The sequence below is a fragment of the Eptatretus burgeri genome, chromosome 8, assembly GCF_056783735.1.
Source record: "Eptatretus burgeri isolate ZD-2024b chromosome 8, Ebu_testis_v1, whole genome shotgun sequence".
In the NCBI taxonomy this organism is placed as follows: Eukaryota; Metazoa; Chordata; class Myxini; order Myxiniformes; family Myxinidae; genus Eptatretus; species Eptatretus burgeri.
The window spans coordinates 74,631,194-74,735,439 of record NC_140968.1 but is presented as its reverse complement, the minus strand read 5'-3'; the positions used below and the strand labels follow the sequence as shown (position 1 = coordinate 74,735,439).

The window sequence follows — 104,246 nt, the reverse complement described above, 5'->3', positions numbered from 1 at the left end:
GATGAGTGATATTCGAGTTGATTTCACCTTTAACCTCATCATGATTGGTGGTTCTCCGCTGGGGAATCCCGTGAACCTTTGTGGCGCAAGGAGATGGGGGATGGGCCAGGCATCTGCCTGGGGGATGGCCAGACGGAGGCCCTTGTAGTACCGGTGGAAAGTGGATGCAGCGACGCGCTGCTCTGGCACGTGCCCCCATACCTGACCTACCTGACCTACCTGACCCACCTGACCTACCTGACCTTTGGTGAAGCGTCAGCAGGGAGTGCTGCATCTCGAAGCATGCCGTCGTTTCAACAAGGACGGACAGAGCCACCTGTGTCGTCTGCATTCAGTTTTTCCGACAAACTCGGCCATTGTATGCTGGTGACGAAACGCCCTATGAACCCGGAGATGCGAAGTTGGGATAAATAATGGGGTTTGGACATTTTAGCAGAGAAGTTAAAAAAAATTCATTGATTTACTTGATCTCATGGCGTCGAGATTGTGGTCCAGATAAACTTTTATTTATCACCAGTCTGATTCTCCAATCCAGGTCCAGTCTGCTTATCACGATATATAAAATCAAAACGACTGGTACTTACTCGTGCGGTGTATAAGGTTCAGGATTACCAGTGTATCTGGACTACATTTTTTTTCTTCGGCGCGATTATTATATCTTCCACGATAATGAAATTCCGTCCGTACTGTACGTTTTGTAGAAGCGTGCTCGGGCACGGTTGAACCGCCCATCAAATGAAAGAAACGATCTCGAAAAACAACAACAATTACAACTACAACGCATCTCATTTCCGGGGAGCAGCTGAGGCACGTGACGTGTGGTGAGGGGGTTCCGGTTTGTTCCGTCGTCGCCGTCGCGTCGGACAAGCCTTGTTTATGGCTTCAATTGGAGGACGTAAAGCGCTACGTCGCCGTGTCCGAGTACGGTTCTCGCTCGACGAGCCGTTCAAAGCCAAGTGGCCCAAACTCTCGAATTCCATCACAGAGGCTGTGACCGATCTGTTGACCACGGGCCTGACTGAGGCCTTGCTGCATCGGAAACGGGCCGACCCCCGACAATGGCTAAATCGAGCGCGGTCACGGAAGAAGGACGACGCCGGCACGACGACCGAGGCCCAGGACGAGGACGAGGACGAGGACGAGGACGGGGAGCCAAGCGGCTGGAGCTCGCGCACCGCTCGCAGTGAACTGGCCGTCGGGACCAACGAGGTGCTCCGTGCGCTGGAGCGGGACTCGCTGGGGCTCGTGTTGATGTGTGCGAGCGCTCGCTTCCCCATCATGAGCCGGCACGTCCTCCTGCTCTGCGTGTCCAGGTCCGTTCCCGCGGCCCGTTTGCGAGGCCTGGGCGCACGGACCGCCGCGGTGCTCTCCTTGCGCTCCGTACTCGCCCTGGGGTTTCGCAGGGACTGCGTGATGTTTGCCGACACGATGCAGGCGATCACGACGCTGCTGCCGTCGCTCTGCGTGCCCTGGTTGCTCGACCCTCGAGCCGAAGGGGCTGCGAGCTTGGAGGGGTCTCACGAGGGGCTTCGACCCGAGGGGTCGGGATTGCAGCCAACGCGAGTCCTGCGCAGCATTCCCAACCCGAGCAAGGCGAATAAAAAGAAAATGAAGAAAGCCAATAAGGTTAAGAATAAGAAAATGTAGCGGTAGTGTCGAATAAATAATAATTATTTGTATTCTTGATATGATGACGTTCTGTGTTCAATTCTGAAGACCCCGCTCCACCCCACCCCCGATAGACACCACAATCACCCATCCATACCCAGGCAACCTTCCAGTCATGCCAATTGCCAATGTGTACGTACCCCTTTATTTATTTATTTTTTCCGTTGAAAGTGGCAGCATGGTGGTGCAGCTTCCTTCCTTTCGAGGTGCCTCGTCCGAGTTCAAATCCCAACCTGATTGTCGACCGTCAGATTGCTGCTTCAAGTGCATGAAGTTCAACTGCGAAAGGTGTTGTCCATCGGATGGATGTTAAGCCGGTTGTCTGGTGTTCGAGCATTAGTCGGTGAGTTATCGCCGACGCCGTGCCCAAATTGCAAATACCTGCTCTGACTCACCCACCTGCACTTGGCAAGCATGGCGAGTGTGCCAAACGCTCCCAACTTGAGTTGAGGGACGCCTTGTACAAGTTTTTGCAACATTGCGAGCATGTTATAATTGAGGATGATTTATTTTTATATGTGCAGTGTCAGGAGTTTTGTGATTTGGGGAGGGGGGGGGGTCCCATAATCTGAAGCTGGTTGTTATGCCATATTGTTTTTCTATGGTGCCAATCCTTTCTCCACGATGCACGAGCATGGGGCAATTGCGTACATTTAATGGGAAATTGAAAGGAATAAACCAAACTAGCGATACCCGTGCACATGCGCGGGATAGCAGTACAACATGGCTGGTAGCAGACGACAGACCTACACGGGGAATGAGAAAAATACGCATTGTGCAAAATGCAAGTGGTACTATGGAACGCCAAGACTTCCCAAACATTGTCGGCATGTCCGCTAAGTGCCACAGCAATTTCTTAGGGATCGTGTGACGGCGAGCCGAGTTTTTAGTGTGCAAGCTTGGTATTATAATAGAGATAATTTCCACTCTCAAAATGGAAGAATTCCTTGTGGAGTGAACGCGGAACAGCCTTTATGCCAGCGGTACGTGATCCAGAAGACCACCGCTCTGAACCGGCTTGGGACACCTTTGGGAGGTGTTCCTGGTTGCAAAGTCTGCCCACAGTCTCTTTATTCAATGGAAGTCACCCTTCGGAGTCGAAGAGTGGATGCAACAACCCCCAGGGAGACATGGATTGTCTTGTGTGGTCAATGACAACATTCCTGTTGGGTTAATTTGGTGGTCACGTTAATTAAAACACAAAGTATATCTGTCTAATCATTATTTGAGTGGTGTTGTTGCCATTTTCCACTCATTTTAGAGAGTCCTTTTATTTTTGTATAACAAGTTAGTTTTTGATCCACTGACGTGTTTTTCTATGTACAGACGATAGATCGATGTGCTTGCTGGATCTCTTTAACCAGAATGGTAATAATTCTCCCCACGGGGTTGGCTGAAATATAATATGTCAAATTTAATAAACAGGAATAAATTCTCATTTGGGGGGGGGGGGGGAAACCTGGAAAAAAAAATCCTGATTCGTAATTTGTTCCAGGGTGCCAGCAATGACTTGCGTAGTCTTTGCAAACGACACCGTGCGATCTTTAACGTTCTCCAACTCATGCCGGCAGATGGGACACCCGTTTCACAACCATCCGACGTTCAGCACTCGCATTGATGAATCGCCCTGCCCTTCGAACGCCGGGATGATGGTCTTATAGCTGGGTTGGGATTCAAACCCAGGGTAGACTGCTTCGAAGCTGATTGTGCATACCTCTAAGCCATCCTGCCATCCCACAAAGGGAGTGAACAAGATGCATTCACCTGCAAACTCAACGGCAGAAGTTGAAGGAAAAACTGGAATCCTGGAAAGAGGGTCAACGAGGGTAGAAACAAATGTGTGTATGGATGGAGGATGATCTGAAATGGTGGTAAACAGCTGTCTTGAAGCCTTGGAGAGAAGGATGAGATTGAAGAGACTGAGTAAGTTGATTCTACAGGTGAGGGGGGAAGAGGAACGAATGAGTGGAGGTGAGCAGTGATTCTGGATTTTGGGAGTTTCACCACAAGTTACTGGCAGACCACGTGTTCCCTGCACAAACCTGTTTATACACTCGTGGGACATCCTTGCACACTGCAAGCAACCACTTGGGTGCATCCTATGTGCCGACAATAATTACAAGTGGATATGTTTGTGAAAGAGCTTTATGTATCTGTGATTAAGTGGTTTGTGCTTTCATTCTGCAAGCAACAATAGACTTGATGACATCAAGAATTACTGAGTCGAATGAGCTCTCTATTTTAAAGTTTATTGCTGGAGTAATTTTTAATGCAAATACGGCAAAAGTTCTAGAATAAGAGGCAAACGAGGCACGCATTGTTGTTGCCTAGCAACCAGATAGAGCGCAAGCTCCATTGTTTTGAGTGAAGAAAAGGTCGTGTTCTTCACTGCGCAACCTTCCACGACCGCTGCTGAAAGCGAAATGAAAAGCTTGGCGAGCGTAGCTGAATATGTAAATTGTCGTCGTGGCAATATTCTGTGAAGCATTCCATTTCTTTGTCCATTGTCTTGGGTCACGTGACCTGCAATAAGCAGAGCGAGTCTGCACTGGCTGATTTTTCTTTTACAGAATTTTTCCGATTGTTGTGTGATTTTTTTTTTTCCTGGGATATTGACCTTGATTTGCAGCAGTTTGTGAAATTTCAGCTTTCTTGCCCACCTCTATGGGGCTAAACATTTTTTCCCCCATTTTATTATTTATTATTTTGCAAGTACATCATGACATACATTGTGCCCCTGCAGGATTGCTAAAAAGTGAACCAATCACTACCAAGTCGCTCCCCTGGTATATCAGTGAATGAGTGAGTGGTTGGAATGAGTTTTATATTGTTTTAGCTTTCAAAATCGTCCCGGTTGCCTAGTTTGAATCAGATGGGTCACCTCAAAGTGGCCTCAATGGTCGACGATTTTGAAGACCCCCCCCCCCCTTCCTTGTCAGATCTGCATCCGAATGCTCTCTTCCTGGACAGATTGGGAGAGCCCAAAAGTAGCGTCAACTGATAGGTGTCACGTGACTTGATCAAATTAGGCCAAGCAAGTCATGTGATGCCATCTTCTATGTAGGTGGTGTAGAGACTGTGACCAATTATTCCTTTAATGAGTTCTCCAAACCCACAAAAAGAAGCAGCCACCACAACCACAATTCACCCCCAAGAGCAGGTGTATTTAATAAAGTCATGATAATGGTCATGGGGAGTGAATGCACAAAAAGCAATCAACCATCAACAAGCAAACCCCTTAACTCACTGAATACATGACCCTGATACCAACGAATGAAGGGAAACCTTGATTATTGAACTTAAGGCCTCAGTCATTCATGAGAAATCGACAACAGATAGAGGTGAACAACACAAATACACTGATTGTGCCCAGTATGACACAGTAGGAACCGATGCAAAGAAACAAGGAGCGGCGTGGATGGCAGCTTGAGCAGACTCCCAGTGGTTTCTCCTGAGATGGGTTCCAGGCATCTCAACTGCTATTCCCCCCTCCCCGCTGTGCGTGCCTTTATCGTTTCCAGCCCCCACCTCACGCCATGACTTCTTACACTCCTCCCCACTCACTCACCACTGGGTGCCAGTCGTCCTGGAGGGCAGAACAACACCACCTTGATATTTACCCCCGCCCCTCCACAGCTCAAAAGCAAACCATGGTGACTGTGATTCTTAGTCTTCTGCAGTCTGGACATGCACTTAATGGCCAAGGACACAAAAAGAGCACAAAGGACAGATTCCAAAGGGAAAAACATCAATAAATGGGGTGGAATGGGTTGATCATTTTAGAAACCGACATGGGGATGGGTAAGAATTGTCGAACTATTACATAAGCGATACATATATAATCGCTATGGATTTCAGAATCAGATCCGACTAATGCATACAAACAGTTATTCAGACATATCAGACAGTTATTTCCTGAAATGCATGTCCAGGATGGACCCATCCCCATGTCTGCTGGGATTCTAACTTTGATGCGTTGGAGAAGGGTAAATAATAGATTCCCTTTCTTATGGGATGGCCTTTTTCTCTTTACGACAAACACGTTCATGCACGTGAGATAGCCACCAGCCCAAAAGAGGCTCGTCTACCCCCTTTCCATCAGGACACATTGACTTGGAGGTGGACGATTTATTTACACTTTTGATTAACAGGACATTTGATTAAGTACACCGCGGGCTTTTCCTGAGCAGTTATTCTGACGGTCAAATATGGCTGTGAATCATTTACCTCACCCACCTGTCTTTCATTGACGATCGACACCCATCTCTTTCACCGACGTTGGCGTCCACCTTTTTCCATCAACGTTTGGCCGCTCTATGGATGCTGGCTGGCTCTTGTTTGTGTCGGGCTGAACGAGGAAGGAATGATCGTGAGGTTGACGGTTGGTCACGTGCAACGATGGGCCAATTGGCAAGGTGGATTTCTGCTTGAGGCTCCGCTCAGACTGGCTGCCTATAAAAAGGAAGGATGACCGTTTTTCTGACAGTTTTGTGACAGCTGGGTGACGGTTATTTTCAGCTCCAGTCAGTTCCGGTCAAGACAGTTGGTGAGCTAGCGACAAACAGACAGTCGGTTGGTGAGCTGGCGACAGACAGTTTTTGTGACAGCTGGTTACAGCTCCTCACAGTGCCTTACAGCTCCTCACAGCCTCAGTGCCTCACAGCTCCTTATAGCTGTACGTTGGTTGTGGCTCCTGGTAGCTCCTGACAGTGGGTGAAGTTTGGACCATTCTTGCTGGTTCTGCAATAGACCTGATTCTTGGCGTCCCTGGTTCCTGGGGGTGATGACGTGATGTCGATTGGTGTTCAAGCCTGTTTGCGGGTTACACGGCAAAGCAGGGTGCTGGCAACGGACCAGGGCATGCTCACACATTTGGGGACGTTTTATTTGACGCACGACGACTTCTTCCTTGGTAAGCCAAGACTGGATTTCTCTCCCCCACCACCCCCCACCCCCTCGAATGATCTGCTGGGTACCCTTGTCTCGTGTTTAATCGTTAAGTAAGGCATAGTGATAAGCATCTGGTCTTTGTCTGTTTTTCTCTCAATGTCTGTTTAATACTTCATTTGCTTGAGATTCGTTTGATTGATTTGAATTCACCTATTTTAACCACAAATAATTTTTTTTTTTTTTGTATACATTGTCGAGGCTCGTATGAGAGCTAACACACAACTCACAGCAAGGGGGCATGAAACAAGAGGTGCGGGAGTGGAAGGGACAAAACAGTGGGGAACAGACACATTAGGTGAACTGTGGAAGGGAGAGGGATGGGGATGGGACGGGGAACATGGCGAAGAGAAGGTAGACATTACAGGGACTTTCAGGAAGGAAAGCAGGGGAATTGAAGGAAGTGGGCTTGGGTGGATTATCGGGGGTAGAAAAGATCGAGGATTTGGATGGGGGAAGATAAGAGGTGGTGGTGAACAGCTGTTTTGAAAGCCTGGAGGGAAGAATGGGAAAGAATAGAGTGAGGAAGTTTATTCCAAAGGCGGGAAAAAATAGGAATGAAAGAGTGAAGATGAGCAGTGATTCGTGATTTTGGTAGTTTTACCAGAAGTGGGTTGTTGGCGGACCTTGAGTGCCCTGTGGAAATGTGGTGGGGACAAATCGCAGAGAGAGCAGGGGGGGCAAGGCTGGAGAGGAGTCGGTAGTAGACAGAAAGACCACCGACCAACCTGCGGTGATTGAGTGAGAGGCCCAAAGACTCAGCTTCATTGCGGGAGATGCCGATGATCTTAAATGCCCTGGTTTCGACAGCGTGAAGCCGAGAAAGGTGGGAGGCAGGAGCACCAGCCCAGAGGGGAGAGCAGTACTCCATCAGACTATGGACAAAAGCTTTGTAAATGGTCAGGAGCTCAAGAGGGCCGAGGAAGGACTTTGCACAACGGAGGATTCCCAGTCGGCGACTGGCTTTTGAGGAGAGGTTGGAAATGTGACTTTCCCAGGAAAGGTCATGGCAGATAGTGAAACCCAGAAGCTTGAAAGAAAAGACTTCTTCCAGAGGATTGTTGAGAAAGTGGATGGGGGGGTTTTCAAAACGGTCCTTTCGAAGAGACATAGTGAGAGTGTGAGATTTGTCTGGATTGAAAGACATGTTCCACGTGTTGGACCAGTTTGTGATTTTATCCAGATCTGCAGTGAGCGAAGAAGCTGCTGCTTGCCGGTCTGAGGGATGACAGATGGTACGGCAGAGGGTGGAGTCGTCGGCAAAGATAAATAGAGGATTTTCCAGAGAGTCGGAGAGATCATTGATGAAAACCAGAAAAAGAACAGGGCCCAGAACGCTACCTTGAGGAACTCCAGCCTGCACAGGAAGAGGGGATGAAAGAACTCCATTTAGGGCCACACGTTGACTGCGACAGGAGAGGAAGTCTGCGAGCCATGAGTGGAGATGGCCTTGAATACCATGGGAAGAGAGTTTGGTGAGTAGGGCAGGGTGCCAGACTGTGTCAAAAGCACGTGATATGTCCAGGGATACGGCTCGGATTTCCTGTCTGGCATTGAGGACCTCCATCCATTGATGGGAGAGCAGAAGCAGCATATCCAGGGTAGAATGACCTGGCCTGAAACCAAATTGATGATTGGAAATCAAGCCATTGGAGAAGAGGAAGGATTTCATGTCTGAAGCGATGATGGATTCCATCACCTTGCTGATGATTGGGAGAAGGCTGATTGGTCTGTAGTTATAGGGATCTGTTTTTACACCTTTTTTATGCAGGGCAGTGATGTTCGCAGATTTCCAAGCAGATGGCAGATGACCTTGGGCAAATGAGAGGGTGAATAGAACAGAGAGAGGGTGAGCAAGAGCAGAAGAGCAAGCTTTGAGGACACGTGGGCTGATGCCGTCTGGACCAGTTGCAGAATCTGACTCGAGGTTTGAAAGCAAGCTCTCCACCTTGTCAGGAGAAAAGGATACAGAGTCCAGGGACAGTTGGGTGCGACTGGGTAAAGTGGGTAGAGAAAGTGATGGGTTTAGGACACAAGATTTAGCTGCAAACACCGAGTTTAGACATTCAGCTTTATCACGTGTGGTATCAGCAGTGCGGCCATTTGAGGTAAGGGAGGGGATGGAGGGGGAACATACACCAGAAACATATTTGATTAAACGCCACCAGGATTTTGAGGAGGGAGAGAGGTTTGAGAGTTCAGACTTGACATGAGAAAGATGTTGTTTTCTGGTTCTCCTGAGGGTAGATACACACTTGTTCCGAGCTTTGTGGAAAGAACTGAAATTGCCCTCAGTTGGGTTTGCTTTCCATGAGGCAAAGGCAAGTTGCTTCAGGACAACTGCCTCGCCACAAGCTCAGTAAACCAAGGGCGGGAGGAAGGGTAGGACAACTGAACACGAGAGGGGATAAATCTGTGCATGAGGGAGAGCAAGTTTCTTTGAAAGAATTCCCAGGATGAGTTGATGTTTGAGAAAGTAGTGATAGGAGACCAGTCTGTAAGTTTGATGGCTGCTCGGAGACCCTGCCAGTCGGCTTGAGTGAAATGCCAGACTCGACGGCGGTGAGGTGGTTCTCTGATAACAGCCAGAGAGATGTCCATTATAAAATAAAAAGTTCTTCAGTTTATTTATCTTTTCCTGATGAATAAATTCCTTGTTGACTTTTCAAATTGTCCATGCTTGTCCTTTAATTCCATTGATCCACCATTGTCCGAACCTAGATAGACTGGGAGGTCATTCCCAAACAAATTAACCTGTCAAAGTCAGCACGCACCAGCGGTAAATGCTTGGCCATCCTACTTAAGATCTAATCAAGATAAGATTGGTGCTTTGCCAAGGTCACGTCCCCGTTCAGGAGGCCACGTGACCTCCAGTTAAACGGCAAAATTAGACGGAGTACACTGGAACTCGTGGTTAACTGATTGGCGTTCGTGGTTGTAAAGCAGCCCACCGTACCACAAAGTTAATCGTGAGCGGTAGCCCCAGGGCCGGCTCTTCCGAGGAGAAGCTGGAATTAACCCCCTCATAATACACTTGTGATACCCGTGGCTGTAACACACACACATATATATATATATATATATATATATATATATATATATATATATATATATATATATATATATATATATATATATATATATATATATATATATATATATATATATATATATATATATATATATATTTACGGAAATGGCCCTTCGTAGGCTACTAAATATAGGATTAGCCCAGATCCCCCATTAAATGCATGTTTAGCCAGGCTGTTCGGTAAAATGGACTTACATGTGTGTCGGGAGGTGTCACAGGCTGTTATTTGTTTGTGCAGTGGTGGTGGATCGAGAGCTTCCTCTTCTTCCTTCCTCTCTCCGGCCAATAGTCCCCGCCCAGCGCTGAGAGGGGGAGTGGCAACAAAATAGGAAGTGAAACTAAGGGGAGGAGCCAGTGGCTTGGAAGCGAGCGAACAAAGGAGAGACCGTGGTGATTCTGCTGGGAGAGAAACTGGACCTGGGCGCGCCAGGTCTGCCTTCTGTGGCTTGGAGAAGCGAGCCAGGGCCGAAGGAAAGGCAGGGAAAGGACTGCAGGAGGTCTGTCTGCTCTCGGATGGATGAGAGACGACTGGTGGGAGTCGTGATCTGCTGTTTCTGTGTGCGATCTGCTTCGTAAAGGAGGCCTAGTGAACGGGCCAGGCCTGGACTTGTATGCTGGACCTTGTGAGAAACCAGCTGGAGCCCACCGTTGATCTGACGGTCTTGTGTCGTCGACCTGACGCGGGGTCAGAGTGCGTGGAGGCCGCGTGCGGTGCGACAAAGGAGGGCGAGCGCCATTTTGCCACGCGGCGTGCTCGAGCTTGGGGGTTCGAATCCGTGGACATCCGCTTGTTACGAGCGACATTCGTGCTTTTGACACTTTCCTCTCGTCGATGAAACATCACCAAGTACTCTGTCTTGTCTGCATGTTGTCTATGTCGTGTCTGCATGTTGTTTAAGGTATATCTCAGTCGGGACCCCCTTGAAACCCGTAATCCATAGTTCCCAAGTTAAGAACGGGTTATAGATTAATTATAACATTGTCGTGAATGTTTTGCTTGTGTTGTGTTTCCCGATGTTCCCCAATAAATCTGGCTGATTCGTATGAAGTTGCCGCTATGGATTGATTTGTGTCGCGTCGAGGAACGATCCGTTTGATTGGTATATAAAACCAAAATGGTTACAGACTGGCAGAAAACGCTCAGCATCTGACAAAACCAGTCTGTAACCGGGGTCTATTTCCCCAACTGGTAGGGTCCAGGGGTACGTTGGTATCGCGATTGAAGACGCGTGACCCGAGGCCTGTGCCGAGCCAGCTGGCGTTATAAACCCCGGAGACAGCGGTGGTGAGGGTGGCGCCAAGAGTCGAGTGAGAATCCCGCCACCGCTGAATCCTTAACAATATATATATATATATATATATATATATATATATATATATATATATAATATAGTTATCGGGGCGAGAAGTTCACGAGGGGGGGGCGGGGGGGGGAGCTACCTCGGGTTCCCACCAGACTCTCCGGAATCGCAGGCCGTCGCACACGGATAACTCCGTGACGCGGCGGGTCGCTAATCGACCGTGGATGCCACTAACTCGATCATGTGACTTTGGGTCCTCCATCCAATGGAAACCGGTTACCTAAGATGGTCACGTGACACAATTACTGGGGGACACGCCATCGGTACGCCTTGTTCAAACCAGATTACATTACTGGATCAAATGCAGCCGAGCATAACTGCCAAGGACGTACTGGCTAGGAAACAGATTGTTGGGGATAACGTCCTGGCTCGGCAAGGATACGTACCATGCTGGGCCAATGAAGGAAAAGATGAAAATGAAGTGTGAATATTTCTGCACAAGCATTTATTTACAAATAGTGAGGAAAGGTATGTGGCACAGTAAGGCGGAGGTCACATTTGCCACGGCGGCCGTGGGGTCTACAAAATCTACGGCCACTAGCAATTATACGGCGGCCGCAGTATTTCCACGGTCACACAATGTAGCAGTCACATATGTTTTTATTTTTTGGGGAGCCACACGGCGTATTTAGGCCTAAGTCACATTTGTCAAGGCGGCCGTGGGGTCTCCAAAATCTACGGCCACTAGCAATTATACGGCGGCTGCAGTATTTCCACGGTCACACAATGTAGCAGTCACATGTGTTTTTATTTTTCGGTGAGCCGCAATGCGTATTTATAAATTGTGGAGACCAAAAACGTGGGGTTGCCATATGGTCTTTGATTTGATGTCGCACGGTGACCTTAGGGCGTTCCTGCGGCGGCCATAGAATTTTCAAGGCAGACGCAAGGTGCCCGCAAGGCGACCGCAGGGGGGCCCTAAGGCGAACGTGCGGCCAGACGGATGGTAACGAATGGGTTAATTTTTTATTTTTGTTTTTACCAGTTGTTTTTTTTCGGCTTGTCGAATTGCTACGGTGAACGTAGAAATGAAAAAAGTTATAACTCCGCGTTATAATTCCACGGTGACCTTACGGCCTGTAAAATATAGCCATACGGCGTAGGGCCACCCTGAGGCCACCTCAGAAACTCTGCGGCCGCCGCACGTTTCTGTCAATTCAGAGGGCGTGCGGCCGCCGTATCCTCGCCGTAGAGCAAATGTAACTTAGGCCTAGGTCTTAGAAATTGTGGAGACCGAAAACGTGGGGTTGCCGTACGGTCTTTGATTTGATGTCACACGGTGACCTTAAGGGGGCCCTGCGGCTGCAATAGAATTTTCAAGGCAGACGCAAGGTAGCCTCAAAGTGCCTGCAAGGCGACCGCAGGGGGGCCCTAAGGCGAAAGTGCAGCCAGACGTACGGTAACGAATGGGTTAATTTATTTATTTTTTCCCAGTTTTTTTTTTTTCGGCTGTCGAATTGCTACTGCGAACGTAGAAATGAAAAAAAGTTATAACTCCGCATTGTAATTCCACGGCGACCTTATGACCTGTAAAATATAGCCAAACGGCGTAGGGCCACCCTGAGGCCACCGCAGAAACTCTGCGGCCGCCGCACGTTTGTCAATTCAGAGGGTGTATGGCCACCGTATCCTCGCCGTAGAGCAAATGTGACTTAGGCCTAAATGAGGTTTATTATTATGTACAGCAAGAATGATAGCAAAGAATTTGTGGGGTGCAACAACAGGTAAGCAATTTACAAAAGCAGACACAGAGCAGACATATCCCGTTATATCTTCTACAATTTTAACTTATGCTACGACAGGTGCTACACACACACACACATGCGCACACACACACACACACACACACACACACACACACACACACACACACACACACACACACACACACACACACACACCTGATGAAGATTAGTTAGCCAGAAGGAAGGAGAGCCGATGAGAACTAACGGCCTCTCAATACTTGGCACAGTCAGCCGACCGCGCAACCCAGTACGCTTTGGGGGACGCTCCGCTTGAGCGATCCCACCTTAAGAGTCGGCGCATTATCTCTTGCTTGATCACTTTGCCGGAGCTCGTGGAAACGTGTGCTCCGCACTGGTCCAGCAAAACGTCTGTCACACACCAACCTCGAGTGCAGATGCAGCGACAGGCAGACAACGAAGTGCAGTGAAGAGAGGGCAGAGCAGAGAGGCGGAGAAGTGGGCACGGCAAACAAGCGGAGACAGTGCGAAGTAGCAGGCGAGGAAGTGCAGGGAGAGAGAGGAGAGAGGGCAGACAGCTTCGCGATCCACCTTTTATAAGCCCCGGGTGAAGGATGGGGCGACGACCTGAAGTGACGCGCCGTCATCCGATTTGTGCCCTTCCATTGGATCCCAGCCCCGCCCTGCCAGGCTCCTGGGGCCGGAAGCGGCCTCATTCGCACATCCGGCGCGACACGGCCTGGAGCCCTGCACCAAACTCCCGGGCCGTGTTCTGGCGACTGGACGAGGGTCGTGTCAGTCTCGCATGCCCATTCGGGGCACACTCGGTGAGCTGCGGTTGGTGCTGTTGAAGTGCTTAGCTCGTCCCTGCACCACAAAGTCCAAGTGGCCTGGGCCGCACAGCATGCTTGTTTGGTGGCAAATTGCATCGATGTCGAGGCGTGGGGTGATTTTTCCTGTGTGTGGGAGATGTTGGTGGTCGAGGAGGTGAGCGAAGGTTGAACAAGGTGAGACGCCATTGTAAATCGGCGCGCAGATTCAAATGAAAGGACGTGCCATGCGCGTCCTTCAAAGTGTTGGTGGTGAGTCTCTCATAGGGAGGCTGCTGCATGTGGTGCCTGCTTCAATTTGTATCATGGATAAAAGGAAAGGGTTGGATGGAAATCAGAACTGAAAGGAAGATAGAGATATAATTAGTAGACCTAGCTATTAGACACACGAAACACACTTCGTCCAATTAACCCATTATACATGAGGGGAAGGTCTGACTGCACGAAGACTAACGAAATAACTGCCTGGGGATCACTGTATGTTGCGTGCCATTGCTTTTAAGGCATGCGCTTTTGCAGAACCACAACTATATATATATATATATATATATATATATATATATATATATATATATATATATATATATATATATATATATATATATATATATATATATATATATACATATATACATACATATATTGTTACAGCTGTGGAAATTCGCAAACCACCATCCAGGTCCTGTAGGTGAGATATATCTTAAGTACATGTGTAGTTAGCTCAAACCCGTTATATAGAGGGAATAAATGTGATTCATTCGGGCTGCGACGCTTTGAGTCAGTCGTTTTTCTTTCTCTATCTTTTATTTCAAATAAAACCCAACGAGGACGCTCGGTGGGCTTTTCGCGCCATTCTTCTCCGCGCTTGGTGTGAGGGGAGAGAAGCGAGGGGAGGGCAGCTGGCGCTCGATTGGTGGATGCGCGGTGTGACGCGGCCAGGGAGGAGGAACGCCCCTCTTCGAGACCTTTCTCGAAGCACCTCAAAGGGGGGTGGAGCAAAGAACGGGGCGGAGCAACAGGGCGGAGCTCTGGGATATAAAAGTCGGAGACGGGGGAAGCAGTTTGGTCGATGGTCTTGCTTGGTCGATGGTCTTGCTTGGTCGATGGTCTTGCTTCGTGGATGCTCTTGCTTCGTGGATGCTCTTGCTTCGTGGATGCTCTTGCTTCGTGGATGCTCTTGCTTCGTGGTTGCTCTCGTCTTCCGGCTCGCTCGTCCTGGTGGCCGCTGGCCGGGTCTTTTGTGGGGCAGTTGTAAGACCCCGCTGGCGGGAAGGAGCGTCCACCATTCCCCTCTCCCGACTTTGGCCATCCACGTTTCCCCCCCCCCCTCTATCCGCGCTGGGATAGCGCCGAACACTCGGTCCGTGGCGTCGAGTGGCCAACACGTGCAGGCGCGAGGCACGCAGGAGAGGCCTCGCCGACCACGCTCGGGCATGGAGTCGCGGCCAGGCGGGACCACGTCGACGGACGTCGGAGAGGGACTCCACACGCTCAGGGAAGTCGCGACTTCCATTTATTATGGGTTCTGTGTAAACGTGTGTGTGTGGCGCCAGTCTGGTGAAGTAAAACTGTTAAGTGTTGCCGTGTGTCGGTCTTAGTCGGTTGTAGCTCTGCGTCGTCGTTGCTTTATTGTTTTTCGTATTACATTTGCTTATTGTGCATAATTGTTTTAATTGCTATATGTGTGGTCTGTGTCTATGTGAATAAAGTGTTTGCATGTTGAATTGTTCCCCGTTTCGCTGCGTCCTTTCCTTTGTTTGAATCTCCATCTTGCTTCACGTAAAGGGTTCGTCGTGGGCTTAATACGCCCGATAATTAATCAGAACCGTCGAGGCCGACGATAACACCGCTTGGTTATCCCGATAGTACGGAACGGACCGCTTAAGCGGCCCGTGTCCAGAGTCGACCTGCGGCGAGGTGCGATCGCCCGGTCTACCATCCGCGTGGGTACTGAGGTTGGTCGAGTTTGGCGAACAAACCTATCCCATGCGGGTGGCCGATTGGCACGATCGTGGTGAGGCCGAAAGGCCCACCCGTGACTAGCTCCCGGCGTTAGTCCGAGAGGTCACGACAGAATTGTCCGTCCGGTGGGCGACGTTCCGCGATTCGAGTCACGTGGCCGATCGCACGCCGGCAGGCGCGAATTCGCAACAATATATATATATATATTTTTATATATATATATATTTTTATATATATATATATATATTTTTTTTTATATTTTTATATATATATATATATATATATATATATATATATATATATATATATATATATATATATATATATCTAGATACATACATATATGATCACAATTAATTATTTTATGCTTATGCTACAGATTTCATAAAAGGAAATAATCCACTTTATAAAACATCTATAAACCCACTTGGAGTCATTTCCACAACAATATATTAGATTAATGAACAGGACTAAATTGCTATTTTGGGCTTGTGTGAACAAATCCTGATTAAACCCATGACACAAACCCAGGGACATCTTCATTAACACAGCGACAGGCCACTGAGCTGCTGAGTCTTGGGGATAGCCTCAGGGATTTTCTCACACAAACACACTGGTGTGTGTGTGTGTGTGTGTTAAAGATCAATCTCCCATTTATAATTTAATACCACACTAGTATACTTTTTTCCCTCATTACCTCTGCCACCGGAGGTGAAGGAAGTTATAGTACACCAGCCAAACATGGAAAAGTCCTCGAGAAAACGATTTATAGTGCATTTTTTGTTAATAGCAGGCATCCATGCTGGATCAATCAGTCATAGGGTGGGGAAGAAAATGTATGTGGATGCCACCCTCGATTTTGACCTTAAAGGTCATGCTCAAGGTCAAATAGGTCAAATTTTGTGTTTTTTTTTTTACATTGTGCATGAATTGACATCAACTTTGCCTCCTCTGTCCATATAAACTACTTATATTTTCAAAAACATGCATTTATCCTGTTTAATTAACAAGTGAATTTTAAGTTTTACCCATATGTGTATGGCATTCTGAAACACAAAAATGTGATTTTCTTGAAATGTGTTTATTTTGCATGTTAAAGTAATTTGCACACCGAATCTTTTTGGTTTAAACTATCACACACATTCAGTATACTAATTTGTCACTGTAAAATCCTAAACAAACTTTTTTGCAATGGCCACTCGCTTTATCTTTAATAATTAAATACTGTATAGCCCCCTCTTGTGGCAGTCAGATTTGTTCTAGTACACCAGCCAACATCTGATTTCATGGTGAATTGCTTGTTTATAACAGCCATCCATGCCAGATCAATTATAGTCATCGTGTGGGGAAGAATTTAATGTTGGTGGATGCAACCACTGATTTTTACCTGAAAGGTCATTTTATCCTGGACTTTTCCCCGTTGAAAGCTCATTTAATGTTTATATTTGCAAAAAGATAGTTATACTATTGCTGAAGTACACAGTCTCTGCAACATTGTGTATTATATGCCTTAATGTACGGCCCTACATGTATGATGCGAAACAGAAAACTTTTTTGATCTGAAAAAGGGCTATACGGTTTTGCCATTTATCCATCATTACAATGTGTTTAAAATATTAATTAAATTAATGTGATGTTGCTGAGTGTGACCAGCTGGGTGACACAACGGAAAGGGAACATACAGTATTGGGTGTGTCGCATAAGCCTACATGCACATGCATGTGTATCGGCATGAGGCTCTTGGTATGAATCTCCTGGCCAGTTGGATTACAGCAGTCAATCGCATCACATCCGCAGGCAAAAGTGCACCTGAAGTTCTCTCTGAAGCAAGTACATCGAGATGTTCTGCATTTTGATTTGCATCCACAGGATAGCAGCTCCAGGCAGGCTTTTGGGATTGGGGGTAGCCTTGTCCACACGGCTTTAAGGCAACTGGACTCCTTCCTCCAAGCTGAGGTGTCTGGAGGCGATGAGACATCTACGTGTTCCTGATCTGCTTGCAACCAAATCTTTGCCTGATAATTGGCGCGTGTAGCGTGAAGTTCCAGTGCATCCCTTGTCGGTGGTGACATCTCTAGTCCCTTCTTAGCCTTTCTAAAGAGTTGGAGCCTGGCATGGTTGACGGTTCGTTGGTCAGGTGTCCCATACAGGTGACACACAAACTGTTCAATAGGTGCAAGGTCTCCATCACGACCGATCCCCTTGACAAGAAGTGGTTGGCTTTCAAATGCTTTCCAGCATGACTTCTTTGCATGGTCACTGAAATAAGATATGTCACAACCTGTTAGCGCATGGAAGCTGAGTAGGTTTTCCCTCACAGGTTATGTAAGTCTCAGATACGGCATGTAGTGGGTAACATTTCCGATTCTTTGCTGTTCCAGACACCATCCACACTTCGGATATTCTTGTTGATACAAAGTGTATCAGAAGTAGCATGACATCTGTGTCTCTGCAGATTACGAGCACTCTTTGGTATCCTTCATTAACTGCCTCACACGAATGGAGTATCAGCCTGGTATCAGCCTCTTCATGGTTTCCATGAACCCTGGGGTCATCTTTCCTTGTTGACCTTGCATCAGTAACATCTATAAATCCGCCTCCGGTTACCAGCTCAAATCGCCCGGACAGATCTTTACCTTTCTTTATTATTTCCTCAGCTAAGAAATTGGCAAGATCAGCTTTGTTCTCAACCAAGGCAATGAACTGGACCCAAACCTGTGGGAGTGCGACATTGGGCCCATCGATGAGCTTGCGGATTGGTATCTTTTTTTTCCCAGTCGCTTTGAGCAAGTCACTGCCTTGATGGAGCTTTCCCCGATGTAGCGATCAAATACTACATCAACTCTTGTTGTGTGCTGTCCAAAGTGACGTGTTACAGTTTTTACAAACACATCAGCATATTCACCAAATGTCTGACACCCAACACGCTTTCCTAGAGCTTGGATGAGGGCGTGACCATCTATAATCACACATGTCTTCTTGTCAGCTTCTGGAACTTCAGGAGGTACTTGTAGTCCTGCCATCAATATGTTAATCAGCTCCGACTTTGAAGCAGAGTTCATCTTCCCTCCAACCTTGGCCAGAGACAGTGGGATTGGAGAGAGTTCATGCTTGAGAATGGTCGCCATTTCCAGTGGTCGCCCGGCGGTGACAGTATTGAGCAATCGCTGCAGTAGCTTTCTGTCAGCTTTGATTGTTTTCTGTACATTCTGTTTAGTAGATACATTTGCCTTGTACAAATCAGCGAAGGTTTTTGAGTGGTGCTTCCTGAGTGTGTCATGAAACCCGACAGTTCCCTCAATCAGCCATAAGAACGTTTCTTTGTACATAGTACTGCATCAACGGTACGGGGCAATACATGTGTAATTTGACCCAAATGTGGTATGATGGTCCGTTTTACGGCATTCCGTCATTCCAAACGCAATTTTAGTATGTCCTCTGAATAGTTGTTTACCGATTAACAATATGGTTTAACTGAAATCTAAATGTGGAATTGCCAGGCTCAAACTTAGACCAAATAAAGACTCCCCGTACACAGTGTATACCAGCCGTCAAATAAGACATGTACATGCCCCGGTCCCGTTTCCTTAATTGGCCCAGATAATTGTTGTATGTATCTCTCTAACCAACACATGTCTATTCTGTATCAAAGTTACTCACTTTTGATGTGCAGTTTGCATCAATTATGTACACCGCCTGATAAAGCATGGTCACAACATCAAACCGCCATGTTGGAATTTCTTTGAACAAATCTGCCACAAGAGGGGGCAAAAAGTGTTTACAAACAAATAAAACAAGTGGCCATTGCAAACAAAATAATTGTTTGGCATTTTACAGTGACAAAGTAGTTTTATTGAACGTGTATGATAGTATAAACCAAAAGATTCGGTGTGCAAATTACTTTAACATGCAGAATAAGCACATCGAGAAAATCACATTTTGCCGTTTCACGATGCCATACACATATGGGTAAGAAATAAAATTGGCTTGTTAATTAAACACCCTAAATACATGTTTTTGCTATTAAAAATAGTTTATATGGATAGAGCGAACAAAATTGATGTCAATTAATGCACAATGTAAAAAACACAAAATTTGATCTTTTGACCTTGAAAATGACCTTTATGGTTAAAATCGACGGTGGCATCCACCCACATTTTCTTCCCCACCCTATGGCTGATTGATCTAGCATGGATGCCTGCTATTAACAAAAAATGCACCCCAAAGTTTAAAAAAAAATACATGTTAGCTGTGTACTATTATGTTTTCACCCCTTTCTGTCTGTCTGTTTGTTGGGTGGTCGCCAGACTACCCTGAGTCTCAGGTTTTCCATCTGTCTGTATGTCTCTGTCTGTCTGTTTCTATGTAATGGACAGCTCTGGAGGCCAGGGGAGTCAACCGAATTTTATGAAACTTGACTAGTAGGTTCATACCAGGATCGAGTTGTACGCTTTTGAGCACCATTGCTACGGACGCCACCGCTGCCTAGCAACGGGACTTTGAAATTTTTGAAAAAATCCGAAAAACATTTATGTTTTTTTTTCGAAAATCAACAATCGGTTTCCGTGCTTTTATGTGCACTATAATCAACCTTTGTCAAAAAATTTCAGCTCAATCCGTCAAAAACTGTATGACTAGTATGCAATTATATAGCGACCACCCATGTCGCCTACCAGCTAGTTTGTCTGTCTGTTTGTTTCTGCACAGAATATCTCAAAAAGTTGTAGACGGGTCTGGATGAAATTTTGTGGACAGGTTGGTAGTGTGACAAGGATGAACTGATTCGATTTTGGTGAAGATCCCAATCCGGATCCGACGACTCGAATTTTTTAAGTGATTCTTCACCATTGAGAGATCAGGCTAAACTAATATATAGCACGATATCTCAAAAAGTTATGCACAGATTCGGATGAAATTTTGTGGACAGGTTGGGTGTGCGGCAAGGACGAAGTGATTCGATTTTGGTGAAGATCCAAATCTGGATATGGATACGAGAATTGTTTAATTTTTTTAAGTGATTCTTCACCAATGAGAGGAGGAGAGAGGAGATTGGGACCATACTCTGTACAGAGAGTTGGTGCTGTTTAAGCAGTCTCCTTAGCTATTGGACACAATCCTGGACGGGTCGCCACTCCGACACAGGATACCAGAATGCTGGCACTCATTTTGCCGACCTCGGAAGGATGACAGGCCGAGTTAGCCCCACCTGGTGTTAATTCAACAGCTGAGCAGGATTTGAACTCGGCCCAAGGATCCAAAGCCCATCACCCTAACCATTAAGCCAACACCAGGCATACCATTAAAATATAGGGACAAATGTGATATCGTACTGTATAGCATGGTATTTCAAAAATGTATTGGGCCCGATATGTCCTCATGGATCAGGCATTATGTGGCGGAGGTATGCGCTCTACCGAGTGCCATTTTAGTTTATTACAGTGTTCACTGTTTACTTTTCTTCCATTCAAAACGACAGTTGTTTGCTGTGAAAGCATCCCATCACCACACATGAAACATCAACCTTGGGCACAAGTTGTACTTTAACTAGCTTATCTGTCGAGTTCATTCCAGTTCAAATCTCTGGTTGCAGTATTTATTACAGGTCGCGCAACTTTTCTGTGGTCGAGATCTATCAGTCTGCTAAGCATTGCCTTTTGAAGTGTTTTTGTAATCTTGCTGTGCTGGGTCGAGAAGGTATGTTATAACTATTTAATTACTTCCACCAATGTATATTCATACTAATTTAAGTCTGATTAAAACTTGCTTTCATTGCATTTAAACTTAGCTTGCGTAAAGAATATATGCAGAGGCTTTTAAAGCATTACCTTGGTTTTAATTTAAGTTGGAGGTATATCCAAAGTTTGCAAACAGAGAAATTGGTTATATAGACAGTCATGTGCATGCATGAATGTAATTAAATTAATCCCCACTCCTCAACTCACCACCCACCAGTGAATTAAATTTGATAAAATTATGTTTCATTAATATGTTGTCGATGTCGCGCAGGCTTTTTGTAGTCAAGAAATATAGACAAGATGGACATGGAAGCAAACTCTCAGGAAAGAAAAACTGGAAATTTGGAGGGAGGAGAGCTTGGGATAGGGTGGTTAACGGGGGTGGAAAATATCATGATTTTGCTTGAGGGATGATCTAAGATGGCGAGGAATAGCTGTATTGAAGACTTTCAGAAAAGGATGGAGTTGAAGAGAATGTGGAAGTTGGTTCCATAAGTGGGGGGGGGGGGGAAGAGGAACGAACTAGAAGGGTACTTGGTGGAGCGCATACCTCCGCCACGCAATGCCTGATCCACAAGAACATATCGGGTGTTCGGGCCCAGTGCATTTTTGAGATGTCATGCTCTTTATTGTTTTTGGCCCTATCTATCAATGGTGAAGAATCACTTTTAAAAATTCCAGTATCCGGATCCGGGTCTTCACCAAAATCTAATCAGTTCGTCCTTGTCACAAACCCAACCTGTCCACAAAATTTCATCCAGACCCGTCCACAACTTTTTGAGATATCCTGTACACAAAGAAACAGACAGAAGGGGATGAAAACAGAACCTCCTTCACCTTCGGTGGCGGAGGTAATGTGTGGAGGTGAGCAGTGATCCGGGAGTTTCACTCGAAGGGGGTTGATGTTGAACCGTGTGTGCCCTGCAGAAACCTCGGGAGGGGAGGGTGGGTGGGAAACAAAGCACTGAAAGAGCAGAGGACGCAAGATCAGAAAGGATGCGGTAGAAGACAATGGACCAAATGGTTTGATTGGCCAAATGGCCTGTGTATGTGTTTGGGTGCTGTCATGCTTAATGTGTACTGTAGTGGTGGAGTTTACCACTAGGACCTGTCGAGTGTTCTTATTATGTATCGTACACCATTAATCATGCCACCAGGTGCCAATCTGCAATTGTAATGAAACATTGTACTGTGTTTATCCGATTATTTCACATCTAAGAGGCACCTGTTTATTTGTGTGTAGGACATGAGTGTACAAACAGTGCTGGGTGCTATCGCACCCGACCAGCTGGGCATTACGCTTCCACATGAACACATTTATATGGATGCTTCTGCACTTCGCTGTCCGGCTTCCATCGGCGAGGACCGAGGAGAAGCACCATTTGACTTCTGTAACCTTCACTGGATCCAGCAACATCCGTTTGGCCACCGAAGTAACCTACAGCTGTACAAAGAAGTGGACACCATCAAAGAGGTTCCCTACCATGTCACCGAGTTCCATGTTCTTTATATTGGGTGTTTCAAAAAGTCTGGAATCATGGGAAATATTTTTATTTTTTGAGACGATGCCTTTGAGATGGATATATACAGGGTGGCCTGAAAGTCACTTTACCCTTCCCAGTGAAGCATTGTTCTTGAACTCTTTTAATATACAGGTTTTATTGTACAGTACTTACAATAATTAATTTGCCATTGTATCTGTATGTGCTCCATCATTCTTCTGAGTCAGTGTTTCCGCATACCATAGTGGATGAGGGGCGAGGGCAGAGGGGAAGGGACGGAAGGAAGTGCGAGAAATTTATCAGGGGTAAAGTAACTTTCGGGCTCCCCTGTTTTTATATATATATATATATATATATATATATATATACATATACATATATATATATACATATACATACATATACATATATATATATACATATACATATATATATATATATATATATATATATATATATATATATATATATATATATATATATATATATATATATATATACATATATACATATATATATATATATATACATATATATACATATACATATATATACATATATATACATATATATACATATATATATATATATATATATATATATATATATATATATATATATATATATATATATATATATATTGTTGCGGATTCGCGCCCGCCGGCGTGCTGACGGCCACGTAACTCGAATCGCGGCACGTCGCCCACCGGACGGACAATCCAGTCGTGACCCTCTCGGACTAACGCCGGGAACCAGTCACGGGTGGACCTTTCGGTCTCACCGCGATCGAGCCAATCAGCCCCCGCGTGGGATAGGGTTGCTCGCCAAATTCGACCTACCTAAGTACCCACGCGGAGGGTAGACCGGGCGATCGCACCTCGCCGCAGGTCGACTTCGGACACGGGCCACTTAAGCGACCCGTTCCGTACTATCGGGATAACCGAGCGGTGTTATTCGTCGACCTCGACGGTTCGATTAATTATCGGGCGTATTCAGCCCACTACCAACCCTTTACGTGAAGCAAGATGAGGATTCAATGAAGGAAATGACGAAGCGAAGCGGGAAACAGTTCAACACAAAGCACATTTATTCGCGCTGAACGGAAAGCACACATATTCAATTCCACCAAAAGCACATAGAAAAGAAAAACACAATGCAATTTACACAAAAAGCAAATGCGACAATGCAGATCTACTACCGATTACGCGAGCACACGGCAACACTTATACAATTTTACTTCACAGACGGCGCCGACAACACATACCCAAAACCAAGGAAAAGAATACCCTCAAAGATGAGGCGGGCCTGAGGCCGAGACCGGGTCGGGCCTACCCGTCTGGTGATGAGACGCGGAGCGGCGATGGTGCCTCAACTCCCGCGGGCCTCGCGGACAGTGTCTGGTAGGGGGTGGGAAAAGGGCCCCCTTGGTCGCACTATCTCAGCGCGGGGGGAAACAGGAGGGGGTTGCTGATGCTCGGGGTATAGAGGATTTCCACTCTGCTCGAGTCCCGCGACGAGCGTCTCCACCTCGGCCAGGTCACGCTGTCGGCCTCCCTGGGGTGCAGCTCCCTGCACGACGCGAGCACCCCCTCGTCTGCCCTCGCCGCCTCTCCACAGCTCCGTCCCCTCCGCTCCGACTCCAACGCACACGACGACGACCAGCTCCTTCTTGCCAACTCCACCGCCCGCGAAGTCTTAACTCTCTGTTTTCGACTTGACTGACGAACGCGGTCGCTTATATAAGCCCCGTGGCTTCGCCTTCTCATCTTTGACCCTCTGCCTTCGACCTTTCACCTCGCTCCCCATTGGCCCGAGAAAAAGTGGGCGTGAATGCTTTTTGATCCATAAATTTGCATATATCGATCGCCCTCCAACGCTCTGGGGGCGGGGCCAAATCGCCCCTTGCTCACCGATTGGACGGAACAAAAGTGGGCGTGTGTCGTTTTTGATCCGTTTTTGAAGTGGAAAATCCGTGGTTTTGTACACGCTGTTCGGCGCGCGCCCTGCACGAGTCCAACACCGGTACCCACAAGCGGCGCAAGAACGGTGGCGATGCGACGGTTGCGAGGTGTGACGTGAAGGTCGTGGCGGTTGTGGTGAAGCGGCGTTGTGGTTGGTGGTTGATGTTGTGACTGGTGGTGGTAACAATGGCGGTTGGTCCAAAATAAAGATAGTAAAAGAAAAACGGCTATCCTGAAGAGTCGCAGCACGCATAAATGACATGTATTCCCACTAGACAACGGGTTTGGGCCTAACTACACATATACTTACCGAGATATCTCACCTAAGGGACCTAAATGGTGGTTTGCGAATTTGGTAACCACAACACTACCCCCTCCCCTTTTTACAGACTCGTCCCGAGTCGTCAAATTTTCGTGTGCCATCATGTGTAGTTTTCCCCTAGTACATTTTACCTACGGATCCCTGAGTGCGACATTCATGGTATTCGTGTCCCCAAAATAAATAACCTGAGGGCTGCGTAACTACCTAAACAAACTCACTCACACGGACGACTTAAATAAAATTGCCGGCACTAGGACAGACATGCCGGGGGCGCACTCATATTTACAGTACATCTTAACCTTAACTTACAAATTTTACACTAAACCATGGCCCAGGATCAATGAACTCTGCAAAAGAAAACAGTTAGCAGGGAGCCAGGCTGCCCACATGCAGTCTCTGGCTCAAAACAATGCAGGTGACAGGGAACGTGGCTGGCTGCTCACACGCAGTCCAAGGCCTTCCTTTTTGAACTGAACGCAGTGAACCACAACGGTGCATGGGCTGCACAAACGCAGTCTCCGTGCCAGCTCAAGTGGCACACGCAATGAACACAACGAATGGATGGATGGATGGTTTGAATTGAACTCAGTGAACCACAACGGTGCATGGGCTGCACAAATGCAGTCTCCGTGCCAGCTCAAGTGGCACACGCAATGAGCACAACGAATGGATGGATGAACACAAACACGGTGCACGGGCCGCCACTGCAGGCCCGTGTTGTAGCTGCCAACAGGGCAGTTCTTGCAGCTTGCAAACTGTTGCCTTGCGGATCCTGGCGCACATGGAAATGAACAGGGGGAGGGGCAAAGCAAAAATTGAACGGGGCTGGTGAACGTGGGCAGTGGGCATGGCATGGCAAAGGCAGCAGGCAAACACAGCCCGCAGAAGAAGGCCGCTGCAGGCAAACACAGCCAGCCCACAACACTGCCCACGCGGCTAATGGCGCCACGGGCCCCCGCACCAAGCAGGCGCACCCGTGCCCACTACGCTATCCCGGCCCCCCATGGGCCCTTGGCCTACTACGGCCGACTAGCCTGGTGCCCGGGGTACCCACTCAGCGATACTCACCTTTCGCAGCCACGCTCCCAAGCCCGTCAACAGGGCTCCTGCACCCCTCCAAATGGGTCTCGAGCCTACTTTCCCACCAGCAACAAAACGACCTCCATTTTTCAATTTGACTAACCCCCTAACTCACTTTATACTGACCCCGGGGTCCCTTGGGCGGGAGTCACTCCTCCCCCCAATCACTCATCGCACCATGCATTCCCCATTTACTCCACACACACAGACCCGCTGGCCTCACTCACTCAACAAGTACTCACCTCACAACTCACCAACTCACACACCGCTGAACTCTGCCATCCTTCTAACTACATCCCCTAACTAACTCGTGCTCCCACGTCATCCCTTAAACTAGTAGCACGTTCCTTTTAACACTACGTAGCTAAACTACGTCAACTCTACACACTCACTGTCTGTCACTGTCTCCAAATCATCAAAAATCATTTCCCATTAATCAATTTCCCAACCTAAATCTGGCTACAATCCCTCTAACTAATCCATTCCACGGACTCCATGAGGACTTACCCCTGCCCCATGAAGTCGGTCTAACTAAGCTAACCCTTCCCCCTAACTAGTTTCCATCCTGTGCCCAGGGGATCAAGGGGGTCTTTCACCCCTTGCCCAGGAATCCTGTGCACCCGAAAGTGAGGCTTGCTCTTTTTTTTTTCTTTACATGCGCATTACCAGCGCGGCAACTCGCGCTCGCACCTGCCCGTGACGTCATGCAGCTGCACGTGTTCCTCGTCCCTCCTTGGACGGTACCATCCGGCAGAGATACCCCTCCTGCCGGATTCCAACCCCACGTGCAGCCATGGCGTCACCGTGCGCATAAAAAAAAAACACAAGCCCCACGTCTCGAGGGGTTCCCCACGCGAACACATGTGCTTTGCCCGTTGGAGCTTAACACACACGATCGCGTGGAGAACCCGTCCGGTCCAAATCCGTTATCCTGCCTAAACTTTGTCCGTCCGCGGGATCGGCAAATCCACCGCGTGCGTTTCCGGACCGGGACTTCACTCTCGCAAGCGAGCACGTGGTGGTCTCGTGCGTTGCACAGCACGGACCTCGTGCTCACTGCTGGGCGAACCCGGCACGGTCCCCGAAACAACTACAGCCGCTACTCGGCTTTCTTTCTTCTGTCGCCTTCGTCGCCTCCATTCAACCCACGCACACCTGCGTGTTACGACGCACACAGTCCACTCCATCACATTCACACCGGGAGACGCGGCTGCGTGCTCCCGCATGCCAACCGACATCTCCCTCACATACCGCTCTCTCACACACACGGTCTCCCTTGCACACAGCGACCTTGCACACGGCCGTTCACTCACGCATGCGGGGGCACTCACCCGCGGTGCCTCACTCACACACGCGGGGGCACTCACCCGCGGTGCCTCACTCACACACGCGGGGGCACTCACCCGCGGTGCTTCACTCACACTGGCCGTTCCATCCACACATACGGCCTCACTCACACACGGTGCCCCATCCTCACCCGGCGTGCTGGGAAGCACGCACTCTGGCACCATCGCCACCACACCACTCACACACGGGGTCGCCTCCACACACGGGGACGCACTCACACCTTGCACCACACACACAGGGACAACCACACTGGGGATTCGTGTCCCCACAAGGGTCTCCGGGGCCTCTCCACCCCCCAAGCTCTCCGTGCAACCGTTCGCAGCTCTCGTCCCCTCAACCTCGCAAAGCACGACCGAACTCACCTGGTCGTGACTCGCCTCAAGGGGGCATACTCCCTCCCCTCGTTCCTGGAGGAGGCCATCCAGGTGCTCGAACTGGGTCCCTACACGGTCCGCCAGCTCACCCCCATGATCCTCCACTACCTCCGTGTGTGTGTGCGTCACTTACCCCGTCTTCATCGTGCAGTCTCTCCTCTATTTTTTCTGTCTCCCGTGTCTCTATACATTTTCTCTCCTGGTTCCTTTTTTCTGTCTCTTCCTGGTTCCTTTTCCTTTCCCATCTGAGTCGTTCTTTCTCTCTGAGCCCCATTAGCTGTTCGTTCTCCCTCCGTTTTAGTTGTTCAATTTCACACTCATAGAGTTGTTGTTTTCTTTCCCACTGTTCCTCCTGCTCTTTGTTTTCCAATCTCGTCGTTTCTTTCAATTGGCTCATTTCCTTCCTGTGTTTCATTCGCTGTTCTCTCACTACTCTTCCTCGTTTCCTCTCCTGTCCTTCCTTCTCCAGTTTCATGGTTTGCTTCATTTGGTTAATCTCCTTTTTGTGTTTCATTTGCTGCTGTCTCATTACTCTTCCTCGTTTCCTCTCCTGTCCTTCCTTCTCCAGTTTCATGGTTTGCTTCATTTGGTTAATCTCCTGTTTGTGTTTCATTCGCTGTTCTTTGTCTATCTCGTACTCCAGCCTCAGCTTTTCTTCCAATTGGTCAACCTCAGATTCATGTTCTTTTTGTTTTCTATTCCATTGTTCCTCTCGTTCTTCCCTCTCCAATCTCGTTGTGTCCTTCAATCTCCTGATTTCTCCTTCCTGCTTCATTCCTTGCTCCTTTACTTTCTCCTCGTATTCAAACCTATTTTTTTCCTTTTGTCGTTCAGTTTCAAATTCATACTCTTTCAGTTTTCTATTCCACTGTCTTTCTTGTTCCTCCTTCTGCAATCTCGTCATTTCTTTCAACTGACTGATTTCTTTCTCCTGTCTCATTCGTTCTTCCTTCATTACTCTTCCTCGTTTCCTCATTCTTTAGTCTGGCCTTCGCTTCCAGCTGTTCGATCTGTACAGTGTGGTTTCTTAAAGTTTCATTTTCCGTTCTCTTCCTTTCCTCTTTTAACACTCTCAGTTCGTTTTGTAGTTCCCTCTCTTTGTTTTGGTGTTTCTGTAACTCAGAAACTTCCTTTTACAATTCCTTTCTCATCTCCGCACACTCAGACCTTGCTTTGGCTTCGAACTGTTCTTCCGGCTTGCGCTTGTGGTTTTCTACCCGTCTTCCCAGTTCCTCTGTCTCCGTTTTTCCCTCCAGTCCCAGCTTATCAACTCTCTTCGTCATGTCTTGAAGTCTTTTCTCACACTCCACCGTTTCGACCTTCAATCCCTCCTCTGTCTCCTCCTGGCTTTCTTTTAATTGGTTTTTCGCTTTGAGTGCGTTTCCATCCATTTTTTTATTTTCCATTTGTTGCGTATTTCTCTTCATTTCGTTGTTCCCTTCTTTCATTCCGTCAATTATGCTCTGCACGAGTTCCATAACGTGCTGTATTGTCACCTGCCCTGGCCACTCCCACTGACTACATTTAGTGGTGGAGTTATAATAAAAAAACCGACCAGATGAACGGCATCGATGCCTTTCCCAACCTTCTGGTACGGGTTTCTCTTGCACGGTGATCTCGTCCTGAGCCATGGATTCTACATTACTATTACACATACCTAATACCCCCGGCACCCGCTCGCCTTGAGACGCCATCTTGCCTCTCTTAAAGGGTTAATTTAGCTCGCTCGTAATTTGGAGGGAATCGGGGGTCGCTTCTCTCACCCCTGGACCGATTCCCGTGAATTTAGCCGGAGACAGGAGAGCCCGTTTTCCTGTTCTCCGATACCAGTGCCGCGAGGAGGGCGATGGATTTGTATCGCACGACCTGACACCAGTGTTGCGGTATTCGCGCCCGCCGGCGTGCTGACGGCCACGTAACTCGAATCGCGGCACGTCGCCCACCGGACGGACAATCCAGTCGTGACCCTCTCGGACTAACGCCGGGAACCAGTCACGGGTGGACCTTTCGGTCTCACCGCGATCGAGCCAATCAGCCCCCGCGTGGGATAGGGTTGCTCGCCAAATTCGACCTACCTAAGTACCCACGCGGAGGGTAGACCGGGCGATCGCACCTCGCCGCAGGTCGACTTCGGACACGGGCCACTTAAGCGACCCGTTCCGTACTATCGGGATAACCGAGCGGTGTTATCGTCGACCTCGACGGTTCGATTAATTATCGGGCGTATTCAGCCCACTACCAACCCTTTACGTGAAGCAAGATGAGGATTCAATGAAGGAAATGACGAAGCGAAGCGGGAAACAGTTCAACACAAAGCACATTTATTCGCGCTGAACGGAAAGCACACATATTCAATTCCACCAAAAGCACATAGAAAAGAAAAACACAATGCAATTTACACAAAAAGCAAATGCGACAATGCAGATCTACTACCGATTACGCGAGCACACGGCAACACTTATACAATTTTACTTCACAGACGGCGCCGACAACACATACCCAAAACCAAGGAAAAGAATACCCTCAAAGATGAGGCGGGCCTGAGGCCGAGACCGGGTCGGGCCTACCCGTCTGGTGATGAGACGCGGAGCGGCGATGGTGCCTCAACTCCCGCGGGCCTCGCGGACAGTGTCTGGTAGGGGGTGGGAAAAGGGCCCCCTTGGTCGCACTATCTCAGCGCGGGGGGAAACAGGAGGGGGTTGCTGATGCTCGGGGTATAGAGGATTTCCACTCTGCTCGAGTCCCGCGACGAGCGTCTCCACCTCGGCCAGGTCGCGCTGTCGGCCTCCCTGGGGTGCAGCTCCCTGCACGACGCGAGCACCCCCTCGTCTGTCCTCGCCGCCTCTCCACAGCTCCGTCCCCTCCGCTCCGACTCCAACGCACACGACGACGACCAGCTCCTTCTTGCCAACTCCACCGCCCGCGAAGTCTTAACTCTCTGTTTTCGACTTGACTGACGAACGCGGTCGCTTATATAAGCCCCGTGGCTTCGCCTTCTCATCTTTGACCCTCTGCCTTCGACCTTTCACCTCGCTCCCCATTGGCCCGAGAAAAAGTGGGCGTGAATGCTTTTTGATCCATAAATTTGCATATATCGATCGCCCTCCAACGCCCTGGGGGCGGGGCCAAATCGCCCCTTGCTCACCGATTGGACGGAACAAAAGTGGGCGTGTGTCGTTTTTGATCCGTTTTTGAAGTGGAAAATCCGTGGTTTTGTACACGCTGTTCGGCGCGCGCCCTGCACGAGTCCAACACCAGTACCCACAAGCGGCGCAAGAACGGTGGCGATGCGACGGTTGCGAGGTGTGACGTGAAGGTCGTGGCGGTTGTGGTGAAGCGGCGTTGTGGTTGGTGGTTGATGTTGTGACTGGTGGTGGTAACAATGGCGGTTGGTCCAAAATAAAGATAGTAAAAGAAAAACGGCTATCCTGAAGAGTCGCAGCACGCATAAATGACATGTATTCCCACGAGACAACGGGTTTGGGCCTAACTACACATATACTTACCGAGATATCTCACCTAAGGGACCTAAATGGTGGTTTGCGAATTTGGTAACCACAACACTATATATATATATATATATATATATATATATATATATATATATATATATATATATATATATATATATATATATATATATATATATATATATATATATATAACAGTAATTCTTTACCTGGAGGAAATTTCCCGCTGGGTGGAAATTTTCGGATTTCAGGGGGGAAATTATTTTTTAGGTTGAACAATTTTCAAACTATTTATTGCGTTGAATACGTCGTCTGAATACGCTTCCTAAGCAATGAAAAATTAGCAGAACAAAAATTAATGTTGATTTTAGGAATGCTCATGTTAAAATAATATAAGACTGTTAATGTTATGCAATAAATTGTGTATCAATATTTTTATGAAAATATTTATTGGAATAATGTTCTAAATAAATTTTAGTTGTTTTTATTCATTTAGTGTTGATAATGGGGTGGGGGGGGGGGAATATCATTATTCGGCAATTTCAGAGTGGGAAACAATATTAGAAAGGTTAAGAAATCCTGATTATATATATATATATATATATATATATATATATATATATATATATATATATATATATATATATATATATATATATATATATATATATATATATATATGTATATATATATATATATATATATATATATGTATGTATATATATATGTATATATATATATATATATATATATGTATATATATATATATGTATATATATATATGTATATATATATATATGTATATATATATATATATATATATATATATATATATATATATATATATATATATATTTATTGTTGCGAATCCGCGCCCGCCGGCGTGCGAACAGCCACGTAACTCGAATCGCAGCACGTCGCCCACCGGACGGACAATTCTGTCGTGACCCTCTCGAACCAACGCCGGGAGCTAGTCATGGGTGGGCCTTTCGGCCTCACCACGATCGAGCCAATCGGTCCCCCGCATGGGATAGGGTTGTTCGCCAAACTCGACCTACCAAAGTACCCACGCGGAGGGTAGACCGGGCGATCGCACCTCGCCGCAGGTCGACCCCGGACACGGGCCGCGTAAGCGACCCGTTCCATACTATCGGGATAACCGAGCGGTGTTATCGTCGGCCTCGACGGTTCCGATTAATTATCGGGCGTATTAAGCCCACTACCAACCCTTTACGTGAAGCAAGATGGAGATTCAATTAAAGAAAAGACGAAGCGAAACGGGAAAACAGTTCAACATGATGCACATTTATTCTGCGGCACACGGAGAGTACACATATACAATTAAACAGAATGCACATAAAGCAATTGCAACAAAAGAAACACAACAATGCAGATCTACAACCGACTACGCGTACACACGGCAACACTTACACAGTTTTACTTCACCAGACTGGCGCCACACACACATGTTTACACAGAAACAAAAGAAAAGGGCTACCCTCAAAGACAAGGGGGGCAGACGGGGCCTGTGGGCCAATATTTGCGCGGGACCTGAAAGAGCGGTCAGGTCCGCGAGACCGGGTGGATCCTACCCGTGTCTTTGTGATGAGCCGCAAATGTGGCAGCGCGGCGGTGCCCCGACTTCGTGCTCCTTCGCGGGTTTCGTTGGCACTGCTTGGAGTGGGGTGGGAATGGGGCCCCCTTTTTGCACTATCTCGGGGGGGGGGAATTGTTGATGCTCTGGGGAAAGAGGATAGCTGGCTTGCTTGGGTCCCGTGATGAGCGATTCCACCGCGACCTCGTCGCCGACCACCGTCTTCCTTGCCTCGGACCCGAGCTCCTCGGTCTCTTCCCCAATTCTCCTCAGCCGACTGCAGCAAACCACCTGTACGCCCTCGCCTCCCGACTCCACTCCGCGCTCCAACCCGACTCTGCCCAAAACACTCTCCGCTCTTCTGAGGCCGACTCTGCAGAGACCGACTCTGCCGAGACCGACTCTGCCCAAACCGACTCTGCCCAAACCGACTCTGCTCGGCGCTTTATAGGCCGGCAGGAGAACCCATATGCAAATTTCTGGATCAGAACGAGCTCGGGGGTGGAGCCACGCTCGCCCATTGGACGGAGGAAAAGGGGCGTGAGTCTCCCCTGATCCTAGAATTTGCATATCTCGATTCCATACAGACGCATCTGGAGGCGGGGCCAAACCGCCCCGCGCTTGCTGATTGGATGGATCAGAAGTGGGGTGCAGCATTCCTGATCCGAATTCTCCTTGGAAAGGCCGCATTTTGCACTCGCGGCTCAGCGCGCGTCCCGTACGAGCCCAGGACAGCCTGACGCTCGGTGCTCACAAGTGGTGCGGGAATGGCCGCAGAAGGAGAGAGGTGAAGGTGGTGGAGGGTTTATGGTGGTGGTTTATGGCCATGGTGCCGTTTGGAATGGCGGTGATGCGATGTTTGCGGGAGCGAGTTGTGAAGGTAAAGATCGTGGCTGTTGGCGTTGTTGTTGTTGTGAAGCAGCGTTGTGGTTGGTGGTTGTTGTGTGATGGCGGTTGAGACGTGGTTGGTTCAAAATTAAGATAGAACAGAAAAACGACTATCTCAAAGCGTCGCAGCCCGAATGAATCACATTTATTCCCTCTAAACAACGGGTTTGGGGCTGACTACACATGTACTTCCAGAGATATCTCACCTACGGGACCTGAATGGTGGTTTGCGAATTTGCACAACCGTAACAAAATATATATATATATACATAAATATATATACAAAGCCACTTGGCTTTTTCTTTGGGGACACCTGAAATCAGCGGATTGTATCATGGGACCTCGTACTTTTGAAGATCTAAATAATTAAATAAAAAACGAATGTGATGAAATTGGTGTCGATGTCAAGAAACGTTCAAAGAAAGCAACATACAATAATTGATACGTGTTTGCCCGTCAATGGCTCGCAATTTGAGCAATTATTGTAATACAATTGGAAAAATAAATATTGACGTGAATACAGACTTTTGAAACAGCCGAAGGTTTGTTCCATTACCAATTAGCTCATTGTCTGAGATCTTTACAATACCTGTTGCTCCTTTTGTTCCACAAGATTGGAAAAGTCCAATGTCGCCTTCAATGTGTTGCAACACATTGGTTCGAATGATGATAATAATAATAATAATAATGCCTGGGACTTGTTTCTTCTTTGGATCTGAACCTAAATCCCGGGGCACCAAAATACCACGTTGTGAAACCACAACTCCGTCCATTTCCACATCTATCTCCAAGTATCCAATGTATGGTATGTATATCCCATTTGCCGCTGTCAGCTTTAACATGTTTCCTGCATCTTTGGCCTCACCAAAATGACCTTTCAACTTTTCCTCGCAAAAGGCTTCAGTCACTATTGTTACCATCGTCCCGGTGTCTACTAACCCATGAATACGCACTCCTATTTTTAGCAATCTTATTGGTGACGATCCAACAGTGCTGCTCCAAAACTTTGGTGAGTGCATGTCGGTGCGCCCTGCCAAGGCACTCTTTATGTCAGGGCCTCCTCTTTTAAACACAGGTTCCGTCTTACTCTTCTTGGTGGAGGAGAAACACTCAGACTTGTAATGGTCTATTTCCCCACAAAAAACCCCCATTTCATCGTGGACTTATCCAGCTGCCTCTTTGACCGTACTTGTTCAGCATCTACCGAGGGTTGCTGTTCTACCACCTGTTGTCGTTGTTCCGCCAAGGCCTCCAGCATTGCCTTTTGCTGTAACATCAGCCGATTCAAAACGTCACCAGGTTTTGGTCCTGACATTTAGTTGGTGGACGTTAAAAGATCCGACGGTGTCTTTCACAAAAAGTATGTGGGTTATCACCAGCATCCTGAACAAATTACAAATTCCTTCCCAAATCACCTTCGGTTGAACGTCAGCCCCGACCAGCCGGTTCATGAAATATTAGGGCCAAAAACCTTCTTCAGCTGACTCCACAAGAAGGTGGTAATGGTTGAGGCTGTCAAAGAAGTATATGTCGTAGAGCATTCAACAGGTGCATAAAAGACAACCAACCCACCACACTCCCCCAAATCCCACAAATCCTTATTACTCCCAACCGTCCTCCCGAAAAAAGAAGAGTAAAGAAGGCTCTTACTGATAAATCAAAGACTTAATATATAGAGAACATTTTGTCCACAACCTGCAAAATTCTTCAAGCCTTATTTTCCCAGATCTTAATATTTATATTTAAGATATATTTATGTATTTCTGATTTGGTTTACATAATCAGCCACTTGGTCGTGATCAGGCAAGTCAACTCGACCACCTCATGTTCCTTCCACCTTTTCAATAGGACATTCAGAGATATTTCAAAATGGAACCTGAACAATAGGACAGGATAATTGGCTGTGAATATGTTTTGCAGGAATTGTGTTCTTTCCGGAAGGCTGGGGGTGGAACGGTGGTTGAAAATTCTTCCATCGGATTACACCGCAATGTGAAAGCACTGCAGCAGATTTCGCTCGACTCTGGAGTGAACGTCATCTGCGGAACAGGCTTCTACGTGGACTCATTTCATTCAAAGGAAACCAAGAGCATGTCAGAAGAGCAGGTGCCCCTTTCCAATTTAAAGTACAGTATTTTAATATTTTTTTACTAGCATAACCCACGCTCTGCACGACATGTTGGGGTGGGTGTGTTTGAGAAAGGAACTGATGCAGAGTATCAGTAGTAATTTTACTTTCATGCAGTAAGTGGAATACAATGTTCAAAGTACTTCTTCGCACAATTTCACTGTTTCAGAAACATTTTATTTACTTTTTTGTACCATGCACCTCATATGGTCTTTGAGATAATGTAAGCCGAATATCACGTTACTCGAGCGCAGAACAAAGTTGAAGATAGCGCGACACGAAACCACAAACTCGGAAATAATATATAAGATTGTTGAGAGAATTCGAGGATGTCTTGTGGAATTTAAAAGCAACAAGTTGTTTTTAATCAAAATATATAGTCAGGCAGGTCAGGTGAGGGAGCGTGTCACTGCGTCCACTTTCTGCCGGTACTCCAGGGGCCTCCGTCTGGCCATCCCCCAGGCAGATGCCTGGCCCATCCCCATCTCCTTGAGATGCTGATCAACCTGCTGCAACCACGAGGCACGTGGAGGGCCATTGGCCTCCTCCACTCACGAGGCTCCCTCGTTGAGAGAATCTGGTGAGCAGGATCAGCGTCAGGAAAGCGAGCCATATGTCCATACAGCCGCAGCTGACTCTCACGCATTATGCAGGTCATTTCAGTCTCTCTCAGCAACCGCTCATTGAATACAAAGTCTGACCAGTGATAGCCAAGGATTCTCCGAAGAGACCTGGTGCCAAAGGAATTAAGTCTCCGTCTCAGATCCCTGGTCAGAGTCCAAGACTCACATCCATAGAACAAGACTGCAAATACCAAGAACCTGAAGACTTGGACTTTCGTCGTCCTGCACAGTCACCGACAGTGCCACACCCCATGATCTCGTGAATCCACGACTCCCCATGCTTGACCCAGACGTTTATTCACCTCTGACTCACAGCCGACAGAAACATAAATATCACTGCCAAGGAAAGTGAATCTCTCTGTGACCTCAACATCTTCACCACAAAGAGGTACGGAAAAGATAGCAGCATCCAAGATGTCATTGAAAGCCTGGATCTTAGTTTTGACCCAGGAAACCCGTAATCCCAGTGACTCTGACTCCTCATTCAGCACCTCGAGGGCCCCCAAAAGGATATTCAATCTCTGCAAAGATGACTGCATCATCTTTGAAATCAAGGTCAGAGATCTTGACATTCCTAAATGATGCACCGCAGCTTGATCTCTCCGACATCCTCTCCAGAATCCAGTCCAGACAAGCGCTGAAAAGTGTGGGGGCCAGTACACAACCCTGACGAACTCCAGTAACAACTGGAAATAAGTCAGAGATAGTATCACCACATCTCACAGCACTGTCGGTAGCAGAGTAGAGTTCAGACATCAGATTGATCAGTTTTGGTGGCACCCCACGAAGACCAATAATCTTCCAGAGGGTATCCCGATTCACTGAATCAAATGCTTAACAGAGATCAACATCGGCTGCAAGCAGCCCCTGCCAAAACTCGTCTGCGTTCAGTGAGGACCCGAAGGGCAAGGATACGGTCATCATTGACCTCTTTGGTGTTACTCCTGACTGCTCTGGGAGCTGGTGCTCAAGCAGATGGTGGCGAACCCTATCAAAAATTATCCGAGCAAAGACCTTGCCCGGCACTGAGAGCAGTGTCATCCCTCGGTAGTTGTTGCCTCAACTCCCTGAACAGCTCAGCTCTGCCATTAAGCCTGGCCCTGCGACTGGTCAATGGCATCCAGTGTCCCTTGAGAGACAAAAATTCTTTTTCACTCAATGGTGAATTCCAAGACATCCACCAGCAACATCAAGGATGGTGGTTTTAAAGGCACTCCACAACACCTCAGGATTCCCCAAAGCACCCAGACCCCCAAAATTCCCACTCAGCCTCAACTCTTGAGCTCCCCTCTCATCCTTGAGCATGCCAACATCCAGCCTCAGCTGGGATGGTACTATTCTCTCAGATTTAAGCTGCTATTTCAGAGTTGCTACAACAAGCCTATGGTCAGTATTGAGGATCAATAGTATGAGTTCAACAGTATGAGTTCAACAACTTGAACAGTATGAGTTCAAGTTCAGCGATGAACCTGTGGGTGCTGAAACCTTGAACCAGCTAACCTAAATCCATGACTTCTTGCAAAGTCAAGGAAGGAGGTGCTACTCTGGTTCACAGTTCCAGATCTAGAGGGACCAACACTTCTCTCATAACCATCTCTATAAGTTCCAGTCGATGTATTGAAATTCCCAAAGACTGGAAGAGTATCTCGCCTGGGGCACTGATCAACCACAGACTCGAGCGTGGCATAGAATCTGTCCTTCATGGTGAGGTCACTCGCCCCAGTCGGAGCATAGTCAGAGACCAGGGAAATGACACCCAAGGAGTGATGAATCCTAAGTCTCATCATACACTTGTTGACCGGTGCTACCTCAATTATCATTGGAATCAGCTTATTGGACACAGCTACAGCAACTCTTTTGGCATGGTAACCATCAGAGCAACCAGACCAATAGTAGGTGTTATCACCCACCACAATCTCCCCACCATCCAATCTCTGAACCTCAGAGAGTGCTGCAATACCAAAGTCCAAAATGCTTGAGCTCAGATGATAACAGAGACAGTAGATCATCCTCTCTTTGGGATAGGACATTCCAGGCACCCACCCGAAGGGATCGCCTCAGGTTAACCCAAGGAGACTGCAGTCTGGTGGACGACACCTCAGCAACACACCGACACACACTACTGCAATCTGACCCCGGGAAGGTTACCCCGTGGTTTTCCTCCTATCATCAAAGATTGGGGGTCCTAAAGGCGTTGCCCCAATCCTCTCATCTGGTGAGTTGCCCTGCGAAGGGCAGCTGCACAGAAGGTACTCCCATCGGAGTGTGTTTTCAGTTTTCTTTGCGTTTTTATGTTTTGCGTAGTGAAGTGTTTAACGGTGGCCGGAGTGCAAATCCTGCCATCAACCTCCTAAAAAAACGGTAACCCAATTGAAGGATCAGCTTCCCTACTTTCTCCAGCTATCCTGCAACAAGATGGTTTACCAGCACATCATGCTCGAGCAGTTATAGCATATCTCTGACGAATTCAGTGGACGATGGATTGGACACGGATCTGAGATCGTGTGGCCTCCTTGAAGTCCGGACTTAACAACATGTGACAACTCGCTTTGGGGCATTGTGAAAGAGGAAGTTTCTCATCTCTGCCTAACAACAGTTGAAGAACTCAACACAGCAGTCAGGGGCTGCTTTTATGACCTCCAGCCCTCAACATGGAAGATGTCCAGAAGAACATAGAGAAAAATTCAAATTTGTGCAGAGAATGGAGGGAAGCACACAGATACATTCGAACTAAATTGTAACTGTGTGCGTTGGGACTTTGTGACCACTCTGTAAAAAAATTAATAAATATTATATTGTTTAAATTCTATTACAAAGTCGAGGTTTGTAATTATTACATCGAACGGATTCGCGTGTAACGGAACAAAGGCACCAGAATGAGAAGGGGGAAGCACACCAACAGCAGGGTTGAGGGACAAAATGCAGGGAGACGTGGACAAATAATGTGTGTTGGGAAGAATGAGGGGTAGGGAAAGATGCGCAGGGTGGAAACGATGGATGCAGAAGCAAAATCTCAGGTAGGAGAAATTGGAAATTTGGAAAGATGTGCTTAATGTGGTGGTTAATGGGGGTAGAAAATATCATGGTTTTGGATGGGGGTGATTTGGGATGCTGGTGAACTGCCGTCCTGAAGATCTGGAGGTAAGAGTGAGATTGAAGATAATGCAGATGTTGGTTCCACAAGCAGGCAAAAGAGGGACGAAAGTGTGGAAGTGGGGAGTCATTCTGTGGATTTTGTGAGTTTCACCAGAAGGGGGTTGATCATGGACCGCATAAATCCTGCAGAAACCTCAGGGGGGGGGGTGAAGTAGGGTGGAGAAAGTGTGCAAGATCAGAAAGTGGTAGAAGATAGAGACCCCACCGACATCTCTGCGATGTGAAAGTGAGAGGCCCATCAAATCAGCTTTATCATGTGAGACTCCAATGATCTCGAAGGCCTTGGTTTCCGTGGTGTCAAGCTGAGCTACAGTACCTGTAGAAAGTCTACACCCCTTTCAAAATTGTCATCTTTTGTTGCCTTATAGCCTGGAATTAAATTGCATTAAATCAGACTTTTTCCACCTTTATTTACACATCGTAACCCACAACTTCCAAGTGAAAAATAAATTATATACAGTCCAGGAGCAATTGGGAGCAATAAAACTATGTAGTCAGATGTACCATACCCCTCAATGTACCATACCCCTCTTCCACCATACCCCTATTCCAGCTGGCAGAAGTTATGAGGCGTGAGTTGGAGGAAGGTGTTGATGGAACGGGCATTCGTTGTGGCATCATCGGTGAGATTGGTTGTTCTTGGCCAATCACAGAGAGTGAGGTCCGCGTGCTTCGTGCTGCGGCCACCGTACAGGCCTCTCTTCACTGCCCCATCATTGTGCATCCTGGGAGACACCATGATGCACCTTTCCAAATTGTACGACTGCTCCAGGAATCTGGTGCTGACCTACATAAAACGGTCATGTCTCACATTGACAGGTACGACCGCCAGATTGCAAAAGGAATCATAGGGATTAAGGTGCCAAATAAAATGACTTTCATATAACATTCCGTTGAAAATAATAATCAATAACTTTACCATGGCCACCTGATGCATGTAGGATGGGGGACGAGGTGGGGAGGGGGGGAGGGTATGAGGGTGTGAGGGTGTGCGAGCACTCACTCACTGGTTGGGGCATAGCCCTGAATAACTAAGCAGTGATTGGTTGATTTCAAAGCTGTATATGGAAAAGAGAATCCCACACTTTTTAAAGGACACTTAATGTTCTAACATACCAGACTATGTGGCGTAATGGTTGGAGCGTCTGATTCAAGACCATCTTGTCTTGGAGGTCGGCGGTTCTAACCTCGTCTGAATCAAATCTAAGACCATTAAAAATGGTACGTGTTGCTTCCTTGTTTGATGTTCAGGGTTTTGAAAGGATAGAGCACCAACAATCGGCGATGGGAAGACAATGGCAAACCACCCAGTATAACCTTTGCCAAGAAACTGCTTCAGTAGGTAGCGCCAATGCTCTGTAAAGAGAAAAGAGCATCATCATCAAAAAGGTGTTCTAACAGCATGACGGTGGAATGTGGTGAATGAAACAAACAGTTTAATAACTGGAGCTCACAGAACACCTTACCCCGTAAAGTCTTGAGACAAAGGACATGGGAAGGGTCTTTGAAATTCTTCTTTTGCGTTACCGATCACAATCTATAGTTCCAACAAGCTGCCATTTTGTCTGAATCTCGATATTCCCCAACGCTGAGAGCACAAGCGACAAATTTGATTGGTCGAGACGGTGTAAAAATTGCATAATATTTTGTCCAAGTACTGCGAAACTGGATGTTTTTGGAAGTGGCAAGAAGCCGATTTGTGTTCTGCATTGTTGTTCAAGAATATAATTATCTGTATTATAAAAGGAGGCGTGTCTGTCTGTCTGTTTGTCATGATATAATTTGAGAACAGATTGACGGATATCAATAAATCGGACGGTGGATTCAGGAAACTCCGAGAAGGTTTGTGATGAAAATTTTTATTTTTATTTTTTATTTTTTATTTTTTATGGGAACATGGGCACACGTGGCAAAACTGCAAACACCAACTTGCAACGCTTGTTGTCTCTGCACTCCCAGAAATCCTTTTTCTTCTTGCCCTATTGATTAGTCATCACAGCAAAGACTGGTATTTCCATCAGCGAAGCGACGGATCTTATATTCTCGTATTAAAATAAAATAAAGATTTCAAAGGCTTTTAAAAAAAACAACCTTTTTTGGAAGTTTACTGCTGTCGATGCCCGAATTTTACACAACATTATTCAACATGTTAATTTGGTTATTGTTTGTGCCTGTTGTTTCTGTTCTTTACAACATCCCTAAAACACTAAGTTTCCTGTTTGGAACGATTTCAAATTTTGTTTGACTGCCAAACAGGCAGATAGATTCTGTGCATATGCTCTTGGGATGACATTCTGTACCATCTTGCCAAATTCAGAGCCAAAGTACTGCTAAACTGCATGTTTGTGTTTCGATTCATGTTCACAATATGACAATCAATTGAAATTATGTAGTTCCTCGATCATTGATTGACATCTGTAGACACAAACAAAGTCAACCAACTGCTTCATCCCACTTTTCGGTTGGTGCGTAGAGTAACAAAGAAATTGGTGACAATGAAACAAATCACAAAATATGGCACAACAGTTATCAATAATGATGTAATACACAAAATAGATGTTTCCACAGAGGAGGGCATGGATCCCAGACAGAGAAAGTCCTTACGAGAGAGGGATATACATATATATGTACGAGTGGGGTATGCTTACATATTGTAAGCACTAACGAACCATGCTTCCCCCATTGTCTCAGGTCGCTCGCCACCATTTGTGTTTTTTCATTTGTTATTTTCATTTATTTAAATTTTCATTTACGTATGTTTTTCAACGGTTCTATGAGTGATCCCCCCCCCCCCCGCCCGTGTATCGGCTATATTCCTTTGGCACGCAAAATTTCAGCTTTCTACGTCACCTGGAAAGTACCGAACCTTAATATCAGTCAATCAATGACTTGAATCAGTGGTTAGAATTATATATGTATATTGTTACGAATTTCGGTCCACCCGGCGTGCGATCGGCCACGTAACTCAAATCGCGACCGCGTCGCCCACCGGAACGGACAATTCATTCGTGACCCTCCTTGGAACTACCGCCAGGAGCTAGTCACGGGTGGATCTTTCGACCACACCACAATCATGCCAATCGGCCACCCGCGCAGGATAGGGTTGTTCGCCAAACTCGACCTACCTAAGTACCTGCGCGAGTAGTTAACCGGGCGATCGTACCTCGCCGCTGGCCGGCCTAGGACACGAACCGCTTAAGCGGTCCGTTCCGTGCTTCAGTGATAACCGAGCGGTGTTATCGCCGGCCCCGACGGACGTGATTATTTACCGGGTGCTTACACCCCTCTACCAATTCCTTCCGTGATGCAAGATGGAACTTTCAAACAAGGGAAAGGACGCAACGAAATGGTTAAACAAGCACATTTATTGCACACTCAGACAAGCACGTATTTTACAGCCTTACAGTAAATCATGCACGTACACAGTGAAATCAAGCAAAGGCATAGTTACAACCGAATAAAGTGTCTTTATTTCACACACATACTTAGACAATTCTACTTATAAGACGGCACCACCACATGCATTTACACAAAAGCAAAGAAAAGCCACCCTCCAAGACAAGGGTGGCAGACAGGTCCGTGGACCAAATGTACGTGGAACCTGGATGAGCGGCCAGGTCCACGAGACCGAAGGGTCTAACCCGCGCCCTTGTGGCGCGATGGCGGGCAAGCCGCGATGTCAGCATAGTTGCGCCTGGCTTCGTGCCCCTGGCGTGGCCGGTGAGCTCTCTCCGGCGTTCTCCGCGCAGGCACGTGTTTCACCGTCGGCACCACGGTTGGGGAGGGGAACGGACGGGGTTACCGGTGCTTTCTTAGCGTGGAGCTCGGTAAGGAAGAGGGGAATTGCTGACACTCCGTCCAACGAGTTGACGCTCTGGACCGCACTGGCTCTGGCGAACTCCTCCTGGCTGTGGCCTCCACTATGCCCTTCTCCGGTGGCGGTCCCCACTCAGCCTTCTGGTTCGCCTCTGAGCCCTCCTCCGCGCCCCTGCTCCACTCAGCAACTCGCCCTCCTCGCCGCTCAACTTCGACCTGACCTCCGAGTTCCTTCCTCTCCGTCGATCAGCCCCCGTCTGCCTTTCCCCGTCTGCTTCGAGCTCCGTTTCCCAACTCTGCCCCACCGACACTACCGCCGTATGCCTCTTCGAGCTCCGTCCTGTTCTCCGACCCCTCCAGACTGCCTCGAGCTGCGTTGTGCTCGCGCTTATATAGGTCGGGGGAGGAGTGCATATGTAAATTTGCGGATCACAGCGGGTTTGGAGGCGGGGCTACACCACCTGATGCTCAGCCATTGGATGGATGAAAAGTGGGCGCGAATCATTCCTGATCCGATTTCTTCTTTGAAAGGATCCCATTCACAACCCATGGCACGACGTTCGGTAGAAAGGCGAAGGTGGTGGGAGTTTGGTGTAGTTGTTTGGGGGCGTTGTTGGTGGTGGCGATTTGGTTGTTGGGGAATGATTGGTCCAAAATAATGATAGAGAAAAGAAAAACTGCTAACTCAAGGGATCACAGCCCTGTGAACACGGAAATTCCCTCTAAACAACGGTGGGGAAATCTAACTACACATATACTAAATCTAACTACATGACATGAACAAACTTTGGTACATACACGGTAATGAATGTGGTAAAGTTTCATTGTAATCGTAAGTGTAGTTTCAGAGAAGAAGTTGCAAGTATTTGTGGATGGACAGATCGACAGACGGACAGACAGACGACGCACCATCCCATAAGGACCCCGGAAATACGTTCCAAGTGAGCTAAAATCAGAATGTCAAAACTTTAAACCATCCTAATGTATATCTTCTATACTAATAAATGTAATAAATGTGTGTGTCTTCCCCTCCCCTCATACTGCCTTCCTTCCCCTCACCTCACATTGCCTTCTCTCCCCCCTCCCCTTACGCTGCCTTCCCTTTCCCTCATGCTGCCTTCCCTCCCCTTCCCTCACATTGCCTTTCCTCCCCCTTCCCCTCACGCTGCCTTCCCCTTCCCCTCATGCCGCCTTCCCTTCCCCTCACGCCGGCTTCCCTTCCCCTCACGCCGACTTCCCTTCCCCTCACGCCACCTTCCCTTCCCCTCACGCCGCCTTCCCTTTCCTTCCCCTCACGCCACCTTCCCTTCCCCTCACGCCGCCTTCCCTTTCCTTCCCCTCACACTGCGTCCCTTCCCATCACGCCGTCTTCCCTTCCGCTCACACCGACTTCCCTTCCCCTCACACCACCTTCCCTTCCCCTCCCCTCCCACCACCTTCCCTTCCCTTCCCCTCACACCACCTTCCCTTCCCTTCCCCTCACAACACCTTCCCTTCCCTTCCCCTCACGCCACCTTCCCTTCCCTTCCCCTCACGCCACCTTCCCTTCCCTTCCCCTCACGCCACCTTCCCTTCCCTTCCCCTCACGTCACCTTCCCTTCATGTCACCTTCCGTTCCCCTCCCCTTCTCCTCACGTCACCTTCCCTTCCTCTCCCCTTCTCCTCACGTCATCTTCCCTTCCCCTTCTCCTCACGTCACCTTCCCTTCCCTTCCCCTCACGTCACCTTCCCTTCCCTTCCCCTCACGTCACCTTCCCTTCCCTTCCCCTCACGCCACCTTCCCTTCCCTTCCCCTCACGCCACCTTCCCTTCCCTTCCCCTCACGCCACCTTCCCTTCCCTTCCCCTCACGCCACCTTCCCTTCCCTTCCCCTCACGCCACCTTCCCTTCCCTTCCCCTCACGCCACCTTCCCTTCCCCTAACGCTGACTTCACTTTCCTTCCCCTCATGCTGCCTTCGCTTCCCCTCATGCTGCCTTCCCTTCCCCTCACGGTACCTTCCCCTCCCCTCTCGCAGGCTTCCCCTTCTCCTCTCGCAGCCTTCCCCGTCCCCTCTCGCAGACTTCCCTTCCCCTCTCCCAGACTTCCCTTCCCCTCTCGCAGACTTCCCTTCCCCTCTCGCAGACTTCCCTTCCCCTCTCGCAGACTTCCCTTCCCCTCTCGCAGACTTCCCTTCCCCTCTCGCAGACTTCCCTTCCCCTCTCGCAGACTTCCCTTCCCCTCTCGCAGACTTCCCTTCCCCTCTCGCAGACTTCCCTTCCCCTCTCCCAGACTCCCCTTCCCCTCTCGCAGACCTCCCTTCCCCTCTCGCAGACTTCCCTTCCCCTCTCGCAGACTTCCCTTCCCCTCACGCCGCCTTCCCTTCCCCTCACGCCGCCTTCCCCTTCTCCTCACGCCGCCTTCCCCTTCCCCTCACGCCGCCTTCCCCTTCCCCTCATGCTGCCTTCCCCTTCCCCCTTCCCCTCCCCCTCACGCTGCCTTCCCTTCCCCTCACGCTGCCTTCCCTTCCCCTCACGCTGCCTTCCCTTCCCCTCACGCTGACTTCCCTTCCCTTCCCCTCATGCCGACTTCCCTTCCCTTCCCCTCATGCCGACTTCCCTTCCCTTCCCCTCACACCACCTTCCCATCCCCTCATGCCGCCTCCCTTTCTTTTCCCTTCCTGTCACACTGCCTTCCCTCCCCTCATGCTGCCTTCCCTTTCCGCCGACTTCCCTTCCCTTCCCCTCATGCCGACTTCCCTTCCCTTCCCCTCACACCACCTTCCCATCCCCTCATGCCGCCTCTTTCCTTTCCCTTCCTGTCACACTGCCTTCCCTCCCCTCACGCCGATTTCCCTTCCCTTCCCCTTGCACCACCTTCCCTTCCCCTCACGCCGCCTTCCTTTCCCTTCCATTCCTGTCACACTGCCTTCCCTTCCTCTCACGCTGCCTTCCATTCCCCTCACGCTGCCTTCCCTTCCCTTCCCCTCACGCCACCTTCCTTTCCCTTCCCTTCCTGTCACACTGCCTTCCCTTCCCCTCACGCTGCCTTCCCTTCCCCTCACGCTGCCTTCCCTTCCCCTCACGCTGCCTTCCCTTCCTCTCACACTGCCTTCCCTTCCCCTCATGCTGCCTTCCCTTCCCCTCACGCTGCCTTCCCTTCCCCTCACGCTGCCTTCCCTTCATGCCGCCTTCCCTTCCCTCCCCTCATGCTGCCTTCCCTTCCCCTCATGCTGCCTTCCCTTCCCCTCACGCTGCCTTCCCTTCCTCTCACACTGCCTTCCCTTCTCCCTCACACTGCCTTCCCTTCTCCCTCACACTGTATTGCCTTCCCAAGTTATAGTAAAACTAGGTGGATGAATTGGCTCGGTGACAAGAACAAGCTGATTAGATTTTAGTTCAGGTCCAGATCTCGATGTGGCCTATCAGTGGATACAAAAATGTAAATTGTTCAGCCTGATGGAGGTATGTGCTCTACTGTGGGCTGTTCTAGTTCAAGATCTACAAACATGCAAAACCCTCCCCAAAATGCACAGTGGTCGGGCAATATGTAAGTTTAGCAGGGGCGCCTCTTTGTGACTCCAAAATTCTTTATCTTTCTTTCTTCCAGTAGCCACTGGTAACACAATTAGAACGTTCATGGAGCACGATATCACACGCAGTGTTTGAGTATATACTTAGATTTTAATAACAGATTAAAAAAAATCCAGAAGTTTAGCGCAACTGAAGCAGTCTTATACACCACCCTTGTACACTGTAATAAGACGATGTTGAGTCGCAGGTTAGAACATGGAGGCTTTATTGATCACCGTAGAATGCAGCGTCAATCGGCATCATACATAGTCATATCGGTGGCTTCTTCTTCAATCCCGATATGCACCCTCTCACATGCCACACCTGTGATGTAACCACATTTGAATGTAAAATGTATGTTCACGTTTCACTTCATGCATATTTATTTTCTACTCATTTCTTGTCTCGTACATATCTATGCTCCGCACATGTGTGGCGTCATCTCCGCGGCAGAGGGTGAGCGGACTCTTCTCCAGTCTGGCGGGACGTGTGGTTTGGTGGAAAAGGAACGGTTGTTTAGTGACGCTGATGGAGTGATTTAAATAAAGAAAAAGTGATTTGAAACTCTGCAAGTGTTTGGTGAAACTGCCTGGAGCATTCTTATTCAATAATCTGGACATGTAAGCCGTTCCAGGATAACACTGTTTCATGCTATGTATTGATATATATATATATATATGTATATATATATATATATATATATATATATATATATATATATATATATATATATATATATATGTATGTATGTATATATATATATATATATATATATATATATATATATGTATGTATATATATATATATATATATATATATATATATATATATATATGTATATATATATATATATATATATATATATATATATATATATATATATATATATATATATATATATATATATATATCATGGCTCTTGGAAGTATTATGAAGGCGATTGTGTTCTACAGCGTTCAACTATAGAATTCAATTTAAATCAGAAGGGCATTTGGAAGAGTGCATACCTCCGCCGGATTAGTTTACGTTTTGTATCACACTGTTAGCCGGATCTGGATTCGGACCTGAACTAAAATTTCATCGGTTTGTTCTTTTCTCCGAACCAACCCATCCACCAAGTTTCGTCTGAATCCGTCCATAACTTTTTGAGATATTTTCTTCACAAACAAACAAATAGACAGACAGCGGTGAAAGCATAACCTCTATCTACCTTCAGTGGCGGAGATAATAAAGCTTTAAAGAGGTTTAAAGACCTATAAATAAATTAATTCCCGGTTTTTCCGCCGTTTTACCCAGTGTCGATTACACCACCTTATTTAACAAGTTACATTAGTTATTTGTGCTTGTTGTTTGTGTCCTTCATAACATCCTTAAAAAACTAAGTTTCCTGTTTGGAATGATTTTCACTTTTGTTTGACAGCCAGGTAGGCAGACAGAGTAAAAAGATTATCTCATTTCTCTCTGCGCATGCACGATCAGGACTAATTCAGAGCCAAAGTAGTGTTAAATGGCAAACTTGTCTTCCTATTCAGGGAAGGAGGGAGAGAGGGACGGGGAGAGTTGAAGTCTTATTTTACATTACGTGGAATTTCCACGCATCCTGCTGGTATATTAATACTTTCCTTCCAGTGTACTACATATAAATAGAATCTTTTCTCCTCATCGTTTCAGCATTTTATTCTGTGATATGATGTGTAAATTACTGAGAACTTGAAATTTCCAGCTGCCAAATAATCATTGTATTCCAGTTTGCCTGCATAGAAAATCATAGCCGATAGGAATGTTTTTTTTTTAATTTATTTGTCCAGTACTATTCTGTGTATAAAAACATTAGAATGGTCAGCCGTAAAATATGACAATGCACTTATTTTTCTTCTTTGATATGCAGCATAAGGCTGGGAGTCGTATCATTGGCCGAGTGCACAGGTGTGCTGCTGATGTATCACCCTCTGTAATTTAGGGCAGGTAATTTGTTCAGCGTACTTGCGATAGCTTGCGTGCTTTTCACAAAGAACACCTTGGGATCATTAACGTCCTCCAACTAATGGGGCCTGGAGGTTATGTTGGGTAGGCTAGGCTAGGGTAAGGGAGGGTGGGGGAGAGGTCTCAAATAAAGATCGTAAGATCTCTCATAAATAATTTCAGATGTTTCATTCATGAAAATGCCTGTTTTGCTCCCGTGAAGGATAAAACCAGAAACGTCACTTGATGATATTTTACGGCGGATAACTTTAACCATGTTATTCTCATGGATTTTTTTTTTTTGGTCTTGTGCTAACAACGCAGACAACTAGCCATTTGCTGTAATTAATAACTATTTTTATTGCCATTCTCGATGTGCTTTTACATTTAAAATTTGTTCACTGTTGTTATTGTAGGGTCTCAAATGAGGAATTTTCGGTTTCATTTCTGAAAATTCCTTGTGCACTATTTTATCATTGATGATGCTCCGTTACCTTTGGGCAGGACACTGTTTGAAAAGAATCAGCTACTGGAGTTTGCAAAACTGGGCTGCTATTTGGAGTATGACCTCTTTGGCTTAGAAATCCTCGACTATGAACTCAACTTGAATGTGGACATGCCCTGCGATAGTGAACGGATCCGCAGGTCAGACATCCTGCACTTATGGACACGTATGATAATAACAACAAAAATAATAACAATGTACTTTTATGAGTCACAAAATGTTGGTCATCATGATGATTATCTTTGGTACCTGCACTATCTATTGGTATATACTTTTCATTTAATAGAGAAATCATCACAGTTCTCAATATTTTGATCAATCGCTTCAATGTTAACTTTAGTTCCATGGGCATACACAGTAAATATCAAAACGTGACGTAGTGTGTTGGAGAGTATGGAGGCAACTTGTTCCCTTAAGGACTTTTGCAGTTACAATTGTCCTGGACCGTATGAGCTGTGTGTGCCGATTGTCATAGCCTAGTGACACATGCCTGACATATCCAAATAAAACAAATATTTGATATTCTTGTACTCTATTGTTTGAACAGCCTCCTACAATCATCTCCTAAGTCATAGAATGAGATAACAGTGATACGTTGTTGGGCAGAGTTTTTGCCTGCATAGAGTACCACCAAAAACAAGTATTTATACTGCATCTTGTTCACGGCTCTGGTGCAAAGATAGATACAATATCTGAATGCCAGAGAAGAGGAGGAGAGTTTCTGCCTTTGAGTACTGAGGCAGCATTTGCTTGAATATGTCATTGAGGAGTCCTATAGGGGCCAAGATAAACGAAAGTCACGAGGAAAACCCTCCAAGCCATAACTGGCCTCATAGCTGATGCACAACAAAATACTTGTGGTTATCACTACACTCGGACATACGAGGAGTGTTCAAAATGTTCCTAGAACGAGGCACTCACAAGAGTTGAAGACAAGCATTTTAATATGCAGGTACTGCTGGGCCCTGACATTCACGAGGGATCATTCCTGAAAAATGCCGCAAACGTTGAGTCTCAAAATGTTGGGGCATTGTTTCAATGGCGAAAAGAGGGATTGGCATGGCGGTTCATGATTCAAAAGGGGAAATGAAAAATCCTGTGAAAAAAATGTGAATATGTCTGCAAAAAAAACAAGAAAACCTGAAAAAAAAGCCTGCGAAAAACCCGCGAATATGCCAAGCACAGTGCCACGAATGTAGAACTGGGTCAGAAATAACATAAATACACCCGCGAAAAAAACACCCCCCCCCACCCGTGAATACGTGAAGCACAGGGCCACAAATATAGAACTGGGTCAGAAATAACATAAATACACCCGCGAAAAAAACACCCCCCCCCCCACCTGTGAATACATGAAGCACAGGGCCACAAATATAGAACTGGGTCAGAAATAACATAAATACACCCGCGAAAAAAAACAACCCCCCCCCCCACCCGTGAATACGTGAAGCACAGGGCCACGAATATAGAACTAGGTCAGAAATAACATAAATACACCCGCGAAGAAAACAACCCCCCCCCACCCGTGAATACGTGAAGCACAAGGCCACGAATGTAGAACTGGGTCAGAAATAACATAAATACACCTGCAAAAAAAACACCCCCCCCCCACTCCCACCCGTGAATACGTGAAGCACAGGGCCACGAATATAGAACTGGGTCAGAAATAACAAATACACCCGCGAAAAAAACAACCTCCCCCCCACCCGTGAATACGTGAAGCACAACGCCACGAATGTAGAACTGGGTCAGAAATAACATAAATACATCCGCAAACCCCCCCCCCCCCACCCGTGAATACGTGAAGCACAGCGCCGCAAATATAAAAGTAGGTCACATTTTATGAACCGCGATTATGCTGGGTCTATGAATAGCGGAACCGCGAATGTCAGGGTCTGCCAGTATATTTAAATAGAAAGAAAATGTATAATCCCATTTTATTCACATTTATGTCTTATTTTTTGGCATGCTTTTGACTATGGCATCGCTTTCATAAAACATTTGAAAAAACTAAACACATTTTGGCGTTTGACAAAAACTTTTTTTTTGAATACCAAGTCGAGGCTCGTGTCATAGATGACACACAGAAACATATTGTTGTTTGGCCGGGTATCGGCGACGAGCACGACCGCTAGATGGAGCAGTAGAGTCGGCTCCACCGAACACCCGGAATTTATAGGTCGTCACGCCGGATAACTCCGGAGCTGACGGGTCCCTTATGAGACCGAAGTTTGCCAATAGGTCGACCACGTGGAGTAGGGTCGATTGCCAATTTCAATTGACCTAAATACCCACGTCGTCCAAACTACCAGGGAAATTCACCCTCGACGGCGCTCGTACGGCTCGTACGAGCTGCTGGCGTGCTCAAACCGTGTGCGACCCGAGCGGACGGTCACCGAGCTTCCGTCGGTCTAAATGTCCCTTTTACAGCAGCAACAACCTGGCTAATTCTCCAACCCGCACCATGTTAAACCAATAAAAGAAACACAAAAACGAACCGATACATTTAACACATGGGTTTATTTATAATGGGGCAGGGGGGCGGGGGGGGCACGTAAGAAGCAGAGTTATCCGAATAATAGAGAAGCACTATGTACAGCCAACAGCACTTATATAATTCCTACTTACTCGACTGGCACCACAAACACACACACACGCACACGCACACACAAGAAACGGTGGCCACAGCCTTTATTGAGGCCTCCAGCTCGGAGGGGAAGGCGAGCTGAAGACCAGAGCCTGCCTCGGATCTGTCCACCTCATGTGGTCTTCGCACTGATTCAAACCGGGCACCAGCGAGATGCGAGCCGAATCCAGACACCGGCAAGCCGCGATCAGCCTCCTCAGCTCCGCTTGGCGCTTGTCCTGGCAACCAAACTTCTCCTCTGTATCCTTCAGAGAGACGGCGCGCACCCCTTGCAGTTCTGTTGGCGGCAGGATCTCTGAATCTCGAACTCTCTCCCCAGGATCTTTCAAGCTCCAGCTCCTTCGCTCTTCTTCCCAGGATCTCTCAAGCTCTCCCCAGCCCTTGCTGTCCGAGCGCGCCGCACCCTTATTCACCCTGTCGGGGGGGGGATGCCTCCGCCCTCCCCGCTCTCCCTCACTGGATGGTTTTGGTGCACACAATCGCTCGTCGCCCTGTCACTGGCCAAAACGAGCGGCAAGTCCATCGATTGGCCCGGGGGCGTGTTGACGTCACGCGGACCGCCTTCCTCACCATCGCAAGGCTCCTCCTTGAACTCCGCCCACCAAACAGGCAGAGGAACATTATTCTGCATGGGCTTCGCCCACCAAATAGCCAGATGAACTGTATTCTGCGTGGGCTCCGCCCACGTACGTGCTGACACGCACGTAGGCCATGGCGTCAGCCAGAGCGAGGTGAAGGTGATGCTGGCGTTGTCGTAGTTATGAGGGGTGTAAAAGTTAAAGAAAACCCTGACTATCAAAGTAACTCAGCACAAGTACATTTATTCACCCATTAGGCTATGGAAAGGGAGCTATCTATCCACATTCACTTATCGAAATAACTGAGCTATAGGACCTGAATGTTGAGTGCAGTAAGCTTCCAGATTCGCAACAATATAACAAGGCAGGAGACACGAGGGGTGAGAGAGAAGCACAAAATAGTGGAGAATAAAGGCAATCGGAGATCTGTGGAACGGAGAGGGATGGGGTGGGATACATGGGGTAAACAAGATGGTACTACAGGGACTTTCAAGATGAAAAATAGGGAATTTGAAGGAGATCGATTTGGGGTAAATAAATTAACAGGGATACTAAAGATCAAGATTTTTGGATGGGGGAAGACCAGAGATGGTGGTGAACAGATGTTTTGAAGAGCTAGAGGGAAGAATGGGATTGAAGAGAGTGTAGGAGTTTGTTCCAGAGGTGGGACAAAAGAGAAATGAAAGAGAACGTGAGCAGTGATTCGTGATTTTGGCAGTTTTACCAGAAGGGGGTTTTTTACGGACCTTGAGCACTCTGAGGAAAGATGGGGGGGGGGGGGACAGATCACAGACAGAGCAGGGGGAGAGGTAAGGAGAGGTAAGGCCTACCTTACTCACAGACAGAGTAAGGCCAGAGAGGAGATGGTAGAAGACAAAGACCACCGACCTGCCTCCGGCGAGAGAGTGAGAGACCCAAAGACTCAGCTTCATCGCGGGAGATACCAACGATCCTTATCCTAAATGCCTTGGTTTCCACAGCATGACCTCAAACTCCTGTGAGGCAGGAGCACCACCCCAGAGGGGGGACCAGTACTCTATTAGACTGTGGATGAAAGCTTTGAACGTGGTCAGGAGCTCAGTTGTGCCAAGGAAGGACTTTGCACGACGGAGGATTCCCAGTCGGCGACGAGCTTTGGAGGCCAGGTTGGAAATGTGGCTTTCCCAGGAAAAGTCTTGGCAGACAGTGAAACCCAGAAGCTTGAATGAAAGAACTTCTTCAAGGGGATTGTTTAGAAAGTAGATGGGGGAAGTGGGGGGGGGGTCCAGACAGTCCTTTTAGAGAGACATGGTAAGGGTGTGAGATTTGTCAGGATTGAAAGACATGTTCCAAGTGTTTGACTCATGTGTGATTTTATCTAGGTCTGCAGAGAGTGAAGAAGCTGCTGCTTGCCGGTCTGAGAGATGACAGATGGTACAGCAGAGGGTGGAGTCATCAGCAAAGAGATAAAGAGGATTTTCCATGGAATCTGAGAGATCATTGATGAAAACCAGAAAAGAACAGGACCCAGAACACTGCCTTGAGGAACTCCAGCCTGGACGAGAAGAAGAGATAAGAGAATGCCATTGAGGGTCACACGTTTACAGACGAACACCATTTTCTGTTCCATTTTCCATTGAAAGACATCATCTGCGGCGTTGTCCTGAAGAATGGTATTCTTTGACAACATTTGAGAACTAAAGAGTTCGTGGAACACGATATAAATATATAATTTGTCCGTTCTGCAGTGTTTAAATATATAGTTAAATTTAAATAATGGTTTAAAGAGATTTAAAGGTGTATTGATGAATAAATTCTGGCATTTACGGCTGTTTTACCCAGTGTCTATTACATCACCCGATCTAACGCGTTACATTTGTTTGTTGTACCTGTTTGTTTCCTTTATGATGTCCTTAAAAACAGTAGACCTTTTGCCATGTCTCTCCTAAGTCGAGTCATGCATATTATACATCTGAGTTTTCTGTCTGACATATGTGTATAATGCCTTGTTTACAACATAATCAATCTCTATGCTTGTCTGGCAGTATACAGATGCTGCTGGAAGAAGGTCTTGTCGATCAGCTGCTCATGTCCCACGATATCTTTTCTTGGCACCGCTTGTCACGTTTCGGTGGGCATGGATATTCGCACATCCTGCAGAACATCGTGCCCAAGATGCAGCGGCGGGGTGTCCCACAAGCTGCCATTGAACGCATGCTCATACACAATCCTCGCACCTGGCTTACCACTTGCCGCTAGGGTGTTTACCTGATAATGAGACCTTGAATTCACTGTTAAAGTGTTAAAGTTGTCTTTAAACAATTTGAAAAAGAACTTCTGGTTCCGCTGTTTGTTTGTTTTTGTGAGTGCAGTCAGTTTTCTCGGCTCCGTGAGATCCTCTCCAAAAGCTAAGTTTACCGCACTGGATCTGTCTTAGCTAATTGTTGTCGTTTGTGTCCCTGTCCTGGTAATCGTATCGTGAATCTTTTCACATATTCTTGTCCGTTTTTACTTGATGCTGTGGTAATGAGTTTGTGTTTTCTTGGCCTCAGCGAGTCTGCGTGCTCGAGTGATAACCATTCCACTTTTTCCTTAATTTTTTTTTTTCGACTCTCATCTGTTTCTAAGGCCTAAGTCACATTTGCTCTACGGCGAGGATACGGCGGCCGTACGCCCTCTGAATTGACAGAAACGTGAGGTGGCCCTACGCCGTATGGATATATTTTACAGACCGTAGGGGTCGCCTTGGAATTATAACGCGGAGTTAATAATTTAACGCGGAGTACAATATAACTTTTTCATTTCTACGTTCGCCGTAGCGATTCGACAATCCGAAGAAAAAGAACTGGTAAAAAAAAAAAAACCCACTCGTTACCGTCCGTCTGGCCGCACGTTCGCCTTAGGGCCCCCCTGCGGTCGCCTTGCGTCTGCCTTGAAAATTCTATGGCCGCCGCAGGGACGCCCTCAGGTCACCGTGCGACATCAAATGAAAGACCGTACGGCACCCCCAGGTTTTCGGTCTCCACAATTTATAAATACCCCGTGCGGCTCCCCGAAAAATAAAAACATATGTGACTGCTACATTGTGTGACCGTGGAAATACTGCGGCTGCCGTATAATTGCTAGTGGCCGTAGATTTTGGAGACCCCCACGGCCGCCGTGGCAAATGTGACTTAGGCCTTATTCTCGAGCTTATCTTTGTCATCCATCTTCCTTTATCAACTCAAAACTTCTCAAATTATTTTAAAAAGAAAACAATTCATTTTCATTCTCTCCTCTCTCCTCTCTCCTCTCTCACCTTTTAATCCTCAAACCTACACTCTTACTCCTCCTTCCTTTCAAAACCTCTTTCTTTTTTTTAAATCTACTAACACCTTCTTTGAAATGACGTTTAAAAATCTTTCATCTCCTTTTCCTTTCCAAACACCTCCCCCACCTAATTGTTACTAAACATTTGTATCGGTGAGTTTCTTCTTCTTCTTTGTCTTCTCAATGCTCCTGTTTTCCTGGGAGTTCACTCACAAACACGACATGTCTCATCCCAGTGTGTGTCCATCCTTGGGCAAGCCCAAAAAACAAAATGTTGTAAATCGGCAGAACTCTCCAAACAGTTCAATTCCTCACAGTCCTGTTGGTGCCTTGTCAAGTCCAACTGTGGTTTGTTCTCCCTTTACCCCTCACTCACTTGAAATATCCTCACCATTGACTCTACTCAAGACAAGGCAAAATGTCTGAACTCATACCTCGCTTTTTGACATTTTTTCATTGCCACAGTCATTTTGTTGCTATCACCATCTCCTCTCTGAGTGGCTTTTTTGGTCCAGCCTTGTTCCTCATGTACATAAGCGACATTGTTGTGGGGCCGGGCGTCCGCGGCGAGCATGACCGCTAGATGGAGAAGTAGAGTCGGCTCCACCGGACACCCGGAATTTATAGGTCGTCACCCCGGATAACTCTGGAGCCGACGGGTCCCTTATCGGACCTAAGATCGCCAATAGGGCAACCGCGTGGGATAGGGTCGATTGCCAATTTCAATTTACCTAAATACCCACATCGTCCAAACTGCCGGGGAAATTCACCCTCAGCGGAGCTCGAATGGAACGAGCCAGTAGCGTGCTCGAACCCTGCGTAACCTGAGCGGATGGTTACCAAGGTCCGTCGGTCCAAATACACAATTTGCCGCTTCCAAATTTCCCAACATGCACCGTGCTAAACCAATAAAGAAAACACAGAAACGAGCTGAACCATTTAACGGGGGATTTGTTTATAATGGGGGGGGGGGAGGGAACACAGAAGAGCAGAGTTATCTGACTATAAGAAATGCAGTCAATGTACAAGCAAAAGCACTTATCCAGTTGCTACTTAAAGACGAGCCCACACACACACACACACACACACACACACACACACACACACACACACACACACACACACACACACACACACACACACACACACACACACGGACCCCAATGGTCTTTATTGAAGGCCTCCAGTTTGAGGACAGGTGAGCTAGAGACCAGAGCCTGTGCTTGGACCTGTCCACCTCGTGTGGTCTTCGACGATCCGGCTCGGCGGTACTTGAACCCGCAACACGATGCCACTCCAAGCACCAGGTACCACGCTCTCCAACCGGCCACGCACCAATCGACCAAGGCCAAGGAGAATATCATTGGCGACGATGATCCAGCTCGGCGGGACTCGAACCTGCAACATGATGATGACCACCATGACGATGACCACGACCCTTTTACCACCCCCACTACCCAGCCTGGCATCTATATATTAATACTGAAGGACCAATTTTGTGCTCCTCCTAGCGGTCGCATCACGTTTTTCTTGGTACTGTGACCTGGACTGAAAGAAACTTCGTACCTGTAAGAGTGCATCGCACATAGTGGCAATAGTCAACTTTCAACGCTGAAGCAGAATAAACACTTTTCGTTGAGATGGGGGCGAGGAGTGAAGAGACGGGGGCGGGGGATGAAGAGACGGGGGGGGGGGATGAAGAGACGGGGGCGGGGGATGAAGAGACGGGGCGGGGGATGAAGAGACGGGGCGGGGGATGAAGAGACGGGGGCGGGGGATGAAGAGACGGGGCGGGGGATGAAGAGACGGGGCGGGGGATGAAGAGACGGGGCGGGGGATGAAGAGACGGGGGGAGGGAGGGAAGAGGCGGGGGGCAAGGTAAGCAAATTTTTGGGCAGAGGTAAGCAAATTGAAAGCGGGAGACAGGGGGAAATGGGGCGGGGGATGGGTTGAATGAGGCGAAGTTGAGTGTGAGGGGTGGACAGGGGGGTGGGGGCCCGGGGGCAAGTGGGGCGGGGAATCAATAGACGGGGGGTGGGGAGTGAAGAGGCGGGGCTGGGGTAATTACATTTTTGGGTGGGGGTAAGCAGATTGAATGGGGCAGGGGCGGGGGATGAGAAGGCGGGGGCAAGCACACCCTGTCCAGTCCATGTCCCTCGAGTGTGTGTGAGCTGGTGAGGGTGGTTGAATGAACGGAATCCGTCTGTGACGGGGTTTCAGCTCGTTTCTTATATTCCTTTTTCCTCCGGGGTGAGCAAATCACCGTCTGAGGAGCTCTCCACCCTCATTGGACGGGGCGTCATGGGAAGGTCGCTCTCTGTAGCCATCTCAACCCTCATTGGCCGGTGTGTCTTGGGAAAGCCGCCTTCTGTGGCCATCTCAACCCTCATTGGCTGGCGTGTCGTGGGAAAGCTGCCTTCTGTGGCCATCTCTACCCTCATTGGCTGGCGTGTCGTGGGAAAGCCGCCTTCTGTGGCCATTTCAACCCTCATTGGCCGGCGTGTCGTGGGAAAGCCGCCCTCTGTGGCGTGATTGGACAAGGGACAAGCCCCTGCCTTCCTGGGTGGAGTCCCGGTCTGAGGCGATGGAAATCTCCGCCCACGTACGTGGCCGGACGCACGTGGGCGATGGCGCACGTGGGCGATGGCGCACGTGGGCGATGGCGCACGTGGGCGATGGCGCACGTGGGCGATGGCGCACGTGGGCGATGGCGCACGTGGGCGATGTGAAGTGAAGGAGGTTTGTTGTAAACGAATCTCCGCAGCGCACACATGTTACTCCCGTTAGACACAGGTAGGGAGCCCTAACTATAAACACACGCTTACCGATATAACTGTTCTATAAGGACCTGAATGTTGAGTGCAGTAAGCTTCCAGATTCATAACAATATTTGATGCTCTGGAAAACCCTCTTCCTTTTTGCAGACGATACTGCACTGTCACAAGTTAACCCCAACCCAATGACAGGCAAACAGCATGTACGTCGCTCTCTGCCAACGTGGAATTGATTCGATATCCGTCTGATAAATCGAACATGTCTTTCAATCCTGGCAAATCTCAGTTTTACCCTGTCCCTCTGGAAGGACCTTCAAAACGAACGCACCGATCTATTTCCAATATCATCCACTGGAAAGGGTTCAGTCTCTTGAACTTCTCGGTCTCACCGTCAGCCATGATCTTTCCTCGGCTGACCATATACCAAAGCTGTCCTCCAAAGTCAGTCATTGACTGGGCATCCTCTGTTGATCCAAGTGTTATCCTTGGAAAAATCAGTTACAGTCTACAAGGCCTTTGTCTATAGCTCAGTGGAGTACTGCTTTCCCTTGTGAGCTGGCTTTCCAGCATGATATCTGTTCTCTTGGATTCTGTGGCATCTAAGTTATAATAATAGTACGAGTTCCCTTACAGGGAACTTTAACATTAGAGGAAGCCATCAAGCCTGCACAATGCTTGCCAATCTATGGTTGTTTGTCCATGCTCTCTCCTTTTTTAAATAATGAGCATTAAGCAAGGAAGCAACACATACCATTTGAAAAAATATTTGGTACGACTCAGCAGGGTTCAAACTACCAACCTCTCAAACTGAGTGTGGATGCTCCAACCATCACACCACCGACACTGGTTTGAAAGCTCTCAACATTATTGGCATCTCCCTTTAAAAGACCAAAAAATAAAGCCGTTGCTCCCACATCACAGGTCGGTCAGTGGCCTCTGCTTTATACTGTCAAGTTCGTTATCGCTCCATCTGTTCGTGAGTTCTTACAGTTCACCCCTCTTGGTTAAACCAAGCAATTAGGAATTCAGGGGTTAGTCATGACATCTGGGTGAAATTGGGAGGGGTCATGGCGGACAAAGGAAGGAAGCAACAAAATTTTCACAATGTTTACGTATGTGCAATGTGGATCACCAAAATCGTTTGTCACCACGTTCACACCATCATGAAGATCTGTTTCATACTCAAAGTTTGTTCTTGTAAATTGATACAAATGCCCATTGATATATTCTGGTGTTGTTGTTCTGCAATTGCATATCAAACAGAACCGGGTTAGGGTTAGGACAATGTTAATAACCATCAAAATCGTGAAATCGCATCCATGATTCACCAGGAGGGCATCGGAATGGGATGTAATGTGCGAGTTTGAACCAATGAGAGCCGCCCCGTTCACATGTCGTTTGGGGGAAAAACACAAAATTGTGTCCAGGGCTCGGAGAGGATCCTCAAAAGAGTCCTTGGAACAAAAAACTTTGAGAACAAGAAATCTTCACACCTTTGGTAAATGAATCGTGACCTCTCACCGAAACAAAGGTGGATACTTCGAGACCTGCGAGGACTCCGTTCCACCTTCTGAAACCCGCATGTCTATGTTATAACAGGAGCCATGTCTGCCATCTTGGTTTAGTGTATTACTTGCATTATCTGAATTTTTTTTTTTAAATAAATACATGGTTTAAAGAAATCTTGTATAATCAGCTAAAACGGTGTCCTGGGACTTATGGCTCACTCTGTAGATTCAGCAGGACAATTAATTTGGTTATGTGCTCATCCTCCGAGTTATCTTGTGGATTAGAGACGACAATACCGTCCAGTTAATTGCTTGCAAACGTGTATGTGCAGCATTCTTTGCTTTGCGAGTGGGGGGATAAAAGGAATGTCAAGTCGGCTGTTCCTTTTTCCCCCCTTCCACTCGTTTGTGAACATTAAAGATGCAATGCTGATGGTTATTTTATTTTTATTTTTTTGCAAAGAGTATGTTGATAAACATATTAAATTCAGAATTCCTTGATTCAATTATAAGCTGCTGTTCTGATGCGTTGCCAGAGAAGGGGACCTGCATCTCGGAGCATCATGTCCTTTGTGCAGGGGTGGGGAGGACCATTAAGGTCATTTGACAATTAATTACATTCAGAAACACCCCTCCTGCACAGCCAAGTGGACACCAAGGCTGATTATACCAAAAACAAAAGGACCATGTCTTGGCACTGTGACGTGTTTGCACAGTGCCACGTTTAAGTTTGCTCTTGGACAATAATCTTTCCTTTGTATGTATTTTCATGAATGCCACCAACTTTAAAATTTCAAGTAAATTTTTTTTCCAATGTCTTTTTATTACCCCATGTGCGTGAAGCGAAAAGCGGGGTTATGCAATTGGTTCACTTTTGTCTGACTCTGTGTCTTTCTACAAAAGTCAGTTTATGATGGAGGAACAACTTATTTAAATTTCATGTTATATTTTGAACATGAATCAGAAAACGAACCTGTCGTTTAGTCGTACTTTGGCTGCGAGTTCATTTTGATATCACATGCGCAGAGAGGAGAGAGAATATTTCTTTTACTCTGCTTGCCTGGCAGCGAAACAAAATTGAAAACCATTCCAAACAGGAGACTTACTGTTTTTAGTGACGTCATAAAGGACACAAACAACATGTACGGAGAACCAATGTAACGTGTGAAATAAGGTTGCAAATAAAACGCTGCATCGACGGTGGTCAACTTTCCGAAAAAGTTTTTCTCAACAAACTTTAAAACCACTATTTTATTTCAGATGATTTACTGTATATACTTGAACACAAGAACACAAATTGCTTTTTTGATACTTTCAAACATCTTCTGTTTAGCAATACTTGGAAAAAAATATTATGGCATTTTATGTCATCACGACCAATCAAATTTTCTGCTCATAGACCCCCACCCCACGTCCTTGTTTCTTAGGTCTCCAGGGGGTAAGGTGTTCTTATGAACTCTAATTACCCCACGCACGCAAAGTGTGAAGTGGGGTGAAGCAATTTGTTCATGTCCGCCCGTCTGTCCTATCAGTTGATGATTGTCAGTTTGTGATCGACGGACAACCTATTTAAAATGAATGTTAGATTTTCAACACCAATTGCAACATGAATCCGAAGACAAGTCTTTCGTTTTAACACATCATTCTTCTGAATTTGTCCTGATTGCACATGCCCAGAGAGGAGTGAGATAATATTTTCACTCTGTCTGCCTGTCCGGCAGTCAAACAAAATTGAAAATCATTTCAAACAGGAAACTTATTGTTTTTAAGGATGTTATAAAGGACACAAACGACAAGCACGAAGAACTAATGTAATGTTTTTGATAGGATGATGTCACAGACACTGCGGAAAATGGTGGTAAAACCTGAAATTAATTTCATTATACAACTTTTGCAATCTGTATTTTATTTAAATGTAATTATATACTTGAACACTGTACTACACACATTGTCTGCCATCATACATCCAAGAAGTCCAGTTTTGCAGTATGGTGCAGTACTTCAATTCAAATATAGGTTCAATGGGATGGTGTTTAAGGGTGCTCTTCTGGACTACTTCAACAGCACTAAAGTTTCGGATTTTTTTTAAACGATCATTAAAACCATCATTTTATTAAAATTTAAGTAACTGCGCAGGATATTGGGTTCTATGAACTCTCCAGTTAACCTCCGCCATCGAAGATCGGAGGTTACTGTTTTCACCCCCTTTCTGTTTGTTTGTTTGTGAACAGTATTACGGAAAAAAAATCGACGGATTTCGACGAAACTTGGTGGGGGCATAAGGTATGGTCCAAGGATCATGCCATTAGATTTTGGACCTGGTACAAAATCCAATATGGCCGCTATGTGGCCATTTTGAAAAAATATTTGAATTTTTTTTTTTGCATTTCTACATGTTTTAAGTGATTTCCAACCCCCCCCCCCCCAAAAAAAAAGTTGTTAGAGAAAAAAAAACTTCTTGCAACTTTTTTTTTCAACAAAATTTCGATCCTTTTTTTGCATTTCTACATGTTATAAGTGATTTCCAACAAAAAAAAATGCCAAAATAATAATTGCGGCTGATTTTGGAACTTCAGGTGGATATACCCACGTAAAATCAATTTCTGTCTCAAGGAATCTAGTTATGACGAATGAATTGAGTATGTAAAAGTTAAAAGTAAAAGGGAAAGTTGCAAACTATAACTCTGAGCACTGTTGACGTCAAATTGAATGAATAGGATATCAGGTTCACTTGAGTGACCTAGCAGTATTGGCGGTGGAGGTTTTGCACTCTACCGAGTGCTCCCCCTCTAGTTAACCGCCGCCATCTTCGAAGATAGATGGAGGTTACTGTTTTCACCTCTTTCTGTTTGTTTGTTTGTTTGTGTTTGTGAACAGTATTACGGAAAAACTCCTCGACGGATTTCGACGAAACTCGGTGGGGGGGGGGGTTATGTATGGTCCAAGGATCATGGCATTAAATTTTGGACTTGGTCCCCCCCCCAAAAAAAATTGTTCGAGAATTTTTTTTTTTTTTGCATTTCTACATGTTTCAAGTGATTTCCAACCCCCCCCCAAAAAAAATTGTTACCCCCCCAAAAAAATAGAGAATTTTTTTTTGCATTTCTACATGTTTTAAGTGATTTCCAACCCCCCCCAAAAAAATTGTTACCCCCCCCAAAAAATAGAGAATTTCTTTTTGCATTTCTACATGTTTTAAGTGATTTCCAACCCCCCAAATTTTTACCCCCCCAAAAAAGAGAATTTTTTGCATTTCTACATGTTTTAAGTGATTTCCAACCCCCCCCAAAAAAAATTGTTACCCCCCCAAAAAAAAATGTTGGAGAAAAGAACTATAACTCTGTCAGCACTGTTGACATATTTAATGAATAAGATACAAGGTTCACTTGAGTGACCCAGCAGTATTGGCGGCGGAGGTTTTGCACTCTCCCGAGTGCTCCCCCTCCAGTTGATACTGCAGTTGTATGTTGAATTGCACTCCCTGTGAAATTTTGATAGTTTCAGAGTGACGTTTTGTTGCACTATCACTATTGTTTTTGTCATAATTTATTATTTTAATTGCATTTGGAAATTAATTGGACAAGAGTTCATTCTCAGAATTTAAGCTTTGTTGGTCAATGGAATTTTCTGGCTTTTTTGTGGACAAATCATAAAATCTTTATTCGATTTAATTCAGTTCAAAAATTCTTGCAATCCCGCAGAAAATGTTTTCATTGCGAGGATCGTGTTTCTTAAACCCCCCTCTCTATCCCCTCCAAAAAACCCCAAGAGGTACAATAAGAACCAAAAAGATTGGGCAAATACAGTAGACCGCTGAATCGTTGGGTAGTTATATCCAAGGTCTACAGGATGCATTCGGTTTGTGAGAATAAGGAGATAAATTGTCTCTTTTCACAAGCCATTAACCGCGGCTCTAAAAGGCCCTTTGAGTTACAACGGTTTTGCTCACTTGCTGGGAAATTACCGGAGAGATTCAAACCACTTGGCTTGCGGACCGGCTCTCACACAAGGCGCCAGTGTTATGTGGGTTTCATTTCTCACCATAACAGCTCTCTTCCAATGCGGCTTTCACCGAATCTGATAACTATGAGGTTAGCCCGTGGGTGGTCCCCTGACTACCTGTGCTACGTCACGCCAACCTGCCGGTGCTCCAGCAATTTCGGCTTTATGTTCATAGGGAATAATTCCGCATTATCACGTTCCTTTCCATCAAGTCGCATTTAAACACAAATGCGTCGAAGCACGGAGATGTGAGCAGAACATAAGCTCTTCTTGCGGTGGCAGTGGATAACCACTGAGATACTGGACATGTTCATACACCCATCAGGTTAAACGACAGAAAAGGTTCACATTGGTCCATCGAACCCCCACTCCTGTTACTCTATAGATTAATTTTTTCCATTTTTGAAATTTATTCCAGAAATATATGTATAATTTCAGCAGGTTTTTTTAAAGCCTTCAGGATGACTTAGAGTTTGTTGAGCTGCATTTGGGCAGTTCTGTGTCTTTTACAAACTGCAACTAGAATCCCTCTATACTACCTCGGAGTAGCAACAACTTTGAAGCCATTTTGTTTCCACTGAGCACCTCACACTGGACCTGTGCCCATTCTGTGTGAAAACAACATCTGTCCAACCTCAAGAATGAACTTTCAAACTTATATTCCTCCTCTAAAACTTGGTGGCACCTTGTTTAGTCTGTCTCTGGTGCATGCTCTCCTTCCATCCCTTCCCTCACTTCAAATGGCACCACAGCTGACTCCGCTCGTGAGAAGGCCGAATGCCTCAATTATGTGTTTGCTTCAAATTCTTGTGTCCCCAACACTTCACTCTCAGTACCCATCCTTCCACGTCATACTCAACTGCTCCTGGACTCTGTGTCTTTTGTACCTGAGATGGTGGAGAAGGTTCTTTCAACCCTCGACTCTGACTCCACTACTGGACTGGACGGCATCAGCTCAAGTGTCCTAAAAACCTGCTCTGCTGTTCTTGCACATCCTGTCTCTGCCCTTTTCAGCCTATCATTTGTGCGAGTGGGGAAGTTGGTCAAAGCCAAGTACATAAGAGAGGATTTGCAATTCACAGAAATCCAGGTCAGAAAGTTTACAAATTGAGTCAGTCCCATGGAGTCACAGAATTCCTTTGCTGAAGTGCTATGGCTGGTGAGAGGTACTAACACCCAGCCATTTGGCATGGTGACAATTTAAATCACCACATATGAGGAAGTGAGAGTTGGGATGAGTGGTTATAAGTTGGTCCATGTCATCTGAGAGAGATAGATCGAGAGATCGAGATAGGTTGTCATCACTGTTTGGAGGATGGTTTTTTTGTATACCTTGTCAAGGCTCGTATGAGAACTAACACAACGCACAGCATGGAGGGCATGAGACAAAAGGGGCGGGGGTGGGAAGGACAAAACAGTGGGGAACAGAGACATCAGGAGATCTGTGGAAGGGAGAGGGATGGGGCAGGGAACATGGGGAATACAAGATGGATATTACAGGGACTTTCAGGAAGGAAAGCAAGGACTCTGAAGGAGGTGGGTTTCGGGTGGATTAACGGGGGTAGAAAAGATCAAGGATTTGGATGGGGGATGATAAGAGGTGGTGGTGAATAGCTGTTTTGAAGGCCTGGAGGGAAGAATGGGATTGGACAGAGTGAGGGAGCTTATGCCAAAGGTGGGGAAAAAGCGGAATGAAAGAGTGAAGGTGAGCAGTGATTTGTGATTTTGGTAACTTTAATAGAAGGGAGTTGTTGGTGGACCTTGAGCGCCCTGTGGAAATATGGTGGGTACAAATCGCAGAGAGAGCTGGGGCAGCGAGACTGGAGAGGAGACGGAAGAAGACAAAAAGACCACCGACCTGTCTGTGGTGGGGTTGGGTAAATATTGTTGAAATTTTGTGCATAGCATTTTCTATGGCCGTTTTCCATGCTGAATCCGAATCCGGTCGCATTTTTTTTTTTTTTTTTACCTCCGATGACCTTTGACCCCCGGAACCTTAATTTCTTCAAAATGGCGGCCAAAATTGACCTTTCATGTTTTCCTTCTCTAATGTGACGAATAAGGCTTGTAATATGTCATTTCATATGTTTCTCAGGTCAAGGAATACGCTAATCACATTTTCAAATTGATTGGATATTGCATAGGACCAAAATAAAGTAATTTAGGAAAAAGGAAGACTTGAAGAAAAAGAAAAATGCTAGGCTATTGAATACTATACAAACTTGCAAAAAGCACAAAGGACCTTTGACCCCAGACAGTCTATATTTACTGAGTACACTATCGGAGAAAGAACTTCCAGCGGAAGTGACATATTTATGCTTAACTGTCGCCCCAGACATACGCCAAGAAAGACATGGGAAGGATGGAGCAGGGAAATTCCGCACTCAAAAATTCAGTTTGACCGAGCTACACAACTCCATAAAGAATGCGATTAAACCCAATGAATCCGTGCAGGATAGCATTAATGAACTTTTGTTGGCAGCAATGGTGTGATCTCGGTCTTATGTTGATCTGAGAATGACAAAAACAGTTAAATTTTAGCAAAATATTATGTGGTTTTCAAAAATTGTGTTTTAAAAATCATCAAATCATTGCATAAGTGTCATTTTCGTATTTCCTGATTGGAAAAACCTATAAATTGATATATTACAAGCCTTATTTTCTCTCAGTTGGTCAGAAATTCATAAAAATATCATTTTTTGTCACCATTTTGAATAAATTAAAGTTCCGGGGGTTCAAAAGTCTTCGGAGGTAAAAGTAATTCCAACGTTTTCAGATTCAGCATCGAAAATGGCCATAGAAAATGCTATGCGAAGACACTTAACCGAAAAAAAATTCACTGTTTACCCAACCCTACCTGTGGTGAGAGAGTGAGAGGCCCAACGACTCAGCCTCATCGTGGGAGATGCCAATGATCTGAAATACCTTGGTTTCTACAGCGTGAAGCCGAGAAAGGTGAGAGGCAGGAGCTCCAGCCCAGAGGGGAGAGCAGTACTCCATCAGGCAGCGGACGAAAGCTTTGTATGTGGTCAGGAGCTCAGGTGCGCCGAAGAAGGACTTTGCATGACGGAGGATTCCCAGTTGGCGACTGGCTTTGGAGGCCAGGTTGGAAATGTGGCTTTCCCAGAAAAGATCATGGCAGATAGTGAGACCCAGAAACTTGAAGGAAAGGACTTCATCCAGAGGATTGTTGAGAAAGTAGATTGGGGGGGGGGGGGAGATGTTCCACGTGTTGGACCAGTTTGTGATTTTCCCAGATCTGTAGTGAGCGAAGAAGTTGCTGTTTGCCGGTCTGAGGGATGACAGATGGTACGGCAGAGGGTGGAGTCATCAGCCAGCCAAGAGATAAAGACGATTTTCCAGAGAGTCGAAGAGATCATTGAAGAAAACCAGAAAAAGAACAGGGCCCAGAACGCTTCCTTGAGAAACTCCAGCCTGCACAGGAAGAGGGGATGAAAGAACTCCATTTAGGGCCACACGTTGACTGCGACAGGAGAGGAAGTCTGCGAACCATAAGTGGAGATGGCCTTGGATACCATAGGAAGAGAGTTTGGTGAGCAGGGAAGGGTGCCAGACCGTGCCAAAAGCACATGCTATGCCCAGGGATACGGCTCTGATTTCCTGTCTGGCATTGAGGGCTTCCATCCATTGTTGGGAGAGCAGAAGCAGCATATCCAGGGTAGAGTGACCTGGCCTGAAACCAAATTGATTATCAGAAATCAAGCCATTGTAGAAGAGGAAGGATTTGATGTCTGAAGTGATGATGGATTCCATAACCTTTCTGATCATTGGGAGAAGGCTGATTGGTCTGTAGTTAGGGCCCTGTCACACCTTGACGTTTTAGCCAGCGTATGGCAAGGTCTCAAAATGTATGTAAAACGCTGGCGTACGTTGAACTATTGATGTTTTTTTTTTAAGTTTTGGGCATATAATAACGGGTTGGACGTATGCATAACGTATTAGTTACGTACACAGAACACATATAGATTACTTATACCAACGAATGCTGAGCGTGTTGTCGGCGTTCACAACCTATGCCCAACGATAGTCTAACTTATGCATAGCGCGTGGCAGCGTATCGCCGACGATCACATGGCGTAGGCTATTCATAGGCTGTGGCTCGACGATTCAAATCATAACCACACAAGACATCGAAGTGTGAAGCCGCTGCCACACCTTGACGTTTTCGCCAGCGTATGCCGACGTATGAAAAATTTGCTGAACCAAGCTGGCACACGTCGAATACGTTAATAAAATAAAATGACCGTTTTTACAGCCATTTTTCCCTGCTGTGCAGGGGTTAGGCTTTTTCTTGAGGCAATGTTTTATGGCCGGATGCCCTTCCTGACGCCAACCCTGGTCGCCTCTTACGACACACAGGGATATGGTATACCTATTCTAACCGGGGCATACACCGGGACCAGTACACTGGTACTCACTTCGCCGACCTCAGAAGGATGACAGGCTGAATCAACCCCCTGGTGTTAATTCAGCAGCAAAACGGGGCTTGAACTCAGGACCCTGGGATCCCAAGCCACCACCCTAACCACTAAGCCAACACCAGGCTTACGTCGAATACATTATGGGTAAGTTTTGTGTACGTTAAGAGCACGCTGGCATACGTCGTAGTACGTTGGCATACGTCGTCGTACGTCGGGAAATTTTCAGCATGTTAAAAATTTCTCGACGTATGACACACGTTCTGCATACACTGGCATAAGTTGTAGGCACGTTACGCGATCGTTGACACACGTCAACACACGTTGCTTGTAAGTTACTCATAAGTTGAAACACGTCGAGGTAATGGTTAGCGTCAGTGTTCCAGACTCCCTGTTTTTTTTGTTTGTTTGTTTGTTTTTTTTCTTCGGTATGACGGTGATGTTGACACTTTGATTTCTAGTGCGGTTATGATTTAAATCCTTGAGCGGCAGCCTATTAATTATATTATATTATAAGCGCACTAGAAATCGAAGTGTTAACATCACCGTCATACCGAAGAAAAAAAAACAGGGAGTCTGGAACACTGACTCTAACCATTACATTGACGCGTTTCAACTTATGAGTAACTTACAAGTAACGTGTGTCGACGTGTGTCAACGATCGCGCAACATGCCTACAACACGTTACTCATAGGTTAGAAATAAGTTTCGGTTATGCTAAACATTACCTAGACGTTTTTCGACGTATGAGTAACTTACAAGTAACGTGTGTCGACGTGTGTCAACGATCGCGTAACGTGCCTACAACTTGTGGCCAACATTATGCGGAACGTGTGAGTCATATGTCGAAAAATTTCAAGCATGGAAAATTTGTCTAACACCTCGGCGTAACCCGTGGGCCGTATGGTCAGAACGTATGCCAGCGTACTACGAAAAAAAGCAAGCGTGCTCTTAACGTATATACAAACTTACTGATATCGTATTCGACGTGTGCCAGCGTTTTAGCCAAATTTTGCATACGTCAGGCATACGCTGGCTAAATCGTCAAGGTGTGACAGGGCCTTTACAGGGATCTGTGTTTTCACCTTTTTAATGTAGGGCAGTCGTGTTTGCTGATTTCCAAGCAGATGGCAGATGACCTTGAGCATATGAGAGGGTGAATAGAACAGAGAGAGGGTGAGCAAGAGCAGAGGAGCAGGTTTTTAGGACACGTGGGCTGATGCCGTCTGGACCAGTTGCAGAATCTGAGTCGAGATTTGACAGCAAGCTCTCCACCTTGTCATGAGAAAAGGAAACAGAGTCCAGGGACAGTTGAATGCGACTGGGTAAGGTGGGTAGAGAAAGTGATGGGTTTCGGACACAAGATTTTGATGCAAACACTGAGTTTAGGCATTCAACTTTTTCACGTGCGGTATCAGCAGTGCGGCCATTTGAAGTAAGGGAGGCGATGGAGGGGGAACATGTACCAGAAACAGATTTGATTCGATGCCACCAGGATTTTGAGGAGGGAGAGAGGTTTGAGAGTTCAGACTTGAGATGAGAAAGATGTTGTTTTCTGGCTCTCCTGAGGGTAGATACACACTTGTTCTGAGCTTTATGGAAGGAACTGAGATTACCCTCAGTTGGGTTTGCTTTCCATGAGGCAAAGGCAAGTTGTTTCAGGACAACTGCCTCACCACAAGCTTCAGTGGTAGGGAGGAGGGAGGGCGGGAGGAAGGGTAGGACAACTGAAGACGAGAGGGGATAAATCTGTGCATGAGGGAGAGTAAGTTTCTTTGAAAGAATTCCCAGGATGAGTTGATGTTGGAGAAAGTAGCGATGGGAGACCAGTCTATAAGTTTGAGGACTGCTTGGAGACCCTGCCAGTCGGCTTGAGTGAAATGCCAGACTCGACGGCGGTGAGGTGGTTCTCTGATAACAGCCAGAGAGATGTCCACTTTGACAAGGACGTGGTCAGAAGAACCGATTGGAGTGGAGGAAGAACAGCAGATATTGTGAGGGAAATTTGTCAAAATCAGATCCAGAAGAGATAGAGTACCATTGCTTGAGATCCGGGTCAGGAAATTGACCGATTGAGTAAGTCCCAATGAGTCGCAGAAAGCTTTTGCTGAAGTGTCATAACAGGTGAGAGAGGTACCCACATGCAGCCAAGTTCAACACACAGACAAACAAGAGGGGGAGCAGAGGGGAAGTGGCGGACCGATGTACTCCTGGTGTTAGGGAGGTGCAAGCACAGTACATGTAAAATAAGAAATGGAGTTATTGATGTGCAGTGCAACTTGTCCACTAGGACAGGGTTCAGATTGGTAAAACCGGAAGAGACAATAGCCAGGGAGAGACACCAAGGATTCAGGGACATCCTGCAGGAGGAAGGGTTCTGTTGAACAGATGATGTCCGGTTTATCGGCAGTGGCCTGGATTGAGAGATCTCTCAGGTTGGAAGGGAGGCCTCAGATGTTTGAGATCCACTCAGTGAGGGACAGGGGAGGAAAGAGCTGCTGGCAGTGCACAGGAATGTGAAACGGAGCAAGGACAGGAGGTGGGGCGGGGGGAAGCTGGAATGGTGTGGGGTGGGGGAGGAGAAGCTGGGAGGGGGTTGGTGAGGGGGAAGCTGGGAGGGTGCAGGGCTGGGGTGAAGCTGAGAGGGTACGGAACTGGGGCGAAGGTAGGAGGATATGGGAGGGGGAAGCTGGGAGGGGGAGGGGCAGGGGGAAGTTGAGAGGGGACGGGACGAGGTGGAAGCTAAGAGGTGTTGAGATGAGTGGGAGGCTGAGAGGGAGAGGGTACTGACATGGAGGGGTTTGCCACCATTAATGAATGTGAAGTGGAATTGATTATTGTGTGCACACAACCTCTGCAATATTGACTACTCAAGATTCCCAAACTGGAAATACAGAGACAGACTTCATGGGAGGGGTGGAAAAATTATTTCTGTTGAAGGCATGGAGAAAAGTGGAGATGTCGGTCATTTAAGGTTCGAGTGTAGTTGGTGAACTCTGAATCTCCATCGCCCAGAGACTGTAAAGTCATTTGTGAGGAGCCATCATGTGGATAAATTATGTGATGATGTTATCTCAATGCCTTGGCTGTGCACACTGAAAAATCTCCACAAGCTATCAAATGTGGTCTAAAAATTTCACCAAGTGATCCCTCTAAATACGGTATTCAAAATGATACAGGAGCCTGCAAAGCAACCATACCCCCATCCATCCATCCATTGGGACCATACTCTGTGCAGAGCGTTGATGCTGCCTAAGCAGTCTCCTTGACTATTGGACACAATCCTGGATGGGTTGCCACTCCAAGACAGTATACCAGTATGCTGGCACTCATTTTGCCGACCTCGGACAGATGACGGGAAGAATCAACCGTACCTGGTATTTATTCAACAGCTATGTGGGATTTGAACTCAGGATCCTAGAATTCCAAGCCCAACACCCTAACCATTAAGCCAACACCAGGCATATATACACCACCCCCCATCCATAAGGTTTCTAACGTACAATTCCAGCCCAGTATATTTCACGTTAACATCTTTTTTCTCACCCAGGACAACCAAAGGACCAAAAATATAACAACCAAGTAGAGCACTCGAAGGGGAGAGGGGTGGGGGGGGGGAGTGCACGGTAGAGTCCCTTTATGGAGAGTAGCGACAACTAACGATTTGACGCCATTTTGAGTCCATTCAGTGCGGTGCACGTGCGGAGCTGCCGTATGGCGCTAGTGCATTGAACCGTGAATTACATAATGGTCTCCATGTATGAGAGATGGGAATGGTCTTTTCCATGTTGATAATGAACAAATTATGTGAAGATGACAAAATAGAAGATCTTTGACAACTAAGAGCCATATGATAAAGAAGAAATTCACAGAGCTGGTTGTGATTTAACAGTCACAGACATTTAGAACCATGACAAAGAAGGAATGAACTAGACAAGTACACGTGCTGCTTATTTCAGCCTCATTTTAATTTCAGGGAGGTGAGAGCGAGACTCGAACTCTCACCTCCCTGTTTATACGTGTACATGTACAATGTTAACACTTATCTTTGTATTTCTGCAGTTGTTTGACCTTGTTTATCATGTGTGGGTATAAATTTGTGTTTGTTTAATTTTCATATTTAAATTATTAATCGAAACTTTGCTGCATGTTGCCCATCATAAATTAATCCCACCAAAAATAGATTAGCCCACCCGGCCCCCTCATTCCCACACCACACACACACACACACACACACACACACACACACACACACACACACACACACACACACACACACACACACACACACACACACACACACACACACACACACACACACACACACACACACACACACACACACACACACGTTAATGTCCTCACCCATTCAAATCAACAGAGGAAAATACATACATTCAATGCATGCCCCCCTCTTTCTCAGTTGTGGCATACAACTGTATAACTGCCATGAATTTGTTTCTAGCAAATTCTTTCTGAAGCATCACTGAGAATTTGAATGACAATAATCATATCTTCCACGTGAAAGTACAAAAAATAAACTTATTTTATTATTTGTTTTACGAAGGTCTCAGAGACCATTGTGAAAGGCCGAGTTAACCCGTGGACCGTGTTAGCCCGTGGGCCGAGTTAGCCCGTGGGCCGAGTTAGCCCGTGGGCCGAGTTAGCCCGTGGGCCGAGTTAGCCCGTGGGCCGAGTTAGCCCGTGGGCCGAGTTCGCCCGTGGGCCGAGTTCGCCCGTGGGCCGAGTTCGCCCGTGGGCCGAGTTAACCCGTGGGCCGAGTTAACCCGTGGGCCGAGTTAACCCGTGGGTCGAGTTAGCCCGTGGGTCGAGTTAGCCCGTGTTAACCCGTGGGCCGAGTTAGCCCGTGGGCCGAGTTAGCCCGTGGGCCGAGTTAGCCCGTGTTAACCCGTGGGTCGAGTTAGCCCGTGGGCCGAGTTAGCCCGTGGGCCGAGTTAGCCCGTGTTAACCCGTGGGCCGAGTTAGCCCGTGGGCCGAGTTAGCCCGGATCCGTTCTCCGTTCTTCGTCTTTGTTCTGACTTTGAGTCTGAGTCTGACCTTGGAGACATGATCTAGACCCTATATTAATTGATCTCGCTCGAAGACTCGAACTCAAACTTAATTTTAAATAAAGATGCCTTCCCCTTCAAGTGCTAATTAATCCACGAGCAATGGATAACAAGCCTGGAAAGCCAAAGCAAAGGCCAGTCTCACTCGCAGCACACAAGTACACGCATATGGGACCATGACCACCATCACACTGACCTGGCAGAGAACTGACCAAGAAGTTGATTTCCATCCAACACGACTGACTCTGTCCTCCCAGATTTTCCGTCCTTTCGCATCTGATGGAAATCTATACATCTTGAATCCCTTCTCAGTTCTATTTGTGCTCCCAAAGGCGCAAAAACCTGTCATCTTGTGGTAAAACGATGTAAAACACGAATGAGAACGCTGCGTACAGCGGGAACGTTAAAACACTGACCGGTATGCGTCGGATCCTGTCCGCGATGGACTCAAAATGGCTCCGCGCAATCACGTGACTCGATTTTTCCGGAACCTCTATGTCGCCACTCTCTCGATAAAGGAACTCCAGTGGAGGCCCCACCTTCCTGGCTTTTTGTGCAAGCAAGCCATGACCCGGATGAGGAAACGGTGGTGAGGCGTGACGTCAGAGATTGTAGTGTCGTGGGAAAGATGCTTAGCAGGCAGACACGAGCGGGGGAACAGTCGAGCCCGGCTGTGATGTACAAGCGCGAGCGCGGGCGTACTTTGCCCGCGGCTCTCCTTTATTACGTACTCAACACACTCACGAGCCGTGGCACTACGGCACCACTACGATGCCTCAGGCGGCGCGCACTCCTTATATTCCTGGCAGACACGATGCTCACGACGACCACTCCTCCCATCATCATGCCCCGCCCCGCAGGCCCGCAGGCTATACCACACTCCTCCCTCCTAAAACTATGATTATTAAATGATCACCATCATAATCAGCATAAACAGCACGAAGTACTACGGTATAACAGTAGACAAGGTACAAAAAAGAAAACAGTGAAGTATAAAAGCACATCACATCATATAACGTGTGGAAGCGAGCTAGTGGAGCTGCAACGGCCAGGTTCCGAAGACGGAGGTGCACACAGCACCTACCAAACTCTGACCGCGTTACCGATATGAAGCAGCAAGGCGAGAAGCACAGCAGCACTACACAGCGGAAACGCCCCCAGGCGGCTCATGCTTACATGGCCTTCGGCGAGGCCGCGGCGACCTCCCGAGCAAACCTCCCCCGGCACCATCAAACGCCTCCGGCCCACAAGGCGGCACACCTCCCCCAGGCAGACCTGAAGCAGATAAACATTCCGAGGCCGGAAGCCCGCTGTCTGGAAGCCGTGGCGCCAGCGCCAGACTCGATTGACCTTGGATGGGGGCGCTGAACAGCGCCGCTGGCTGGATTCAACCAGCATTCAACCAGCTCCACTGAATTCAACCAGCTCCACAACAACCCACGCACCACAATCAGTTGAGATGCCAACGCCCATCTAAACGGCCTTGAGCGAACACAGAGAGCTGCGCCCCCGGCGCCAGGCACGTCTGACCTTGCCGCAACCAGAGGTGGGGGTAACGTTGACCAGCGCACCAGTCCTGGCTCCGAGTCGATCTCCGAGACCCACACGGCAGTTAGACGGTAGCAACTCCATTCAAACCACACTTCAACCATAGGCTCATCATAAATCAATAGGAATATCATTGGAACCATTGCAAACTCATTTTCCCGTACAGCGTGTTCTTTCGGCAAAATCCCTGCACATGACAAAGCAACTACCCGCGGCCCGGGGCAATGGAAGGCCAACCAAACCTTTTTATTCACCACCACCGCTCCCAAAGCCACCACATCACATTGACCATACTGCAAAACCCATCGATTGATCTCCGCCAAACCCACTCTCACACAGGAACTGTTGGCATTTATTTCAACAACGTTAAACCCCATCACTAGAGCAAGGAAAAACAAATATGCAATGAACAGCAATCCATAACCCCCATCATGAGTCCCTCTCTTGGTTGTTGACTCGATGTTACGAACCGTGACTTCCTTGCACGCGACGGGCTCGCTGCAGCTCGCCGTCGAAGCTGCCCGAACAACACAGGTGCGCATTGCCTCATGAACGCCGCCGAAGCGCGAGAACTCATCGCGAGAGCTGGCACGGCTCCCGCTGCTCCCAAACCGCACATCACCGTTGCAGGCAGCAACGAACGGCCGCTCCCGTTGCATCGACGCGGCTCCCGCCGCCAGAACCTCGCCCTCGGGCCTCGACGAAAGCATCGAAGATAGCACCGGCACACCTGGAGGTACGATCTGGAGATCCAGCCCGAGGTGCGCCAGCCAGTCCCGACCCAAAAGGGCGGGCCCCTCCCCTCGCAACACAAACACCGAGAGCCGGGCGCGTCGACCTCGGTAGCGCACTGAGACGTCGGCCCTCGCAAGCGGTGCAATCGCTTCACCGGTGTACGTGTACAGCGACAAGGTCGTCTCGACTAGGCGAACACCACGAAGACCACGAGCCGCCTGCTCACCCATGACCGACACTGCAGCCCCGGTGTCCACGCAAAACACGGTCGGCTCGCCATTCACTTCGACCTCCACCGTGAACGGCGTCGTCATCTCTGGACCAACGGAAAACAGACTCAACCGTGGTTGCATCTCCTGCTCCGGCCCGCCGGCATCGCCATGCCCCGGCTGCAGACCGATCTCCAGGTCACTGGGGTCCTCCCACACCTCGCCATCCAAGACCCCAATGGAGGCCCCCGCCATCCGACACACGCTTCAAATGTCCCACCTTGTGACAATGCAAACACACGGTGTTCTTATACGGGCACATTCGTCGCAGGTGCGGACCACCACACCCCCAGCACCCCTGGAAATCCACCTCGCTCCCGGTGCGACTGTGCTGCGGTGCGCGCCCTCGTCCCGCACCGCCAGACGCGCGTGCGACCTGCGGCACCTGGGTCATCGCGCGGACCCCGGGCTGCACGACCTGTGGCGCCTGGGTCATCGCGTGAACTCCGGGATGTGCGACCTGCGGCACCTGGGTCACCGCGTGGACCTCGGGATCAGCCGACATGCCCCAGCTGGAGCTACTTATTACGTCCTGGCCAGCGATGGTGCGGACATCGGTGAGTGTCTGCTCGACAGACGAAGCAGTCCCGACCGCCGAGTCGAATGTGACGTCGGTCAACCGCAGGATGGCTGCTACCATCTTCGCGTCTCGCAGACCAGAAATAAAACGATCTCTGAGTCGTGCCGGACGCTCCTCTGCCGTGAACTTGCAAGACACGGCCGAATGCTTCACCCGTGCTACGAAATCTGCAACGCGCTCCTCGCCACCCTTCGCGAGGTGATCGAACTGGAACCGCGCGAGCTGCAACGACTTCTCTGGCGCCAAGTGGGTCTTCATTTTTGCCACGATGTCCTGAAACGATAGCCCGTCATCACTGGGCTTATCTGGAGCCACCAAATCACTCAGCAGCCGGTAGTGCTCCGTTGATAGCGAGGCGTGCAAGATCGACTTGCGTTTTTCTTCATCATCTACATCATTCGCGCGGAAGTAGCAACCCAATTGTTCAGAAAACAACTCGAAGTCATCTCCCCCGAAAACGGGCACGCACCCGTGCGCCGTGCCCCGACCTTCTGCCATGCTCGTGCTGGCGAGACCCTTGGCTCTGTAGCCTGGAACCGCATGGGTTATTCGCTGCCGCCCTGCACACGCCGATCCGAAGATCCTCGTCAGCCAACTGTAGTGTCGTGGGAAAGATGCTTAGCAGGCAGACACGAGCGGGGGAACAGTCGAGCCCGGCTGTGATGTACAAGCGCGAGCGCGGGCGTACTTTGCCCGCGGCTCTCCTTTATTACGTACTCAACACACTCACGAGCCGTGGCACTACGGCACCACTACGACGCCTCAGGCGGCGCGCACTCCTTATATTCCTTGCAGACACGATGCTCACGACGACCCCTCCCCCCATCATCATGCCCCGCCCCGCAGGCCCGCAGGCTATACCACAGAGATGAGATGAGAGTGGAGTTGAGGGAGAGCGCTCGCACAAGGCAGAGTTGATTTCCGAAGAGAGGTTGAGTTTTGAGTGGAGGACGCACGCGGTCGAGAAAGAACATAGTTAGGAGATGGCCTGTAGTAACGGGGCTTTACGGTTGGCTTTCCTTCGACGCACGAAGGGGACGGCACGATCCTTGTATTCGTGTTGAGGCGATTTGCTTGCATGGTGAAGCAAGACTCTGGCCTTTGGCTCTTGGTTGGGTTGTGAGGAATGGACCCCGAGCCTCGTGAATGTCAAATAGCGGGTCGGTGAGGATGATCGACGCGTAAAGCAGCTACACTGGGTCTTAGCGCCTTGGTATTGAGTGCTGCTCGTGGATTTCCTGGCGTACATTTGTCTTGCTACGAGAGAAGCGACTTGGCGCCATTTTGTGCACGTCTGCACGTGCTGGTGGAAGTGCCTCGGTTACAAGTTCCACAAAGACGAGCTCTGGACCAAGCTAAGTACAAGAATAATGGAAGGGTTTTCTTTTTATTTCGTTTCCTTTTGTCTGTATTTAAGTCTGTGTGAAGAGGCACCTCAACTTAGACTTTTATTGACTTCACATTATTATCATTACCTATTCATTTTTGTCCTTTGTAAATACTTGACTATTTTCATTAAATGTGTTCATTTTAAGTAACTGTGTGTCTGTATTTGTAGTGGGTCAGGTTAGGTAGGTCAGGCATGGGAGCATGAGCCAGAGCTGCACGTCGCTGTGTCCACTTTCCATCAGTACTCCAGGGGCATCTGTCTGGCCACTCCCCAGGCAGATACCTGGCCCATCTCCATCTCCCTGAGATGCTGATCAACCCGCAACAACCACGAGGCACGTGGTTGGAGCATTGGCCTCTTCCACTCATGAGGCTCCCCCACTGAGAGAATCTGGTGAGCAGGATCAGTCAGGAAAACGAGCCACAAGTCCATACAGCCGCAGTTGATGCTCACGTCTATGTAGGTAACAGCAACCACTCTCTCGGCAACTACTCGTTGGATACAAAGTCCGACCAGCGATAGCCAAGGATTTTCTGAAGAGACCTGGTACCAAAGGAATGAAGTTGATGTCTCTGATCCCTGGTCAGAATCCAAGTCTCACATCTGTTGAGCAAGACTAGAAGCACCAAGGACCTGAAGACTCGGACTTTCATCCTCCTACACAGGTACCGGCAGCGCCACACCCTATGGTCCAGTGAATCCATGATCCCCCAGGCCTGACCTAAACGTCTATTGACCTCTGGCTCACAGCCAGCAGAGACATGAATATCACTGACAAGATAAGTGAATCTCTCCATGACCTCAACATCCTCACCACAAACAGACACAGACAGGACAGCAGCATCCAAGATGTCATTGAAAGCCTGGATCTTAGTTTTGACCCAGGAAACCCATAATCCCAGTGGCTCCAACTCCAGATTTAGCACCTCGAGGGCCCCCAAAAGGATATCCAGAGTCTCCGCAAAGATGACTGCATCTTCTGCGAAATCAAGGTTAGAGATCTTGACATTCCCAAACGATGCACCGCAGCTTGATCTCTCCGATATCCTCCCCAGAATCCAGTCCATACAAGCGCTGAAAAGTGTTGGGGCCAGTACACACCCCTGACTGACTCCAATAACAACTGGAAATAAGTAACAACCACATTTCACAGCACTCTTAGTACCAGAGTAGAGTTCAGACATCAGATTGCTCAGTTTTGGTGGCACCCCAAGAAGACCAAGATTCCTCCAGAGGGTATCCCAATTCACTGAATCGAATGATTTGCAGAGATCAACATAAGCTGCAAGCAGCCCCTGCTGAAACTCTCGTCTACGTTCGGTGAGGACCTGAAGAGCAAGGATACGGTTAATCATTGACCTCAGTAGGGTAAGAATACTGATTCTGGATCACTTTTCCCCATGTAAATGAATGGGGGATTTTCAGTGATGAAATTTTTCTTTTTTTTTCCCTAAAAAATAAATCCCCTTTTTAGCGCAAGGTATATTTATTTGTCTCCCCTTTTAACCTGGGGACACTTTTTTTTTCAAATAATCCATGCAATAAGATAAAGATTTGTTCAAGTACTAAAGTGGTAATGTGATTTGTGAAAGGTGATTCGAAAGAAATATCTGAAACGTCGAACCCTTGGGACACTCTTTATCAAATAACCGATGCATATTGTTTAGCTCACTCATTGAACCTATAAAGATTTGTTCATTCTCAAATTCCTTCAATAGTATAATTTTCTTTGCACAATAATCCCCATCTAAAATATTGAAAAACAAAACATTTGAATCTTTATATTTTTTAAGATACCCCTTTTGTGCCATTACGAAATGATCAACTTCTCTTAATGCTCTCATCTAGCCATCGCCCGAGTTCCAAATAATTTTTGTGCATAAACCACGCTATAAAAAAAGTTTTGTTTCAAATGTTTTCAGTTCGTGTCATGAAAATGAGGAAGTGTTTTTTTGACACGATCGTGCTGTGTGAATGAGGAAGTGTTTTTGGACAGTCATGCTGTGAAAAAATAGGAACTATTCTCTGAGACAAGGCCTTGTGTTTCTATTTTATCTCAGAACACGAACAGGCTTTTAAACATGTTTAATCAAAACCATTGTAGGGTATTTTAAGTATGTTTTAAAAATGATTCATACAATTTGAGAATATATCGCCCAGTTATTTTCCAAGCTGTCTCGCCTGAAGCGTCATTTCCTGTGGCCACACCCAATGATTAAGCAATCTCCTCGTCGTTGCCTTGTAAGTGATTCGCCAGACAAAGTTTCTGCCAGACGGGATTTTCATTTTTACAACTGAGACATGAGCTATCTTTCTTCCGCGAACAAAACAGCTCAACACAAAGTTGGTAAGCCTGTGTATAGGTTCCTCTTTGAACGATGAAGCAATTGATTATAAATTAAATCGTGATAATTCTGATATATATATATATATATATATATATATATATATATATATATATATATATATATATATATATATATATATATATTTCTTAGCAGGTCCTTGGAAGAAGAGCAGTTTACATATCACGACGAGGTGCATGAAATTAATGCTCTTATTGAAGAGGTTAATCATCTTAGAAGAGAATTGAAAAACATTTTTAATGACTGACACGACGTCTTATCACGGCCTCTGATCTTTTTGCCATCTTGTACCAATGGTAAAAAAAAAAACTGAGACATGGACTCACTCTCTTCCGATGAAGATAACAGCTCACTACAAAGTTGGTAAGTTTGTGTATGGTTTCCTCTTTGAACGATGAAGCAATTGATTATAAATTAAATCGTGATAATGCGAAAATATATATATTTTTTCCTGGCAGGTCCTTGGAAGAAGTGGAGTTTACATATCACAATGAGGTGCATCAAATGAATGCTCTTATTGAAGAGGTCAATGATTTTAGAAGAGAATTGAAGAACATTTATAATGACTGGTACAAAGTCTTATCACGGCCTCTGATCTCGAATGAATTAAACCAATGGTGAGACGTGAGTGTGTGTGTGTGTGTGTGTGTGTGTGTGTGTGTGTGTGTGTGTGTGTATGCATGTATGTATGTATATATATATATATATATATATATATATATATATATATATATATATATATATATATATATATATGTGTGTTTGTGTGTGTGTGTGTGTGTGTGTGTGTGTGTGTGTGTGTGTGTGTGTGTGTGTGTGTGTGTGTGTGTGTGACTCTTTTCCTGTCTGTTTGTCTCTCTATCTCTCCCTGTCTGTCTCTTTGTATCTCTCTCTGTCTGTCTTTCTACCTACCTCTCTCTGTCTGTCTCTCCATCTATACCCTTGACTCATTATTTTTTTTTTTCAGCTCGATCACACAACATCAGCTGTTGAAGCAATCTGGTACAACACATGATTTTCTGGAGGTAAATGTTTCTGAATTATTATTTAGTTATTCTTTTATTAATATCACTCTCTCTTTGGAATGTCGTCTTATGTTGGTTGCATCATTAGTTTGGACGCGGTTTTACCAGTACACTGGAATTCATTTTATTGGCCTTGGAAGGATGACAGGCTGAGTCGGCCTCCTGGTGTGTTAATTCAGTGGTCAACGAGGCTTGAACTTAGAACCAACACCAGGCTTACTCATATTACCATGTAATTATCTTTATAAAAACTAATTATTATCCACTTTTTGTTTCAAAACAGAATATGGTGTCTGAGTTTCGACATCACAAGACATCTGAAGAAGATTGCTGGGAAAGATTATACATTCTCGCAAATGAATATTTAATATTTTCAATTTTGATTAATTATATTTGTTTTGTTTACAATTACTTGATTTTGAATTTCAAAAAAAGGATCAAGACATGAAGGAGAGGGAGGGGGTTGGGGGGGGGGGGTAGGTGCGCTCCCCCAATGACCCATCACCCCCTCATCCCACCCCTCCCCTCCCCATGTGTGTGTGTGGGGAAGGGTGGGGGTGGGATGAGGGAGGTGGTGGGTCAAAGGTGGGCGTGCACAGGGGGGATGAGGGGGGTGGGATGAGGGGGTGGGGCTTGTGTGGGCAGGGCTTGTGAGGGTGGGGTTTATGTGGGCGGGGCTTCGGTGTGGGTGGGGCGTGTGTGGGCGGGGCTTGTGTGGGCGGGGCGTGTGTGGGCTGGGCTTGTGGGAGGGCGTTTATGTGGGTGGGGCTTGTGTGGGCGGGGCTTCGGTGGGGTTTATGTGGGTGGGCTTCAGTGGGGTTTGTGTGGGCAGGGTTTATGTGGGAGGGGTTTATGTGGGCAGGGTTTATGTGGGCGGGGCTTCAGTGGGGCTTATGTGGGAGGCGTGAATGTGGATGAGGCTTATGTGGATGAGGTATGGATGGGTGGATGGGTGGATGAGTGGAGCTTGTGTGGATGGGTGGATAATATTTTAATTAAATAAACATGTTGTGTGTGGGGAACTAATTAACTAATCACTAATTATGTGAATATGATGAATATCGGTGGAGTTTGTGTGTGTGGAGCTTGTGTGGAGCTTGTGGGGGGTTTGTGTGTGGTGGGGTTTGTGTGGGGTTTGTGTGGGGTGGGGTTTGTGTGGAGCTTGTGTGGGGTGGGGTTTATGTGGGTGGGTTTTGTGTGGGCGGAGTCAAAAAGGGGCGGAGTCAAAAAATTTCAATTTATCTTTGTCTTTTGTAATTCCTGTGAATAAAATGAACCTAAAATCTCTTCCCCTTCCAAATCATATATCTTATAAGTCCAAGGAACCGTATCTATTACATCAACAATTTTAAAAAGTTCGTTCGTCCATCGTTTAATATAACCCTTTTCAAAATGAGATTTCCACCTATATATTCTTACGATATCACCAACTTTGAACTTAGGTTTTCTGACATTAATCTCTTTTTCATATTTTAATTTTGTAAATGTTTCTGATGGTTTCATATTTGTTTACATGTGAATCGTGTCATTATACTTATCCACAATATCCTGAATAAAAGATGACCATTGTTGTGAACCGAGTTGTGTGAATTTTTTTATATAATCTCTCTTTTAAGGTACGATTAAAACGTTCAACAACAACTGCCTTCCCTTCATTAAAGGTACTGTATAATGTAATACTGTTATTTTTTAGAAAATTCATAAATGTCTTGTTATAAAACTCTCTACCCTCATCAGTCCACAATTTTTAGGTTTTCTCTTACTTTTATTAAATATCTGTTGAAAGGCTAACATAAGAGTATTACCTGTTTTGTTTTTTAATGGTACAACCCATGCGTATCTACTCCTCAAATCAATAACGGTTAAAGCATACTTGTACCCCATATCATTATTGAGTTCAATCAAATCAGCAGACCAGATATAATCTACTTCCTTGGAATAAACTTTCCTTCTCTGAAACTTTGTGAATATTGGTTCATGTAATTCATCAGCTAATTGCTCTTCAGTCTTAATGACATCATTAGAGCCTATAAGTTTTTTGAATTTCCAAGTCCAAGTTTCAATTTAGCACTGATCATCTTCTTCACAATGAACCGATCAACTTTTTCTCTCAAGGTTGGATTTTGTATCAGAGACAAATTATACAACATTTCTCTATCGGCTTCATGCTTTTCTTCCAACGTTGTGGTATTCCCATAATCAATATCGTGTCTCATGCACACTTCATCAACTCTATTGATGAGTTTACTCCATGATTTAGGATTGTCTGCCTCATCTAATCTTTTATCCAAGTTTGTGCCTGGACCACAGAAAGAATACCCTGGAAGATGTAATTCCCCTGGTATTCCAGTAGTTGTAAATTTACTTCCTGATAAAAACTTTTGTATATCTCCTCCTCGTTTGTGTTTGGAGATAAATTGATTTTTTTTTGAACCACACACCGAGCATATACCTTTTTGTATAACCCTGTTATTTTTACTTTTAATATATGAAATATTTTTAGTATTAGTTTTCTTTTTACATTTGAGACAATAACTCATTTATTTATGTGAAAAATTCCTGCAGAGTGCAAAAACCTTTTTAGTTTCCAACATGCACATTTGAATCTTAATTTTTAAAACATAAAGAATCCTGAGAAATGCCTTCACTCTCTCCTCCATTTATTTAAGAAAAAAAATAAAAATGAAAAACTTGAATTAAAATGAATATCTTGTCGATGTCAATAGTCTTGTAGAAAATATTTCAAATAGACTTGTCAATTCTTTGTTTTCCTCCTCGGTGGGTTGAGTTATTTTCTGTAATACCACCAATTTTTTTTAATCTCGCTGGTTTCCATATTTTGATATTTATTCATTCTCTCTCTTTCCTCCCTCTCCTCCCTCTCTCTCTTCTCTCTTTCCTCCCTCTCTCTCTTCTCTCTCTCTTCTCCTTTTCCTCCTTCTCTTTCTTCTCCCTCTCCTCCTCTCTCTTCTCCTTTTCCTCCTCTTCCCTCTCTTCTTCAACTCTTTCCTCATCCCTTATTATCCTTGAATCGCTTACACCCCATAGAATATCATACATATATTCATCAGGATTTCTTGTTATTCCTGTATCCAAAATAATTTTTTTTACAACAGGAAACCAATAAAATTTCTTTTGAATTTCTAAAAGAGCCTTACCTTTTCTTAACGTTATAATTTTTTCATTATTTAACATTCTAATTAAATCTAAAGTTGTCGGTTTCTCAACATCAGCATAATGCCAATCTTTTATTGAAAATACCTCATTCTTATGTTGTAGAACATATTTATTAAAATACCGAATACCCTTTTCTTGAAGGTATGCTTGGACACAGAAATGATAATTTTCTTGAAGCCTTCTTGCTGTCATTTATGTATTAGAAATATATGTTAGAATAATATTATGACACGAAACACCTCCCAATCTTCCCATAGTTAAATCATTTTGTATTTCCTTACTTATTATATATAATCCTGTTTTTTCTGTTTTCATGATATAAACAAGGGCAAAACCATTATTATATTTACCCTTATTAAATTCTTTTATTTGTTGTTTACTAATCGTGGCCCCACAAAACTCATTCTCGATACCAAGTGGATAATATTCTTCCTTACAAGACTGATTTAATTGTTCCAGGTCTTCGAGGTTAATTTTAAATGACCAATTATACCCTAAATCATTCATATCATACCCCCATTGTTCTATTCTCATACAAACGATACGCCCTTCTTTATAAAAATTTATTTTAATTCGAACTGTGAATTCTGTATGACCTGGAGATAATATCAACACTTCTGTATCTTTGGAATACACGGCCGTTTTATTTAAGGATATATATTGTGATAAATCGCTTAATCTCACCAAGTCATTCGCGTCAGTCGGGCTTGGATAATTTTTTAATTTATAAGCATTTTTCATGTTAATATTTTTGGTTATATTATATTTATGTCGTTCAGCCTGTGCCTTTGTGTAATAATTTGATAAATCAATATCCAGTTCTTGAGATACACCAAAGATAGAACCATCTTTAACAACATAAGTCATTTATATTAGATTAAAAATAATATCATAAAATTTTTTATTTTTGTTGAGTTGAAATAACACATATAGACATAATTGACCACAACACTTGGAATTTAATTCTTGGACTTGAAATGTTTGATAAACACCATTCTGTAAGAATTTTATGACTTAAACAGGTGGTGGAAGACCAAAATTATCAAAATAATATTTGTCTTGACTATTAAAAATACAAACCCAATGAGAACCGTTCCCATTATTATCTTCTAAGTTCATAATAATATTCTTTGTATGTTTCGGCACATTTGTTAATTCATCTCTCATACAAATAACCACATGATTAATTTTTAATTTCTTACAATATTTGACAAGTTGTAAATTTGATGTTGTTTTCTTTCCAAATTCTTTAAACCACTCATCAATGCTCATTTATTTATTAGAAAGATATAATCCATTACCTCTTTTCGTTAATTTTACATCTGCTTGTGCTATAGAAGAAAGCATATCTCCAACTAACAATCTCGTTTTATCAGGCAGACCTTCAAGTTTTTCAGCAAAATCTACAATTACACCACTTCCACTAATTTGTTTCTCCAACTCTTTGTTATGTCTTTCCAATTCTTTTTGAGCCTCGAGTTGAGCCTTCCTTTTGTTGGCAGTTTTCACCGCTGTTGAAATACCACCCGTCAATGCTCCAACCGCACTTAAACCAGCAAATAAAGGAATTAGAAATTCTCAAATTCTCTCAAACCTCTCTCCCTCCTCAAAATCCTGGTGGCGTTTAATCAAATCTGTTTCTGGTGTATGTTCCCCCTCCATCCCCTCCCTTACCTCAAATGGCCGCACTGCTGATTCCACACGTGATAAAGCTGAATGTCTAAACTCGGTGTTTGCAGCTAAATCTTGTGTCCCAAACCCATCACTATCTCTACCCACTTTACCCAGTCGCACCCAACTGTCCCTGGACTCTGTATCCTTTTCTCCTGACAAGGTGGAGAGCTTGCTTTCAAACCTCGAGTCAGATTCTGCAACCGGTCCAGACGGCATCAGCCCACGTGTCCTCAAAGCCTGCTCTTCTGCTCTTGCTCACCCTCTCTCTGTTCTATTCACCCTCTCATTTTCCCAAGGTCATCTGCCATCTGCTTGGAAATCTGCTAACATCACTGCCCTGCATAAAAGGTGCAAAAACAGATCCCTGTAACTATAGACCAATCAGCCTTCTCCCAATCATCAGCAAGGTTATGGAATCCATCATCGCTTCAGACATGAAATCCTTCCTCTTCTCCAATGGCTTGATTTCCAATCATCAATTTGGTTTCAGACCAGGTCACTCTACCCTAGATATGCTGCTACTGCTCTCCCATCAATGGATGGAGGTCCTCAATGCCAGACAGGAAATCCGAGCCGTATCCCTGGACATATCACGTGCTTTTGACACAGTCTGGCACCCTGCCCTACTCACCAAACTCTCTGCCCATGGTATTCAAGGCCATCTCCACTCATGGCTCGCAGACTTCCTCTCCTGTCGCAGTCAACGTGTGGCCCTAAATGGAGTTCTTTCATCCCCTCTTCCTGTGCAGGCTGGAGTTCCTCAAGGTAGCGTTCTGGGCCCTGTTCTTTGTCTGGTTTTCATCAATGATCTCTCGGACTCTCTGGAAAATCCTCTATTTCTCTTTGCCGACGACTCCACCCTCTGCCGTACCATCTGTCATCCCTCAGACCGGCAAGCAGCAGCTTCTTCGCTCACTGCAGATCTGGATAAAATCACAAACTGGTCCAACACGTGGAACATGTCTTTCAATCCACACAAATCTCACACTCTCACTATGTCTCTTCGAAAGGACCGTTTACAAAACCCCCCATCCACTTTCTCAACAATCCTCTGGAAGAAGTCTTTTCTTTCAAGCTTCTGGGTCTCACTATCTGCCATGACCTTTCCTGGGAAAGTCACATTTCCAACCTTGCCTCAAAAGCCAGTCGCCGACTGGGAATCCTCCGTCGTGCAAAGTCCTTCCTCGGCCCTCTTGAGCTCCTGACCACTTACAAAGCTTTTGTCCGTAGCCTGATGGAGTACTGCTCTCCCCTCTGGGCTGGTGCTCCTGCCTCCCACCTTTCTCGACTTCACGCTGTCGAAACCAGGGCTTTTAAGATCATTGGCATCTCCCGCAATGAAGCTGAGTCTTTGGGCCTCTCACTCAATCACCGCAGGTTGGTCGGTGGTCTTTCTGTCTTCTACCGACTCCTCTCCAGCCTTGCCCCCCCTGCTCTCTCTGCGATTTGTCCCAACCACATTTCCACAGGGCGCTCAAGATCCTATAACAACCCCCTTCTGGTAAAACTACCAAAATCACGAATCACAACTCATCTTCACTCTTTTATTCTTCTTTTTTTACGGCCCTTGGGTTAAACTTCCTCACTCTATCCTTTCCCATTCTCTCCTTCAGCCTTACAAAACAGCTGTTCACCACCACCTCTTATCTTCCCCCATCCAAATCCTCGATCTTTTCTACCCCCGATAATCCACCCAAGCCCACTTCCTTCAATTCTCCTGCTTTCCTTCCTGAAAGTCCCTTTAATGTCCATCTTCCCCTCGCCATGTTCCCCGTCCCATCCCCATCCCTCTCCCTTCCACAGTTCACCTGTGTCTGTTCCCCAATGTTTTGTCCCTTCCACTCCCGCCCCTCTTGTCTCATGCCTCCTTGCTGTGAGTTGTGTGTTAGCTCTCATACGAGCCTCGACCAAGGTATACAAAAAAAAAAAAAAAAAAAAAAAAATGGGAGAAATCCTCCACTCGTCTCTTATTGAATATTTTTTCAACATTGGTTTTGTCATTTTAATTTTAAGTGAGCCAGTGTCATTCAAGATTTTAACCTGTTCTCTTGTGAGCAAAACATCAATTCTTACTGCTCCTTTTCTCTGAATTGTATTAACGTTAATCGTACAAGGCTTTTGATTTTGAACACAAGATGATAGTTTATGAAGATTGATTTGATTAACATATACCCCAGTTGGTACTTTGCCACTCATTTATTTAACAAAAAATTATGTGAGACTAATCATCACACCGTTATCTGTATTAATCTGTAATTCTGTTTCTTCCAAAAGCAAACAATATGTATCAACTTCATCACTCTCTCCTCTTTCAATGTATAGGGAAGTATCCACTCGATTAGACTTTATAGTTTCCTTTTGAGCGCTCAGGTCAAACGCATAGATTGTATACAAACTTTTAAATGCTGTCATATCCAAAATAGGTTCTTTATTTTCATTACTCACACCTTTTGGTAAGACTTGTATGCTTCAGCAAAATCATTTTTTTCCCAATTAATTTCCAATCTATCTCGTGGATAAAATGTTCCATCTAGAGAAACGCGAAGTTGTTTCACCTTAGCATTATCACTCAATGCATTATTCTTATCAGTCGCAGTATCACCATCGAGATTTTTAAAAATGATCCACAGATATCGTGGCTTTCCTTCCAGAACACCCAAATTCCACGTGTAAGTAGTTTGGTTGAGTTTAACGTGTTGACATCTTCTTTTGAGGTATGATACACTGAGTGGTTTCTTTGAGTTAAGTCTTCTATTCAACATCTCTTCTGTTTTAAGATTAGGAGTATATTCACTGATATACCAACTCATTTCCTCAATTACAAATTTATTCTGTTCACCAAAAGCACTACCAACACCAAAAAGCAATCAATTTTCATTATCATTCCTTTGTAGTTGAAATCTAATTTTAAGACCATACAGAACTTTATCATGATCACAAAATCCAAATATACCTTTAAGAGGAACTGCCACAGTAAAACTATTTTCTGCTTTTGTATCATCATTATACGCTCCTTTCCTTTGAGTATATCCAGGGTCTGTGTTTGTTCCCCGTTGACATATCAGGAATAAAACTTTCGACAGACCCCTTTCCCATTCTATCACTGAATGTATAGAGTGTAAATTTCATCATTTCAGATACAGCAGAGACATAATCAACCGCTTCAACTTCTTGTGTTCCAATATACAAACGCACACTATCAAACATTTTCCAGAAGAAATCATTTACAAGTGTAGCGTTTGTGTTATTCCCAGCTTTAGTGAATTTAAATTTACACAACAAGAAACTTTCGGAGAGATTCAAATAGGTTTGTTGATTATTTATTTCAAAACTTTTTGTACCATTCGTATTCCAGTCTGTTCCAGTTATTGCATTTACCTTGAAGTAATCTTCTTTTTTAGTGGAGTTTGAGATAATAATAGTATCATCCAAATCATAGATACTATCAATTGCTTCCATACTTGTATTTATTTAGGAAAAAAGATGTTAAAACTTTTGAAACCCTGATCCAAGTATTCAAATTATTTTCTGTCATTCTTGAGGGGACAACTGAGTTTTGCCTTTCTTAATTTCTTTTATTGCTTGTAATTTATGAGATTCCTTCTGGGCATCTTTTATGCTCTTTACAGCACCTGCTACATTTCCCACAGCAGAAGCAGTTGAACCAATTAGGTCTTTATGTTTAAGAATAGTTGAACCAATACCCATGAGAGTATCAATTATCCCATCTCCTCTAAATTGATGTCCAACACCCCTTTGTCTCTTAGGTTTATAGTATCCTCAACCAAGATACATACCTTCACCCTTGTAGTATGGGGAAAGGAACATCCCATCCCCTGTAATTATTTTATATTTTCCCAACTCGTATTTCCTCACAATAACCATCGTATTTATTTATTGGAAAACTTCACATAGGTGAATTCTGATGGATATAACTTCTCCATTAAAAGAAATCATACGATTATCTTGGTTGGTTATCCTAAAATTTACTCTGTGTATGGTTTTTCCTGACACAGGGAGATAAACCAAATTTTTAGGTTCCATATTGAATTTATAACCAATTGGGGTTGAGTATGCGCTGAATGAAAATATTGTATTTGTTTTTTTTCCATCATTATAAGCACCATCAATCAAATCACAGTGAATTAACACCAAATTTATTCCTGAGGATATTTGAATTCCTGAGGATATTTCAAAGGGCGGAGGAGCTCCTTGTGAGCCAACGGCCATCCATATCTAGTGCCCAACTGTGTCTGCGGACGTCCTCCTGCAGTTGGGTCACTTCTTATTAGGAGGTTGGTGGCAGGATTTGCAGTCCGGCCACCGTAAAACCCTTCATTCCGCAAAACGCAAAAACGCAAAAAAATCTGAAAACCCACTCCGTGAGAGTACCTCCTGTGCAGCTTCCCTTCGCAGGGCAGCTCACCGGATGATGGGATTGGGGCAAAGCCTTCGGGACCCCCAATCTTTGATAGGAGGGAAACCACGGGGTAACATCCCTGGGTCAGATTGCGGGAGATTGTGTCGGAGTGGTGCTGAGGTGTCGTCCACCAGACGGCGGTCTCCTTGGGTTAACCTGAGGCGGTCCCCTCGGGTGGGTGCCTGGAATGTCCTATCCCGAAGAGAGGATGATCACCTGTCTCTGTTATCATCTGAGCTCAAGCGTTTGGACATCGGGATTGCAGCTCTCTCTGAGGTTTGGAGACCGGATTGCGGCGAGATAATGGTGGGTGGTTACACCTACTATTGGTCTGGTCGCTCTGATGGTTACCATACCCAAGGAGTTGCTGTAGCTGTGTCCAATAAGCTGACCCCAATGATAATTGAGGTAACACCGGTCAACGAGCGTATTATGAGATTAAGGATTCGTCACTCCTTAGGTGTCATTTCCCTGGTCTCTGTTTATGCTCCGACTGAGGCGAGTGATCTCACCGTGAAGGATGCATTCTACGCCACACTCGAGTCTGTGGTTGATCAGTGCCCCAGACTAGATACACTTCTAGTCTTGGGGGATTTCAATGCATCGACTGGAACTGATAGGGACGGTTATGAGGTGTGTGTTGGTCCCCATGGGTCAGGAACTATGAACCAGAATGGCACTAAGTTCCTTGACTTTGCAAGAAGTGATGGACTTAGGGTGGCTGGTTCATGGTTTCAGCGCCCACAAGCTCATCGCTGGACTTGGTATTCCAACCCTGGCGGTGTGGCAAAGGAGATTGACTATGTCCTCATTGACGGTCGTTGGAGGATGATCCAGAACTGCAGGGTCTACCGGAGTGCTCAGTTCCTCAATACTGACCACAGGCTTGTTGTAGCAACTCTAAAGCTGCACCTTAAATCCTGGAGAATGGTACCATCCCATCCGAGGCTGGATGTTGCCAAGCTCAGGGATGAGAGAGTAGCTGAGGAGTTTGCGAACAGGCTGAGTGGACACTTGGGGGGTCTGGGTACTTTGGGGGGTCCTGAAGAGTTGTGGAGCGCCTTCAAGACCACCGTCCTTGATGTTGCCGGTGGATGCCTTTGAGCTCACCGCAGGGCAAAGAAGAATTTTGTCTCTCAAGGGACACTGGATACCATTGACCAGAGTCGCAGGGCCAGGCTGAATGGCAGAGCTGAGATGTTCAGGGAGCTGAGGCGTAAAACTGTACGTGCACTGAGGGTGGACAAGGAGGCCTATGTGCGAGGAATCTGTGAGGGGGTAGAGCATCACCTGTGGACAGGTGATTCTCGTCCCGCTTACAGGGGAATTCGCGCATTATGTTCATCCAAGCCCATCCCTCGGAGCACTACAGTTTTGAGCAGAGAGTGGTAGGCTCTTGACAGAGGAGTCTGAAGTGAAGGCCCGCTGGGCCGGTTACTTTGAGCGGTTGTACCAGGCTGATCCCCCAACTGTCGAGTTGGACGTCAAGGGTGTTACAATCCCTGTTGCTGACCCTCGAATCAACTGTGGTCCACCTACGCTTGTGGAAACACGGGCTGCGGTGAACCAGTTGAAACGGGGCAAAGCTCCAGGGATCTGTGGCATCCATGCCGAACTTCTCAAGGCTGGTGGAAATGCTGCACTCTTGTCGTTGCATGCAGTTTTGTGCTCTGCCTGGAACACAGGCATCATCCCAACTGACTGGAAGAGGGGCCTTGTTGTCCCTCTCTGGAAAGGGAAGGGTGATCGCCAAGACTGCAACAACTACCGAGGGGTGACGCTGCTCTCATTGCCGGGCAAGGTCTTTGCTCAGATAATTCTCGATAGGGTTCGCCACCATCTGCTTGAGCACCAGCATCCCGAGCAGTCAGGCTTTACACCAAAGAGGTCAACGATTGACTGTATCCTTGCACTTCGTGTCCTCACCGAACGCAGACGAGAGTTTCAGCAGGGGCTGCTTGCAGCCTATGTTGATCTCTGTAAAGCGTTTGATTCAGTGAATCGGGATGTCCTCTGGAGGATTCTTGGTCTTCGTGGGGTGCCACCAAAACTGATCGATCTGATGTCTGAACTCTACTCTGGTACTGAGAGTGCTGTGAAGTGTGGTGGTACCATCTCTGACTTATTTCCAGTTCTTACTGGAGTTCGTCAGGGATGTGTACTTGCCCCCACAGTTTTCAGCACTTGTATGGACTGGATTCTAGGGAGTATGTCGGAGAGATCAAGTTGCGGTGCGTCATTTGGGAATGTCAAGATCTCGGACCTTGACTTTGCAGATGATGCAGTCATCTTTGCGGAGACTTTAGACATCCTCTTGGGGGCCCTCGAGATGCTGAATGAGGAGTCGGAGCCGTTGGGATTACGGGTTTCTTGGGTCAAAACTAAGATACAGGCTTTCGGTGACATCTTGGATGCTGCTGTCCTGTCTGTGTCTGTTTGTGGTGAGGATGTTGAGGTCGTGGAGAGATTCACTTACCTTGGCAGTGATATTCATGTCTCTGCTGGCTGCGAGTCAGAGGTCAATAGACGTCTGGGTCGGGCCTGGGGAGTCATGGATTCACTGGATCATGGGGTGTGGCGCTACCGGTACCTGTGCGGGAGGACAAAAGTCCGAGTCTTCAGGTCCTTGGTACTTCTAGTCTTGCTCTATGGGTGCGAGACTTGGACTCTGACCAAGGATCTGAGACGGAGACTTAATTCCTTTGGTACCAGGTCTCTTCGGAGAATCCTTGGCTATCGCTGGTCGGATTTTGTGTCCAACGAGCGGTTGCTGAGAGAGACTCGGATGAGATTTGTTACCTGCATAGTCCGTGAGCGTCAGTTGCGGCTGTATGGACATGTGGCTCATTTTCCTGACTCTGATCCTCCTCACCAGATTCTCTCAGCGAGGGAGTCTCATGAGTGGAGGAGGCCAGTGGGTCGACCACATGCCTCATGGTTGCAACAGGTTGACCATCATCTCAAGGAGATGGGGATGGGCCTGGCATCTGCCTGGGGGATGGCCAGACGGAGGCCCCTGGAGTACCGGCGGAAAGTGGACGCAGCGACGTGCTGTTCTGGCACATGCTCCCATACCTGACCTGATATTGGAATGACATTATCACTGTAAAACGTCCCATTAGTTTCATTCTTTTTTGAGGAGAAACCCAATAACTCTCTAAATGAATTATCAATTGTGAAATCAACCTTGTAGTTGTTTTTAACTTTAATCGTTGATTTTGAAGTATGTTTTTGAATGTCTATATCAATATTTTTTGGTTCATCACCCTGTTCTTTCATAAGACGAGCAATTTCGGAAGATATTTGAGAAATCTCATATGCTCTGGGTGAGACTGTTATCGTTTTGTATCCACTTCCGCGATTATAACTAAACTTGTCATTTTTATCAGTTATATTAAACAAGGTATTATAAGTTTCCATGGACAATAAAGATGCCTCATATTCTTTTGTTGGGTCAAGTTGTAGTGGGTATGGGAATGAAGATGTGTGGTCGCTTGTTGTGAAATTAAAACTCAGGATTGTGCTTCTCATCTTATTTAATACGAGATAAAATGTCTTTTATATTGAGATTTATTAATTATTTTCATGTTCATCAACTGGTCTAAAATGGCTGATGCTTCATTAAAACAATTGTTATTTCCAGCCTTCTTACTACCTAACAACAATAACAGTCTATTAACTAATTGCAATGGGTCATTTGGAAGAAAACTAATACCTGAACCAAGGATACTTAAAGCCTGAATAATGTGTTTCTCCTTCTCATTTTTCCTACTTTTACTAGAAATACTAACCCTATAATTTAGAGTGTTCAGCAGATCAATATATACTCTATCATCATCATTTTTCATATCCAATGGTTTATCAATATACTTTGATTCATCCCTCACAGTTGAACCTTGTCTTCCATCTTTTGTGAGAAAAACATTAATCTCGGAGTTAGTTTAACAGGGGGTTGAGCAAAACCCAAGAACCTTAATTCATCATTAAATATCAATACCTTTTCTTGAACAAGATGAAATATTGCTGGTTGTTCTGTTGGAATGAGTCCTGCTTTGGTTTTTGAATCCGCTGAATATTCATTGTTTTGAAGAGCATTCACAATATAATCAGGGGGTCGATTAATCTCTTCCAGTTGTTGAAATAAACCTTCATCATCATATACCTTTAATTCTCCTAAATGCTCTAATTCTTCCTCCGTCATTTGATCAAAATCTTTTAACATTTGAAGTTTTTTAGGAGTATATTCTACTGTGGGAACTGTGGAAACATCTTTGATTTTTTCTTGGGAAGTTTTTAAAAGTGGTTTAAAAAATTTCTCTTGTTTTCTTTCAAATGCTTCTTCGCCCGTTAGTTTCTGTCTGCGTTTCTTCTTTATGTCTTCCTGCTGCTTTACAACTTTTGAAACCAACTCTTGATGTTCCTTAAATCTTCTTGCTCTTTCTTTTGCATCCATTTATTTATTGTAAAATATCATTTAATGAATTGTAAAGATCAACAGGGAAATTTTCCTTTTCTTCATCATTCAAGTAGATGTGTTCAAATAAATCCTTTTCTTTAAATATTTCATCAAATTCTTTATTAACATTAATGCGAGTTGTAATTTCTTCTTCACTAATACTTGCATCTCTGCTTTTCATACGTTTGCGTTGAGTTTCTTCATCAACATCAAAACCGAATGATAAAATCTTCACTCCGCTCAGATGTTTAATAATTTGTCTCGTTCCTTCTGGATTAGTTTCTAATATCCCAAGACCACCAGATTTTAGTTTCCTTAACTCACTCTTACAATGTAAATATTTTGTTGTACCAAGAGAAACCTCCTCAAATATTTGACCTTCATTCCTCAATCGCATATGTTCCTCCACTGAAATATAGTGATAATCTTCACCTTTTACTTCTCCAGGTCTTATTGCTCTAGTTGTTGTTGATACAATGCGTATCACGGGGTGTTTTTAAAGTAAATTAACAATATTCTCATTTGTACTTCACAAGAACCTTGATTTATGAAAGTTTTTTCCAGAAGCAGATTTACCCACAAGATTTACAATAATAGTTGTCATTTATATATGTAATTGTTTATAAAACAAAAAATATATCCCTTAATATCTCATCTTGTTTCACAACAATATATTTATATTTTTCAGTCGTGTGCTTCATGTAATCCTCAAATTTCTTTTTACTACATAATGTAGAACAATTATCTCTCCAAAAATTATTGATATCTATTGAATTTAACTTGAATAAAATAAAAGTATTAGCATTGTTTCTGATGGAACGACGAGGAAGTTGAAAGTATGATTGACTAAGATAAATACAATTACAAGAAGAATGTCTCCCTCTTGTGTAGTAGCTGTCCATTACCGTTTGGTTTCTCTCATTCACACAATCATCAAAGATAATGAGGTTCTTTTTTAATTTATCCAAATCTTGGGGAGACGGTATATCATCCGTATTATCACTAAGAATACAAGTTATCGGATTTGATTTCTTTTTACATCTCTGTGTATCACAAAATAGTTGAATTATATCTTCAATGTTATAATCATTTAGGTTTTTTTGACGTTTAAATAAACCGATTATATCTTCTTTTTGAAGACCAGCATTAAAACCTTGTGAGAGTAGTTGATACTCTGGTTGAAAACTCGACTTTGTGAAAATTATTAAGTTATCATAATCTAAAAAGTTAGGAGTGAGGAGCATCTTTAAAAGTAAGCAGGTTTTTCCACATCCACTTGAACCAACTATGAGACATCTTAATGAATTTGGGAGATTTTTATGGTTGTTAAATTTTATCTTATTTTCCCAAATGGGTAAAAAAATCATTCATTTATATATTTGGAAAACAGGTTATTTAATTTATTATTGGCTTTGTTAGAAACTCTATATTTTATCCTCAGTTCAGGTTTAATTTCAAGATAATCCATTATTTTATTTATACAATATCTTGTGTTGATATTTCCCTGAAAATCACATCCATGAATAATATATAACAACAATCCTTTGAACATTTCTCTTATACGTTCAGTTTCTTCCCTTGTAAGGAAAGGTGTGTTATCACCCTCATACTTTACATTCATTTCTCTAATCAATCTTGTAAAGTAATTCATTTTTGGTGTAAATCTAAAAGAATTATTTTCCTTTTTATATTTTTTATTATCATTAATTAGAAGATAATCACAGAATATACATTGTTTATAGGCTTTTGACTCTGTGTTTAATCCCCGTCTTTCACACGCAGGACAATTCTCAAATTTGTCATATGGAGAATCAGGAAAGTCTAGCATATTTATAAAGTAAAACTTTACTTAAACTGAAATTCATCTATACTTTCAGTTGTATATTGACTCATATTTAATAATATTACCATCGATATCAATATACTTTTTTTCATTACCAGATTCAACGACAACATTTTTTATATTGAAGGTAATTTTAAAATGATCGTTAACTGCTATTGAACGAAATGTCATTTCACCTGATATATTAACATCCTTTATTTCATCAGGATTTACATCTTTTGGGTTGTTCAAAAAAATACAAATTTCTCCTTGCATATTACAGATGGTCTTATCTTTTCTTTCTAAAGCTTCATCCATAAGGTTTTTGTTTTTTGATACTTTTTCTTGTTTCATTGCTTTTTCTAGTTTTGAATATATTACCAGAAGGAGAGGAGAAACTTTTGTTAGAGATACTTTAATTGATGTTCTACCAGGTATACTAAAAGCCCTTCCACTGAAGGAAATTGAAGAACTCATATTATTTACCATAATTGTTTTTATCCAATAGTTGTTATATTTATCTTTGTTCAATTTTACATCCTTGACATATTTCTCAGTATCTTTAACAAATGAAGAGATTGATTGAAACTTGTCTTTTGTGTCTTGAAACATTGTATTTATTCAGTGAAAAAGTTGGAGGATAAAATGGTTTTAAGCACAGATTCACCTGTAAAATAAACGAAATTTTCATCAAGAAAATTTTAGTTTAAGCAAAGATTTATTATATAAATATGGTGAATACAACATACTGCGATGTTTGTAATCACAAATATAAACATTATAGAAAACATCTCTGAACCAACAAACACACATTTAATCTATTTCATAAAATATCTCCTCTTGAGTTGGAAAGAAAACATTGTGATATCAGTTCAAAGGATGTTTTGAAGAGAAGTTATAATAGACATCTTCAATCACAAAAACACAAGAAAAATGAGTTTAAAGTAAAGGGAGACTATTATATTGAAAACACTGATGGGGCATTTAAAGGGCATATAAAAATAAGGATTTTTCAATTTGGAGAACCCGGTCCATCATCAATAGTTGAATCAATTGAAATAGTGAAACCTGATGTTGAAAAAGTTATTAAAAAGACATTAAAAGAAATGAAAACTTTAAAGTTTTATATGGGAGTGAAAATGAATATGAAAAGACAAGATGAAGAACAAACTCCTTATATGAGAACAGATCTTCATTTTATAACATCATTTCAAGATTTTTTGAATAGTGGGGTTTATGAAGATCTATCAAGACAAGAGGAGGATGTTGATAATACAGTGGTAGGAAGTGGATTCAATATTTAAAAAATCATCTTTTTAGATATATACATTCTAAAATCAAACCCTCTTAAAGCTTCTTCTTATATTGAATTACCAAAAGAAATAAAACTAAAGAAGGCAGTTGTTAATATTAAGAACAATGATAATAAATGTTTTCTCTGGTCTGTTCTTGCTCACTTTCATCCACCAAAATGTAATTCAGAAAGAGTAAAACAATATATGAAATATGAGAATACCTTGGACATTAAAGATTTTAAATTCCCAATGCCACTAACAGATATTCCTAAATTTGAGAAAAAGAATAATCTTTCTATTAATGTATATGGATTAACGGATAGAAACAAAGTTCAAATATTAAAAATTTCAAACAACTATAAAAATGAAGAAACACACATTGATCTTTTATATTTTAGTGTTGGAAAGAATTCACATTACACATACATCAATAATTTATCAAGATTAATCTCTTCTCAGGTATTCAGAACAGCAAACAACATATATCCTTGTAAGCGATGTCTTAATTCATTTCATACAAAAGAACGATTAGAACAACATTCAAAATATTGTAGTAATCATAAATCAGCTGTAATTACAATGCCTAAACCTGGTGAAAAGATTTCTTTTGAAGATTATAATAAATCTATCATACACCCATTTGTGATATACGCTGATTTTGAGTGTATCCTTAAAAAGATAAATACTGCTTCTCCTAATCCAAAAGAATCATATACAAATAAATATCAAAAACATATTCCTTGTGGTTTCTGTTATTATATCAAATCATCTGTTGGAGAAAAGTATAACAAACTTGAACATTATCATGGAAAAAAAGCTTCACAAGAGTTTGTAAAACGATTAGAAAAGGATTGTATAAGACTCACTAAATTAATGAAAGAAACAAATGAACCGATGAAATTAACCAAAGAAGAAAAATTAGAATGTAGAAAGAACAATATCTGTCATATTTGTGAGGGGGAAATTAAGGAGTCTAAAGTTAGGGATCATTGTCATCTTACTGGTAAATATAGAGGTCCCGCTCATTCCTGTTGTAATCTTAATTAGAAATTACCTTCTTTTATTCCAGTCTTTCTTCACAACAGCGCCAACTATGATACACATCTATTTTTAAATGAACTTTCAAAAACACCAGGGAATATTTCTGCCATAACAAACACAAGTCAAAAGTATATTTCATTTACAAAAATGATATTCACAAAACCTTTAACTCGTATTAGGTTTCTAGATTCTTACAAGTTTATGGGAACACCACTAGCCTACCTCGCATCAAATCTAAGCTCCACGGACTCTTTTCCAAATCTTAATTCATTCTTTCCAAAAGAGGAAATTCAGATTAAAGAGAGAATTCAAAGTAAAGAGGAAATTCTAATTAATGAGGAAATTAATGAAGAAATTCTAACTGAAGATGAAATTCTAATTATAAAGAAAATTCGAACAATGAATGAAATTCTAACTAAAGAGGAAATTCAGATTAAAGATGAAATTCTGATTAAAGAAGGAATTCTCACGAGAGAGGAAATTCAAACAAGGAATGAAATTCAAAGTAAAGAGAAAATTCTTACAAGTAAAGGGAATTTATCCTTATGATTGTATGGATTCATTTATGAGATTTAAAGAAACACAACTTCCTTCAAAAGAAAGTTTCTATAATAACCTTTATGAAGAAGAGATAAGTGATAAGGAATATAAACACGCACAAGAAATATGGAAAATATTTAAGATAAAGAACCTTGGAGAATATCATGATTTATATCTAAAAACAGATGTTTTATTGTTAGCTGATGTGTTTGAAGCTTTTAGATCACTCTGTCATAATAAAAATTGTTATGGATTAGATCCTGCCCACTATTTCACAGCTCCTGGTTTAGCTTAGTGGAAATGTTGAAAATGACAAAACAAGATATAGATTTAATCAGTGATGTTGATATGCTTTTGATGATTGAGAAGTCCAAGAGAGGTGGAATATCACAAGTATGTTCAAAAAGATATGCTAAAGCAAATAATAAATATCTTCCAAATTATGATAGTGAAAAAGATAGTAATTATTTGATGTATTTTGATGCTAATAATTTGTATGGATGGGCAATGTCTCAATCTCTGCCTTATGGTAAATTAGAGTGGGTGGAAGAAAAGGATTATGAAAAGGCTTTGATGAATACTGTTATTTCTTCTCAAGAGGAATTGAATGACGAAGAAGAAGGTTATTATTTTGAAGTTGATTTGAGGTACCCGAGTGATCTTCATAATAAGCATAAAGACCTTCCTTTTGCATGTGAGAAAGAAACCCCAAAGAAAGAATGGTTCAGTGATTATCATAAAAGTTTTAATATTAAAGGCAAATCAACAGAAAAGTTATTAACAACATTCTATGATAAAGAGGGATATGTTTTGCATCAGAGAAGCTTAAAACAGTTTTTGAGAGAAGGATTGAGAGTAGCTAAAATTCATAGAGTTTTAAAATTTAAACAAAGTCCTTGGGTGAAAAAGTATATTCAATTCAATACAGATATGAGAGCAAATACAAAAGTAAAATTTGAAGGGGACTTTTATAAATTAATGAATAATGCTGTATTTGGAAAGACTATGGAAAATGTTTGAAACAGGCAAAACATTAGATTCGCAACATCTTGGAAAGAAGCTTCGAGATTGATAAATAAACCAAGTTTTGAGAGAGAAGAGATTTTTTCAGAGAACTTTTCTGCAATTCATATGAAAAAGGAAAGTATTGTAATGGATAAACCAATTTATATTGGAACAGCAGTTCTTGATTTATCAAAGATATTGATGTATGATTATTTGTATAATGACTTAAAGAAAGAGTATGGTGAAAATGTTTCATTGTTGTATATGGACACTGATAGTTTTATCCTAGATATAAAAACTGATGATGTTTATAAAGATATGAAGAAAAATATTGGAGTGTATGATACAAGTAATTTCAGCAAGAAGAGTGAGTTATTTTCCAAAAAGAATGAAAATGTTATTGGTAAGTTTCAGGATGAGTTGGGTGGAAAAGTAATGAGTGAGTTTATTGGATTGAGAGCAAAGGCATATGCTTATAAGTATGGTGATCAGATTGATAAGAGGTTCAAGGGAATAAAGAAATATGTAATAAAGAAATCAATAACTTTTAGAAATTATTATAATTGTTTGATGAATAAGAAAGAAGAATATAGGAAAATGAATACAATAAGAAGTTATAAACATAACATATATATATAGTGAAGAAGTAAATAAAAAGGCATTAGGAGCCTTTGATGACAAGAGATTTATTTTAGATAATGGAATAGATTGTGTTCCATATGGATATTGTATGATAGAGTGAATAGAATAGATTGTGTTTTAACGATGGGAAGATGGGTTAGGGTTTTTTAAGGGCTACCGCCACGTTTTTTTGCAATATATAAATGGTCAAACCAAGTATTAATCAAACTAAAGAGTGGAGAAAATCTCAGTCTTGGTATATAATCTTCTTCTTCTTCTTTCGGCTGCTCCCTTTTTAGGGGTCGCCACAGCGGATCATCCGTATGATCCGCATAGTGATTTGGCACATGTTTTACGCCGGATGCCCTTCCTGACGCAACCCTGGTCGCCTCTTACGACACAGGGATATGGTACACCTATTTTAACCGGGGTATATACCGGCCCAGTACACTGGTACTCATTTCGCCGACCTCGGAAGGATGACAGGCTGAGTGAACCCCCTGGTGTATTAATTCAGTGGCCCAACGGGGATTGAACTCAGGACCTTTTGGATCCCAAGCCGCTGCCCTAACCACTGCGCCAACACCAGGCTAGTATTGGTATATAAATGGAAAACATAATGAATGTGAAAAATATCAAATAAGTCTTATTGAAAAAATAACTAAAACAAAGGTAAATAAAACAAATAAGCGAATCAATTTAAAAAGTAGTAAGTTAGAGGATGTAAAGAAAAAAAAATGAATATCCTTGAATGGACTGAAAACTTTGATGGTTATCAATTGAACAATGAAAAAACAATTTACTATAATCTCAAAATGATATGTGGCTCAGGAGGTGGTCAAGCAAGAGCATTAAGAGAAGTTTATCATTTCGTAATGGCACAAAAGGGGTATCTTAAAAAATATAAAGATTCAAATGTTTTGTTTTTCAATATTTTAGATGGGGATTATTGTGCAAAGAAAATTAAACTATTGAAGGAATTTGAGAATGAACAAATCTTTATAGGTTCAATGAGTGAGCTAAACAATGTGCATCGGTTATTTGATAAAGAGTGTCCCGAGGGTTAGACGTTTCAGATATTTCTTTCGAATCACCTTTAACAAATCACATTACCACTTTAGTACTTGAACAAATCTTTATCTTATTGCATGGATTATTTGAAAAAAAAAAGTGTCCCCAGGTTAAAAGGGGAGACAAATAAATATACCTTGGGCTAAAAAGGGGATTTATTTGTTAGGGAAAAAAAAAGAAAAATTTCATCACTGAAAATCCCCCATTCATTTACATGGGGAAAAGTGAGCCAGAATCAGTATTCTTACCATACTGACCTCTTTGGTGTAAAGCCTGACTGCTCTGGACGCTGGTGCTCAAGCAGATGGTGGCGAATCCTATCAAGAATTATCCAAGCAATGACCTTGCCTGCCACTGAGAGTAGCGTAACCCCTCGGTCGTTGTTGCAGTCTTGGCGATAACCCTTCCCTTTCCAGAGAGGAACAACAAGGCCCCTCTTCCAATCAGTTGGGATGATGCCTGTGTTCCAGGCAGAGCACAAAACTGCTTGCGATGACGTGAGTATGGCATTTCCACCATCCTTGAGAAGTTCAGCATGGATGCCACAGATCCCTGGAGCTTTACCCCATTTCAACCGGGTCACTGCAGCCTGTGTTTCCACAAACGAAGGTGGATCACAATTTATTGGAGGGTAATCAATTGGGATAGTAACACCCCTGACATCCAACTCGACAGCTGGTGGATCAGCCTGGTACAGCTGCTCAAAGTAACTGGCACAGCGGGCCTTCACTTCGGACTCCTCTGTCAAGAGCCCACCACACTCTGCTCTAACTGCAGTACACTGAGGGACGGGCTTGGAGGAATGCAATGCGTGAATATCCCTGTTTCTTATTCGCCCTACCGTGAGTTTCAAGACATCCACCGGCAACATCAAAGATGGTGGTTTTGAAGGCGCTCCACAACTTTTCAGGATTCCCCAAAGTACCCAGAACCCCCAAATCTCCATTCAGCCTTTTCGCAAACTCCTCAGCTACCCCCTCATCCTTGAGCATGCCAACATCCAGCCGAAGCTGGGATGGTACCATTCTCCCAGATTTAAGTTGCAACTTCAGAGTTGCTACCACAAGCCTGTGGTCGGTATTCTGGAACTGAGCACTCCGGTAAACCCTGCGGTTCTGCATCATCCTCCAGTGACCATCAACAAGCACACGGTCAATCTCCTTTGTCACACCGCCAGCATTGGAATACCAAGTCCAGCGATGAGCCTGTGGGCGCTGAAACGATGAACCAGCCACCACAAGTCCATGAGTTCTGCTTCACAGTTCCAGACCCATGGGGACCAACATATTTCTCATAACCATCTATATCAGTTCCAGTCGATGCATTGAAAT

General features: G+C 45.1%; 3 protein-coding genes and 1 long non-coding RNA gene across 6 annotated transcripts; 3 read left to right on the top strand and 1 right to left on the bottom strand.

Moving 5' to 3' along the window:
* The first annotated feature begins 792 nt into the window (after window positions 1-792).
* On the top strand, window positions 793-2,877 carry RPP38 (ribonuclease P/MRP subunit p38). The gene has a single exon (XM_085892631.1). It carries the CDS (start codon window positions 877-879, stop codon window positions 1,645-1,647), a length of 771 nt encoding a protein of 256 aa, XP_085748757.1. The 5' UTR covers window positions 793-876; the 3' UTR covers window positions 1,648-2,877.
* Window positions 2,878-16,801: 13,924 nt separating this feature from the next.
* LOC147022061 (uncharacterized) lies at window positions 16,802-18,891 on the bottom strand. The gene is given in 3 exon segments (XM_085890482.1): window positions 16,802-17,893; window positions 17,895-18,384; window positions 18,468-18,891. Coding segments are annotated over 3 exon segments (1,620 nt in total). The 3' UTR covers window positions 16,802-17,187.
* Window positions 18,892-21,124: 2,233 nt separating this feature from the next.
* PTER (phosphotriesterase related) lies at window positions 21,125-55,113 on the top strand. Of its 3 annotated transcripts, none has more exons than XM_085892630.1 (7): window positions 21,136-21,256; window positions 22,225-22,320; window positions 22,541-22,771; window positions 35,756-35,941; window positions 40,296-40,561; window positions 49,575-49,715; window positions 54,162-54,764. In XM_085892630.1, the coding sequence occupies exons 2-7, from the start codon at window positions 22,309-22,311 to the stop codon at window positions 54,205-54,207; spliced, it is 882 nt and encodes a 293-aa protein (XP_085748756.1). In that variant the 5' UTR covers window positions 21,136-21,256; window positions 22,225-22,308; the 3' UTR covers window positions 54,208-54,764. The 3 variants fall into 3 exon arrangements, with proteins under 3 accessions (XP_085748755.1, XP_085748756.1, XP_085748754.1); XM_085892628.1 differs by lacking the exon at window positions 54,162-54,764 and adding an exon at window positions 54,825-55,113 and having other exon boundaries at window positions 21,138-21,256; XM_085892629.1 differs by lacking the exons at window positions 22,225-22,320; window positions 54,162-54,764 and adding an exon at window positions 54,825-55,113 and having other exon boundaries at window positions 21,125-21,256.
* A 25,825-nt stretch (window positions 55,114-80,938) lies between these two features.
* LOC147022059 (uncharacterized) lies at window positions 80,939-82,242 on the top strand. The gene is made up of 4 exons (XR_015061053.1): window positions 80,939-81,131; window positions 81,227-81,385; window positions 81,736-81,793; window positions 82,077-82,242. It is a non-coding gene; the product is annotated as an uncharacterized LOC147022059 (long non-coding RNA).
* Window positions 82,243-104,246: the final 22,004 nt, after the last annotated feature.

What these genes read in the sequence shown, in the direction of transcription:
- RPP38 (XM_085892631.1), top strand. Translation starts at nt 877, where the DNA reads ATGGCTTCAATTGGAGGACGTAAAGCGCTACGTCGCCGTGTCCGAGTA.
- PTER (XM_085892628.1), top strand. An exon ending in AAGTGGACACCATCAAAGAG is followed by an intron (nt 22,772 to 35,755) that starts GTTCCCTACCAT and finishes TATGTTTTGCAG; the next exon opens with GAATTGTGTTCTTTCCGGAA. An exon ending in GTCATGTCTCACATTGACAG is followed by an intron (nt 40,562 to 49,574) that starts GTACGACCGCCA and finishes ACCTTTGGGCAG; the next exon opens with GACACTGTTTGAAAAGAATC.